The 108,025-nt window shown below is 40.3% G+C and overlaps 1 protein-coding gene, 1 long non-coding RNA gene and 1 pseudogene across 2 annotated transcripts; 1 reads left to right on the forward strand and 2 right to left on the reverse strand.

The window, feature by feature from the left end:
- Positions 1-2,661: 2,661 nt before the first annotated feature.
- Positions 2,662-3,095, reverse strand: LOC119507382 (annotated as a pseudogene).
- Positions 3,096-18,949: 15,854 nt separating this feature from the next.
- LOC119507396 lies at positions 18,950-22,349 on the reverse strand. Its single transcript, XR_005211234.1, has 3 exons — positions 22,208-22,349; positions 21,824-21,938; positions 18,950-19,319 (listed from the first exon to the last, which is right to left on the reverse strand). It is a non-coding gene; the product is annotated as an uncharacterized LOC119507396 (long non-coding RNA).
- Positions 22,350-22,355: 6 nt separating this feature from the next.
- HTR2A (5-hydroxytryptamine receptor 2A) lies at positions 22,356-103,021 on the forward strand. Its single transcript, XM_037800582.1, has 3 exons — positions 22,356-23,953; positions 26,950-27,150; positions 99,152-103,021. The coding sequence occupies exons 1-3, from the start codon at positions 23,557-23,559 to the stop codon at positions 99,949-99,951; spliced, it is 1,398 nt and encodes a 465-aa protein (XP_037656510.1). The 5' UTR covers positions 22,356-23,556; the 3' UTR covers positions 99,952-103,021.
- The last annotated feature ends 5,004 nt before the right edge of the window (positions 103,022-108,025 follow it).

Genomic DNA, 108,025 nt, shown 5'->3' on the forward strand with positions numbered 1-108,025 from the left:
AACCTTCATATTGACCTTTTGTATTGAGACGTCCCGTTTTCAGTAGGAAGATTTCTTGAATTGTTTTTCTGGTAGTTGAACCAACCTGTTTTGAGTTTCCCTCACTTCTGCTTAAATTAGCTCATGTTCAACAATTAGAAAAACAAAAGGAGAGTGGTTAAGAGAATGGAGGACATCTATTGTTCAAGCTGGATAAAACACGAGGAAATTGATTTCTATTACTCAGCTGTGTGAACCATGGGTGAAAACTAATTCTTACGTTCTAATGTTTATGCTGATTCATAGGGTGATTCTGATGTCTTCTTATAAAGCAAAGGAATATTCAATTTTAAAACAATTCTCTCAAAGTCATTTCTCTCAGGATTGTTTAAAATAACAATTAGCCTTCCAACTCAGAAAATTCAAATTTCCGACAATTAAACACAAGTGTTTCAGAACCCATTTACTATATAGAGTGAAGAACACTCTTCCACCCATTTATTAATTTATACACCTATTCCACACAGCTATGGTTGTGTTACACACTGGACTAGGTCTCGGAGGTACAAAGATCATCAAAAGGTAGCCACAGCCCTTACGGCCGTCACAGCTGGGGAAGGGGCCACATCTGTTGTGATGCTACACACCGTGTGATGTCTCATGATCGTAAATGAGCAGGCATATTCTGAGACGTGCAAAGGAAATCTGCAGAAATAAGTGCTCTCAAAATAAAACCAGAGAGGTTGTACTTAATGGTTTTGTGTGCAAATCTAGTCACATTGTTATGAACTTGAACAACATGGCTTGTGCTTGTTGAACATGAGCTAATTTAAGCAGAAGTGAGGGAAACTTGTGCTGTGAGGGAAGAGTCAGGAACCAGTTCAACGAGAACAAAAGCCCAGACCAAAAAGCAATACGGTACTTTTGAAATAAGGGTCCATGTACCATGACACTAAGAAGCAATTTTGAATAGGGACCTGCAAACCAAAATGCTTTATGTCCACACAAGCTGGGAATATAAGGATGGAATTTTGTTATATCCATGACAGTGACAGCTGTCATTTACCTTCAGGCATCCTGGCATTTTCGTAGCTCAGAAAATAACAAAAACATTACCCCTGACATTTTTCTGTGAATGGGACAAGCTTCCAACTTGCTCTTGCCTGTGTGAAAATAGGATTCGAATGAAATAGGCATTTTGAAAAGGTGAGCAATGCTGCCTGATGGTGTCATATAAAGCACCTTCCCTCTTATGCCATTAAAGTGCTTTGTTTTGAATACACGTTCTGCATCACAACGATAACACTAATTGCTCCATTTTTGTTTTGAGTGCCTATCACGTCAGGTATTATACTTGGCACTTTCCAGATGACATCACATTTAATCCTCGCACCAGTTCTAGGAGGTATTACCAATGCCATTTTATAGAAGCAGAAACAATGGCCAGCCCAAAGTCACAAACTAAAGTATCATATGACCTCGACTGGAGTCAAAACCTTATGTGTGCTTAGACAGTGGAGAGGGTAATGGCGGTTTCCTCTGGGAAGTGAGCCTGAGAGGTAGTAGGTGAGCAAGAACAACTTTCATTTTTATTATATATATATATATCCAGTAGCCTGATTATTTTTCAAGGAGACTAGATTACTTTTATAATAAATATGATTGAACTCCTTGATCTGATAAAACACCTGCTGTATGAAAATGTCAACTCCCTGACAGCTGAACATACATCAGGCACTGTATAAACACGAACTGAATTGGGATAAAACATTATTGATTCTTGTTTTTAAAAATTGAAAGATAAACCAGTGTATGGACAGATGAGTGGGAAAATGGAGACAAAAATTGGATGAAGAATAGGGTGGGATGGAGGAAATGGAAAGATTTAGGTGTTCTTTGTTGCTTTTATTTTATTTTGGAGTAAGGAAAAGGTTCAAAACTTGATTCTGTATGATGTGAGTAATTGATTGTACACTGAGGATGGCTGTAGGGTAAATGAATATATCTCAATTAAACTGTATTAAAAGAAAAGTAAATGAGCAACGTGGGGGAGGAGGGGAATGGATGTTTTGGATGTTCTTTTTTATTTTTATTTTTATTTTATTTTTTGGAGCAATGAAAATGTTCAAAGTTTGATTGTGGTGATTGAAGCACAACTATATGATGATACTGTGAGCAACCAATTGTACACAATGAATGATTGTGTAGTATGTGATTATATCTCAATAAAATTGCATAACTATTGAAAGATAAAAATGGAAAATAATTATACAAAAAAAGTAGAAAATTATGTTTCTACTATATTATAGGCACATATGTGTGTGTATGCCCTTAGATATATACCCTTAGATAAAATGCAAAATTGACATCTAAACAGTATTTAACATTGTTCTACCATCAAAAATTGATCAGTAATTCTTAACCTCTGGTGCACAACTGAATCACCCTGGAGAATTTTTTGTCTAATGAAGAAAACTTGGCCCCACACCAGATGACTTGAATCCAAAGCTCTGAGGTAGAAAATAGAAATATGTATTTTTCTTTGCATCTTATCATATATTCATTAAAGACAATTATTTTTTGTTTATAAAAAAAATACTGCCTGATATACACAAAAATTTCCTGATAATGAAAATTAAAAACAACTACCCCCACCTCCTCATGTTCACACCAGTACTGACTCTAGATTGGCTTAATCTTGAAATGAAATCCAAGAAAATTGAAGACCAAACACTTCAGGTCCTGGACAAGATAATAAAACACTCATAAGCCGTCAGGATCCTTGGGCTCATTGTCATCGATAAGGAAACCAATTTTTGATGTTGTGAAAGAAATGTGCTCATTGCCAATGACAATTTCAAGCTCTTTTTGGCTTACTCAGTCAGGAGGAGGTCACAAAACATCATCTTCTTTGGTAATTTCGCTGTCATCAATTATCCTCTTCAGTTCTTCTATAACACTTTTATGTATGTAAGCCTCTTTTCTGATCATGACATCATTTTTATAATTGCTGTTGTTGGCAATTTCCCATCGGGCCTGAACTCAAACTCCAGAAACTTTTGGCTGAACTTGCCCTTGTGACCCACACAGTAACACAGATAAAAGTCACTCTCCATGGCTCGTAAAAGGCAACCGAGACAGAACTTAAATAGGAAACATATACATTTTTTTAAATCTCCACAGATATTCCTTGAATGGACCAATGAATGCAGATCCCCACTAAGTTGTTTAAAAGAAAAAAAAAAGCAGCGATTCCATTCTTAGGTATATACCCAACACAAATGAATATTTATGTTCACCAAAAGACATGAAGTACAAGAATAGCAGCACTATTCACAACAGCCCCAAGCTACAACTAGCCAAATGCTTATCAGCAGTAGAATGAATAAATAAGTTGTGGTATAGTCACACAATGGAATGCTATAAAGCAACCCACTGCATGTTGCACATGCAACAACTGATGAATCACACAAAGAAAATGTTGAGCAATAGTCAGCCAAAGAAGAGTACACACTGTACGCTTCCATTAACATAAAAGTTAATAACTGGCCAAAATCCCTCATGCTGTTAGGAGTCAGCATAGTGGTTACTCTTGACAGTAGTTAGCCTTGGAATAGGGGGAGAGTAACTCAAGTGAGAATAAAGTGTATTTTTCTGTCTCTCAGTCTGGGTGCCGGACACATGGGTGTGATCAGTTTAGGAAAATGAATTGAGTTGTACACTTGTGTGCAATTTGTTGGAATATAACAATGTAATATAAAAAGCTAAAAATAAATAAATCCAAAATGTTCATAACAAAACAAAAAACAATTATCAGGGAGTTTAAAGTTTTACAACCAGGAAGTAATAAAATTTTAAATATATAGTCAAAGAAACTGGGATGCAATTGAAAGGGGAAAGAGTAGGGATGCAATCCCAGCATCTATTAGATAAACTTTGGCACATTTCTTAACTTCTCTGAGGCTCATTTTTTTTTTCTTAATGCAATTTTATTGAGGTATACTCATATACCATATAATCCATCCAAAGTATACAATCAATGGCTCATAGCGTCATCATATAGTTGTGCATTCATTGCCACAATCAATTTTCAAACATTTTCATTACACCAAAATAAAGAAAAAATATATAAATAAATAAAAAGGGATAAAAAGAACATCCAAACCATCCCATACCCCCATCCACCTCTATTATTTATGTATTTTTGTCTTTATTTTATTACTCACCTGCCCATACACTGGTTAAAGGGAGTGTCAGTCACCAGTTGTATTAGTTAGGATTCTCTAGGGAAACAGAATCAATGAGAGATATCCATGAATATAAGATTTATAAAAGTGTCTCATGCAACTGTGGGTATGCACAAGTCCAAATTCCATAGGGCAGGCAGCAAACTGGCAACTCCAATGAATGTTCGATGAACTCCTCAGGAAACGAACCAGCAACTTTGACGAACTCCTCAGGAAATGCTTCACTGGGCAGCCAAAGAAGTGAAGGTCCTCCATCTGTCTTCAACTGATTGATTGGATTAAATCCAGCCAACTGCATTGTCTCATTGTGGAAGACACGCCCTTCGTTGACATCATCAGTCACAGCTGCAGCCAATTGACTGATGATTTAATAAACCAGCCAGTTGGTTGATTAACCAGCCACAAATGTCCTCGCAGCAACAGTCAGGCCAGTGCTTTCTTGACCAGACAGCTGGGTATCATCACCTGGCCGAGTTGACACATGAACCTAACCATCACACCAGGTTTTCACTGTCACACAATAAAAGCTATATAGTTATACACTTATCATCAAGAATCAAATCTTCCGGTTTGCCATTCAACAGATTCAGGTATTTCCTTCTAGATATTCTAATACTCTAGAAACTAAAAAGGAATATCTTTATAATGTGTAAGAATAATTTCCAGATTGACCTCTCAACTCTATTTGAAACCTCTTAGCCACTAAAACTTTATTTTGTTACGTTTCTTTTCCCCATTTTGGTCCAAGAAGTCTCTCTCAATCCCACGATGCCAGGGCCGGGCTCATCCCTAGGAGTCCTGTCCCTCAAAGCCAGGGAGATTTGCACCCCTGGGAGTCAGGTCCCACATAGGGGAAAGGTAGTGAGTTTATTTGCAGAGTTGGCTGAGAGAACGAGGCCACATATGAGCAACAAAATAGGTTCTCTGGGAGTGACTCTAAGGCATAATTATTAGTAGGCAGAGTATATATGAAAATAGCTTCTCATTTGCAGGAATAAGTTTCATAAGGGCAAGCCCCCAACTAAACTTGGAGTCCCTAATGCTTGTGGGAATGTCAGGAATTCCCCAGGTGAGGAAGTTTAATATTTTCACATTTTTCCCCAGCCCATCAAGGGGACTTTGCAAATACTTTATTATTTTCTGCCCAAAGTACTGTCAGGTGCATTGGGGTACCATATTAACTTGTACCAAATAACAAGATCTCTTTCCCCATTCTAGGTTCCATGCAACCATGTTATTTAAATAAACTGACTATACAGGTTATATTAGAGAGTGTGCTATAGAGAATATAAATTCTGTACCAAATAAATGTCTCTTAAATAGCAGTCAAAACTCAGGAATAGATGTGACTGCCATAAGAGCTTACAATCTACGAAACTTTACAACAAATCTGAAGCTCATCTTTGTTGCAAATTCTTATTTCTTCTCTCTTGCCAGGGTTACACAAGGTGTGTGTGTGTTACACGTATTATCTGGCACATAGTTCAACAAGCATTCATTCCTCTCCCTTCCTCATTGGCCCTAAAGCAACATAAAAATATGTTTCATACAAAAGCAATTGCTATATTCCTAAAGGTAGTAGGGTGTAGAAACAGTCATGTAACTCAATATCAGTGCAGGCAACCATACTATAACACAATGTTTATGCCAGCTCAGAATTATTAAGACCATTCCAGAGGAATTTGTAGTTATTTTCCCAGTTTTGATTGCTTTACTGGGTTGGGAAAGCTAATGGTGGGTGGATTACACTACCAGACAGACAGACATCTTCCCATCCACCATATCTGCAGGATGTATAATGTGATGTCTAAAAGAACACTGGTGGGTGACACACTGTATTCAACGATCAGGAGCTGTGATCCTGACCCAGAAGTGTCACTGAAGTAAGAAGTGATGATCAAACTCCCAGCAGTCAAATTCAAATGCAGCAGAAAACATACCTGGGTACTGAAGGGTTTCATGCTGAATGGGAATCAACATTGGTGTGTTTCCATTTAAATGGCAACTCATTATCAGAGGCAGGGCTAGGGGCTGGCATTCTGTCAGTCACTGTGCATTGACTGAACATCTACTGTGTATGGAGTCTCTGCCCTCACAGCCCAGTTCTCATCTGGTCTCAAGAGCAGATGGAATTTGGGGAAGATTGCAAGTAGCAAAGGTTGAGGAATAATACAAATAAGCAAAGCCTACAAACTCTCATAATGAATAGCATTATTCACACAAAGAAGAGAAAATTGGGGAGGGGGGCCAGGATTCAACAACAATCTTTAATTGTGTTTGAAGCAAATTATCCAGGATTGGAGGGGAAAATAACAGAAGTACTTTGCCAATGAAAGCAAACCTAGAGCTCAACCTTACTGCATGTTTTTTGGTGTCCAGTCTATTGATTCCACGACTGGTTTTCCAGGCAAGAATGATGCCTCCTTCGTTGGCTTTACTTTGTTTTTAGAATAGTGTATACATTCAGGATACGATCACGGTAACCATCTTATTGGTTTCAGGAGAGATAGACATGCCTGGATGTGAAAGAAAACAGTAGAATGAAAGAGAAAAGATTGGATGGATGAATAGAGTTATTTTCTATTCCACTATCTTCCATTATGGTCCTTGTCTAATAGGATCAATTACAAACAGCTCTAAAAGTCATGGATCATGGCCACACCCAAAATAGATACTAACAAAATTGGGGGGAAGTTATACCGCCATGAAGATAAATATATAACATGACAGACTTCTGAAAATCAAAAAGGATGACTAATGACAACAGTAAAATATCATAACTGTGCTCTTTACCCTTAAAATCTTTAAAAATTTAATTTTCTGCCATCTTCCTAAAAATAAATTGATTGCTTACAAAAATAAGTTCAGATCAATGGCTAAGAAACAATTAAACCTGTCTGACTACATTCCAAACTTTCACATGCCATCTACTGGAAGGACAGAGATGCTTTATTTGTACAGGGACTGCAATGGAAAAAAAAATAGAAACAAGACAATTGTAAGGTGATAAAGAATGAGTTGTTCTAGAGTGAGGGGTTGGCAGATATTTTCTGTTAAAGGACTAGAAAATAATACTTAAAACTTTGTGGGCCGTATGGTTTCTGGCACAACTAATCTCTGCTATTGTAGCATGAAAGCAGCCATAAACAATAGACAAATGAATGAGTACGGCTGTGCTTTAATAAAACGTTATTTTAAAAACAGGCAGCAAGCAGTATTTAGCCCAAGGGCCATAGTTGGCTGACCCCTTCTCTACAGAGGATCATTAAGACCACCTTCTTATTGAGTGGCATGCATCAACATTTTTGCTAAACCTGCCCATGAGTAAGCATCAGTTCTCATGCCCAGCTGGAAATTTGAGCACTTGTACCTCATGAGATAAAGGTTCTTTTTCAGTCTTCTCACACTTTGGAAAAACAGACCTTCCCCTTTTTGGTGTTGAAACACACATCTCCTTGTTTCCATACACTTAGCAGACATAATACCAATACCTTAAACTGAATGAGCGACAAAGTCTTGACACAAAATACAACTGGTAGGGGATGAAAATTAAGTCTATGTGATGACTTAAACATGATTTGCCTCAAAGCAAGAACAAAAAAAGAGACTAGCAGTTCTAAAATATGGAGTTAAGACAAAGTTTCTCCTTTCTCCTTTCGTTGGCACCATTAAAAAAACTCTAAGAACTGGAAACAAATTTAGGCTCCATTTTCAACAAAACTAGCAATGTTGAATCACCATATATGAGAAAGGGCTGCCAAATTCCAGGGAAGTCAAATAGTGGTATGAGAAGATATCAAGAGAGGATGCCTGTGGCTGCAGATCTCAAACAAAGCTGGCAGTGTCCATTTTTCCAAAATATGAGAATGAAGACAAACAATCCCTTTCTGTAACCAAGAGAAAGGAGTAGACACGCTGATGGTAGAAGCTTCCCTAATCTCATTTGGCACAGAGAAGGTAGGGCTGAATGAGGAACACACATTTCCTCTTCAGGAAGCAGGCTGTCAGTGAGGCGCGGTGACAATGGAACAGTATATGCTTTGATCACTGGCCCACAGTATCAATCTTTGCTGTCTCGGGAGAAGTAAAGATTAAAATCACGTGCACAAGTGCACACACACACACACACACTTACTTGTGTGATAACCAACTTGACTGGACAAGACAGAAATCCCACAAGATAGGACCATGCTATAACACTACAGGATCTATGCATAAATTCTCTAAGGAAAGGGAAAATGGAACAGAAAAAACAGCTAGCAGACCAAGAATATTTCCTTTGCCCAAAAAATGTCCATGGAGAAGATTAAAAACATGGCCAAACAAATTGCCATGAATTTAAAGGCTTTAATAAAGAAATCTCTTGTATAAACATGTGCTAGAAGCAGTGACTATAAATCTTAAGTAAGATTTGCAGAGACAACAAAAGATTTAGCAGGAGCTAGCTTGTGAAAAAAAAGTGGTCACAGACAAGTAGACCACACTGGAAGCAGCAAAAAGATAGACACTTCTTAAACACAATAAAAGGAGGATAACATTGAGAAAAGTGAATAAAATGAAATACAAACGAACAAGGGTTGGAAAGAAAAATGTAGCGATGAAGAGAAATAAAGGCAATCGGACATGCTCATAATTGGTGGCCCTAAAGAAGACAAATCAAAATAATGAAAAGAAAATACTTAAAGATGCAATTCAAGAAAAAAATTAGAGACATTCAAGAAGAATTTAATCCATAGATTAAAGGACATACCATGTCCCTGGAAACATTGACACAGAATAACCAACCATAAAACATATCCTGGTAAATTTCCTGGACTTCAAAAACTTAAAACAAATGAACAGAAAACAGAATCCTTTGGTATCCATAAACATACTTAGGATGTTCAAAAAGGGCTGGAGGGGGACTCTCTCTTATCTCATACTCCTCCCTTATCCATAATTCAACTCTGGAAGATGGTAAGTCAAGACCTTCAAGTGTCCTCAAGGAAAGAAAATGTGACATAAGAATTTTAGAATGACCAAATGTTGTTCAAGTATAAAAACAATGGACTCAGGGAATATGGTCCCATGAGACATTTTTGAAGAAACCACTAGAGGACAATCTTCAACCAAGAGCTAAGTGGACAACTTTGGCAGAATGGATGGTGGTGAACATGATCCCATCAAACTGTAGGGCTAAGAGTAGAACAGAAGGAGGAATATGATAACAAAACAGTATTCAACATTATAAATGAAATATTTCCAAATGATATATATATAGTAGAAATGGAAGGACAGGTAGGGAAAAAGGTGAAAAGTAACATGACTACTGATATTTCTCTTTCTTTATGGATATTATTTAAAGCTGGCAAATCAAGTAGTAATGGTATACACACACACACACACACACACACACACACACACACACACACACACACATACTTAGAAGTCATAAGTGCTGTAAAGACATACCTTGATGACAAGCACAACTCTGTAAATCTTGTTCATTAAACTTTGACAGTACCTTCATGGGTGAACCATTTTCTCCAAGCAGGTTATGCAGCCTTTGACTTTCTTTATGGCAAATGATCTAGAGAAAGGCACTTAATCTTTGGAGACACATTATCCAGAACCAAGTTAGCAAAGACTAATTAAAATGAAGATTGATGGAAATGGTAAAAGCAGGGAAACTCAAACTGTGGGATAAAGATATTAGAGTAGGAATAAGGGTTTTTATAAGTTACCAAGTTTGTGGCTTCAGAAATTATTAGGACATTTTCTAGGCTTCAGAAGTTTACACATAAATTAAAAACATGTGTTCATATATATCCTCAACAGAAAAAATAATAATTTTATTACTTGTACAGTGAGATACAAGTTTTAATAGAATAACCAATGGGGTTCACAAAATGTCAAGGTGTTAGAGCTACTGCTTTAAGGAACCCAGCATTAGTTGTGGGAGAAACACTAATAAGTTGGTGGGAACATAAACTGACATTATTTTGATAGATGTTTAGTGCTATCCTTTGAAATTCTGCACTTGCAATCCTAATACCTTTTCTACTTAATACCGTTATTTGATGAGTCAAGAAAAGATTAATTAAGTAAATTATGGTATATCTATCAGTAGAATTTCATTAATCTATATATTTTACAGTTATAAACAAATGAAAACACGGTTTGGACAAAGAAAACGTCTAGAAGGACAGGGAGCATGATTGTAAGATCCTTTCTCAAGGTTTGAAATTTTTACAATATGCATTTATTATTTTATGGTTAAAAGTGAAATAAATAAAGGCCAAATTTAAGACATAGTATCAGGTTTTACTTTTTACTTTTTATTTCTTTTTTTCTTTTACTATTTTTTTTTTTATTTTTTTATTCACAAGACTTACAGAGTCGAGCAATATTCAGATAGAAAGGACCTAAAAGGATATCAAAGCCAACTTACATTCTATGAATGCATCTCCTTTAAAAAATCCTAAAATGCTGTAGTCCAGTCTTTTCTCCAGTCCCTCTATTCTGAGACTTCACAGCCCCCAGGGCCTAAACATTTGTGGTTTGGGCAGGAAGATCCTTAGAACCAAGTCACACTAACATGGCCACACGGGTGTGTGTAAAGAACTGTAGCAACCTCCTATTACAGAACACCAAGAGGGGAGATCACTGCCATGGCTGAGGATAAACTTTTCTCAAAAAGGAAGCAGCTTCAGCAGAGACATTTGTATGGCAGCAAGAAGCAACAGCAGTAGTGAAGAAGTCAATTCATTCCAATTCTTTTCCCAAATGAGTTCTGAAGCAGGACTGACTGCTTTGGTTCGAGATCTCAGGGTCCTCGGTCAATTTGAGGGAATGTGAAAATAGTAATGGGCTTTGAAAGGGAGATATTGGACTTCCTGGTTGAAGGGCAGGAGCTCAAATGAAGTGACCATCTTTATTACTCCAAAAGCTTGCAGAAGGTCTTAAGAGAAATATTGGTATATGTGGAGCGAGTTGCTACATTGTGGGAACACAGGCTCAGGCAAACAGAAACTCTCAGCTAATGACTGCTTTATCACTTACACAGAATAAGGGGTCCAAAAGAGCAGGGGAAGAGATCCCATCATGCCCAGTCTCCCAGGGAGGCCAACTGTTTGGGTCAGGGTTGGTGGTTGGCACCTCTGCACACCGCATTTCTCCTAGGAAAGGAGAGACAAATCCGTGCTGCCCAAGGGCTGGGTATTTATGCAATCCCTAAGCAGGCGGCTGCCACTGTGAGTTCCTGCCCTGATAAGCAGCTGGGGCTGCTTGTTCCCAGGTTTCTGGGTTAAGGAATGGGCACACTTTTTTATTAGACCTAACACCTTTCCCAGGCTGTGGAATGGAACAGACTGAAACATCTGTACATGATAGAAAAGGAGGCACGGGTAGGTGATGGGCTGGGAGATGGCTGCTAAGTGTGTCCAGAACCTCCCCAGCAGGATGCAATGCACAACCTTATCTTGGACAACAGCTTTGAGCATAATTTGAGGTGGGAAACAGAACAGGAAGAGGAATTTTATCTGAATGTATAGTATGACATTAGGAGAAAAGAGACCAATGTTCCAATCCATTTCATTGTTTGCTGCTGTCCCATCAGAGATACTTATAAAAGGCTTGAGGGGTTTAACTAAGTCATCAATATCAGTTAGACAGAAAGGAACAAGAGTTTGAATTTTAAAGGGGGCCTCATGAAGGAGAAAACTTAAATTTTCTGATATACTCATATTTGTTTTATTCTGCTAAGTTGCTCAAAACAGATACCACAAAAAAACTTTGGCTTTTGCAATGGGAATTTATTAGCTTACAACCTTACAGTTCTGAGGCCGTGAAAATGTCCAAATCAAGGCATCATCAAGATAACGCTTTCTTCCTGAAGACTGGCTGCCGGAGATCCTGGACTCCTCTGTCACACGGTAAGGAACATGGTGGCGTTGGCCAGTCTCTCCACTCTCTTCCAGGATCATTGCTTTCAGCTTCTTGCCTCCTTGGCTTTCTCTCTGTGTGTGTCTGAATTTCATTCTCTTATAAAGTATTCCACCCTGAATGAGGTAGGTCACATCTTAAGATCTTACTCACCAAACGATACTACTTACAATGGGTCCAAAGCCACAGAAATGGATTAATTTTAAGAACATACTTTTCCAAAGTCCATACAGCTTCAACCCATCGCAATAAAAAGAGAACAAGTTATTGGACTACAGAGGAACCAAATGTATGGTCTGCCCATTTTATCCCACCAAAAGTCAAGATTTCCTTTCTCCCACCCCGCCACTTGCCACAAGGTGGGAGCCTCCAACATGAGTCAAGACCAAGGACAAAATCAGGCCATAGTGCCAAAGGATAGAGCCTTCACTGTGAAGAAAAGAAGAGGTTTAAAATCTTTCCTCTGAAAAATGTGCTCTCTATGGATCCTTGTGTGCTTTGTGGGTGAGTTTATTTCCTCCCAGAGACTACTCTTCCCGCAGGGCTGGTTTGGTAAAATTGACCCAAAGTCTTCCTCTCCCTTGAGAACCACTTCCACCAGCAGCTCCCCACCCTCCACTACCCCCACACTGTTACGTGGGAAGCAGAGGGGGGCTCAGAGGAAAGAGGTCCAGCAGGCTCTTAGGCATGGCTTTAATCTTCAAACAGAACCCTCACAACCAGCAGAGCCCGGTTTGTTTTGTGGGCTAGTTTTGTGTGCCCTACCCAGGAATAAGAAAGAAATTTGCCTGGAATATTCCTTTCACACCTACCATAAGCCCTTAATGGTGTCCCTGTGGTCACAGATGATGCTAGGATACAATTTGAAATCCGAGCCAAACATCTTCCTTTGAGGTTCAGCCAAAAAATTTTATGAGGGTAAATCTTTGAGGCTTGCAAAAATATTTTATGGTAAATAGTTCTGCACTTTTCTTATAAAAGAGGAGTTATTGTATTCCATAATGGGAATCTAAGTGATAATACATTCATTTCTCCAAAACCTAGGTCACGCCTGATAGTAAATTTGATATTTCAGGAAACACACTTACACTTTTAGGTCACTTAGTGACTGGAGTGCTAGTTACCTCCAGAGTAAGAATGTACCAAATGGCCTCCTCCTGACCTGAAATAAATGTGATGGCTTTTGAAGCACCTAAATATGACTCAGGCTTCACAGATAATCCATCTGGGGAAAGGAAAAAAAAAAAAAAAAAAAAAAAAAAAAAAAAAAAAAAAAAAACCACTAACAGCAAAAAACAGATAAGCTGAATAGTACCCTTTACTAAATAGAGCAGAGAGTCATTATTGTACTAGTCGGTGCTGACATCTTTATTTGGGGAAGAAGGGGCCCACTCCATATGATCCCAATAAGGTATCAATCATGTTGCCCTGAGCCCCGCCCCCCCATGGAGACTGGCCAATCCCTGTCCTCCATTCCCCCAGCCACCGTGATTGGTTCAGAGTTAGGCGCATTACCCAAGCAGGTCCAGCCAAGGTCCCCCTTGCAAGTGATAAATGAATATCACAAAGTTAAATCCAGTTTCACAAGCTGCCGTCATGTGAAGTCAGACCTTCTAACAGCCATCTTTCCCAGCTGCATGAAGGAAGCCTTTAGTTGGAGAAAATCAGGTCAGCAAGAGGAAAGCAGATTCCAGAGATAGAAATACAGCTCTAAGAACATCTTTTGAGCCACTGGATCCACCCATGCCTTAAGTTAATTCCACCTCTGGATTTCTCAACTACATGAGAATTCCTTTATATGCTTTTCTTTTTACTTAGATTTCTGTCATTAGCCAATAATAATCCTGAATAAACAAATGTTACACCTAAAGAGAACAAGTTATTTTAAAAATCTTGCCTTGAAATCAGTGTTTCTGTTATGATTAGAATACGACCATCCTTGGCAGCTCCCCATGACCTTTAATTTTCAATACCTTTAAAAACAATGATTACTTTCATGTTTACAAACATAATACATACATGCTTCAGAAAATGTATAAAATCCACAAAAAAAGTATAAATTTTAAAAATCTTACTTCCATTAAGGGGCAATCACTATCAATGTTTTGATGTATTCTTCTAAGAAGAAAATCTATGATTTTGAAAAATTGAGATTGTACTCTCTAGAGAACTTTTTATCCTGCTTTTCTTATTAAACATTAACTTTTGAGAAATTTCCCACATAACAAAACACTCTTCAAATATATGATTCTTAAAAGCTTCGTGGCATTTCCTCTGGTCTCTCTCATCTCTTGGCTTCCAAGACACCACATTCTCTGAATTTTCTCTTTCCTCACCACCTCCCCCTTTCTCCCAGTATCCTTTGCTGGCTCCTTTTTATCCCCCTGTCCTCTAAATGTTGAAATGCCTCAAGATTCAGTCTTCTAATTGCTCCTTTCTCTATGCAGATACCAAGGGAATCTCATGGCTTTAAATACCATCTATCTAGTGACAATTTCCAAATGTATATCTGCAGCATGAACCTCTCCACTCTATCCCAGACCGTTCCATTCAACTGTCTTACAGACTAGCTACTTGTTTGTCTTATGCAGATCTCAAATTTAACACACCAAACACTGATCTGATATTCACCTAAACCCACTCGCCCTGAAGTCTTCTGCATTTCACTTAGCAATTCCATCCTTCCAGTTGTTGTAAAACCTCAGAGTCATTCTTGTATCCTCTCTTTCTCACATCCCACATCCTGTCTCCATTCGTCAGCAATTCATTCGGCACTACCTTCAAAATAGACACAGAATCTATTTCTCACAGCCTCCTTGCCATCACTCTAGCCCAATCTCTCTCCTAAAACTGAAATCTCTGCTTTCTTCCCCCAATGTACCCACCCCTCATCTCATTCTGCTCTCAATGCAGTAGCTGGGGTGATCTATTTAAATATATATCAAAGCATACTACATCTCTGCTGGAATCTTTAAGTGGCTTCCCATCTCACTAGGCATAAAGACTGAAGTCTGTTCAGCGACCTAAGTGAGGTCATACAATCGGGACTCCCCACCCCACTCACGACACTCCAGCCACACTGGCCTCCTCTCTGTTCCTCAAACATCCCAGTCATGCTTCTACCACAAGACTTTTGCACTTCCTGTTTTCTCTATCTTGAACATTCTTGTACCCCTCCTACCCTGATATCTGCACAGCCAATTTCCTTTAGTACTTCAAGTCATTGATCAGACGTTACCTTCTCATGTAGCCAATTTAATCCTACAAATCTCCCCCAATTGCTATCTGCCTCCAGGCTTTATTTTTCTCCATAACACATATCACTTTGTATTATACTACATAACTAATTTGTGTCCTTCTAAATCACTCATTCTGAGACCATGAAGTCAGGGTGTAAACCAGCCCCTCCCCCATGTGGCCCTTGTTCATTTTGACATTTTTAGTGAAACTGGTCTTATCAAAGTCACCTACAAACCCCTGTTGCCAATCCAATGGCTCCTTCTTTGCCTTTATCTTAGTAGACTTCTCAGTATTCGTAGACATTTCAATTGACCTCTTTGTTGAAACACTTTTCCCTGTTGGGCTCTATGACATCAGACTCTACTGGCTGTCTTTATACTTCTTAAAGGGCATTTTTGCTGGATACTTTCAGAAAAATCAGAGAAGTCACACACATCTGGCCATGGAAGTGGGACCACAAACTGGAGCTTATGGAATGGTCTACAGGGAGCCATAGACCTTTGGGTAATTACCCTTTGGGTAATTATTGCCTATACGAGTCCCCAGTTCGGCATCTGCTGGTGGCCCTTGGAGTACTGTTTGTCAGCAGAACCAGTGGTTCAGAAGATGGGCAGACAAAACAGCAGAGAAGAGAGGACAAGCTCTGACCCAGTGGGCATCACATAAGTATTACCATGTCTGACAATGTTCAGAAAGTAATGGCTCTGCTTTATTCCATTTTCCAAATCTTTCCCAAGTTCCTTTATGGCTGATTCTACCCTGCTGTTATAGTAAAGGGGATTCTGGAGATGTAGATCTTCACCTTACCAAGTTAACATAGCATAATTCACCAGAGAAGTAGTCATGAAGGATTCCACTAGTTTCCATCACCATATTCAAAATCCACTTCCATCGGTATCTATGAATTCCACTTGCTCTCTTGTTATTATAGATGAATCCACCATTCTACTGAAATGGTTCTTATCAAACCCAAGATAAACTTTTATACTGACAAATACAAGGGTCATTTCTAAGTCCTCTTCTTACTTGCTCTAACAATGGCATTTTATACGTGTCACTCTCCCCTCTTTGCAAGACGTTCCTCATCTGACATGCCTCCATATCTGCCATATGACCATCTCTGTGCCCCAAAATTCTCTTCTCTCTTGTCATGATGAAGGAACATCTCTATTTGTAAACTTGATCCATTCATTCTCATCTACTTAGGGACATCATGCCAACAATTATCTCCTGACTCTACCGCATCATCAATTTTCCCTTCTCTACTGGATCACTTCCACTGACCCACAGACATATTATAATTTATCCTACCATGAAAAAAATACCTTTGCTCTTTATCTTCCTTCAGCTCTCACTCCCTTTCTCTGCTGTTTCTTCCACAAAACTCCTCAAAATAGTTGAATAACTCATGATCATTTCTTTCTCTCTTCTCATTTTCTCTTCAATACATTCAGTCACATTTTTACCTCAACACTCCACTGGAATAGTTCCTATCAAGGCTACCAAAGACTTCCATATCAACAAACCTAATGATCATTTCTCAGTCCTCTTTTTACTCAGCTCATCAGGAGAATTTGACACAATTAATTACTCTTTCATACTTGAGAGTCTTTCTTCACCTGACTTCTGGGATACTACTCTCTCTTTGTGTTCCTCCTTAATCACTGGGTTTCCTTTTCAATATATTTGACTGACTCCTCTACACACTCCTAACCTCAAAACGTTGGAGAAATTCAGGGCTTAGTTGTCAGACCTCTTCCTTTCTCTCCAGATGATCTCATCCAATCTCATGACTTTACCATCGATATACCATCAGCTACCAAGTTTACACCTCTTCTCTAAACCCTATACTCATGCTTGCATCTGTCAACTATTTCTTATATGAATGAATTGAAAGAATTAAAGGCAGGAACCTTGCCCATCTTCAAAGTTATACTCAGCACCTTAAACAGTACTTGGCTCAAAGTGCTCAAAAATTACCTGTTAAATTAATAAATATTCCACTAAACTCCTCTGTGAGATAACTGATACAACAGATGACTGTCATTAGCTAGTTTCAAATTGTTGCTTCTTTTGAGGCAGGCCAGTGTCATAACAGAAGGAAATTTGAGACATTGTTTTTCAGGTAGACAGTGGTCAGGTGGTCTGACTTATTCCAAAACTGAGAATTAGAGCATCCAAAGGAAGAAATAGATTACATATCATTTGGGATCACCCTCTCAATATTTTTTCCATCAGACCATTGGTAAATTTTGGGTAGCAGAAATATCAGGGGCATGTTCTTAAGAAAGAACATGGAATGAAAGAATTCTGTGTTGCCAACCCAGATACAATCAATTGAGTGGAGGTTAAGGTTGGCACTTCTTGAAAAATTAAGAAGCTTAACCAGGGCAGACAGGAAAAGGATCTAGTCTGTGTCTTATTGAACAAAAGAAAAAATAAGTAATTGATTCCCCAAAGGTCCAGGACATTTAACAGTTTCTCAGATTACAGCATGTTTGGGTTTGCATATATACCAGAAATGAGTTGGCTATTTCAATGAGTTTTATTAGGTTACAAATTTATAGTTCTAAGGCCATGAAAATGTCCAAATTAAAGCATCAAGAGGTAGATACCTTCCCTGAGGAAAGGCTGCTGGCATCCGGCACTCCTCTGTCACATGGGAAGGCACGTGGAGACATCTGCTGGCCCTTCTCTCCTGGGTTCTGGTTTCAATGCTCTCTCTCTTAGCTCCTGTGGGTCCTTCTTGCTTCTCTGGGTGTTTCTTGTCTCTCTGCCTTCTCTGTGTGTGTTTCTACCATTTATCCCCTCATAAAGGGCTCCAGTAAAGGATTAAGACCCACTTTAAATTGGATGGATCACATCTCATTTGAAACAACCTAATCAAAAGGTCCCACCCACAATAGCTCTGCACCCACAAGAATGGATCAAAAGAACATGGTGTTTTCTGGGGTACATAACAGCTCCAAACCAGCACACAGCCCATAAAATACCAGTTTCCTAAAACCATGGAAGAATTTCACAGGCATACTATTGAGGAAAAAAAAAGCCATACACAAAACTAGTATTTACTGCATCTTTTCATTTATATGAAGGTCAAGAAAGGGGCATAAGGAACCTCCAGAATTAATGGCAATGGTTGATATCTTCATTTGAGTGATAGTTACATGGGTATATTTTATTTCTGTAAAACATAGAACTCAAGTGTGAAAAATAAAATAAAAGTATCCTGCAGTAAGTGTTTGGGCAGAGGGGAGAGAGTGGGAAAAATAAATATAAACAGATTTCTTTACTGCAGGATTTTACACAGCCTTTAATATGCTAATGTGCACTGTATCTCTAAGAGGAGGCTACAGGATGCAGTGTTCCAAATTTAATTGCCCAGGGTACTTTATTTTTTTTCTCTACATATATTAAAATCTCTAAGTCACTAATATTTCAGAAAACCAATAATTTAAGCCTGGAAAAAATTCAGGCAAGGCTATGAATATCACTGCAGCAATTAAGACAAAAAGAAATTCAACGTCTAATTTTAAGCAATCACTTTCTGGTGAGCCCTTCAGGATAAACTAGCTGCAAAATGTACCCCTACAGAAGTTCCAATTATGTACTACAGGAATTCTTCCCAAAATAATAAATTTAGTTTTGGAGTTGTTGACCTTACAGTCCTTCTGACAGTAATTAGATAGCAGGGCCAGTTGTCTACTGAAGAACTCCAAGTTGATGGCAAGGAAGTATTCATCAACATATTAAATATATATATATATCTTTCTGTTCTCAGTAAGAACATCCAGCTCATTCAGAAGTGATACAAGGGCATTAAAATGTAAGGGGGGAAAATGGTCTTAGGTTGCATTCTCCAGGAGGCAGACTATGAGACAAGATATTTGTGTGCAGGAGATTTACCAGGGAGTTCACTGGGATCGACACCTGTAGGGGAAAAAGAAATAGGATAAGCAAAAGGAGCAGTTTAACTTGGATGCAGTTGCAAGGAACACCTGGACAGCTCCCCGGGGGAGATTGGGAACCAGGTGGTCCCTGGAGGAGCTGTCCAGCCTGGAGGCAAGGGAGCCAGACCTTGAAACCTTCAAAGAGACCAGTCATCGTAGGGAGGCTGCTGCCTATGGGCAAGCTTGCCTCTCCAGCTGAGGGTGACTTTCGCAGGGAGAATCAGCCAGGAGCCATCAGCCACCAGCGCTCCCAGCAGTAAGCAGAATGCCTGTTTCAGTTGCAAAGGGGAATCTGGGTAGCACATCACCACAGCCACGACAGCAGCTCACACACACCCCTGTTTCATCAAACTCCAAAACAGTGTCTGGCCTGCAAGAAATCATTCCTACTAAATGCATAACTTTCACGCTATTCATACGCAAGCTCTGTTCAAGCATCAGTAGCCAAGGGCCTCAATTTAGTCCATATTGCTTTATGCATATTAAGTATTCATAAAACTGCAAGAGAAATGGCAAGTGATCTTGGTTGGTTACTAACAAATTTACATCCACAATATAAATGCCAAAACAAGAAACTCACAAACTAGCTCCACCATCACTAGAAGCCTAGCAATTCTCATTGAAGAATAATGGCCTGAAACATCAGACCTCTCTAGGGAGAAAGATAACACAGCAATCAGTGAAATAAAATGTAATAGCAAAAAACTTTAGAGCAGCTCTCAAACACTAGAGTTCTTTTTTTTTTTTTTAAATCACATTTCCCCTTGTGCTCTTTAATAAAATTAAATTAGAATCCCATTGGACAAAGTAATGAGAGAAGGCATTACAGGTTCTAGGTTTCTTCCTGATTCTGCTCCTTAATATATGCCTGGTAATCAATTCATTTATTCTTTCAGAATAATTTATTCTCTGCTGAGGGCTTATCCAAACACCATGTTTGGAACTGAAGGTAAAGAGAGGAATAAAAAGCTTACCATCAAATACAGAAGACAGACATGTAAACAGGTATTGATAAATCAGTCATATGTTCATTCAACAAACATATCTGAGCACCCACTATGTGCCAGACCGTGAAGAAGACAGACACATTCCTTGCCTATATGGAGCCTACGTGAAATGTGATAAATGTTAAAACAGAAGACTCCAGAATGTTCTACCGCCTTAGCATACATGGGGATAGAAGGGCTAAAAAGCTTATAACAGTAAGTTTAAAAACAATAATAAGAATAATAGCAACTAACATTTATCAAAGGCTAAAAATGTTTCAGGCATATATATTAATTTATTTAACTCTCAAATCAATCCTATGAGGTAGCTATCATTATTATTATATTATATTATTATATTTCCTTTTTATAGATGAGGGAGCTAAAGCACAGAGAGATTAAGTAGCTTAATCAAGGTCATACAGGTGGTAAGTTGCATGCCTGGGTTTCACAGAGGAGATAACTTTGGGATCCAATCTTGACAACTGCATAGGTATTTGCCAGATGGACACATAAAGTAGGGTGGTAAGAAACTTCCAGACACAGGGATCGGCAAACACAAGAGCATAAAAATGGTCAGAAACCTGCAAGTCCAGCTTACTTGTAGGATGCCCGTGGGAGAGAAATGAGAGTCCAAGTCTGAAAAGTGGGAGCAGTGTGAAGCGGGAGGTGAAGAAAGGTCTCAAGTGCCACACAAAGAAGAGCCTGAAGGACACTGTCAATTTTGTTCTTCAATAATATTAATAAGAACAAAATGGCAACCTTTCACCGAGAGCCTCCTGCAAGCCAGGCATTGGGCTAAATATTTGGCATGCATTATCTCATTTTGGCCTCTCTGCAGTCTTACGCAGAAGACATAAGACATATACCACTTTAGGAATGAGGAAACTGATCTTCCGAGGGGTCGACTAGACTATTCAGGGTTCTACTGCTCATTAAGTTCCAAAGCTGGGCTTCAAAACTAATCCTACAGCCCAAGAAATGGATGCTGGGGCTTTTAACTAAAAGCACTAGCTGTGGACTGGAGGAGAAGGAAAAGTTGGAGAAATATGTATATAAAGGTGGAAATGGAGACTAATATGATCAAGCAGTGAGAAAGAAGGAGAGTTGTGGATAAGAACCAGCTGCCTGAAGAGGTGGAGAGTCCATTAATGAACAGAGGTGAGCAAGGGAATGAGACAATGAAAGAAGATGTCCTAGATACAAACACAAATACCCAGTGGACACCTGCATATATAGGTCTGGAACTGAGAAAAATAATTTACTATGAAGGTATAGATTTGGCTAAAAGCATTATGTCGAAGAGAAGAGAAGATGATGATGGGCAAAACCCAGAAAACCGCAACTATTCTAAGAAAGAATCCATTTTCTCATCTGTAAAACTAAGGAATACACATATATATACATATATAAAAACAAATATGTAAAATAAATATATAAAATAAATTGTAAATTAAAATTTCATATATGTATATATATGCCTTCTTTACAAACCTACCTGGGAAGGGGCTTCTTTTTCAAGAAAGGCAGTCGGTCTTTAGTGTTCTCTCTGAAAAACCAACTTAGACTCTTCCACATGTGAGCTTTTCAATAACCTTTTTAGGTGGCAATTTCTGTTGAAGAAAACAGGCGAGCTGGTCACGCTGCGTATTCAATAATAAATGAAAAGAGCACTGACAGTAGACCAGAGTTACAGCCAGAGGTCTGCTCGGCTACTCTGGACCCACTTTTGCGGATGCCAGTAATTCCACTTTGGCATAAACGCCGGAGCCTCTGGATCCAAGTGCCGCATGTTTCCGGCGCTCCTAGGACAAACCATTTTCTAGCCTTCTTTATGTTAGCTCTTCACCCTCCGCCCTAGAAATATCCCGGTTGGGCTTACCTGCCTTAAGAGGAATCTGTACAAAAGGCCATCTGCCTCCTGTTTCTCTTGTTTTAAAGGAAAGCAAAACTTCTAATGTTAACATGTGGCAAAAAAAGAAAAAAAAATTTCTGTTTGGACCGCCCTCCCTGACTGTTGCTACTTTGCAGTTTATGACACACAGAGGAGGAGGTCTGATGAACTGAACGAGGGGGAGAGCTGTTCCATTCCCGTGGAAACCGGGAGTCCCCGGGTGCGGAGGGCTCTCTTTCCCCTGCGATGTCTTTTGTGTGACTTGGGGAAGGGCTCTGGGATGATTTCTGAGTGTGTGTCTCCCTGAGGCAGGGAGGCAGGGAGCTGAGGGGCTGGCAGGGGAAACCAGCTCGGACCTCGGCGTGCTGGCACTGACTGACTCTCCCCTGCAGTTTTGGAAGTCAGCAAAACAGAAATCAAATTACTATTATATTATGCCGGTGGCAGCTCAAGACTCCACGGGGGAAGCTCAAGACTCCACGGGCGTTTACTGTGAGAGATGCAGGCAGTCACAGAACAGCGAAGTGCGTCTAGTGCATGGACCCTGAAGACAAATGTAAGTTCTCACGCGGCTCTATTTTATTGCTGTGTAATTTTCTTTCCGGATTGAAATCATGCTTGGCCAAAATGTAATCGCTTCAAGGAGAATTTCTAGGGTGGAAAGTTGTCTGCCCACCTTTGCTTCAGACTTTTTTTTCTTTTCCTTTTTCTTTTATTAATCAAGCAACACAGTAGGAGCTGAAATTCCCGAGAGCAGCTGTGGCAATTCAGCTTAACCCAGGCAGAGAACTATAACCCAAAGTACATCTGATTACTATGGGATCGATCCTGAGTTTATTTTTAATTGACTTTCTTAATGTAGAATGCATACGTGCCTCCTGCTTTGGATAGCATGCTATTTTGAGACTGCTGTGGTTAAACCAGGGTGATGAGCAGAACCAACAGAATGAGAGGGAGCTAAAAGAGATTCCTGGTAGTTACAAAACTTTTCTTTTTTTTGGCCAGGATCACTTTTTTTTTTTTTAATCCCCAAATGCTCAAAACTCAGCAACTTCTATGCTAAAAGTTCATTCTGCTTTTTTGACCTTGCTTTGGAGAAAAAAAAATAAAACCAAACGGTGGACTCTCCTAAAATTCAGAAGAAAGACAATACAAGGAGCCAGTGCAGTTCTTTAGCTATCATTGTAATAATGAGAGAAAAAAAGCCAGCCAAAGGAAGCCAGCAGATACACCGGCTCCACTGTCGCAGAGCCTGGGGACAGAAAGATGGATGGTGAGCAGGGGTTATAACTTGTTAATTTTTCTACGTTTCATCTGCCAGAAGTTTTGACTTAGAGATGGATATTCTTTGGGAAGAAAACACTTCTTTGAGCTCAACTCTGAACTCCTTGATTCAATTAAGCGATGACGCTTTTAACTCTGGGGAAGCTAACACTTCTGATGTGTTTAACTGGACCACCGTGGACTCTGAAAATCGAACAAACCTTTCCTGCGAAGGCTGCCTCTCGCCGCCGTGCTACTCCTTACTCCACCTCCAGGAAAAAAACTGGTCTGCTTTGCTGACAGCCGTAGTGATTATTCTAACTATTGCTGGAAACATACTCGTCATCATGGCAGTGTCCCTGGAGAAAAAGCTGCAGAACGCCACCAACTATTTCCTGATGTCACTTGCCATTGCTGACATGCTGCTGGGTTTCCTCGTGATGCCTGTGTCCACGCTAACCATCCTGTACGGTGAGTGGCGTCGGGTCCCCCGGTACACGCTGGTCCTAAAGAGCATGCGCCGGCCCTCATTGGGCCAGACCCCGCTCCACAGACAGACTGTAAATAGGCTTTGCTTTGTCTATGGGCTAGGGTCCACCAGGTCACGCCAGTCACCTAAATCTTACTCTTACAGTAGGATCTCCTATATTATTAAAAAAAAAAAAATGCAAACATTGTATCTGTGAATATCTGTCTGTGAATATTCTTCCACTGGAGAGTTTTGGGCCGTAAAACGTGCGTTTTAGGTACAAAGATCATTGCAAAGTTTTGTGCTTTAAAACATGTACATTTCCTGTAGGGATGTTTATAAATACCCTCAACAGAGTCACAAAGCAATAACTTACATGCCATTCTGCATCCACTTGATTTTTACTCCTTGATATTCCCAACCAACTCTTCTCCTGAAGAGGCCAGCCTTCAGGACGGAACAGTTTGATCTCTGTCACCCAGTTTTCAGCACTTCTAGTGTGGTAAAACCTTCCCAATTACCTTGGAACATTGGCAGAGAGAACAGTAGCGATGCAATGGATTTAATGTTAAAATATGCAGAGTCTTCATTAGAATAAATGAATTGCTCCAGTTTTAATTGTTCCCTGCCCAGAGAAGCTGATTTGGAAATGTGCCTTGGAACTACACCCTCAACTCTTTCAATTGCGTATGCATAAACTGGATGCAGTCTGGTTTGGAGAAGGGAAGAAAACAAACGGAATGAGATTTGTCTTGCTTTCTTCTCATCAGAGTTTCAAAAAGCCAAACCTCTCAGCAAGTCAGCAGACACTGGGACGGCCTCGGCGGGGAGCAGAATGTGATATTCTTTCCAAATTATGAGTAATATAGCCAGAGGGGGGGGGGGCGGGGAGGGAGAGAGACGAAATCGGCAGTCACCCGGAGCTTTCTTTAAGCTGTCTTAAAGAGGGTATTTTCGGGTCAAATCTTAGATAGAGGCGAAAAAAATATCAACCCAGGAGGAAGGAGGCAAGCGAGGAGCACAGGCGCCAGTTTGCACAGGGCGGGTCACGATCTGCAAAGAGCAGCCCCCTTGACCACGCAAATGACGCCTCGCCGGGGTGACTTCCCTAATTTCCAGGAGGGTCTCCCCTCCCAGAGCCCCGCCCCCCAAGGAGGCACGCTATGGGGATGGAGGTGTCGCTCGGCGCCCTGCCCGCCCGGGTCCCCGAACCCCAGCGGGAGGGCGAGGTGGCCTCCAGCGGCGCGAGGCGGCGTGGGCGGTGACGGGGGGCACCCGCGGGTGGAGACGCCAGATCTTGCCGCGCGTCTCGCGCTCGGGGTGCAACGGCGCCCCCTGGCGGCGACCGGGCGCCGCGCGCGCCACTCCCGGGGCTCCTTCTCCCGCCTCCCCCACCCTGCCGGCGGCGAGGAAATGCCCGTCCTTCATCCCGTCTGCGGAAAGCCAGCCTGGGGCCCGCAGCTCCCTCCTTGCAGGGAAGGCTCCTCCAGGGGCGCAGATCAGTTCCGAACAGGCGGCGCGTGGCTTCCCGTTCCTCCGGCGCTGCCAGGCGAAAGGCTCTTCTTTTAGCTCAAGCTCTTTGCAAATAATCAGAGTGAAAGACACTAAACTGGGCTCGGATCTTGCACTCGCTGCATTTCCAAATATCCGTGTAGGCAATTTTGGTAGAGAAAATGGGTTCGCGTATGGGGAATTTGTTCAGCTTTGTGGGTCTGTAGTATCATGAAGGAAACGTCACCTTTATAATTTTTTTTCTCAGGTGCACACAGATCTGGCACCACTGCTCACTGTTAGCAAAACCAGTTAAGGTTTATATAAACGTTTGATCCCTCTTCAAAACAAGCAAGCACAGCAAACATAATCATATCATTTTATCTTCCTAATTTAGCAAGTGACACCTCACGCCCCAACCCCCTTCAGTGGTTCTCACGTTGGAATCATCCGGAGAGCTTTAAAACACTTTGATGTTTGGGGTCCACCTCCACCACCTTCCAGAGATTCTGATTTCATTGGTCTAGAATTTGGCCCCGTCTTGGAGATGATCTGAAGTTCTCCAGCTGATCCTAATTGCTTCCGGAGGTGAGACCCACTGCCCTAAGCTGCGGTTGTCAAAATGTGGTCCGCTGGGCCAGAAGCAGACATAGGGCCTGGAACTTGTTAGAAATGCAAATTCTCAGGCCCCTCTCCAGATCTGCTGAGCCCCAACCTCCCTGGTGGGGCCCATGGTCTGTGTTTTAAGAAGCCCTCCAATGGGAAGCAGATACCCACCAAAGTCTGAGAACCACTGGCCTGAAACAATCCTCAGAGAGAGGACACACTTGCTTTTCTTTGGGGTTTTCTTAATTTTTCCCCACATACCTGAAATGTGAGTTTAACACTCAAAAAAGCCTTATTAGGTAATACTTTATTTTTCCTTTTTACTAATAAAGATATATGCCCCATGTGGATTTTTAATCATTCATTCATTCACATGAATCCCATTTATTAAGAGTATTCTATGCTTTTGGTGTGTGGTTATAATAATGACTAAGAGAAGGTCCTAACCTCAGAAGAATCTGGAGAAAGATATGTGAACAAATGATGAGAGTATGGTACAAGAGATGCTTCAATAGAGGAGCCCAAAACCCACACAATTTCTGAGCTAAGTCATTAAAAAAGGGGGGGGGGGTACTTTTTGTTAAATGAAAGAGAGAGAAAAACTCTAAAAGGAGGTCGCTTGAATTAACTTCACATTGACAATTATGTCCAGCCACTAGAAACTTCCAATCTTTATATTCATTAGCCAATGCAGTCTTATTGTAGTTAAGTCCAGTTGTTATCAGGCTTTTTTGAAATATTGAAAATATCTTGCGTTGTCCTTGAAATATGGAAAATATCTCACATTGTCCACTGCCACCCAGGCCTTTGCCCAGGTTGGAAGCGGTTGTCATAGGGTATAACCAACCCACACACTGCCAAAGGCACAGGCTTGGTTATGAGCTCACCTTTCTCCTCACAGGGTACCGGTGGCCTCTGCCAAGCAAGCTCTGTGCAGTCTGGATTTACCTGGATGTGCTCTTCTCCACGGCCTCCATCATGCATCTCTGTGCCATCTCGCTGGACCGCTACGTCGCCATCCAGAACCCCATCCATCACAGCCGTTTCAACTCCAGGACTAAGGCATTTCTGAAAATAATTGCCGTCTGGACCATATCTGTAGGTAAGTGGGAACGAATGACTCAGAGCCTCATTTGCAGTGGCAGCTCCTTGCTTTCTGAGGAGACTTAGTCTGTTTGTCGACATTCTGAAACTATTGTTTTATTTGTTCTGAGGTCCATTACAACATAGCAATTATCAGATTTGCTTTAGGAAAGAAAACACTGTTTGTGTCACTGGCTGACAGCAGGAATTTGTATTGGTTGGCACAGGTAAGAAAATACACATCAAGAGAGACAAAATTGGGAATAACTGTGCCATCACCACTTCCAAAGACTTGCTCCCCAACTCACACTTGCAAGCCTGCTACTGTAAACCCTAGGTTTCCGAGAAACCTCAACTTTTTAAAACTACTAGGCTTGTGGTCCATATAAGGATACAGACTATCATTCTAGGAACACAAAGCCTCTAGGGTCTAGAAAGAGGAAGAGAGAAGGCAAGGACAGGGGAAGGTGGCAGGGCTTGCCCGGTTTCTCTGCACATCTTTTTGTTGTGACTCCACATACCAGAGGATTTCAAACTGCTTCAATCAAGTTGGTTACACACACTCACCCCTTGCCAGGATTTGATCCTGTGTTACAGACCTAACAGTCAGGAAAGTCCAGGTAAAGGAAGCCAAAGGAGCAGTGCCCAGGCTGCTAAGTCAATTGTAACTGTCAGCTCAGCAGGCTTGGCTTGTAACAAATAAATCCCTGAGATTTGTTTTCAAGTTGCAAAGCTTTTCAGGTGGAAACGCTGCACCTGCTTAAGGCCACGCAGGTGCTGGTGTCTGCTATCCTGAGAGAACATGGGAATTGATGGCAGGCTTGAAATTGAGTATTTGTGTGGGTCTACCCACCTGCTTCATAGTGAGAATAATGTAAATAAATAATAGCATGCACAATAATATAACAACTTCTGTTATTTTAGTTCCTCTTGCTTGCTTTGCTGCTAAACCTGCAATCTGCAGAGTAGGTAGCCTCATTTCTCAGAGGAGGAAACTGGGTTTCAAAACTGAAGCGACTTGTGCCATTCCCACAACTCGTAAATAGCACCGCGAGGCATTTTCTTGGTTACAGTGGGAACACCAACAAATTATACTTGTGTGATTTGCAGATTTTGAAACCTGTCTTATCTGTTTCTATTCTGAGCTTCACATTACAGTTTGAGGTGGACAAGACACCTCAAACTTATTAGATAAATTTAGGGAACCAGAATACAGATTTCGTTGCTTGATGGGTGGTGTCTCCAATTATTGGCAATTATCCAATTTCTGGTGCCTACACCGGCTCTTTCTGCTCAATGCACCACTTCCCTTAGCAAATGGTTGTAGCACCAAAAAGTGGCTGTGGTTTCTGGAACTGTGCAATCTTGGACTCATTCTACTAGAAGCAGAATGAAGGGCCAGTGGTTCTCAATCCCTGTCATACCATAAGAACCCCATGGGGAGCTTCTCATTTGACTGATCCAGGTGGGGCCAGGTGATTTCTAACATGCAGCTAGGGTTGAGGACCACTGAGACCGACAGATTATCAGAGAGGGAGATGTGATTAGCAAAAGAGGGTCAAGAATAATGCAAATGTGGTAGCACAATACCCTAAGTGTTATTAATAATGCGGAGCGTGAGTATGGTTGAAAGAGATCGTGTATGTTACCAGAAGGAAAGCTAGAGGATAAAAACTGGGACTGTATAACTTAGCAAAACCTAGAGTGGACAATGATGGTGATCAATTGTACAAATATAAGAAAGTTCTTACATGAACTAGAACAAAAGTACATCACTACTACAGGGTGTTAATAATAGGGTGGTATATGGGAAAAATACAATTAATGCAAACTAAGGGCTATAGTTACCAGTAACATTGTAATATTCTTTTATTAATTATAACAAACAAGGCCACTATACCAAAATTAATTGTCAATAATAGGGGGATATAAGGAGTATGGGATTTTTTTTCAGAAGAAATGAGAATGTTCTCATATTGACAGTGGTGGTGAATGCATAACCATGTGATTATACCAAGAGCCATTGATTGTACACCTTAGGTGGATTGTATGGTATGAATAACACTATTAAAAAAAAAAAGATAGGGGTATAAGGGTATAGGATGTTTGGGGTTTTCTTTTTTATTTTTATTTCTTTCTCTGGAGTAATGAAAATGTTCTAAAATTAATCATAGTGATGAATGCACATCTATGAGACGATACTTTGAGCCATTGATTGTATACTTCAGATGGACTGTATGGTGTATGAATATATCTCAATAAAATTGCATTTAAAAAAAAAGAATAATGAAACTGAAGCAAGCAAAGCTATAAGCAAATTTACTCTAGTTTTCCCTATATGATTTTCCATCAGTGGGAGAGAAGCTGGGAGAGTGGCCATCATATCCTCAGCCATACCCACTTCCTCATTTTAGTTAAGCTTAGTAATAGCAGTATTAGTAATGACTGACAGTTTCTGAGTATCTACCCCAGACCCAGACCCAGTCATACACAAAGCACTTTACAGAAAATAAGCTACAGGGAAGTAAGTTGCACAGGATGACGTGGCTTATAACTAGAAGTCAACCCAGCTTAATCTTACTTCTTAGTCAGTGCCTTTGGCCAACAAACTTTTATTGAGTATCTAGTATGTGCTTGGTAGTAGATATACTAAGATGCATAAGCTGTGCATTGAAAGATCTCTCAGAATGGTAGATCTATATAATAAAATAAACATTACAGAGGCTGTGAGGTATATGGTGGGGGGAGGACAGGTAGGAAATGTAAAAGAGAAAAATTTAGTTTTAATGAAGGCTCTGAAAAGGCGTGGCACAAATTTTTCTCCTGAATTTCCTTCTAGTGTTTCTATTTCCATTGTTGTTGCTATTTTGTTTGTTATTTTAGGTTTGGGATTTTTTTTTCATTTAGATCCTAACTCCAGCTGGAATTTATTTTTGCATATGGTAAAACTTGTTTGCTTTTACCAATTATTAAAGACTTTTCAGTTATCTATTGATGCAATCACAGTTTTTTTCTCTTTGATTTATTGATATGTTCGGTTTTCTTGAAAGGTTTCCAAATCTTGAATTGCCCTTGCATTCCTGGAATATATTCATACATAAAGTTGGATTTGAATGACTTTTTTGTTGGTTGGTTTATTATTCTTATGATGTTTCTTTATCTAGCATCAGTAATTGAATTTGAGAGGGTTTTGTATTTTTCCCGTGGTCTAAAACTGTTTGATTTTTAGTAGGAAGTTGTGTACATAGAACTTACTTCTAAATCTTTCTCATCCTGGTACCTTTCTAATTCTCTAATATCTTTAATTGTTATTAATCTGTATATGTATATTTCCTACCTCTTCTTGGGTTATTAACTACATATAAATTTTAAAATATCTTATATTAATATTTTTATCATTATTTTAAACATTTCACTTTTATCTCTAGTGATGCTTCTTGCCTAAAGTCTATTTCATCTGCTGCTAGTATAGATAAACCAGTTTTCATTTTTAGTATAGATCTTATTCCATCCTATTAGTTTCAAATTTAATATTTAAAGCATGTTGCTTATCATCAGTATATAAAGTTTTGTTTTGTTTTGATTTTATCCAGTCAGTCAAACTTTGTTTTTTAATCAGAGTATTTAGTCTATTTACATGTAATGCAATTACAGTTAAATCTGGGGTTAAGTCTACCCTCTTACAATTTGCTTTACATGGTCCCACTTGTTCTACATTCCATTTTCTCTCTATTCTTACCTTCTTTAGGATGAATCAAGAATTAATTATTAATACATTATTCTCCTCTAATTAGTTATCCATTCTTTTGGTGGTTACAGCATTCATCTTTTACCTAATAGATTTTGTGCCAGTTTGGATGTACTATGTCCCCCAGAAAAGCCATGATCTTTAATGCAATCTTGTGGGGGCAGACTGATTAGTCTGTTGATTAGGGTGGAACCTCTGAATTATTTCCATGGAGGTGTGGACTCTGCCCACTCAGGGTGGGTCTTGATTAGTTCACTGGGCTACGTAAGACAGCTCCAGGGCCAAGGTTGACAGAGATGCTTGGAGATGCAGACAGAAGGACATTTGGGAATGCTGAGCTAAGAGATGAAGCCCCGAGTTTGACTCAGAGAAGCTAAAAGACCCCCAGACACTTAGAGAGAAATGCCCTGGGACGAAGAAGCAAGGATGCCCAGGAGCTGAGAGAGAGTAGCTAAGGCAGAAAATGAGAGAGACATTTTGGAGAAAGACATTTTGAAACACAATCCGAGAACAAAGAACCAGCAGATCCCAGCCATGTGCGTTCCCAGCTGACAGAGATGTTCTGGACGCCATTGGCCTTTCCTCAGAGAAGGTATCCTCTTGATAATGCCTTAGTTTGGACACATTTATGGCCTTAGAACTCTAAATTTGTAACATAATAAATCCCCTTCATAAAAGCCAGTCCATTTCTGGTATTTTGCATAACGGCAGCATTAGCAAATAAGAACAGATTCTAATATAAATTATTACTTTTACCACTTCTTGGGTAATGCAAAAATGTTAGAACACTTTAATTCCATTTATAACTCTGTTGTCTTTTGCATTATTTTTCCTGCTTTCTAACTCTACATATCTTTTTAAAACCATAAACATCATTATAACTGCTCTATTCGTTCAATATTTAATTTCCCCTATAGTGATTCTTTCTGTTGCTCTTTATTGCTTTGTTCATGTCCATGATTCTGCCTGGATTTACATTCCTTATTCCTTAAGAACTTCAGTTTTTGTCATTCCAGACATTTATTTTTCTTTCTTTTTTTTTTTTTTTTTTTTTGCTCAGTATAGAATTTGATGCTGGCAGTCATCTTTTTTAGCACTTTCCAGGTAGCATTCCAGTTTCTGGTTTATCTGGTTTATCTGTTTGTTTTGAGATCAGCTGTCAGTCTGATTGTTGCTTCTTAAAAAGTAATGATTTCCCCCCCTCTACCCGCCTCCCGAGGCTGCTATTAGGATTTTTTCTGTCTTTTTATTTTAGCATTTTAACTGTGATGTGCCTAGATGTGATGTTAGTTTGTTTATTTTATCCTGCCTAAGGTTTGTATTGATTCTTAAATTTATGGTTTTGTATCTTTTGGCCATTATCTTTTCAAATATTAATTCTGCCCTATTCTCCCCCACTCCCCCCACCCCACACACACACACATAAACATACATGCACTTCCAGGACTCCACTCTTGCGTTTGGTAGACCTTACCAATGTGTCTTGGGAGTTTTAAACACTTTTCTACATTGTCCATCCTTTCTCTTCCTGCCTTAGACTGGATAGTTTCTACTGACTTTTCTTCTTCTACAGCATTAATCCTCTCATCAGCTACTTTTAATCTGCTATTTGACCCATCTATTGCATTCTTAATGTCGGTTACTGTATTTTTGGTTCTAGAATTTCCATTTGATACATTTTTATGGAATCTGGTTGCTGGAATGATTCTCTATATTGTCATCTATTTTCTTAAATAGGGATCACAGGCAAGAATATCTGTATTACTTGGGGATTTCTATTTCCTGGGTTTATTTGTCCACCTCTTGGTCCTGTCAGTTGGTATGCCTGGCAGTTTTTCACTAAACGCTGGACATGGTGTGAGAAAATCTGTGGATGTTCTGCTGATGCTGTCTTTCTCCAGAGAGGGTATCCTTTAGTTTTAGCAGTCAGTACAAGTAGACACAGTTTTCCTTAATCCAGTCTGGGTGGAGCTGATTTTAGGCTGGGTTTTTTAAGGGCCGGTCTATTTCTAGTTTATCCTTATACTACTGTGCATTCCTTCATGATCCCAGATGAAAGCCTGAGGTGTCTACCAGAGCGTCTCCATTTTCAAGAGCTCTGACCTCCAGTTTTTCTACCTCCAGCACTGTAAGACCCCTGCCAACTCTGCTTGACTTCTCAGTCTCTCAGTCTGCACTCCTAATAAATTAGTAAACCCCTTGAGGGGAAAGGTGACTCATAGTATTGACCTTACTTTTCTTTTCTCCCCTTCACTCCAGATTCTTAGCCCCTCAAAACTGCTATGGTAGCCGTAATTCTAATTTTTTGCCTTCTAAGCTCCCTGAGATGAGATTTTTAGCTGTGAATTCTGCTTTATTTGATGCAAGTATTGCCATGACTCCTTTTTTGTATGCATTTTCACACTAGACTTTTCTTTCCTCTTCTTTTTTAGTATTTCTTTTTTCCTTTGCTTTACCTATATTTTTGCAAGTAATTTTTAGATGGATTGTGTTTTTTAACAAAATCTGCCTTAGCCACTACCTAGTATCTGCTTTCCATATTGAAATTTAGCCTGTCCCCAGTTACTGAAACAATTGAAAAAATTGGTTTTATTTGTCCCATCTTATTTTATTTTTATCATACAGTGATCTTTATAATAGTCTTATCTGTTATTCCTATTTCACATGTTTACTTACTTGCACAGTTTCTTGTTCATTCTCTTCACACCATCCCAGTCACTTTGAGGCTCTACTTGGCTTTTCCATTCCTCTCACAATTACAATCCCATCCCAAGTAATTATCATTACACCAATGTTTTTATTACTATATCTAAAATACATAATAATCTCACTAACATGTTTTATTTCCTAATTCTACCTGTGTCCTAATGCTTAGGTTTTTCATGATTTTTAAATAACTTAGTGGTGGGGTAGATATTTTTAAGCAAGTCATGAACATGCAAAAGCCATAAAGAAAAATATAGACATAGCTGATTCTATGATAAATAAGTTTTATATGGCAAAATTCAACATATGAAAAGTCAAAAAAATTGCAATTTAAGTGAATAATAGACCAAAGATTGATATCCCTAATAATCAAAAAGCACCCACATTTTGATAAAAAACACAAGAACAGAGTGGGAGGGGCAAGATGGCAGCATAGAGAGGTGTGGAATTTAGTTAGTTCCCTGGAGCAACTAATAAACAACCAGGAACAAATAGTAAATAATCTGGAATAACTGCTGGGGACAACTGTGACTGTCCACACATTGTACACCAAGCTGGATTGGGTGGAATGGCTGAAATTGCAGAATAAAATCTGCAAGTAAAAACTTTGGAACCACACCAGGAGCCCCCTCTGCCCATGGCAGGCTGAGCTGCAAGACCTTGATGTGGGAGAAACCAGCAATCCCAGAGCAAGCAAACATAGCTCAGCCTAGCTCAACTGGGGTTTTAATTAACAAATGTGGACTGCTGAATACAAGCTACAAATGTAGACAAATCTGTAACAAGCAGCAAAGTACCCTGTGGTCACTCCCATTGGAGAGGAAGTGGGGCTGACAGAAAAAAAAATAATCAAAAAAAAAAAAAAAAAAAAAAGAAGGAAAAATACAGAGGCTTTTAAAGATGACTGACCTTAGAGAACCAGAAAACACCTGTGCCCCAGGAAAGGGAGCCCAGAAGACCTGGTGCTCTCTCTGACTGAAGGGTGAAACTGGGGGGCCATGGACTGGCTCTGAAAGGGGGCTTTCTTTCCCTTTTTCTCTCTCTCAACCCGAGTGACTTGGTGGAGAGAGCATCAGCCGTTTTCTGTTTGCAATGCTCTGACCCAGATGGGTGGAGTTAACAGAGTCAGAGAAACAAAGGAGTAATTCAAATGCAGAAGATAGCTCCCTAGGGTGTGTATCTTCCCTAAAAGGAAGGAGGTGGGGCCCAGCTCTAGGGCTGGCACTCCCTTCAGAACTCAGTTTCCAGGGCCTGGGGGAAAATAGTCAAAACAGAAACAACCTAAGTAGAGAATTTAAAGAGCCACACCTTCTTACACCAGTCGGGAGCTGTAGGCTGACAAGTGCCACCTGCTGGGCAGGCTAGGAAAAGCATAGCTGCTAGAGACGTCATAGGAAAGTCTGTCAATTTTCTAAGACACACCCCCAGGGAAACTTGACACTGAATGTAGCCCCATTCTGAGACCTGAACCCATTCTGGTCTGGGAAAATCTGATCGGGGTAATCAAGGAAACCAGATGCCTAGACAATAGAAAACTACAAATTACACTAGGAAAAACAAGGATATGGCCCAGTCAAAGAAACAACTTACGCCTCAATTAAGATACAGTTGAGATACTATTTCATTTTAATGAAAAAATCAATTAAAGATTTTCAAAGAAATATGCTGAATCAATTCAAAACCCAAGTCAACAAGTTCAGGGAAAATCTGGCAAAAGACATGAAGGCTATAAATAAAACACTGGGCAAACATAAGGTAGAAATCAAAAGTTTGAAAAAACTACTGGCAGAATCTATGGAAATGAAAGGCACTACACAAGAGATGAAAAAAAAATGGAGACACACAAGAGCAGATCTCAAGAGGCAGAAGAAAACACTCAGTAACTGGAGAACAAGACACCTGAAATCCTACACACAAAAGAACAGATAGGGAAAAGAATGGAAAAATATGAGCAACATCTCAAGGAATTGAATGACAACATGAAGTGCATGTCCATGTCATGGGTGTCCCAGAAGGAGAAGAGAAGGGAAAAGGGGCAGAAGCAATAATAGAGGAAATAATCGATGAAAATTTCCCATCTCTTATGAAAGACATAAAATTACAGATCCAAGAATCACAGCTTACCCCAAACAGAATAGATCTGAATAGACCTATGCAAGACACTTAATAATCAGATTATCAAACAATAAAGACAAAGAGAGACTCCTGAAAGCAGCAAGAGAAAAGCAATCCACCACATACAAAGGAAGCTTGATGAGACTATATGTGGATTTCCCAAAAGAAACCATAGAGGCAAGAAGGAAGTGGTGTGTTATATTTAACATACTGAAAGAGAAAAACTGCCAACCAAGAATCCTATATCCAGCAAAATTGCCCATCAAATATGAGGAAAAGTTTAAAATATTCTCTGACAAAGACACAATGAGAGAGTTTGTGAACAAGATACATGCTCTACAGGAAATGCTAAAGGGAGCACTACAGACAGATAGGAAAAGACAGGAGTGAGAGGTTTGGAACACAATTTTGGGTGATGGTAGCACAGCAATATAAATACACTGAACAAAGATGACTGTGAGTATGGTTGAAAGAGGAAGGTTAGGAGCATGTGGGACACCAGAAGGAAAGAGGAAAGATAAAGACTGGGACTGTAAAACTCAGTGAAACCGAGAGTACTCAACAGTTGTGATAAAAATGTACAAAGATGTTTTTACTTGAGGGAGAACAAATGAATGTTAACATCACAAGGTGTTTAAAATGGGGTAGTGTTGGGGAAAAAATACAATCGATGGAAATTAGAGACTATAGTTAAAAGAAACTTTGTATTATGCTTCCTTTAATGTAACAAAGATAATATACCAAAGCTAAATGCCTATAAGAGGAGGATATAAGGGAGAGGTATGGGACTCTGGGCATTGGTGATGTTATCTCTTTTATTGTTCAGTTTAATTTCATCTTTCCTTTTGTTGCTTTCTATCTGTCATTTTTTTTCTTTCATTTCTCTACTTCTTTGACTCTTCCTCCTTCTTTGTGGAAGAAATGGAAATGTCCTTATATATATAGTGGTGATGGTGAATGCATAAATACATGATTATACAGGGAACCATCAATTGTTCACTTAGGATGGAATGGATGGTGGGTGAACAGAACTGTCTTAAATTTAAAAAACAGGTTGATAAAGAAACCTTGAAGGCACCGTATGAAATAAGTCAGACACAAAAAGACAAATTGTATGGTCTCACTAATATGAACTAATTATAATATGTAAATTCATAGACATGAATTATGAGTTACCAGGACATAGAACGAGGCTAAAGAATGGGGAGCAGTTGCTTATGAGCAGAATGCTTAACTAGGTTGAACTTAAGAGTTTGGAAATGGACAGAGGTAACAGTAGCACGTTACTGTGAGAATAACTACCAGTGTTGAATGGTGTGTGAATGTGGTGGAAAGGGGAAGCTGAGAGTCACATATGTCACCAGAAGGAAAGTTGGAGGTTAAAATATGGGAATATATAAAACAGTGAATCTTGTGGTGGACAACATCCTTGATTAACTGTACAAATATTAGAAATCTCTTTCATGAATTAGAACATATTCATGACACTATACATGGAAGTTAATAATAGAGGGGTATATAGGGGAAAATATACCTATTGCAAACTATATACTACAATTAGTAGTATTTTAACATTCTTTCATCAACAGTAACAAATGTACCATAACAATATTATGAGTCAATAATAGAGGTGGGGTGGTTAGGGGTGTTGGAGGATTTGAGTTTTCTTTTTTGTTTTTATTTCTTTTCAGGAGTAATGAAAATGTTCTAGAAATTGAAAAAAAAATTAATTGTGGTGATGGATGCACAGCTGTGTGCTGGTACCAGGGGCAATTGATTGTGCACTTTGGATGATTGTATGGTATGTGAACAATTTCATTAAAATTGAATTTTTTTAAAAAAGCAACAAAAGGACAAACAATCCAATAGGAAAAATAAAGAAACAGAACTTCCAGTGGACAGTAAAGCTCCTAAAAAAAAATGCTCAGCCTTTTTAGTAGTCAGGGATATTCAATAACACTTTTCACCTATCTATTTAATTGGAACAGTTAAAATGAGTGATAACATCCAGTGCTGATTTAGATATGGGGCCCCATGTACTCTCATATCCTGCTTATAAAAATGTGAATTACTTGTTGTTGGACAATCTAATAAAACTTGTTAAAATTTGACCTACAAATCTACTTGAGAGCATCTGTTCTACAGAATAAAAAAAAAGTACATATAGGGTTCATTGATGTTTTTAATGCAGCAAATTTTGGGAATGGCAGAAAAGTGAAATAATTGGGTAGTAGCTGATATATCATTTTTACCTAAATGACAGGATATTTTGCTGTTCTTAAAAATGATGAGTTAAGGCTATTTGGCATTCAACCAGACAAGTGTACAAGGTAGTGAAAAATCAAGTCTCAGGATGGTATGCATGGTATGATCCCATTCTGATAAAATAATAACAATAGTGATATTAGTAATAATATATGGGGATATATGTATTGGCACTGTGAAAACTGTTGAATGACTTCATTCACACTTATCAAGATGAGATTGGAAAGTAAGGCAGGATTGTTATCGTTTCCCTTAAACATTTTTGTATTGTTTTATTTGTCACAACATTATTGGATCACCCTTAGGTTGATTCCTAAAAGCTGAGTGTGTGTTCTCTAGACAGACTCTGGTGATAAGGATTTTTCAGATAGAGGAAGCAGAAGGAGCAAAAAGCAAGATTGCACTCTGAGCAGTGCAGTCAGTTCAATATGACTGGAACCCAGGAAGGAGAGGAGTGTGAGAAATAAAACCGGAAAGCAGAATGGGCCTCCCATGCCAGGCTAAGGAGGGTGTACTTTATTCTATGACTAATGGCCGGTCATTGATGGGTTTTACACTGGAGAGAGACAAGAAAGATCTATTTAAGTTTAGAAAGATCTTCCTGGCAACTATTTGGAGTAGGGATTAGAGAAGAGAGGGAATGGAAGTGGTGAAAACAGCCAAGAGACCATTGAAGTGGTCAACACAAGAAATGTTAAGGACCCCAAAATAAGGCAGCGGTCTGGGAATGGAGAGGAAGGGGAGGATCTGGGAGATGCAAAGGAGCAAAAAGGTCTTTTACTGGAACCTTCATTTCATCAGCAACAACAGAATTATCATGATTATCTTTACAGCTACCATTGACTGAGAACTTGTTTGTGTCGCAGAGAAATGAAGTAACTTGACAAAGTGCACACAGCTATTACTCTGAGTCAGGAAGTTAAACGATCTGCTGGCTCTGAATACATTCTTTCAGATTGCCCTCTGTGATGGTTGGGTTCATGTGTCATCTTGGCTAGGTGATCCAGCTGTCTGGTCAAGCAGGCACTGGCCTGACGATTGCTGTGAGGATATTTGAGGCTGGTTTGTTGGATCATCAGTCAATTGACTACAGCTGACTGATGACTCATCAAGGGGGCATGCCTTCCACAATGAGAGAATGCAATTGGCCAGATTTAGTCCAGGTGATCAGCTGGTTTGTTGGATCATCAGTCAATTGACTGCAGCTGACTGATGACTCATCAAGGGGCGTGCTTCCACAATGAGAGAATGCAATTGGCTGGATTTGGTCAGGGTGATCAGTTGGTTTGTTGGATCATCAGTCAATTGACTGCAGCTGACTGATGACTCATCAAGGGGGCGTGCCTTCCACAATGAGAGAATGCAATTGGCTGGATTTGGTCAGGGTGATCAGTTGGTTTGTTGGATCATCAGTCAATTGACTGCAGCTGACTGATGACTCATCAAGGGGGCATGCCTTCCACAATGAGAGAATGCAATTGGCTGGATTTGGTCCAGGTGATCAGTTGAAGGCTTATAAGCCAGACGGTTAGAGAACCTTCACTTCTTCAGCTGCCCAGTGAAGCATTTCCTGGGGAGCTCGTCAAAGTTGCTGGTTCGTTTCCTGAGGAGTTCGTCGAAGTTGTTGGTTCTTTTCCCAAGGAGTTCATCGGACATCTTCCTTGGAGTTGGCAGTTTGTTGACGGCTCTGCAGAATTTGGACTCGTGCATACCCACAGTTGCGTGAGTCACTTTTACAATTTGATAATCAGAGACATCTCTCATTGATTCTGTTTCCCAAGAGAACCCTAACTAATACAACTTGGTACCGAGAGTGGTTCTTGAGAAACAGAATCTTAAAATGGGCTTTTACAATCTGTTTTCTACTCTGATTAGATTCAGAGGCACTAGTGACTCTATTTCCAATAATCAAGAGGGCACTGACAGTCCATGGCAGGAGTTGGCAAAGGAAATACGCAAAATAGCACCATTTGATTCTCCTAATTGTACTCTAGTACGAAGCAAGGCTCTGGGTGACAGCGTTTTCGACACTTTCATGGAGTTTTGCAGTATTAAGAGGTATAATGATGTTGGCTGGCTGTTCTTAGATACTTTGGATACAGTTGTAAGAGAAAGGGATGAGCTAAAGGCTTCAAATTCAAAACTTGAACGCCGTATGACAGATGTAAAGGTTTCCATGTGTGCCCTGTAAGAAATCTTATTTCCTGTGCCCGCAGACTGGAAGTTTCTGAAAATCAGACGCAGTCTCTCATTGTGCGAGTAGCAAATTTACAACGTAAACTAAAATCTCAACCTCTCAGGGTGTCTGCTGTTAAAGTAAAGGCATTGATTGGAAAAGAATGGGATCCAGAAACTTGGGATGGGGACATATGGATTGATAATAATGGCAGTGCGGACATTGGAACCCTGGATTCTGCTGGGTCATTGTTAGATTTACCTGTAGAGGGCTGTCCTGGGGAAACAGCTTCTCTGCCTCCAGTCTGCCCTAAGGAGCCTGCCACGCAACTCCCACCTAAGGAGATTGACCCTTCAATGCCTGCTAATCCTGTAATCACCTCCCCTGAGGAAGCAGCCCTCACTCTTTTGTCTGGAGAGACTAATCCTGTTTTAAGAGATGAAAATGCAACAGAGTGCCCTGAGGTGAATGGCTTGAGAGGTAATTCTAACTCTTTTCATGACCCACCCCCACCACCAGTTTTTGCTTCAAGACCTATAACTAGGCTCAAGTCCCAACAAGCCCCAAAGGGTGAGGTACAAAGTGTGACCCATGAGGAAGTACGCTATACTCCAAAAGAACTGTATGAGTTTTCCAATTTATACAGACAGAAACCAGGGGAATATGTGTGGGAATGGATATTAAGAGTGTGGGATAATGGTGGAAGGAATATATGGTTAGATCAGGCTGAATTTACTGATATGGGCCCACTAAGCAGAGATTCTGCATTCAGTGTTGTAGCTCGAGGGGTTAGAAAGGGTGTTAACAGTTTGTTTGGGTGGTTGGCTGAAACATGGATCAAAAGGTGGCCGGCATTACCAGAGGTTGAAATGCCAGAACTGCCCTGGTACAATGTGGAGGAGGGGATTCAAAGGCTTAGAGAGACTGGAATGTTAGAGTGGATTTATCATGGAAGACCTGCTCACACAGCCCTGGAATGTCCAGAGGACACACCTTTTACCAGGACTGTAAGGAATAAATTTGTGAAACTAGCTCCATCATCCCTGAAGAGCTCTGTAGTCGCCCTGCTCTGTAGGTCAGATATTACTGTAGGAACTGCTGTCACTGAACTGAAATCCTTAAACACAATGGGCATAATCGGGTCCCAAGTCAGCAGAAGCCAAGTGGCTGCAGTTAATCGCCACAGACAAGGTGGACAGGGCTACCATAACGGAAAACAGGCTCAAAGCAGCAATCAAAATAATATGACTCACAGAGACTTATGGCGTTGGCTAGTGGATCATGGAGTACCAAGTAGTAAAATAGATGGGCAATCAACTAATTTCTTGTTTGAACTATATAAGCAGAAGAATTCTAGGTCACGTGAACAAAAGTCTCCCTTGAATTACAAAAACAGAGAGTCACAGCCCCTTAATCAATTCCCAGACTTGAGACAGTTTACAGATCCAGAGCCCCTTGAATAAAGGGAAGGCTGGATACCCTTGGAGAAGGACCTTGTTACACTGCCAAAAATTTATACTGTTAATCTTCCTCCCAGCCTTCCCCAGGGGGACCTACGGCCTTTTACCAGGGTGACTATGCATTAGGGAAAAGGAAATGATCAGATATTTCGTGGTTTATTAGACACTGGGTCAGAAGTGACATTAATTCCTGGAGACCCAAAATGTCACTCTGGTCCACCAGTCAGAGTTGGGGCTTATGGAGATCGGGTGATTGATGGAGTTTTAGCCCAAGTCCATCTCACAGTGGGTCCAGTGGGTCCCCGGACTGATTCTGTGGTTATTTCCCCAGTGCCAGAATGCATAATTGGAATAGACATACTCAGCAACTGGCAGAATCCTCACATTGGTTCTCTGACTCCTGGAGTAAGGGCTATTATGGTGGGAAAGGCCAAGTGGAAGCCACTAGAACTGCCCCTGCTGCCCCTGCCTAGCAAAATAGTGAACCAGAAGCAATACTGGATTCCTGGAGGGATTGCAGAGATTAATGCCACTCTTAAGGACTTGAAGGATGCAGGGGTGGTGATTCCCACCACATCCCCATTCAACTCTCCTATTTGGCCTGTGCAGAAAACAGATGGGTCTTGGAGGATGACTGTGGATTATCGTAAGCTTAACCAGGTGGTGACTCCAATTGCAGCTGCTGTCCCAGATGTGGTATCATTGCTTGAGCAAATCAACACATCCCCTGGTACCTGGTATGCAACTATTGATCTGGCAAATGCTTTTTTCTCAATTGCTGTCAGCAAGGACCACCAGAAACAGTTTGCATTCAGCTGGCAAGGCCAGCAGTTTACATTCACAGTGCTACCTCAGGGTTATATCAACTCTCCAGCCCTATGTCATAATACTGTCCGCAGGGATCTTGATCATTTCTCCTTCCCACAAGACATCACACTGGTCCATTATATTGATGATATCATGTTGATTGGACCTAGTGAGCAAGAAGTAGCAACTACTCTAGATTTGTTGGTAAGGTATTTGCGTGGCAGAGGATGGGAGATAAATCCAACAAAAATACAGGGGCCTTCCACCTCAGTAAAATTTCTAGGTGTCCAGTGGTGTGGGGCCTGTCGAGATATTCCTTCTAAGGTGAAGGAGAAGCTGCTACATCTGGCCCCTCCTACAACCAAAAAAGAGGCACAACGCTTAGTTGGCCTCTTTGGGTTTTGGAGACAACATATTCCTCATTTAGGTGTGCTACTCCAGCCCATTTACCGAGTGACTAGAAAAGCTTCTAGTTTTGAGTGGGGACCGGAGCAAGATGAGGCTCTGTGACAGGTCCAGGCTGCTGTGCAAGCTGCTCTGCCGCTTGGACCATATGATCCAGCTGACCCAATGGTGCTGGAAGTGTCAGTGGCAAATTAGAGATGTTGTTTGGAGCCTTTGGCAGGCTCCTACAGGAGAATCACAACGCAGGCCCTTAGGATTTTGGAGTAAAGCTTTACCATCCTCTGCAGATAACTACTCTCCATTTGAGAAACAGCTGTTGGCCTGCTACTGGGCCTTAGTAGAGACAGAACGCTTAACCATGGGCCACCAAGTTACCATGAGACCTGTTACCTATCATGAGCTGGGTGTTGTCTGACCCACCAAGCCATAAAGTTGGGTGTGCACAGCAGCACCCCATCATAAAATGGAAATGGTATATATGAGATAGAGCTCGAGCAGGTCCTGAAGGTATGTGGGGAACTGAGTCTTGCATGTTGCCTGAGGCATATCTGGGGTGGTGGCTTAGAATGCTGAGCCGCAGGCCTGCATAGAATGCCATGCAGGCCCGCCCTGTAAAGATGTGTGTCTTGTGACTACCATTGTCTTAAACCTAGATTGTATGCACCTGATGTAAACATAGGTCTCTGGTGGGCTCTCCCCCACCTGAGCACCTTTAGCATATACACCTGATCTTCTGAAATAAATAGCTGGAGCAAGGCTGCATTGTCGTCCACTTAGCACGAGATGCAAGTGGGCCCCCTGCTCCCTTAATTCTTAGCTCTGTGTCCATGTCTCATTCCTGCGTCGCCCTGTCAGCAATAAAGGTACAAGTAAGTTACATGAGGAAGTGGCCCAAATGCCCATGGCCCCCACTCCTTCCACCTTACCTTCTCTTGCCCAGCCCACAGCTATGGCATCTTGGGGAGTTCCTTACAGTCAGTTGACTGAGGAAGAGAAGACTCGGGCCTGGTTTACAGATGGTTCTGCACGATATGCAGGCACCACCTGAAAGTGAACAGCTGCAGCACTGCAGCCCCTTTCTGGGATGTCCCTGAAGGACAGTGGTGAGGAGAAATCCTCCCAGTGGGCAGAACTTCAAGCAGTGCACCTGGTTGTTCACTTTGCTTGGAAGGAGAACTGGCAGAGGTGCGTCTGTATACGGATTCCTCAGCTGTTGCTAATGGTTTGGCTGGATGGTCAGGGACTTGGAAGGAACATGATTGGAAGATTGGTGACAAAGAAGTCTGGGGAAGGGGTATGTGGATAGACCTTTCTGAGTGGGCAAACAACATGAAGATATTTGTGTCCCATGTGAATGCTCACCAGAGGGTGACTTCAGCAGAGGAAGGTTTTAATAACCAAGTGGATAAAATGACCCGTTTGGTGGATACCAATCAGCCTCTTTCCCCAGCAACTCCTGTCATTGCCCAATGGGCTCATGAACAAAGTGGTCATGGTGGTAGGGATGGAGGTTATGCATGGGCTCAGCAACATGGACTTCCACTCACCAAGGCTGATCTGGCCACAGCCACTGCTGAGTGTCCAATCTGCCAGCAGCAGAGACCCACACTCAGTCCCCGATATGGCACCATTCCTCGGGGTGATCAGCCTGCTACCTGGTGGCAGGTTGATTACATCGGACCACTTCCATCACGGAAAGGGCAGCGATTTGTTCTTACTAGAATAGACACATACTCCGGATATGGGTTTGCCTTCCCTGCACGACATGCTTCTGCCAAAACTACGATCCGTGAACTTACAGAATGCCCCATCCACCATCATGGTATTCCACACAGCATTGCTTCGGACCAAGGAACCCACTTCACAGCAAATGAAGTGAGGGAATGGGCACATGCTCATGGAATTCTGTGGTCTTACCATGTTCCCCATCATCCAGAAGCAGCTGGGTTAACAGAAGGGTGGAATGGCCTATTGAAGACTCAATTATGGCGCCAACTAGGTGGCAATACCTTGCAGGGTTGGGGCAGTGTTCTCCAGGAGGCTGTGTATGCTCTGAATCAGCGTCCACTCTATGGTGCTGTTTCTCCCATAGCCAGGATTCATGGTTCCAGGAATCAAGGGGTGGAAACAGGCATGGCACCACTCACTATCACTCCTAGTGATCCACTAGGGAAATTTTTGCTTCCTGTCCCTGCAAGTTTAAGCTCTGCTGGTCTACAGGTCTCGGTTCCAAAAGGAGGAGTGCTTCCACCAGGAAACACAACAATAATCCCATTGAACTGGAAGTTAAGACTGCCACCTGGCCACTTTGGGCTTCTTATGCCTCTGAATCAACAGGCAAGTAAGGGGATTACTGTACTGGCTGGGGTGATTGATCCTATCAAGGGGAAATAGCACTGCTACTACACAATGGAGGTAAAGAAGAGTTTTCCTGGAATACAGGAGATCCCCTGGAGCGTCTCTTAGTACTACCATGCCCCGTGATTCAAGTCAATGGAAAACTGCAACAACCCAATCCAGGCAGGACTACCAATGGCCAAGAAACTTCAGGAATGAAGGTTGGGTCACCCCACCAGGCAAAGAACCACGGCCAGCTGAAGTGCTTGCTGAGGGTAAAGGGAACATGGAATGGGTAGTGGAAGAAGGTCGTGATAAATATGAACTATGGCCATGTGACCAGTTACAGAAACAAGGACTATGATGACATGAATATTTCCTCCTCGTTTTGTTATGATTATGTTTGTATTTGTCTGTAAAGCAAATATCTTTGCTTTCTTCTCTGTCTTATCCCCTTATCATATGGCATAAGCTGTAACGTTCATTTTGAAGGTATGGTTTTAGGTGATGTGTACAACTGCCAAGTTGACAAGGGGTGGACTGTGATGGTTGGGTTCATGTGTCAACTTAGCTAGGTGACCCAGCTGTCTGGTCAAGCGGGCACTGGCCTGACGATTGCTGTGAGGATATTTGAGGCTGGTTAATAAACCAACGGGCTGGTTTGTTGGATCATCAGTCAATTGACTGCAGCTGACTGATGACTCATCAAGGGGCGTGCGTCCACAGTGAGAGAATGCAATTGGCTGGATTTGGTCCGGGTGATCAGTTGAAGGCTTATAAGCCGGACGGTTAGAGAACCTTCACTTCTTCTTCAGCTGCCCAGTGAAGCATTTCCTGGGGAGCTCGTCGAAGTTGCCGGTTCGTTTCCTGAGGAGTTCGTCGAAGTTGTCGATTCGTTTCCTGAGGAGTTCATCGGACATCTTCCTTGGAGTTGACAGTTTGTTGACGGCTCTGCAGAATTTGGACTCGTGCATACCCACAGTTGCGTGAGTCACTTTTACAATTTGATAATCAGAGACATCTCTCATTGATTCTGTTTCCCAAGAGAACCCTAACTAATACACCCTCTATAAGCTCTCTGGGGAGAGGGGTGATATCATTGGAAGTGGGAACCATGTGAAGAGAGTTCTGGGTCTCTCACCCTTGGTTCTACTTCAACTAGAACTGTTTGTCTGCTTTACATACTGGCTTCAGTTGAGGATCTCATTTTTAGAATCATTAGTTATTAATTAATAAAATCATTAATTAATTAATATTTATTATTTTTATAAACTAATAGTATTAATTATAATCTCTATTGCTACACACTGTCTCTCTAATTTCAATAATGACTGTTCAAATATTGACTGCTTTAATAAAATAGCAAATATTTCTTGTGTGCCTGCAATGGCAGGAATTACGGGCAATGTAGTAAGAGGTTAAGCAAAACGGCTGCTCTCAAATAAAAACTGTAGGTGCAGAGATAAGACAGCACACAGATATTAAAGGTGAGAGGGGCAACAGAGTATTCTTGATAATCAAGAGTGAAACAGTTGCGTCTGCGGTGTGAATCAGAGAGGGCTTCATGGAGGAAGTGGACAACCTTCAAGGTTTGTTAGGATCTCAACAAATGGCACCCTTGGAAACCGCATCACAGGTTACTCAAGTTTTCTTACATTAGATATCCCTCGGCTTTGCTGTTTCTTTTCCCCCTGCTTACTGCTACCTGCTCATCAATCATGTTTTCTATTTGTGGGCTTCTCTGAGTGAAGAGGAGACAAAAAAAAAAAAAAAATTGAGACATTGAGAGTGATCCTTAGAGTCTTTGGAGATTTCATTTTCCCTTCATAAACCTAATTTCCAAGATTACAGCCGTGAGCTCACTGTAATACATACAGTGAGCAAAGCCTTTCCTCACGATGATTGCCTTGCTAACGCTGGATGAGAAAAGAAAAGAGATGCTACTTTACTTCCTGACTGCCTTTTGCAGGTAAAGGTATCTATCAGAAAGAAAACGTGAAAATGACATTTTACAGTTGTCATATTGGCAGGCAAACTAAGACACCAATTTAATTTTTTGGCAGTTATTTCATTTCTGAAATATGTTTGCAGCACGTGGGGTGATTCTGAAGTACTGCGTTGTGGATCTAAGTAGAAAGATTTCTCTTTTCCTCAAAGTTGAGCATGACTGTGTATTTTATGCATTATTGCTTCTGTAATGGGAGAAAATTCAAGCTGTGTCACATATTCTGGAGCCTTTGCCCCTGCAATCTGTGACAACAGGCATAGAATCCTAAACCGAATGCTTAGGACACTGGGTCCAACCTCCTTTCTTTAGGCAGATCAGAAATGTACCTTCCTAGACAGTGCAGATGTATAAGGAAGCTTTGAGGGACAGTATGTTGGTCCAGCCCCCAATTTCCCAACCACCGTGACTCATGGAGGCCAAGATGAAGCAGAGAGCACACTGCCTGCCCAGACCCTCCATCCCAAAGAGGGTGTGGGGACAACCCAGTTCACATGTGTTGTCCCAGAATAATTTTTTAATAGCCCTCCCTTGACTCTCAAAATTGTCCTGGTTTGGACAATAAATTACGTGGCCATCCTATGCTTGGAGAATGGTCAGGTTGTGAATGAGAAGCCACAGGGCTATCTCCTTCTCTGGGGGGGCTGCCCCACCCTTGAAAGGGGCTTTCAACCAGCTCTTATCCTCGCAGCAGCAGGCTCTGCTGCTATTGCAGAAAGGGGCCAATATAGGTCATGTTGGTGTGTAGGTGTTTGTTTGTAGAGTGATGTTTTCTGGGCATGTTGACCACTGAGCTTTAATTAGCTAGGAAGACAATGCTTCCTTCACAACCTCTTCTGAGTCTCTGCTGATTTTCCATGCCTTTAGGAATTAATATGCATCTCCTTGACCAAAATATTCCCTGAATTGTCACACACTGTTTCCTGCCTCTGTATGAGGTCTGTTTTTTTCTTGGCTTCTGATAGTCCTACATCCTTTGGCTTACAGATGAAACAGTATCCCCTACTTCAGATAAACTCCACATATGAAACAGCTCCCCGATTTACAAGCCCACAGAGATTGGGCCATCGCCAAGGTAAAGCTGACATTCTTAACCAGGTATTGGTGAAACTTGTTACATGGGGATTAGAACTAGAACACGGCAATGGAAAGGAATTTTTATGAAAAGAAATATCACTACAAGGAGAGTTAGAAGCTCCATTTAAAACAAGATGATAAAAATAAGCATGAAAATACATATAGATGAGGACAAAAGTATGACATACAACGTTTGAGAAAAGATAAAAGGGAAACGCCAGAAGGGACATTATTGTGGAAATTAGAAGAGTGATAAGACAGACAGAAAATGTGGATGATATTTTCCTAATGTAAATCAAGCACTAACAGAAATATAATAGGGGGAGTTTAACTCCTTTGGAAACCAAAATTCCACTAAAAACTTTATTCTCGATGGATTCTCCACTTGCTTAGTTTAAAAGCCCATCTTTCGAAAGGTTGAGAAATAAAGACGAAGAATTCTATAATGCCTTTCATTTTCTCCAACAAGGAAGAAATAGTTTGGGAGAGGGAGGTGGGTGTGAGCTTCAGCAAAAGTGATCACACCTCCTAGACTTTACACCAGGTCCAACAGGTCGGAGCAGATGCCTGTGGGAAAGCCAAGCTCAGAAAGATCAGCAAAGACAACTTTCAAGTCTGATCCTGCCAGAGACTCTGTCGTGTAAAGATGGCTTGGGCGGGATTGGCAGGTTCTGAAATTCTGAGAATGCATGTATTTCCCAAAAGAAGAAAGGAAAAGGGGATGGTTTCACCAGTTATTATTTGATTGTGCAAGTAGCTGCCTTGTTTTGTCTGGTTTTGAAGTGACATGACCAAAAGGTGGACAATGGGAGAGAGTCAAGTGCAAGTGCCAAAAAAAAATGGCATTGGAACCATGAAACTGAAGCCCAGAATAAGCAGAAGTGTGCAGAATGCTAAGCACTAGAAAGGGGGAATTTTAGGTGCACCCAAGACAAGAAGCAGGAAGGGCTCATTCTTGGAACAGGATGGTATGGTTTAGAAAGAAGAGTGAGAGCTAGTGGTGCTTTTTTGTTTTTTAACTTTTGAATAGGTAATGCATTCACGTAATTTGAACTTGAAAATATATAAAAAGATATACAGCAAAATAGTCACACAAACAAGGCTGAGGGGAAGCCATTTTATACATGTCATTTCACATAAGTGTGGATATATCTATGGAATGAATTCCTAGAAGTGAAATTATTGGATCAAAGGGAATATGCATTTGTAATTGTAAGAGTGCCAAACTGACACTCAAACCAGCAATGTGATTGTGACATGCCAACAGTGTTTATCAAACTTTGAGATTTTTGAGGATCTGATATGTGAAAATGATACATCTCACTGTTGTTTTAATTTGTATTTTAATTCCATTTTGTGGGATTTTGAGCATCTTTCTATGGTTATGAGTGAACTTATATATCCCTGCCTATGATTGGCTGCTCATGGTTTTTGCTGTAGGGCTTGGTGGTTATAAAGCAGAGTCTGGAGCCAGACTTACAAGCCGTCCCTCACAAACTGTGTGACCTTAGGCAAGTTACTTAACGTCTCTGAACCTCAGGTTCTTGATGAGTAAAGTGGAGATAATAACAATGGCTGGGGTATTTTAAGGATTAAGGGAGTTAATAGTATAGTGTTCGTCACATCATAAGTGTTATATAAGCCTACAATATTATTTGAACTCTTTTCTGTCAGGTTATGGATTCTTTTCTAACATAAATTGGGGGTATTTGCTCTTTGTGTGATCACAATTTTTATCTGTGTATTCCCAGTCTATTACTTTACACTTGACATTGTTTGTCTACATGGATTTCTTTTTTAATTTTATATAATCTCATTTATGAATGTTCATTTTCTTTATGACTTCTGAATTTTGAATCATAGCATAAAATGCCTTTCCCACTCTTAAGGTTATAAAGGAATTCTCCCATGTTTTCTATTACTTTTATGGTTTTGTTTTAGATGTTTAAGTCTTTGAACCATTTAGAATTTAACCTGCAATGAACTTTTATTTTTTTTCTGCATAGCTACCTATTATCCAAATAGCATTTATTTCCCCACCCATTTCTCATATATGTTTGTGTTTCTTTTTGTTCTATTGATCAGTTTATTCATGTGCATTTGGCAAATTTTTAATTATTGAGGATATATAATATTTTTTCTTATATCCTACAGCAAATCCTCCCTCATTGCTCCTTTTTCACATTTTTCCTGGCCACATTTATTTATTTATTTATATGAGTTTTAGAAATAAGCTTGTAACTAATTTCAGAGAAAAAACTTACTGCTTTTACTGGAATTGCATGTAACCTTATAAATCAACTTCCTAGCCATTTTGGCCAGCATACCTGTGTATTTTTTTGGTCCTGGTTTTCTATTTTTATGATGGCTATTTTTTTCATTGAATATGTTGGTAAGCCACCTCAAATTCTGCATGGAATGAGGTAAATATATATAAACAAATATAACTACACACCATTTTAGCACTTAGGTTGAGAAAATGTGCATGCTCATTTAGGTCGAAGAGGAATGATTGTGTTTAATTTTCCTAACATATTGTATCTTCTGAAAACATGCTTGGAGAAATAAACAATAATCAGATGAATAAAATGGACTCACAACCAAGTGGAATTCTGTTGGCCTTTATGCTGGAGAACATTCCACACTCCACTGCCTGAAACAAAATATCAGAGGAACCCACTTGGGATTCTGTCTTCTGGGACCTTCCAGGGCTTATGCCTCAACTTTACTTATGGCCATGAGTCAGCCCTAAGAAGCGGTTTCAGAGACTCCTCAAGTAGCTGGGACACATGGCCATGAGAAAAGAAAACTCGTAAAGAATTAGTTCAACACTCCTTTCCCTCAGTTTCCCACCTTTTCAGTTCTCTCCTGGGTGAACTGGAATTACCTCCATTTTTCTGTCTTTGTTACTGCCCCTGTGTTAGCCTCACCCAATGTCCAGGAGAGGACTCTGGGCCCTGGGCCAGCCTGCGGCTGGGTGAGTCATCACCCGGAAGCAGGGCTGTTGAGAGAGGGTGCCATCCTTCCTAGAGTGCTGTGGGGCTGGAGAGCCGCTGCTAAGTGGCCAGCCAGCTTCTGTGTCCTGAAACAAAGGTGCCATGTGGCTACTACAAGGCCCATCCCTTTCCTTTGGCCCTTGACTGCAGCCATCCTCCCTGCTGCTCTGCCCATGGGTACAAGAAATTTAGGGAAATCTTGCCTGGTCAGCTACTCTCACCCTTAAGAACATAATATGGTGGAAGATATCCCAGAAAGGCTATGCTCTTGGAGGACATGATCTTCTGGTCCTTTGGCATGGATAAGAGGCCAGTTAATGGCCCAGACAATTCATAGCCTGCCAGAGTGGCAGCTGACTCCTCTCTGCACAGCAGATGCAAGCCACAGAGATGGGACGATGTTCTCAACAAAACAGCACTCAGTAGCACAACTGGAGTGCTAACAGAATGTGGGACCCTCTCCATGGCCAGTAGAAACTGGTGAGAGAAATTAAAGAATGGTCAGGTGATTGAAAAAAAAAAGTGCTTTATCCTTTATCAGCCTGTTGGTTTGGACCATGTTATGGACTATGGATTTGTTTGCTCTTTTGCTCATCATCAGAGCGGGACGGACTGGACTTGGACTTGTGTTACTTCTGGCCATTGAAAGCAGAAGGAACCACAGTCATATGCTTTCCCCTCCTGCCCACCCCCTGCCCTTGGGCTGTGTCAGGAACTTCCAGCCTATTGAGGCTTCCACTTTTTCCAAATCTGTAAGTCCCTTCCTGGCTAGAAGGTAGAAATCATCACCAAGCCAGGATCCATGGTGGCAGATCAGCTGGTTTGTTTGCTAGCACCAGCACCCTTGGTGTCCTGGGACCCTCCTCCTGCACTGGCCTAATAAGACCCCAATCCTGGATAACTCTCCAAAACAGCCTTTTCAGCTACTACACCCACGTTGCTAAGAACTGCTGGATGCAGTCGCACAGCTGTGGTTTCCTATCTCAGCCAGAGCCTCATCACTGCTCTCAATCCTTCAATGGGTCCTTGGTGGTTTTTTTTGGAGCCTTTTTCCCTCTTTAAGTCCTCTTCTCAACCTCAAGTTGCCACTCTTTAAGCAGATGACCTGGTCTCCTTATTCTCTAAGAAAAGGCCATGATTTCTCTTCTCTTTCCAACTTTCCGATTATACCCATGTTCCTTCTGATTTGATTGTCTAAACTTTACATCCTTCCCAAAAGATCATTCCTTGACTCCTTTCCAGCCATCTCACTCCAAATTATATTAATGTCCCCAAAGTTTCTCCCCTTACACTCTCCGTTTTTTCACTTCGTGTTCACTCCTCAAAGCACCCTCTGCCTTTGACTTCCTCACCTTTTGTTGCACTTGACAAAACCGCCATTGCCTCCCTAATTTCCAATGGAATCCAAAAAAAACCCTTTATTTCCATTTTAATAATGTACTCAGATAATACACGAATGCATTCTCAATGTGAGTCAAACACTTCAGAACTATAGAGATGACAAAGGGAAGTTGCCCTTCACCCTCCCTTTCGCTCCAGACCAGCTCCATCAGTCCTCATGTGAATCTTGAATGGTGTGGCTACTGCTTAATGCAGAACATAAGCAGGAGGGGGCAAGAGGTGTGTTCCCAAGCCAAGCTCCCTCAGCTCTCAGCCCAAGAATATCCCACAGACCCCTTCCTTTGAGTCTGCAGAACATTTCAAGCAGTTCCCTCCGTGACCGCTGCCATCTCTTCTTACGTTTGTTTTGGGTTGCCCTTTCTTCAGATTCTCTTTCTCTCTAAACTGGATACTGTCTGCTGTCTGTCTTCCAGAGATTCCTCCATTCTTGGTGAAGTACTAATGAAAGGACCCTTGTTTTCTCTTTATGGGTTGTTACGATTTATTTTGATTGATTCTTTTCATCTTTTTTTAGCATTAAATGGAATTCTAGGAGTGAGGTAGCACAGGCACTTAGGCTGAAGATACTATTTTGATCCACAAAATACATATTTTACTCCTTATCCACTGTCTCTCTTTTCCATATTCATTTAATTTTGTGGCTTGATTTCTTCTCTTCACAATTGTCTTTCTCCTTGGCCCCTCCTCTCCCTCAAGGGTCTGATCTTTCTCTGTTGCTTTTATAGATTCCCTTTTTTTCCCTCTTATTCCTTAAACAGTGGTATCACCAGAGATGTCCACTTCTTACCTATTCTAGCCATCAACTTTGCAAGTTCAGATTACTAACTGTTTCCCCTTTACCTGGGCATAATCATACTCTGGGAGATCAACTTACATGAGTCCAGTTCCAAGAAGCTGACTTATGATGCATAGACCCATTTTCCTGGATCTAGTCATCTGCAAGGGACACTGCTTCCTGGTAGCAATCCTCTCAGAAGGCCACAGTAAATAACACAAAGTTCATGAGGGTCCACAATGTACCAGGTGCTGTATGAGCATGTAGGGACACAGCGAGGATGAATGAATGAAAATGCACCTCACAGAGGGTTTGGCACATGCAGTCTCATAATTTTTCAATATGAATCAAAAACAAGTCCACAACAAAGAGCTGTAGAATAATGGAGAAACAGCTAGCTACAAACAGAATTTCTCATTATAATAAAAAATGCAGCAACTCTGGGCAGAGTTGGGGATCAGGGACAGTTAATGTTTGAACTGAGCCTTGAAGGACAGGTAAAATGTCAACAGTGGAAATGGAAAATGGGCTACAGTTTTTAAAAAAGAGAGACTAATATGGAAGAAAGGCATTATGCTGCAGCTTGATAAGCAAATATGGAGATTTTTGAGCTTAAATGTTCTTTAAAGGATATTCTTGTAACTATAATATGGTTACAAATTGCCCTTTTCTACTCCAGGGATATTTCTGACTAAATAATCAAGACCAGTTTTCTAGAATCAGAACATCTTTCCCCTGGACAGGACTGAAAAAGGGCTGAAGAATTTTTATCTATCAGACTCTTCTTTCTCAATATCTCTTCTCAGTCATCAAAGCAGTGTGTTATATATTCATATTACAGTTCCAAGATTAGTAATTGCTTATATTAGTCATGCTGTAGGCTAGTGTAGGTTTAATGACTTTTAGAGAGGCGCCTTGGAATTCTGGGTGGACGGGGAGATATGTTTTCATCAGGATCATTTTCAAAACCTCTCTTCTGGACTTCTTGGAGGATTTGTGCAGATGAAGAGTTTCATCCATTTTATGGTGATCCTTCTTGGTTTTTATTTCAGCAGCGGGCATTTTCTGACCTTCTCATCCTGGGCCCCAGCTTAGAAGTCTGTAATGATCTTAATTTTGGTGAAACTCCTTATGGTTACAAGCAATCGGGAAACATGAAGTACCCCGACACTTAAAAACAAACTGGTTGTCTTCCTAAAATTAATTTTCCAACCTGTCCTCATATGCCTCATTAGGTTTCCTGAATTAAATTAAGGCCTGATTTCAGGAGTTACACCCATTGTCCTCGGTGGGCTGTAGGTGGAGGTAGACAGAGCCTTCCTGCTCAGTTTCTCTTTGAGTGTGCCCATAAGGATCTTTATGATAATTTTCATTCATGCTTGCCATTCTCTTCACTTTTTTGAAAGACTTTATAAATGTGAATTAATGTGCTACATTTCCCTGTTTTCCGTGGGGTGAATTCATCATGAGTCCATTTCATATTCCTATTCACTTTTAAATCCCATATGAACCGTTGTAAAGATTTGTAGGAATCACCATGCTGACAGACTACACTCAACGGGTTAAAACGTTGCCAATGATTCCCATCACTCATTCCATTCAAGGAAACCACCCAGTTGATATAAAAAATCAAAGGGGTACTCTTTATTTCTCTAATAGACCAATTAATCCATCTGCCTTTGGTAAGGGCTGTTGCTTCTTAAAATTTTGTTTGATCTGATGAAAGCTATCCAAGCCTGTCTGGAAGAAAGAGTGTTGATACCCATTTACTGTCAAGGTTCAACTGTGTTTATTGTGCAGATTTTCATTTTAGGCACTGCCTTCTAAAACCTGTGTGAATTCCTGTGCTGTGCCACACCCGTATACCTGTGAATTCTCCCCACTTAAGAAAGGAGAGCTTCCTTCTTTGTTTCTTGGCTACTCTACCTCTCCAACACATTCCTACCAAGTCTACCCAAGTTCTATGGTGGTTCCAACCATTCTCTTCAGCCATCATCATTCTTAAGTGTATATTGAGCACGATGTGTTGGATGGTGGTAATGCAAAGACACCAACTCTGACCTTTCTTGATTCTATGTGTCTTAACAAACTTCCTTCCCTGATATACTTGAACGCAGTATCCTTGTTGATTGATTTCTCTCCTAAAGCCATTTAGCAAAGCATCTGACCCACACAGAAGACAAATCTATCTATATCTATCTATCTATATCTATTTATCTACCTATCAATCTAAGATAGATGGATAGATATAGATAGATGTGTATATATGGACACATATGTGTATATATGGATGCATATATGTATATGTGTATGTTTATGTGCATATGATCATATACAGGAGCTCAATATATGTTAGTGAATTGAATGAATCAATAAATGAAAGAGAAGAGAAGAGAGGGAGGAAAGAAGGAGAGGAGAGACAGTAAAATAGAAGGACATGGTTTCCTGAGAGCCTCTTGTAATTTTTCTACTGATTGCAAGCAATATGTCTACCTGGGTCCCCCTTTTTGCATATGAGACTTCACTTGGCAAAGTGCAGCAACTGAAAGTTTGGATGAACAACTCTGTGGTAGTTCTTCCAGTATTTTCTCAGATTTAATGTCTGTTTCCATAGAAACAGATTTGGCAAGGCTGGTGGTAGACAGAAGCTAAGACTGAGAGACATATAGCATGAGAATTTCAGCTTCCAAGTGTTAGGCAAAAACTAAAAGTCTTTCTTTTTAATAACTTTGTGCTTTAAACTCAGCAGGAAAGAGCCTTATTAATTCAAGCAAGAAATATTTTCATTAAATTAATGAGATTCCATTTGTAAACGTTTACATTTCTCATAAAAGTGAAAACAATTAGGGGGAAAGTGTTAATCGCGAATGTCCCTCAGGGGGATGGAGAACATTTAGAGTCTGGTCATGACCTTCAAAACGTCCCACCCCCAGCCCTTTCCTCAATGACGGTCTTACCAGGTACTTGCTCACCTGCGTATTTTGAGGTAACTTTCCTTCACCACATTTGGGACGAAACATTTATAAGAGTATTGAAGAAAATCAAACTAAAAAGTCAATAAAAAGACATATATATCTCTACATTGACATAATAACCATTCTTAGGCCAGTTTCTAAAAGCATGTGAAAGAGACACACAAAAAAATGGCCTGTGACTGAACCATCTCACCTTGGAGAAGAACCTGCTTTGTATCTGTGAAGGCTTTTTCCTTGCACCATTGTTTGAGAAACAATGGAAGTATCTTAGAATTATTGGGAAATGCATATTCTTAGTGCCCATTCCCAAAGATTCTGATTCAGGGGCTGGGAATTTGTACACTCTTGTCAATGTAGGGTTAGGTGGATTTTTTAATGGGCTCTCTCATGGATTGCATCAACACTTGTTTTTAATATTTAAGAGACTGCACAAGCACATCCACGAGTGGTGCACAGCATGTTCAAATAAATTCCTTGAATTTTAAACATCTCAAGGGCAAATCCTATTTGTCTTTGAATTCCTCACAACTAGCACAGTAGATACACAACAAATTTTTGCAAAACTGACCACTGATGAGCCAATCCTGATTTCCTCGCCAGGTACATCAGCCCTGATTCTCTATAATCGCCTCTCACATTGCTATCTTGGAATTAAATTCTAAATTTAAGAGTGGTTTTCATTCCAAATTAGTTAGGGTAAAAATGTACCTCCTCACATCTCAAAGAGCACCATGATATTATAAAGATATCAATGTCAATTACCAACCTAATACCAGAATTTAAGAGAAAAAAATAAAAGAGAAATAAAGTAATTTTCCTGGTGCTCTTTTGAAATGGCTTAGAAAATTCTTAACTGGGATTTCTCTAAATTACATTTTGATAGTCCTTTGCAGCTCTATAATTCCATTTTCTACTGTTAGATTTCAACACCTAAAATTGTCAGCAAGCCTCTGAATCAAGATGCTTTTGCTCTGATGACACGGGTTTCTACTTCCGAGTCTCCGTGTGACTTTCAGAGCCATGCTCAAGGAAAGGGGGTGTCAAAGTTGCAGAGAAGAGCCCTGAAACCTCTTACTGGCCTGACCAACACGTGGTATTATCTGCATCTCCTGTCATTGTTTGCCTACCTGAAGGGTTTACTAACAGTTTGTCATCATTTTGAAATAGGATTTGTTCTTGGTTGAATAAACTGAACTATTGGCCCTATTTAAAGAGTCATGCTAAATAATCTATTTTCAGGATGATTTTCTTGTGTTTTTTTTCTTTTTCCATAATAGTTGAGTGCATAGCAGACAACTGATTATTTAGCAACCTGATCATAGCTCAACAGCCTGAAATAATAAGATGGCAATAGAATTGGACGAGGAGAGGCCCAACAGACCTGAAGGGGCTCTCTTTTCCAACCCAGCCTCCTGCTTCTAGTATAATTGAGCGGATGGCAATCATAAAAGAAGACAGGGTTTTTGTGACTGACTTCCCTTTGCTTTTCGGGTCTAAATTGACCTATTTCATTTACTGGATTTTAACAGAGATTTTTCACAAGGATGGAATAAGAAATCCAAATCAGGTGTCTCTATACTTCTTTAGGAAGCTTTTTCCCATGTTCTTATGTTTCTAGCATATGCCAAAGTCCAGTTACTGATAAGTTGACATAATTCTCATGATGTAAAAGTTTCTAAAAGTTGGGATGGAGGGAGAAAGGAAGAAGGGATGATGGGGGTTGTTAATTTCATGCAAATTAATAGCAATAAACTAGCACATTATGAAGTTATAAGTCTTCCAGCAGCAAGTCCATCCAAAGGGTGTGTCTATAATATATTGTGATGCAGAGTTTAACACTGGAAAAGAAGCTGCACTGGTATAATGGAATGAGCAGAACGTGAAGATCAGGCCATCTGGGCTTGAATCCTGCTGGAAGTCAGATGGGCCTCCATTTCCTCATCCTTAAAATCAAGGGCATGGACCACCAATTCCGAAGCTTTCAACTCCATGATTTTGTGTTTTTACAAAGTGAACGCTGAAGTCTTGTTGTTACATGGGAGCATTTAGTGAGATCCCAAACAAAACTGAAGATGGAATTTCTTTAACTTATAATTTCTTCCACATACCACCAACTTAGCTCCTCTGTCACTAATGTTAGCCCAGTTTGTCACAACAAAGTCTTCAGATTAAAATTGTATGTAACTGATATAGCTCCAGGACAAAAAGAATTTAGCCCAACACTCCAACACTATTTATTTTGCACAGTAGGTTATTCATTAGGGAGCGGTGTTGAGGCAACTGATTTTAATTTTATTTTTCCTTTTGTAAAACAGAATTGAACAATAGAGCAACTTCATTAGAAATATTTTAATCCTAGTGCAACTGTTTTCATTTTTATATTTCTGTCTCCCACATACAACCTATTTTAGCAAAGTTGCAATAATACCATATGTTCTATATCTTGATCCTTTCATGTAACCTTGTATTATTAAGATATTTGATTTTCCCACATAGGTTTCAAAGTTATGACTTTAGTGCCTGCAAATTATTCTTTCATGTTGCTGTACCATAATCTAATAATCATTCTCCTAATTCTGTTTCTAGTCTGGACTATTAAAAATAAAGTAAAGTAGCATATTCAAAACAGAAATTTGGCATCTAAGCCTGATTTATTTTATTCTACCCATAGAGTGGTCCGTATTTGTCCTTTTAGATTTACTTGCCTGTAATTATCTCAGGTATATTTACTTAGCACCCAATAATTTCTTCAATCACTTTTTATTCTATAATCTAATTTCCATTTTACTCCCTTCAGATTCTTTAAAGAAACTTTATCACTATTGGTTCTGTTGTTGTTGGATTGAGCAGTATTTACCAATAATATATGTAGGAATTTTAAGAGTAGACTTTCAAAAAGTTCTATTTTCTTGCAGTGTCTTATTTTAAAAATAGTATCATTTTAATCAGAAATATGGAAATTCAGTGGTGCCAATATTGACAACTGTGAATAACTCTTGTCCCTCTTTAGAAAAGCCAATATTTCAGAAGCTAGTGAATGTTTTCATAGTTGAGAAAGCATGTTTAAAAAAGCTGGCCTAGACTTCCTTGGGGAAGTACCTGAAGATAAATAATAGGAATATTCTATAAAGGATAAAATAGGAATTCAAATATAAGGAATTTCAAATATACTCCATATAAGTAGGTTTTCAAAAGAATAAGGTAAAAAGTTATGAATAAATAGCCCACCTAATGCCTTTTTAACACACCATGCTGCCTCCACCACAAGAGAAAAATGACACTGCCTCAGTTTTGTAAAACCATAGAAGTGCGTCAGCATTTTCCAAGTACATCTCAAAGAACAACATAATACCCTAGTTCTAATCACCAAAATAAAAGTATCATACATTTAGAAAACTATTTCAATAGTTTGCTGACAAAGGGAAATAATAAAATGCACTATTATATAATATTGTATTTCCTTTATGATTTTATGCTCCCCTGTGATATGTGTGTTTAAAAAAGAATGTTAAGAAATTTATATATGATTACCTGTAGGGAAATATCTATGTATTCTAGGGTAAGATACAACTTAGAAGTCCTGAGCTTTAGTCCTAACTATATAGTCTTGACTATATCTGATTTTTCTGAACCATATTTCTTTCATGTATCAAATTAAAACCTTGAATTAAAATAAAACGCAAGGTCCATTACAGCTCTTATATTCAATTTTTAAAAAGAGAACAAGGTAAAATAACTACATGTCTTTGAGGGTGCTAACTAGCTTCCTAATTTTGAAGATGAAAAAATTAACCTCATCAATATTTTGGGGAAATATTGGATAGATGGTATGTACTTCCATAAGTTGGGTTTGCTTTTGGCCTCATGAATGATTCCTCCAAATCCTGGATCTGCTGAATAGTTTTATTTGTTCTTGTCAATGCCTTCACTTCCAAAGACCTTGTGCAAATGTTAAATCTCAATACCAGGCTGTCAGAGATTCGCATTCTATTTCATCTTCAGGTTGCATTTCCAGCCTTCAGCAATTCCATTCAACTTGACTCTCTGACCCAGCTCTGGCAGTTTTGCATGCCCAAGAATGCTGAGCTTTCAAATTATTCCAATGTTATGTGCTTCCTGAAGTTTGACCTCTGTAGGGAAATGACATCTCCCGTAGCTTTAGAGAGACAGAAAGAAAAAAAAGCATTTGAAAATGGAAACAGAACTTCCATTAATGGACTGCTAAATTCACAAAATTATTTATATTCCGATTGCCTAAGGAAACTCACTACTCAGAAATTGACTATCTCTTTGCAGCAGTGCTGGGACAATTGATGAACCATCCTTTTTATTTGCTACCTTATAACCTGGATATTTTATCCTTCCCTCAGGACAAATAAATAAAGTTAAAATTAAGATTTCCAGACATTGATCAATAACTTATGTTTATTAGCTTCATTATCATTTCTTAGTTTCTTTAAATATTCTCCTGTTCTATGAAAATCTCTAACTTAAATAGTACATGCCCAGACTATGTAGAAAGGTCCTGAGATTTTACCTTACTTGCAAGCTGAGCAGTTAACCTGCCGTGGTTTCATGGATCCAGAAAACACAAGACACAAGGGTCAGAGACAAAGAACTTTATTACTCATAGCAATAAGGAGCCAGAATATCATGATCATTTTCTTGCACTGGTTGCCTGATCCCCATTTCCCATCAGGTGACGCAAAGAGGGCCAGGTAACACCTGCACATGTAGTGGGTTGCATTCCAGGAAAGGAACCTGAACTTAGCAAAAACAAATCTCTTATAATGAGTAAAAAGCAAAGCTGCCCTTTGCTCCGGATAGAGACACAGTCTCTGTCTTCCAAGACTGTTCACCAATCAAACATTCCTGACAAGATATTTCTGAGGAATAGCAACTCATAGACCCGTGGAAAATTATCTCCCAACAGTTTTACATTATATGATGTGTTTACACCAGGCTATGTCGTAATGTTGGTATAAATTCATAAATGGTAAGTGGTGGAGTAAGACAGATGTTGGAGTTAAAATGGCCCCTTTGCTAAGCCTCTGGCAATTTGTCAAGGTGTTAGAGTTAGCCTTCACTTTCCAGGATGAAGAAAGTCAGTTGGCATCAGCTTTTAGATATAAAATATATGGCATTGTACCTAGCATATAGTAGGTTTCTAAGGGTAGATTTTACTGTTATTATCTACAGGTTATTATTATTGCCAATTTTTATTTACCTGTTTCTCTTCCCTATTTCTGGGCTCAAAACCTTCGCATTACTTGGAATGCAAAGTAATAAGAATACTTGGAAGTCCTTATTTCCTTTAAGTCTGCTCAAATGCCTTTTTCTCAGTGAGACCCATCCTAATCCCCACACAGAAATTATATATTCTCTCCCCTGTACTCCTCGTCCATTTAACCCTGCTTTATTTCTCTCCCTGGCTTATATTTATTTATGACCTCCTAATATGTTATGTAATGCATTGATTTATTATGTTTTATTTTCAGTTTCCCCTGTAGAATTTAATTTGCATGAGGACAGGGGTTTAGTCTAGTTCACTGATGTATCTCCAGCCCCTAGCACAAAGCCTAGTCCATAGTAGGTGCTCAATAAATATTTGTTAAATGAATGCGAGAACTAAGGCTCAAATAGATGAAGGCCTAGTTAAAGTTTCATAACTCACCAGGCAGAGTTGGCACTTCAAGTCCACTGCTCCTTCGACTGTGCTGTACTATTTTTTAGCCTCTCTCTACCCAAAGGGCCTCCAGTCTGGTCTAGGCCAATGTGTCCTGGAGCTGAGGGACCCCAGGGAAAGACTTAGGCAAGGAAGACTGGAACTGTGAGGCCAGGCCAAGGTGGAACAGCAAGTCAGCTTTACAGGGAAGAGTATCAGGAAGCAGCTCCACCAATCTAACTGTATCTGGGTGAGCCTATCATGGGTTAATAGCGTGGGTACATTTCTCTGAACCCTATAAATATGAACTGTCAGAAGTCTAATCTTTCCAAGTCAGGACTATCTGTAGTAATAGACACTTTATAAAGAATTTTAATCTATAAAGCAATTTATAAAATTCTCACCAATGAATCCTCTTAGGATTCCCAGGATGTGGGCAAAATAAAGATAGCAGGGCTTGAAAATAACGCAATATGTGAGAGAAAGACAGCAGCAAGTTCCCCTGAGATGGCTGGAAGGAGCCACAGAAAAGCTGACCTCATTCTTAGCAGCCAAATGTCCCCATCACCACTAACAATCTTTAGGAGCAATCTAAATCCAGTCTTTCTGTGTCATCTAATCTGTGATAAATGCATTTCCCTAATAGTACAAGGCAGTTTACCCAACATCTATAAGAAATTCTGCAAGTAAATGACACAAAAATCTTTTCACTTGAATCATAGAGGTCTGTATGGTCCAATAGCTCTGTGTGGTCCAAGAGCCACTAGCCACAGGTATTGCTATTTAAATTTTAAGTTTAATCAAAATAAAACTAAATTAAAAATTAATTTCCTCGGTTGCACTGGCCACATGTCCGGGTCTCAGCAACCACATGTGGCTAGGAACTCCCACATTGGGCACTGCAGATTTGGAATGCTTCCATCATTGCAGGACATTTACTGGACAACATACTTATTGATCTAAGTATGGAGCACATGCTGCATTTCATCCAGGTGGTGCAGGACTGGTTTCCATGTGTGTCTTTACCTGCTGGAGCCCGAATCATTTTCCATGGCAGTTTGCTGCAGCCCTGGTGCTAGAACTTAAGTTCTTTTCCCTGGTGTCTCTTCTAAACTATTTTCTCACTGACCTTTGTGCCACTGAGTCATCTAGCCTTGCCTTCTGAGGCCAAGGAATGCTGTATTTACCTTCATGCACTCACTGACCTTGAGTCCCCAGCAGGCTGAGCCTCCTCTGTGCTCCTCACCATTTGCAGTCATCTTTATCTCAGTGAGCTGACAGTTCCCTGACATAGGAAGCTTAGGATGATGCTCCTTTGCTGTTATCTCACCCTCTGAGATATCATAAAGTTAATCCTCTGTATCCAAATTAAAGTCATATAGCGTTATTAGATATAATGCCAGGAGGGCCGGGGTTTGGCCCTGCAATTTACCTGTAGCCCAGACAGCTAACTTCTCTATACGTCTCCCTCATCATGGATAAAACTAAATATGACTATCGGCCAGAGATTTGGGGGAATCTTTTGAGAGCATGTGAAATACACGATATAATGACTTTTAGGTCTTTGTAAGAGATACAAGAATTCAAACTTGCATAACCTTACTGGTATGACCTTACTAATTTGACTAATTGTTGAGAAAATAAGTCTGAAATAATGAAGAATCTAAATTGCAGATTATTTAAAAGACACTTTTTCTCTCAAACACACAAAGTAACCAGAGCTGTACTCAAGAGACTGTCATGAGACAAGGTGCAGGGTATCTTCTTTGAGGATTAAATTGAAAAGTAATTAATGGCATCAGTTATTTCTATGTTTACGACTTCAATGTACACGAAAACATCAGGTTCATAGCCCAAAAATTTATTTTACACTGTTTGTACAGCAAATGCCATTTTATAGGTAGCATAAATGTAATGTTTTTCTACATATTCTAAATTAATGACATCCAGCCAAGCAAGGAATTTTGTGTTTGTTAGATTCACTACCTTACTAGAGATGTTCGCCTCATCTGTTGTGCTATTGAAAAAGTGCGTAACAATCATATCATCTCTCCAACTTATATTGTAATTTAGGAAAACTAAACCTCCCCACGTTGCTTCATAAAAAAAGTTGATTCCAGCACCTGATAAAATTCTCATTCAAGAAAATAAAAGAATCATAGCATCATTCACTTCAAGGAAGAATCAGTCATGGCCCCATACTCTTTGTACCTTTCATTCTCCTATAAAGTCCCTCAAAAATGTTAATCAAGTGGTCAGAAGAGCCTTAAGACCTTTACATACTCATTAAAAATATACACCTATCATCCCAGTTAATTTCTAGTTGAGGACTTGAAGTTTAAGCAACCATGATGCTTGATTCACTGGTGCAGGTACTGAGTAGACTTCAGAAAGGTGAGTCATACAAGTAAATGTCTTTTAATAAGTTTTAATGGCTTCCCATTGCCCTTAGGGTGACTTTGAAAGGCTTTTACCAGGCTTCAGTGCCAAATTCATCTTTCTGCCCTCCGGCCCCTGCCTATTTCTTCACCTTGCTTCACTCCACTTGCTCCTTATCTCCCTCCATTGCTGCCAGCCTGGGCTGCCCCCACCACCAAGCTCCCTCTTGCTTCAGGGCAGAAATATCATTTCCTAACTGTGTTTTCCTGCTTCTGGGCTTTTTTCCTAGGAGCATCATGTCCTCCAAAGCCACATTTCATCATCCCAAAGTGGACTACACAATACTTTTTTCCAGCTAATCTTACCTTATGTCTATATTTTATTAACATACAGTTTAGTAAAATATAGTTTATATCCCCTAAAAATAAAATATTCTTTTGCACACAGCAGAGCCATAGCTTAACCATTTGTACTCTGGGATTGTGACATCTGCCACAAAGAGGGACTTTAGAGATTGAAGGGAAATATTAGAAAGAAAAAAGTTTATGGAACTTTTTGCGAATTGTGCTTGTGTGTGTGTGTGTTCTCTAACACGGAACATGGTTAAATGGTTGGTTCAGAACTCCATATGTGTTTCCTGTGTGCCATGCACTGACTGTTAGATTTAGGTAGACTTCTAGAAGGAGCAGTGTTTGGTTTTTATTGCAATAGAGTTGGCTCTGGCAAGGAAATTTCTGATCATCTGGTTCTCTATTTTGCGTGCTTGGACAGAGGTCATTTTGAGGTCCACACCACAGCAAACTTTATGTAAGAAATTAGCAGGATCCTGGACCACTGATCCAGAAACTGCCTAAAGGACAGACGACAGCCAGGCAGAATCTACTTTTACCATATTGCTAAACCAGGAGATGGTCCCTATATATAGCCAATATTCCTCCTTCTCTTGAGCTCTTTTGCAACATGTAGAGCCACGAGAAAACTGAAACTGACTTCACTGGGAAATTAGTGATCCAGGGAGTTTTGGACATAGGATTCAATTAAGCCAGAGAAGAGCCCTCCTCTTCAGAATTGTAAGAGGCAAAAATGGCCTCTTTTAACAACTATGAGGGCTCTTTTCCCTCTTCCAAATGCTAATTTCTCCAAAATAATCCTCTCCACATGCTCCAGCCCTACAGGACTTCTATTAGGACTAAGGTTTTAGTTGATAAAATCTAATGGATTCTAAGTTATTAAAATGTTTGCATTTTAAACAGAGATGGGAAAATCAAAATGACTGATAGAGCCAAAGAAATGAATCCATAATGGGAAAACTTCAGGAAAGTGAGGGAAATAATTTTAGACAGAGCAATGTCTTCCAAACTGTATCACAGAAGGAGTTTACTCTTCTGCCCACAGCTGGTCTGTCCAGAATAAAAGGAGCTGGGTTGGTGTTGCTTGTTGCCAGGTCATGTGTCTGGAGATGCTAGAAGTTTAATAACGTTTTGGAGATAATGAGAGGAAAACAATTTTTACAATCATTATATGTGTCATTGAGAAGGAAGCTGCTGCCCAGTGAATCCTTAGGAGAAAAAATGCATAAATAAACCACCTCTTTTGTACATCAGCCCAAGCCTATAAATTTTAGAAATGCTAACAGTCAGTAGGATTTTATCTTATTTATTCTCCTTCTCTTGCTTCTGGACTTTTTCTGCTGTTCACCTCTGAACCTGGAGCTTTCTTCATTTTCTCATTTCATTTCCAATTCTTACCAGCGATGATGAAATAACTAGGATGTTTTAAAAGGATAAATTCATGTTTTCCCCACTTAGCTTTCCATTTCTGCCCAGAACAAAAACATCCGGTGAGTCTAATTTAAGCAAGCAGCCTTTCCAGTATGATGATTAAAAGATAGATATCTGAATTTGCATTTCATTTGTAGAAATTCTGCCTGGGAGCCATTTATTGTTGGCCTTACCGCTGTGCTTTTCATCCATCCCTCACCTTTCTCTGCGGTCAGTCTGCAGGAGTAGACAGCTCCATTTCACTCCAGTCTCAGGCTCGGCAAACATGAAACCATTAGCATATGTTAATAATAATAACCCATCACCCTTCATCATCTCAGTAATGGAATCTGTCAAGGTCAGCCTCTTTATGACCACTTTATGAGTAAATAGTAGGTAACTGCAAGAATATTCATTTTAAGCAAATAAAATATGTTCTGATTAGGAATTCATTTTGCCCAGTTGGAGTCCAATTAAACCAGCATCTGGAGACAGGATGGTTCAAGTTCTCTCCACTTAAGAATATATTCACAGAATCAGCAGAGTTTAGGTTTGACTTCTCCTTCCAATAAAACTCTTATCTCCCTTTGGAAGCAGTAAGACTTTTTTCATCCAGACAAAAATAAAGCTGAGTGTTCTGCAGTCTTCCCTTGCCACACACTTACCTCCTGACCCTAGCACAGACACATGCGGACATGCACATGTAAACACACAGAGGTGTGCACACACCTAAACACACACAGGCACACATACACACTTGCCATATCTGACACCATGGTTTTGCTTTACTGGAATCACCTAACTACATTTAGCATTGGTGACCTCTTCTTATATGAATCATCTATTTCCTCATTCTGGAAGCTTCCATGTATTATGTAGCAACAAAAAGTAGAGTCTGGCCTTGGATTAGAAGTCTAGCCAGGGGTGATAGTCCAAATATTTAACAACCAATCCAACACAGGCACCAATCAAGCTCAACTAACACAAGGCCTTCCTCAGAGCCAGATGGAAACACTGTTGGGCCAGGTATCGTGCCTGAAGTTGAGGGTTGTGGGAAATTCTGTGGAGTCCCAGAAGAGGACAGATGGGAGGAAGGTGAGGAGGAACTTCCAGTGCTCAGGGGAGTGTGGCTGGTCATCGATGAGTCCAGAAGTTGTTCAAATTTAATACCCAGTATGGCCGCCCCAGTGCTACTGGATGAAAAGAGCCTTGAGCAGAGTGACCTTGACTATTTTATGATATAGTTACTGGTTAACTTAACCGGTATATGTAGATAAAATATCAATTATGTGCCAGACTCTGTGCCACCATTGGTTATCCAAGATAAATGAAGCAGCCGTGGGCTTCACCGTCATGGATCTGATAGTATTGAGGGAGAAAAAGACAATAATAGATAAACAAACAAAAAAAAATTATTTTAAGCTGATGGAAGTGTTATGAATGACCAGAGCAGAGTGCCACAACTGGGGACTGTCTTAATGTAATAATGGGATCTGATCCTGGGACATATACAGAAGGCTTTTCTGACCATTTTTAGTTTAACTGAAACTTGAAGAATGAGGAGAAATCAGCCATCTGATAGCATCTTGATGCCATGGACAAATTATCAAAAAGCTTTGGCTGAAGAGAAATACCTATATCTGATTATTTGGGAAAGAAGGATGCCCAACAAAATACTTATTTTGAGAAAGAAAATTTTAACATGGCGTTTTCGTTTCCTTAGGCTGCTCAAGCAAATACCATTCAATGGGTTGGCTTAAACAATGGTAATTTATTCGCTTACAAGAGTGAACTTCAAGGCAAGAGAAAATCCAAATCAAGTGATGACCAAGGCGGGAGCTCTCTTTCTGAAGACTGGCATCTGGGGCTGGCTGCTGACGGTCCTTGGTCCTTAGATTGTCACATGGTAATGCACGTGGCGCCATCTCCTGGCCTCTCTCTTCTCTTCCAGGTTTCATTGATTTCAGCTTCTTGCTTCTGTGGCCTTCTTCCTCTCTGAATTTCATTCACTTATAAAGGACTCCAATTATAGGATTAAAACCGATCCTGAATGAGGTGGGACGCGCCTTAACTGAAGTAACCTCATCAAAAGTTCCTACTTACAATGGGTTCACACCCACAAGAATGGATAAACCTTAAGAAAATGTTTTTTCTGGGGTAAGTACAGCTCCAAACCACCACACATAGGAGTTGTGCTCTCTCCTTAAAAAACAGAGAAAGCAGTTTGGCAAAGAGTGAAACAATTCTTGAGCCTTAGTATTATGAAAGGGATAAAGCGACATCATGGCAAATTCTTTACTGCAGATGAAAATTAGGATGGCTATTTTTTTTTTGTGGACTCTAATTCTAATCTTCCAGTGACTCAGGACTTTTAGTAAAGTAAAAGACCAGGATTTATGGCCTATCTTACTCCTCCCAGACCCGCACCTTGCTATCCCCATCTGGTTTGGCCCCTCTTTACCATCAGCTGAGCCAGAACGCTGAGCATCATCTGGCTGTCTTCCTCTTCCTCATGCCCTATATTTAGTCCATGACCCTGTCTATCTTCTCTGTATCCTAAATATCCCTTGAGTCCATCCATTCCTGTCCATCCCCTCTGCCTCAGCCTTAATTTGGGACTTCTTTTATTGACACTATCAGTGCTGTAATCTCTTAACTAGTGCTCTGAATTATTCCCATTTCCTGTTCACAATCATGCTACTGTCAACTCTAGTTTCTAAAATATGCTCAGGACTCTCCCTTGCCTAAAACTGTTTATTGGCTCCTTCCTAGTCCCTTATGGATGATTTTTAATCTTACTTTAACAATAGTGCAGTGGATTGAATTGGGAACCCCAGTTTGGGCATGTTCTTGGTCTTGGTCAGTAATCTGGTGGGTGTGGACCTATAGTGAATAAGATCCCTCAATATGATACTTTAGTTAAGGTGTGTGCAGCCCCACTGAATCAAAATGGGCTTTACTCTGGATTACGGTGGCCCTTTATAATCAGAGTGAAAGTCAGACAGAGAGAAAAGCCCCAGAGGACAGCCAAAAGCTGGCAGTCACTGAAAACTGGAAGACAAAGGAGAAGATGCCACCATTTGCATTGCCATGTGATGGAAAAGCCAAGAAACCCCAAAGATTGCCTGCCAGCCAGAGGATTACTACTCAGGAGGAAGCAAGCTGTGTAGCCTCTGAAACTGGGAGCCAATAAATTCCTATTGTTAAGCCAACCCACTGTATGGTATCTGATTTAGCAGCTGGGAAACTAAAACTCTGGGTAAGGGGATCCTCCTGGAGGAATCCCCAGTATCTTCCTTTTCCAGACTCAGGTATCCGTTTGCCAAGCAGCTCCATTTGATGGTAACTCCAAATCAAGATGTCCAAAACTGAATCCTCATCTCTCCGCAAAAACTTGTTCCTCCTTTCCCTGCATTCTGAGGCTCCATGGGAGGTACCACTCAACAAAGCTAAAAACCTGGGAATCTTCCTTTCCTCCTTTGCACCCACAACCAATTAATCGTTAAGTTCTGCAAATTCTATCTTATAAATACCTGGCATATCCACCTGCTTCTCTGTCCCCACCACCCTTGCTGTCTGTCCCATCTCACCTGTTTCCTGTGGCAGCCACTTTGCTAGTCGAGCTCCCATCAGATCTGCTCTCCACACTGCCAGACCACTCATGGGATCCTTTCTGTTCTTTGCTCATTGCGCTTGGGATGAAGTTAAAACTCCAAATGGCTTAGGAGGCCCTTCAGAGTGTGGCTCCTGCTTAGCTCCCCAGGCTTAGCCCTCTCTCAAGGATCCTTGCCTCATATTGAATCACTTCCAGTTCTCATTACATGCTGACCTCTCTTGTCTCTGGGTAATTTATCCAATTGGCCTGAATAAACCCTTCTTATTTTTGAGGACTTGGCTTAGGAATCATTTCCAATAGAAAGCCTTCTTGGTAAGCTCTCAACCCTGAGTCAGGTGCGTCTTCCTGGTCATCGTTCTAGCTCCTGAAACTGTCCTGGTCATCGAATGTGTCCCACTATGTTACAGATGCCCCCATGTTGACATGGACTGGGGCTGAGTGCATCACGCCTGCACTTAGTGGCTACTCAAATATTGGTTGGATGAATGAACAAATTAAGTAACTAGATAACGACACCTCTTTCAACCTAAGTTAAAAGCATGTTAATAAGATAAACTGTGACCTCAGAATGAAAGTGCTTTGAAAAGTCTAAAAATGGGAGTCACCTGACCAGATAACTAATGGGCCAGCCAGCCTACGATTGTGTCACTGAGAGAGAGCTGGAGAGCATATCGGGAAAAACATGCCACAGACTTAAAGCACACACATGACCAAGACTCATATCCATTGACAAGACTCGTATCCCCTGAAGAACAGGGTCAACCAATCCTCAAGTTCATTTAAAAGCTTCATATCCCTATTCAGATCCCTGCTGCCTGTTCTCCCTCTTGAATACCGGGTTTCATAAATAGGACATGAAGAAATGCTTTCTTACATTTTTTCCTCCTACCTGTCTTTATGGGGAAAAATAAAGGTTAAGTAATGAGGTTTATTGAAATTTCACTGGAAAGATAGCAAGTTGTACCTAGATTATGTGTTTATTTCAAGTCTCTTCTTAAATTGTGTATTAGTTTGATTAGAAATCCATTAGGGCTTAATGTTTTGCTTTTTATTTTAATGAATTTATTTTTATAGAAAAGGTAGATTTAAATTCATTGTGTGTTCTTAGGGAAGGGTTGAGATTGTATTGGCAGGGACTCAGAAAATCCTAGATCTTGTTCTCAGCCTGCTGTCTACGATGCTATCAGTTTTCTAAGAGAAACGTATGCCCAGAAGATGAAGCAGGACAAAGGGTGGCTTTGTTCCAGCCCTTTTTCCCTAAATCCACCCGAGTCTCTAGTCTTATCATTTTGGATGTCAGGAAAAACACCAGTTAGGAAGAAAGTGTGAGTGTGAGTACAGGACAATGGTAGCCAGAAGGAAAGCCCATTTGTGCCCGGTGCCTTTGGGCTCTCTGACTTTTGGAGACCCCACCCACATCTCATCAAGTATATTAATGTGCCACATTAAATGCATTTTACATTCTCCTCTGTCAGAGCTGATCTGGCTCGGTGACACGATATTACATATTGTGGGCATTTACGTAAACATTTATTGATTTCAACGTTACGAATTTTGCATTTTGGAGCAATACTTCAAACTTTTAAGGTCTTTTTGATGGGCCTGAAGTCTCACCTGGCACACCTGCTGGGTAACACAGCCCTTTGGCATTCCCGATAGCACACAATCATCCCTCCTCCAGCCTTTTTAGGGAAGGACAGATTTGGGGTTCTGCCCCCCAGGTTACATCTTACATGGCTACATGGGAGAGAAGAGCATCCAAAAAGCATGAGGGAAAACCAACGAAAATGGTGACCAGGATTCCGCCCAGCTGGGAACACCTTCCCTGTTCTCCCACTCCAGACGAGGGAGGAAGTGGGAAGTGATGACAAGAGGCAGCCCTTTCTCCCCCACCCCCACCCCAAGGAAATTTATTTATACATCACGCACAAGGCTGCACCCACTAGAAAAGCAGGATTATGTGAAACTGCCATTTTGGAATGCCAAAAAATGGCTATATTTCAACCCAATGGTTTCATGAGTGCCCTTGATGTTGACCAATTCATGGCATCCTTTCTTCTCCTGGGAGACAGAGGGAGATAAAGAGGGGAAATCTGTGATCTCTTGGCCAAAGGTGCTAATCTGTTGCTGCCTCGGGTGCTATCAAAATGTTAACTATATTATCATAACTCAGCATCTAAGAGTCTCTGCTGACTTCTGTTATTAGACATGTAGTTCTTAAAACCCCACGGCCTATTTCAGCCTGGAAGATGTTGGAAGTCAGAGAGGGCCAGATCTGAGAAAATGGTACTTTATTCTGATATGGGCTCAAAACCACTATTGGGAGTCCTGACACTAAAAGCAGTTCCAGCACCTCCAACCTCAAGCCAGTCTAATCCTGAAATGAACTAAAATGCATGAGTTCTATTATGTGTCCCTCTTGTAGCATAACAGAAAAGAAGTCTAATAAACTGAATTCTAAAAAAGTCTAATAAACAATCCTAATAGAGAAGCAAGACTAAAATGTGGCTCAAGGTCACTAAGGAGCCTCTAAGCCTACGGAATCTGTAACGCTGCTTGGTAGATGACTCCATTTTTCTTATGTAGCTGACCCCGCTGTTAATGTTTATGTTAACGATTATGTTTCTATCCTATTCAAATCGAAGGATTCAAATTCATCTAATGGTGTGGGAATATCTTGAAAGCCCATCGCTGCTGGCCTCTTTTCCATTTTATCTCCTTTAATCTCTGCAACCTTTTTGTGAGCAATGAAACTTTGTTTTGTTGATTAAGAATCAAAGTCCAAACTTCGGAGTTGAGGTCCATCCGGTGCTCTCTCCAACACCCACCACTGTTTGACGATGTTCCAAGACATTTGATGAACAAGAGGCCCCTGGCTCAGTTACTTGGGCCAGTTTTCCCTTTAGTCTTCCAGGTTTAAAAGCAAAGAGAGGCTTCTAGGGCCCGTAACCTGGGCTGCTGTCTCCATCCTCAAACACAGAGGTAGAAGGTAGGGTGGTGAATCTGAGAACGAGCATGGAACTAGGTCTGACCTCTGGGAAAATTGAAGTTGATCGGGTCCATGCGTGGGAGCGAAGGGAAGAGAGCTGATGGCCACAGACGGTTGGATGGTACCCTTTATGGTCACCACACTGGCCTGGGAAGGAGGTTGTCCACCTAGTGGGTAGGGCAAAGTAGAGAAACCACAGCATCAGCACAGCCCTGTCCCATCCTGTCCCAAGACAGTGGGGCAGCATCAGGACAGTGGGATTGCAACTTTAGCAGCACATTAGAATCACCTGGGGAGGTTTAAAACACCCTGATGCCCCAGGCTTCACTCCAGACTAATAAAATCAGAATTTTTATGGGTACGACCAAGGTATGAGTGTTTTTAAAGCTTTTCAGGTGGGTCCAGTGTGGCTAGGGTAGAGAGCAAACAGCAGGTCTCTCAGCTTTCTCTCCTCCTACTGATTCTAACCCAAGTATATTAGTTTCCTGTTGCTGCTTTAACAATTGGCCACACATTTTGTGGCTTAAAGTGATGCAAATTTATTATCTTACAATTCTGGAGGCTGTGGGTCTGCAGTGTTGGCTTTTTCTCTGGAATCTTCAGGAGAGAATCTGTTTCTCTCCCCCTTTCCAGCTTCCAGGGGCCACCCACATTCTTTGGCTCATGGGCACCTTCCTCCATCTTGAAAGGCAGCAGCACAGCATCTTCAACTGTCTTTCTCTCTGTCCCTCTTCTTCCACCTCCCATCTTGCCTTCTGTCTCCTTTGATCCTCTTCCTTCCTCTTCTGATGACATTGGGCCAACCTAGATAATCCAGGATCATCTCCCATCTCAATATCCTTCATCACATCTGCAAAGTCTCTTTTGCCACGTAAGAAGCATTTTCCCAGGTGCTGAGGATTCAGATGTGGACATCTTTGGAGGACCATTATTCTGCCCACCATGCCATTATTATAAACTAGAGCAATAGCCCAGCAGATGTTCAAGGGGGCAGGATTCCTGGCAGGATGTGGGCAAATGTGAGATCTTGGAGTGCACGTTTTCATACTAGGGATCCTCAGCCCTGATGTATAGTCTCCTCCCCAACCAAAATCATCAAGAGGGGCACAAGCTGTCACCCCGTTCTCCTGCTATACATTCCCATACGTGGTAACTTATATCCCTGAGAGAACATAAACTCACAGTAAGAAACACCACGGCATATCTCTGCAAAAGAAGGGCAACAAGCCAACCAACCTTTACCTGACAATTCTGAAGGAATGCACCATACAGAAGAGCAAAAACTCAGATTGGCACAGATGGCAATACTGGATGCACAATGGTAAATTAATATAATAAGAATTCTCAAGGCTTTTATGGAAGAAAAATGTAAAACTACTGTGCTGGTTTGTATATTTATGTCCCCCAGAAAAAGCCATATTTTTTAATGCATTCTTATGGGGGCAGATGTATTAGTGTGGACTGGGTTGGAACCTGTTGGTTCTGTGTCCATGGAGATGTGGCCCACCCAACTGTAGGTGATAGCTCTGATTGGATAATTTCCATGGAGGTGTGACCCCATCCATTCAGTGGGGGCCTTGTTTAGTTTACTGGAGCACTATATAAGCTCAGACAGAAGGAGCTCATAGCTAGCTGGAGCTGATACAGACATTTTGAAGATGGCCATTGGAAGCTGATGCAGATGTTTTGGAGAATGCCATTTTGAAATGCAACCTGGCAGCCAACAGTTGCCAGCCATGTGCCTTCCCAGCTAACAGAGGTTTTCCGGATGCCAATGGCCTTTCTCCAGTGAAGATACCCTTTGTTGATGGACACTTTATAGCCTTAAGACTGTAACTGTGTAATCAAATAAACCCCCTTTATAAAAGCCGGTCCATTTCTGGTGTTTTGCATTCCAGCAGCATTAGCAAACTAGAACAACTACTATAAAACATAAAGTATGACCTAAAGAAATAAAAAAGATATGCCATTTTCATTTTGTGATGATCTAAAACTAAATTGTAGAAGGAAAATGTCAGTTTTCCTCAAATTAATCTATAGTTTCATCACAGTTTTAATCCAAATGCCAAAAGGATTTTTTGAGGGCATCTTGAAGAACTCATTCTAAAATATTTATGGAAAAATAAAAGTCCACCACATCCATAGTTTGTATATGGAAGGGCCAAGGAAAGAAGTCAGCACTTCTATCTCCCAATCCAGTGTTCATTTCACCCCACTTGGCTAAAGCTGAGAATTACACCCTAATTGCATATATAAAAGGAATATCCTGCGTGCATTGCTGCTTTACCTGATGTAAAAAAGTGATCTTGGTCACAGAAAGGTTTAAGTTTAACACAAGTATCTGGATGGGCATCAAAACTCACCAAATCTATCCCTTTGAAGATTCATTCCCAGGGCAAATGCTACTCCAAAAGCTGAGGAGCTAAGGTAGGGGGATGAAAATATTGGGAGCAGGGGGGCACACTGTGTGAAAGCTGCATCCCAGCCTGGAGATTCCCCCTTGACTGAATAGCTCCATTAGTACACCTGTCCATGATGGTGCCCGAATATCAGAGGAGGAACACGTCCAGGTGAGGTGTATTGGCTTCCTGTTCTGCCCTAACAGACTGCCAGAAACAGTGGTTTAAAACAGCACAGATGAATCATCTTAAGTCCCTGGAGGTCAGAAGTCCTAAATGGAGATCACTGGGCAAAAATCACGGTGTTGGCACGCTGGTTCTCCGTTGGAGGCTCTAGTGGAGAATCCATTTCCATACCCTTTCCAGCACCTAGAGACTGCCCACGTTCCTTGCCTCTTGGCCCCTTCCTCTATCTTCAAAGCCAGCAAGGGTAGGTGGAGTCCTTCTCACAGTGAATCAGTCTGACCTAGCTCTTCTACCTCCCTCTTCCACATGTAAGGACCTTGTGATGGTTAGGTTCATGTGTCAGCTTGGCCAGATGATGGTGCCCAGTTGTCTGGTCAAGCAAGCACTGGCCTGTTACAGCAGGGACATTTGTGGCTGGTTAATAAACCAGAAGACTGGTTTATTAAATCATCAGTCAATTGATTGCATCTGTGGCTGATTACATCAATGGAAAGAATATCTTCTGCAGTGAGAGAATTCAATCAGCTGGATTTAATCCAGTCAGTTGAAGACGTTTAGGTAGAAGAGCAAGAACTTTCACTTTCTCTTTAGTAGCCAGCCTTGCCTAGGCAGTTCATTGAAGACCCTCATCAGAGTTGCCGGCTCACTGCCTGCCCTATGGAATTTCTCTTCTTCAGCCAGCCAGCCAGCCAGCCAGCCAGCCTCTTCTGGGGAGTTCATCGAAGACCTTCATCAGAGTTGCAGCTGCCCTACGGAATTTGGAGTCATATATATCCTCACAGTTGCATGAGACACTTTTATAAAATCTCATATTTACAGATATCTCCTATTGGTTCTGTTTCCCTAGAGAACCCTGTCTAATCAGACCCTTTGATTACATTGGGTCCACCTGGATAATCCAGCGTTGTCTCCCTATGTAAGGTTAGCTGATTAACTTCTACAACCACAATTCCCATTTACCAGGTAACCCAACATATCCATAGCTTCCAGGGAACAGGACATGGACATCTTTGGGGAACTGCTGTTCTGCTGAGCACAAAATACATTAGCTTCAAATACTTAGTGGGCTGGAGTTGATTGACGCACATGCCCTGAATATTGTTCAAAGGAAAATCTCTCTTCCAATTACTAAAAACTCATTCTATCCTTGGAAAGTGAAGTGGAGAGTTGAAGCAATTTTCCAGATATTCTTTTTACATTATCTAGATATTGTATGGGAGAGTGTCCTTTTGGTCTGATTTATTCAAATAACTGCTTCAATTGTAACAAATGTATATGTAACCCAGCAAATCTCCAGGATATTGAAATTAATAGGATTTGGGGTGGTTGTGTGTGTGTGTGTGTGTGTGTGTGTGTGTGTGTGTGTGTGTGTTTTAACCAGAAAACACAGTCCATCAAGAAGCACATTGTTTATCATTTCCCTGTATTTTGTGATTAACTATCTGGCTCATTAGATTTGACTCTAACTTTTGTTTCTTAATGTCTTTTAAAATTATAAACTGCTTCCATATTGTCAGAAAAGCACTATCCAGGAGAAACGGAAATATGAAGCTTTGAAGCTGTTATTTCACACACATACACACATCTATGACTGGACCTCGTCTTTGTACATTCAGGTTCAGTGGTCCTGAATCTATTTTTGGGTTACAGAGTATTTAGAAAATTACTGCTCTCCTGGAAAATGTACATATTCACATGAACATAAACTTTCATTTATTTTCAGAGGGCTTCTGACCACCCTGAAGTCTTCTGTAGATTAAGTTGGAAGAAAAGAGCCCAACATTAGCACAGGTATGGGATGCCAACCAGCTGGAACCCCTGGAAAGAAAATGACCATTGCAAGAAATAGTGGAAGCAATTGTGGTAAAAAAATAAATAAAAATAAAATCAGAAAACAAAAAACTATTGAATTGGGAGATGTGATTGAAGACTTACAGTAAAAAGTAATTACTCCTTAACTTTAAACTCTTGAATGACAGGTCCCATATCTCATTCATTTTTTAAATAGTTTTATTTATTCTTATTCATTTTGTATCTCTGCTGTAAGTGGCCATACCCAGCCTTCCCAAGGGTAGCACCTAATTCTTACAAATGTGAAATGTATAGCTTCTGCCAGCTAAACACTGATAAAAGGAGGCCCATGTTCATAAAAAGATTGCATAGCCAGGGTATAGAAAGAATTTCAGGATCCAGAACATAGTGATCCAGGATCGAGGAACCAAGCCTGAGTGATGTGAGTTGTTAAGCAGCAGATTTTCTGAAGTGGGAGAATTTGACACCCACCCCGCCCCTGCCCCCAGTCTGCATGGGTGATGACTAAACCTCTGGAAGGCACAGAGCCACAGAAGGACACAGGTGGCAGAGTCAGACTGACTGGGTCTCAAAATCCTAGTTCCACCACTCGCTGTGTGACCTTAGGCAAGTTACTTAGCCTCTCTGTGCCTCAGTTTTCTCATCAGTAAATGGGGATGATAATTGTACTTATCTCACAGGGTTGTTGTTATGATTAATTAAGAGAGCTAATTTGTGTAAAGCACTTTGAACAGTTCCTGGAACACAGCAAGCATCATATAAGTGTTTGCTGCTATCATGATTTCATTATCTTGATTATTGCTACTTCTACCGCTACTATTACCTAGCCCTCCCTGAAACAGAGTTAGGTTATAAAAACAAAGGACTGCTATTAACTGCAAGACATTAAAGGAAGGGCACTGTCGAGAGAGAGCCCTCAAATTAAACAGCCTTACCTCCGTCTTCTACAAAGCCCTAATTTGTGAGAATTCTAAGTGCCGCAAAGGCCTTCTACCTGGGCAAACTCTTGCCCTTGCTCTTCTAACTAAAATAATGAGAAAGTCTATTATTTAGTCATAACTGGTGTGTGTGCTCAAAGGCCTCTGCATGTGCTTGTTCATTGATTCTACAAATCATGATTTAGTTTTAAGATTCAAATACTATGTACCAGGCACGATCTCAAGAGAAGATCCTGCTGTGGTGCAACTCACATTCATAGAAACAGATGGACAACCAGCAAGCAATAAGTAGAACAAAATAACTTCAGATCGTAACAAATGCTATGGAGAAAGCAATTCAGGATAGTGTGATATGGAGGAATTTGGGTTTGGGTCGGGGGGCTACATTAGGGGGAGTGGTTCCCAGGAGAGGGGCCCCCTGACATGGGATTCTACGGAACCAGCCATGACAATATCAGGGGACAGTGTTTTGGACAGGGGGAACAGCAAGTGTGGAAACCAGCTTAGAAGGACCCAAAAGAAGCCAGTGTGGCTCGAGCATTGTAAAAAAAGGGAGTGAGTGACGGAGAAGAAGGGGACATAGGCAGGGATGGATCATGGGCCTCATCGCCAAGTCAGGAGTTGGGGTGTGATTCCAAGTGCAATGGGGAGTCTCTGGGGTGTGCACAGGGAAAGGCAAGCAGGGATTGCTGCTGGGAAGCTCTTACAGGCATTGAGGCTTGCATCTTCATGGCTTGGAGGAGAGTGGTGGTAGCAGAGCCAGAGAGAGGTGGATGCTTGAGACACAAAATACAATTTGGAGGTAGAGTTCCCAGGACATTGGTGAATTTTTTGCAAGAGGAGAGTGAGGTAAAGGGTGGCTTTTCAGTGTTTGAGCTGGGATGGAATGTAGTGACATTTACTGGGATGGGAAATAATGGAGGTGGATCTGTTCCGGTTTGCTAAAGCTGCTGAAATGCAATATACCAGAAACGGATTGGCTTTTACAATGAGGGTTTATTAGTTCACAAATTTACAGTTCCAAGGCTATGAAAATGTCTCAATTAAGGCATTAACAGGATGATACCTTCTCTGAAGAAAGCCCGCTGGCTTCTGGGTTTCCTCTGTCACATGGGGAGCCACATGGCGACATCTGCTGGTCCTACTTCTCCTGGGTTCTGGTTTCAAAATGGCTCTCACTCTTCAAAATGTCTCTGGGAGTTTTCTCTCTAAGCATCTCTGAGCTCTCTGAGTTTCATCTGTCTTTTATCCTCTCATGGAGGATTCTAGCAAGGGAATTAAGACCCACCTTGAATGGGCTGGGTTACAATCTCCATGGAAACAACTTAATCAGAAGGTCCCACCCACAATAGGTCCAAACCAGCACAGGATCCCTACTAGAGGCATCAAGTTAAGATGCCAAGTAGGCAGCTAGCTATTAAGTTGTTCATTACTTATTAAAGAGAAGACCATACCCTTGAATAGGATGATTTTATTGAACAGCTCTGTAAGTTAAGTCCAATTAAATCAATTCTGTTGGGGTAGAGGTTTTGTTTTCTGTTTCCCATCTCCTGTTCCTATTTCTATCCCCATGTATAAATAATGTGAGATTCCACATAATTTTCATGTGTGTCTTATAGCTCTTTACAAGTAAATACTATTAATCCTTAACCATCCTTACAAAATGAAAACAATGAAAAGCTAACTAAACACTCTTGATATTGGGAAAGAAATATTATACAAAGGCTCCTGAGACCTAGGTCCTTAAAAAAACAAACAGAAAAAAAAAAAAACAAAAAACTGTGAGGTACAGAAGAAAAACAACTCAAACCTAGATTGAAATTCAAGTTCCATCAATTGTCAATTGTAAGGCTGAGAGCAAGTTACAGAATGTCTTGGAATCTCGATTTTCTTCATTTGTAAAGTGGGGATAACACCTGCCTCATCTCCTTATGGAAATGAAATGTGCTAACATCTGTAAAAGTTTTTTTTCTCCCTTCCCTTTTATCCATCAGTGTAAATTTGAACAAAGCATTTAAGATCTCCCTACCTTGATTTCATCAACTATAAAAAGAAGATGTTTTACTAGATGTCACAAAGCTCTGTTTTAGCTTTTTGAAGAAATTCTCTAAATTAGCAGCTAGCTATTAAGTTGTTCATTACTTATTAAAGAGAAGACCGTATCCTGTTGATAACAACCAGATAACTTCCTGGTTAAAGCTGCTTTTTAACTTGAACTCAGTGCATCCTTCTGCACTATAAAGTCATACTTAGATTGGAGAAGAAGGGGCACTCTCCAGCAAAAATGAGGCCAGAGAAATGTTTCTCCAAGGTCTCAAAAGTTTTCTCCCCCAGATTGCTGGAGTTTCAGGGTACGTACAACTTGGTAGAAGATGGAGTAGCCACTTTAGTTTTGCAAATATAGTATGAGAGAAATCAAAACCCAAAGCTGTTCATCTCAGGCTTCCATGAGCTGGATGGGAAGTTTGGAGGACTGGACCACACAGATTAGCAAGATGAAAAGAATGGCAGGTGGAATGAAGGAAGAGGCATCTAGGTCTAGGGCTCAAAGAGAGTGTGGCTAAAGCAGAAGAGAGATGGCCTCAGAAGTTTAGCTCAGGTTAGAAAAAGGAGGCACTCATTAGGGACTTTCCATGCCCCCTTCCCAGGTGCACTGCAGAATGAGAGCTAATCTGTGAGAACGTGTTGATCTGAGTCCAAGGGGAGGGCGTCTGAAACCCAAGAGTGAAAAGACCCTGCCTGATCACAGGACTTAGGAACCAGAAGATTTTGGCCTTGTAGTAGTGATACTGTGGGTTTACTGGTACAGAGAAACTGACCCCAACATCAAGGTCAAGATGAGAAGCTCATAAAAGAGGTGAATAAAAAAAATGCAAAAGAAACATTTTAAACCTCTAAACCTATGCCAGGAGAGATTCCAAAAGGAGCCGAGAGGTCACTCTGGTGGGCACTCTTACGCACACTTTAGACAACCCTTTTTAGGTTCTAAAGAATTGGGGTAGCTGGTGGTGGATACCTGAAACTATCAAACTACAACCCAGAACCCATGAATCTCGAAGACAGATGTATAAAAATGTAGCTTATGAGGGGTGACAATGGGATTGGGAAAGCCATAAGGACCACACTCCACTTTGTCTAGTTTATGGATGGAGGAGTAGAAAAATAGGGGAAGGAAACAAACAGACAAAGGTACCCAGTGTTCTTTTTTACTTCAATTGCTCTTTTTCACTCTAATTATTATTCTTGTTATTTTTGTGTGTGTGCTAATGAAGGTGTCAGGGATTGATTTGGGTGATGAATGTACCACTATGTAATGGTACTGTAAACAACCGAAAGTACGATTTGTTTTGTATGACTGCGTGGTATGTGAATATATCTCAATAAAATGAAGATTAAAAAAATAAAAAAATAAAAATAAACCTATGCCAAGCTAAATGAATAATGAAAAACTTGTCTAGCTCACAGACATGTTTTGTTTGGCTTGCACAGTGTGTGTTTTTTTAAAATTAAACCTGATTGACCTTGGATACCAGGTTTACATTTTATACCCCTCCACATACCTCAGTCATATTACTATACCAGTGCCATAGCATTTGAGTTTACAGCTATTAGTATGAAATTTATATTTCCAAATTTACTCATTTTTAAAGTATAAAATACTTGAACTTATGCTGGCTGCAAAAATCATAGAGAAAGAAAGCACAATTTATGGGGGCATGGCGGCAGAGAGGGGGAAGAGGAGGGAAATATGAAAAGGCCAGAAATTCTAGTGTCACTGCCTTGGGATGAGGCTCAGTTTGCAATAGCTGCGTGTCATGTCGTATGTCAAGTGAAGTGGGTGTGTGCCATATTTGTGACTGCCCATCTCTTTCAACTAGCCTGTCTATGTTTGGGGGGACTCCCACATAATGAGTCAGTCCCTCCTTCCCACGAGAGAGAACTCAAATTCCTAGCCTGCCTTATATAAGACATGAGCTTGTAGCCTAGTTTCTGCCAAAGAGCAGCACCCTGGCCAAGCTGCAGTTTGGAAAAGAGCAAAGTAAACAAACAGCATCATGAAGCCAACTCCGTTTTTGCCAATATGGTGGTGGCTGAGGCATCAGGTTTCCAACGGTTGAACAATTGAGTTCCTGGGGCAGGAGAGGCATTGGTGGGTCAGTACAAAGGCTCTCATTGTTCCTGCTAGTGCCCAGTGGGTGTATCAGTCAGGGTTCTCCCGAGAAAAAGAGATTTATTTAAAAGAAATTGGCCCACATGTTGGGAGAGTTGGCAAGTCCAAATTCTGTAGGCCAGGCTGTAGGCTGGAAATTCTGATGAGAGTGATGTTGAAGTCTTGAATACGAATTCCTGGGGCTGGAAACGCAGAAAGGAATGGGGTTATAGTCCCAAAGCAGAATTCCTTCAGCTCCCTGGAATCCTCAGTTCTCACTCTTACGACCCCCAAATGATTAGATGAGGTCCACCCACATTAACAAGGGTCATCTCCTTTTCTTAAAGTGCACCCATGTAGACGCTGATCCCATCTATGAAGTTCCTCTACAGCAGCACCTAGGCCAGCGTTTGACCAAGCCAAGTTGACACAGGAAATTCACCATCACAGTGGGCAAGGAAAACAGCTGAAGTTTCCTTATCAGGCCAGGTCTGCAGTGCAGTTTTTCTGCTGGAAATTTTGCCTGGAGCCTGGCTCTCTCGAGAATTCTTTGAACCACACAATATAGTATCATTTTATTAAACTCATTTTTTGCTTACTCAACCAGAAACAGCTTCTACTACTTGAAAACTAAGAACCCTGATGGATGTAGCAAGCAATGCCAGATACTATCTTTGAGAACCTTTCCACAGGACTGCTTTGGGAGAGAGCTGTCCACACTAATACTCATGAACCCCAACATCTGCGAAAGAAACCCTGGATTTCCTAAGGCCAACCCTTGTTCCCATAGAAGAAGTACACTGTGGAAATGTTTCTTTTTATCCTTACTCTGTGAATCCTAATGCTTAGTTCCTGTAGCAAAATCACATCCCGCACCCATTCTTCAGGACTCTTGGCCAGTGACTCACTTGGAGCCATCCACTGAAGAGGTTATTAAATTTTCACCATCTGCCACTTAGTTGTGGAAAATGCAGAGCTGAAGGGTCCATTTTCAGCCACTCTAGAAGACATTCTTGCTCCGCAAGGATCCCATCTTGAGTGATGAACTGGTTCCGTATTAACACAGACCTCTGCTCAAAGGAGGCCAGCAATGCACAAATTTTAAACCAAGCGGTAGGGATGACAGAAGCTGGTAGTTATTTCTTTTAAGGCCAAACAAGTGGCAGGCAAGAGTGGGGGAGGTTTCAGTGACAGCAGGGATTTTTAGACAGAATGAAGAGCACTGAGTGTTAAGGAACACTCTTCATTATGACAATTCTCATTTATTACTCATGATAACCCTTTAAAGAGGATCCTATTAAATTACCCCTATTTTACAGTAGAAAAAGTTCAGAGAGAAGAAGTGGTTTGCTTAAGGTCATTGGGGAATCTGATTCCAAACCCATTGCTTTCTCTTTTCTATCAGTGGCTTTTTAAAATGTGTTCCAGGGATCTCTGACACCTGAAACCCTTTCCTTAAGCATGGGAAGTTAATACTATTTTCATAATGATAATAATGTTATTTGCCCTTTCCCTCTCATCCTTTTATGAGGGCACAGTGAGTTTTCCAGAGAATACATGGTATGTGATAGCACAACAGCCCGAAGCAGAAGTAGATATGGGAATCCAGCTGTCTTCTATTAAGCCAAGCATAAAAAAGGTTTTCAAAATTGTAAAATAGTGCCACTCTTCTCACTAATTTGTTTTTGTTCTGGAAAATAGAGTTATATTTCAAAATATATATATATGCTAATGTTAATATGTAATGAGTTTATTATTATCTTTAAATTATTATATTTATTATTAATTATTTTCAAATTTTCCCAGTTTTAATTTCTAATACAATAGCTATTGATCGGTACAAATGAAAGAAACAAAAAACTCTTGGGTGTCCTCAATCATTTTGGAAAGTGTAAAGGAGTCCTGAGACCAAAACATTTGAGAAATGTTATCCTCCATTACAGCTGCCCTTAAAAAAAATCCAGACTAAATACAGATTTACCTCGATTGCACTGTTTTTAACAAGTGGATCTCAGAGCAAAACCTAATTTTTCTGCTTGTATGTCAGTACCCTCCCTCTCTACTCCTGTTTTGGATTAATTATTTAATGAATGATAGTGAAAGGTCCTGGGTTGTAAAGTAACTGATTATATATTCAAGTTCTTCCTTCTTCCTCTCTAATTCCTAAAGTACCTAGTTCAGTACATGCTCAATTAATTTCTTTCATTTTATTGTGAGAACATATGTATGGCATAACATTTCCTAATCTAACTATTTTTAGGTGTACAATTCAGTGGTATTAATTCCATTCACAACATTCAATTAATATTTCATTGATGGGTGCATGACCAAAACTGATTGCTATCGTAGGTAGTGGGCCTTCTGCAAATTTCTGATGAGCGATGTGCAATACGTGTGCTTGCAGCTGAGTCCACAGTGACCTTTCCATCACAGCAGGCGGTCTCTGTCCTGGCTGGGCCAGGTGGAGAACACCGCAGATGTGCAGTGATCACACCTGCTTCCTTGCCTTACTCCCTGCTTTGCCTCTGTTCAGAAAGCATTTCCTTTTCACCGTCCAGAGTCTGTTCACCCGCAGCTCAGCAACCATCTCCTGCATGGCTCTTTTGCAGAGACACTAACCCATAGTGACCTCACGTTCTCCAACTTCATGTAGGGCTTTTTAATCCACACCATTTATTCTGCCTCGTGATCTCATTCTGGCCTGCACCACTGTCTTATTCTATCATGTATGTAAATGTAAATATCTATACATATTTAAATATGTACATATTTAATATTTTATGTGAATACACATTTAATATATGTATACTTAATATACATATATACACATTTAAATATATACATATTTGTTAATATATTCATAAATTATATATATGATATTCTATTGTGTGTATGTTTATATATAAATAAATTATATACATAATATTCTGTCATATATGCTTGTATGTATATTTTTGTATATACATAAATTTTCCTAAAAAATCTTAAGCTTAATGAAGGTTCTCAAAGGTCTTCTGCATTACCCACAGTGAATAACATCATCTCTTTCAACCAAAAAAATCTTAAAAGTTTCTAAAATACTTCAGGTGGATGACTTCACCATGGTCTCACTAAAGCCCTGTCAATTCATATGGCCTTTCCTTTCTTTATCTCCAACTTGCAGGTGGAGGCTTTAAAACTAAGCAGCCTAAGGTAACCCAGCCAGTGAGTGACAGAGTCAGGAACCAAACCTGGGTCTTGTGACTCCAAATGCTGTCCTTTTCCCACTATCTCATGCACTGCATGCCTAGTAGGAAACCTTGTTTTATTTACTTGGGGAAAGAGCTTGGAGAAAAATAACAGGTCAGGATCCGGGTCATGACTCAGAAGGAGCCAGGAATAGCCCCAGGTCTCCTGACTGCCACCCTCACACAAGGTTCTCCACACTTCCCCCTTGTGATTTTAGCTGTTAGGGTGCTCAGCTTATGTGCTAATTCATCTTATCTGTCGTCCCTGCAAAAGGAGATACAAATTAGGTATATGTAAACATCCCTTTCCCTTCTTTCTGCCGTAGGTAGCTGGCTGCTTGGCAGCCTCATTATTGTTTTTTCCCCAGTGAAAAATGAAGGGATGCTACTTCCCGAGCTGTGCCTATAAAATTTAGTATAATCCACCACCCTTTCTTTTTTCCACCTCTCATTCACTTACTCGTCAATCCCACAAGCATTTTCTAAGCTCCTGGAGTGAGCAGAACTGCATCAGATGCTGCAGTGGCTTGCAATCAGTAAAAGGTGAGATATCCTTGCCATTAATGAGATTCTTACTTCATGAGTATAATGACATTTCTAGAGAAAAATACTAAGGTATTAGAAGTGTGAACTAGCACAGTATAAATTATTTAGGTGAGTGATGAAGGAATGTAGAGTCAAGAAACATCTTACAGAGAGAATTCATCTTAGGAAGTCATCATACAGGAGATGAAACTTGATAGATGACTTGAAAAGAAATGGAGGATATGGTTTAGAAGCACAATTGCCATCAGCAGCCCCCAAGCCACCCCTAAATCATCACCCAGTCAAAGTAAACAGGGTGGGCTTCCTATGCAAATGTAGCCACAAGACAAGTACCTCACTCCCCTATTTTCAGCCACCTGCCACCCCTAAGCCCCTGCTACAAAGAAATTCTGGAGCCCCTGCTGGTTGGGAGAGCATTTCAGGGAAGAGGTGGCATCAGAGCTGGTCTGGGGTAAAAGTGAGAAGTGACTCTTTGTATCTCCCAGTTATTATTTATAGTGGTCTCCCCACCCTACCCACCCCCATGGAGCTCTGGGCTTTAGGAACCACCCAGCACTCCACGAGCACCACAGCTGACTCATGCTTGCACCTTTGAGCAAGTCTGGGGCTTCTCTCCTACTAGAGCCTTCCTTTCCAAGGTTCCATGACCTCAGGAGCCTCCCCTGCTGTACATCTGTGGCTGCTGACACTTGAGCTCGGATCAATAGCTATCCCTCTAAGGTATTATAGGACACACACAATGGGACTTCCCACTCTAACATGTCTAGCATACAGAATGTTGAAGCAGACCAAACAAGCCCTTGGGAGCACACACCCAAGGAGCAGGCAGGATTTGGGTGCTCCTCAAATCACACTGCAGCGAGCTAAAATCTCAAACTCCACTTGAGCCTCCCTACCACAGATGCCCAGTTTGCAAATTCACCTACTTGCTAAACTTTATCTGTAATCCCCCCCCCCAATTAATATTTACAGCACTTTTGTAGTCATTCACAGACATGCCCAGAGCAGTGAAAATTCTGAGTCACCTAATGCACTCATTCCCAGCTGAGGTCAAATGCAGCAACATTTTGCCTTCCTGTTGCAGTTCTTATACTGTAAATGAGTGTCTCTTTGGTGATATAATTAGTGCCACTGTTTTTTTGTTTTGTTTTGTTTTGTTTTGCATTTCTGTGCCTTTGTTCAGTGGTTAAGCTGTTTAAAATAGCCCCCAAGCATAGTACCGAAGTGCCATCTACTGTTCCTAAGTGCGAGATGGCTGTGATGTGAAAAAAACGTGTCAGATGAGTTTCATTCATCTAACACTGGGTTACAGTGCTGTTGGCTGTGAGTTCAATGCTTAAAAAAAATCACTATGTTAAATAAGGTGTCTCTAAACAGAAACACATAAAACTAAATTAACAAAATCAGTTGACAAATTGCGAACAAAGGCTCTCAGGAACCTAAAGTTATATTTTCTCTGGGGCAATGGTTCGTTATCCACCATTTCAGTGTGTGCAGTGACTTTATCAATCATAACTACCACAAATAATGAGAATCAACAATATACATAAGAACTTCCCTGAATAGTTCAAGATATGGCATGAAGAAGAGAGAGAACACCACATGACAATGTCAGAAATTGAGAAAGTTGGATGATCACAGGATGGTCACACTGCAAAGACCTTGCGAGATGGACTGGGCATTGTAATTGCTCAAGCATTAGGAGATGCTGTGCATTCTTCATAATGTTGTGTGATAAATGTGGTGTTTTAGGGAGCCATGTACAAGAGGGGCTGGAGAAGGGAGAACTGTCTGCTTGGCCTGGATTCTGTGGGCACTTGCTGCAACATAACTTTCTGCACACCATGACTGTCTGTACACACACTGTCACACCAGCATCTCTGAAATGAGGTGTCACCTGTATGAGCCATTCTCCAAGCTTTCAGAAAGAATGCTCTGAAACTTGCCACCTTGAAACAAGTGGGAGAAACGATCTAATAGTTTAAAGATGCATTTCAACAAAGTGAGCAGAGATGGATTTTTTTCTAAATGAACCTCTGTTCATGAGCATGTTGCTAAACATGTGCTCTAGAAAAGAACACTTTTCTGTTGTTGATGGGTAGTGTAATATCTATTTATTAAAAAGAAAGAGGCAGTGGATGCCAAGTTGAAGTGAAGAGTTTGTAAGGTTGCTCCGTTACATGCGATTCCAACAGCAAAACAAGACTAGGACAATTTAGTCTAATTGCATTGCATGGTTCAGATTCCACTTGGGTTTCATAACACTGTGCCAGGAGAAAAAGAGAGTAGACAGAAGTAAATCTGCCCATGAAGAAGAGCTATAGATGGGCTTCCAGGTGTGCCAGTGACAATGACAATCCATGATCTGTGAGTTGGAATCCAATCTCTTTCCCTGTCAGTGCAAGATCGCCATATTAAAAGCACAACCTTTCAGTGATGACAGAGAGAGGAAAAGGAGTGAGGGTCAGAAGATCAAGAGACCACCATTCTAGAAATCTGTGACAGGGCAATTAGGTTTCCACCAGCTGAAGCAGTGCACTCCTGTTTATACTTCAGGGAGACTTTGAGAATTTCTTACAAGTATTGAATATTGATGGGGACAGAACACAAGGTTTAAAACCTTTTCAAGATTTAGTCATCATGGACAAAGAATTGAAGCAATGAATGGCTTAACACAAAAACCTCACTCTGCACAGTTCTTTTCCCAGATAAGGCATGCCCACATTGGGGGAGGGATGGAGGGAAGGTCCCTTTCCCCTCTCAATCAATTCTTCACTTTGCTTGAATGTGGAAAGTTAGCTCATGCCTGTGGGAAATTCAGTAGATTTATTTAATGAAGGTAAAGGGCAAAGTTGTAAAACTTTACTTCCTTTAGTTTTATTACAAAATAAACACATTTTTACTATACTTTTAACCCTTTACATTCAGGTTTCTCAACACGAGTTGTGTATTGGGACCATCTGCCTGATATTTTTTTATGTTCAGTTGTTTTCATAGTAATATCCAGGTGGAGTTTAGGCAAAAGTATTTTTTAAAATTCTAATGAACCAGAATCTCTGGGAATGAGGCCCAGGTAGTGTAATTTTTAAAAGCTCCGAGGTGATTCTCATGTGTAGTCAAATTTGAGAATAACTTATATATGTAATCTAAGTGTTGATTATAAGGATTTTATTTCTAAAATATCAGTCTGGCCTCAGAGAATAATATCTCAACAGAGGAAAATTTCACTTTGAGATTAAAGAACAAACAAAAGAAAGAAAAAAGGTACCAAGATAAAGAGAATCATGGGGAAGCGAGTGTGTTTGTGTCTGTATGCATGAGTATGTGAGTGTGTGTGTGCATGAGTGAATGAGTGTGAGTATGTGAGCATGAGTGTATGCATGTGTGAGTGCATGAGTGTGTGTATGTGTGCATGTGTGAATGAGTGTGTGTGCAATGAGTGTATGTAAGTATGTTAGCATGAGTGTGTGTGAGTAAATGTGTATGTGCATGAGTGCATGAGTAAGGGTAAGTGTGTGTGTGTGTATGTTCTGTGCATGGGATATTGATGTAATTCAGAAGTTATTAATCACCTTGAGGTCTGGGAACTCTTGATAATCTGATGCAATTTCTAGAACATATTTCAAAAAATGTCTATATATACAATACCTTGCATATGATTTTAGGTTGAACACAAACTTCCAGAAACCAATGTTAAAGACCCTTGATGTATTCATAGATTTTTATACTATGAAAACAGGAGCAAATAAGCTGGTTAAAAAAACAAAAATCAACCACAAGAATTGAGAAACTGAAGTCTGAGTCTTGAATTTTGTCCCTTTTAATTCTAGATAAATCACTTCAGCTTCCTAGGCTGCAGTTTTCATCTCTATAAAGTGAAAATTTTATCTGCCCGTAGGACAATGTGGGTAACATCTTTCCCAATTTTGTAAAAAAAAAAAAAATTATGAATGAATACATGTGAAAGTACTTTAAAAAGTCATAATTTATTGCTGCAGCTATTCAGAAATAATCAAAGAAGAAATATATAACTTCTTGAGTAACTGATATCCTTATCTAGATCTCATTTTTATGTACCTCTGCCTTGTCAACAGACCACAGATTATGAGTTTAGCAACTCTTGAGTTGTGTCCTCTTTCTTGAAGGATAGTGAATCCCAATTACAGGTGCCCTATAGATTCAATCCTTTGTTCCCATAACAATCCTGTAGTATTCACCTGCCAAACTGATAGCAAGTATGTTCCTATTATTTGAAAGAATTCATTTTCTGTCATCAAGCGTACATGGAAATGCAAAGGAAGAAAGATAGTAGTTCCAAAATGTTTTAGTTTCCCAGCTGCTAAAACCAACGCCATGCACTGGGCTGGCTTAAACAATGGGAATTTGTTGGCTAGCAGTTTTGAGGCTAGGAGACGTCCAAAATCGAGGTGTCAGGAAGGTGATACTTTATTCCCAAAGGCTGGCATTCTGTGGCTGGCTGCTGGAGATCCTTGGTCCTTAACTTTTCTGTCACAGGGCAAAGCACATGGTGGCCTCGCCTGGCTTCTCTTTCCATCTGACTTTCACTCTGTTCATAAAAGGCTCCTGTAATCTGGATTAAAGCCCAACCTGATTCAGTGGGGCCACTCCTTAACTGAAGTCACATCTTGAAGAGATATTTACAAAATATCTCTATTTTGATCACTAGAACGTGGACCAAGAACACGTCCAAACTGGGTACAAAAGTCAATCCATCACACAAGGGAACCAAAGTCTATGAACCAAAATACGATCTTTTTCTCAAGGACCCTGAAAAATTTGTTTCTGCCCCATTCACCTCCTACTCCACCCCCACCACCTCTGGCTTCTGGAGATCCTCTTCCACATGGATTTTCTCCAGAGAGGGCTGCTGCCTAGTAAGGGAAACCTTGTTTCTCAAGGAAAGTACACTGTCTCAGAAGTATCTTCAGTTCTAAGATGTTAAAGTATTAAAATCTAGGATTAAAAATAAACTTGGCATGGTTGTTATTTGAAATGATGGAAATGTTTTGGTAATGGATGGTGACTGTAGCACAGCAATGTGAACACAAATAGCAGCACTGAAATATATATACCTGAATATGATTAAAAATGGAAATGTTAGATTATAGATATGTAACAGAATAAAAAAATCAATAAAATCCATGGAACTACACTTAAAAAAAAAAAAAAAAAAGAAGAAACTTGGCTTTCACAGCCAGTGGTTCAGAGTTAATGTCATTTATCCAAGCAGTGGTAGGACGTTAGCAATAGAAACAAATTTTATGTGCAAAGAGTAAGCAGAGCTATACTAAAAGAAAGACATCAACCAAAGCCTTCATATTCTTGGATGTCATTGTTTCATGTTCATTTCGCTGTCTGAATTTTCATGAAAATAAATAAAAATGTGCATGGAGTATCCAATACTGATACTGAATTTTGATTGCTGTTTTTCATTTCTCTAGAAAAATATATTAAGCCAAATGCATAGTCACGTAGTTCAAGCGACTGTTTGTTCATAAAGGAAAATGCTTTATATGCAGAAATTGCAAGTGAGAGATGTCAGGTCTCCAAAAGCAGCTATTATCAAACAAAGCAGCCAGAAAACTAATGCACTGGAGATGGCTGCATCTACCATCTTGGATAACAGCCAGTGTCTTCATCTCCCTTGGTAAGAGTATGTTGCTGAACTATTTATTGCACCTACAAAGTCTAGCTAAGTGTGCTAGTTTTTTTTTTTTTAATAAAATTTCTTCCACTCTTTTCGAGAATACTTCTTCAACTTATCTAGTTATTCTTTCTACAAACCCTTACAAAGAGGGAAACGCTGAAAAAGAATGATATGGGATAATTTTCAGGATATTTTTCTTATATGTAAACAGGAATGGGCCATTTAAAAACCTAACCAGCTTGATTCTCCCCTTGCAAATCAAGGACCCCCTTCTAGGCATAGAAAAAAACCTGTCTCTATCCTCCTGACACATCTTTTTTTAACCCAGAGAGTGCAGTCAGGAGGGGGAATCTCAACCTAGTGTGATGACTCCAACAACCCTGCCCCTCCCTGGTCACAGAAGTAGAGCCATTTACTCTGGAGGAGTGTGTGTGTGTGTGTGTGTGTGTGTGTGTGTGTGTGTGTGTGTGTGTTTTCTCCAACCACAAAATACTCCTCTTAATTCCAAATGATTGAAGAATTTGGTGTGTTAAGTAATCCAGTATTCTGATTGAGAATTGCTGCTTATGTAAATTACCAGATCATAAACAATTAGGACAAAAAGCTCTCAAGTTAGTGATTTCCTTTATATTAAGCAGAAAAACGAACACCCAAGAGTTTAATAACAAAATCATACCTTGTTTTTTGTCCAGTCAGTATTCTGTTTATGTGTACCATACCTAATAGGGCTGTAATTCACCACACGAAAAAAAGCAATCAACAGTTCTACCTGCACAAAATTAAAATTGATTGAGACCCTATGTCACCCTGGCAGAAGTTAATAAGTGCCTCATTAGTAACTGTAGAGGAGTTAGCCAAAAATCTTTTGAACTTCTTTGGCTTAAGAAGGTCTATTCTCTATTAAAGTCTAATAAATACAATCAAAGCGAAGTAGATTAGAACAAAATAATGTTAAAGGATTTACTCTGATTGATTCTGCATAGAAAGCTACTCTCATGATATCTACCATTGATGGAACCTGCACTTTCTACTTGGCACTGTCCTAGGTGCTCTGCATATTTGATTTCATTTTTTCCTCACCATGTCCATGGGGGCATGTTGGGTGAAGCCTCCTGTTATAGATGTGAATGGAGGCCTATGGGTACAAAAGAGTGAGTTCAGGAACACAGGACCTCAGGGAAGATTCCAGTCCAAGCATCTGCTCTTATCAACGAGCATCCTCCCCAACCACCAAAGACCATGGAGATGAGTATGGAAAACATCTTTCCTGGAGATATGTTCAAACACTTGGGAAACCAAACACTCTTCTTGGAAATCATGTCTTGGTGTTCACTATCAAGAGATTTCTGAAGGCTAAACAAAACTGGGGGCATCCAAGGTCTCAGAGGATGTTTCCCTTGGAACCACAGCTCTTCCGTCTCTTCCTGGCCCACGGAATGTTCCCAACAGTGGGCCAGGAACAGAGAGGCATGAAGAGAACAGAGAGTCATTAACCACAGTGAGGTCCTTAGAACAGCTCTGATGTCATTCTTCTCCACCTTCCAAGAATAGTGAAAAGTGTTGTCAATTAAGTCTTTGAACATAATGGAAAATGTCACCAAGAAAGATTTGTACTGAATATTACATTAACTCAAGTTAATGCCCTGCCTTTGCCAGGATGGGCAGTTGTGTGGTATGTGGGTTAAAGACAATCTCATCTAAGGTCTGAGCTTGCAGAAATTAGATTACACATCCTCAAAGGAACTTTTCCAGAGAGATGGCAAGAGTCAAACAGCAGCCCCCAAGTCAGTAATGAAATCTGTGTTCTTGGCTGCATTGAGACCACATATTGGATTCCAAAGGGTGATCAGAAGCAGTAACACAGACTCTGTCCAGTGTACAGCACTGAGAGAGCTGAAAATATGGACAGGAGTAAGAAGGAAACTTTTTTCTTTCTCTTTCTCCCAGGATGACCCCATGGTTCTACTGTTTCAAGAAAGAAACCACCTAAACTAAAAGATAGTATTTGATCCACGTTTCCTCTCCTTTCCCATCACTCTGATTTTTCTTTGGTGGAAGAGAAAAATCCCAGCCACCACATGATTGCCTTGGGCTGACCAGTCCCAGGCCACAAGTGGGGAAGACCCCAGGCCCACAGGCGCAGAGAGGTGGTGGCTGGGATCTGCAGTCACCTGCTGGCTTCTGCTGAGCTCCAGAAAGAGGGAGGGACAAAACTGCACTATGGTAGCCACATGAAGCTCCTTCAATAAGGTCCAGTTATCGGAGGGAGAAACTAGCATGACGAGAGACCAAGTGTGGTCTTTGTCTGCCTCTGCTAAGTCGTATATCTCAGGGGGCTTTACAGGGCACCCCAAATTTAAGTGATAGAGCAATGTAACCAGGGACTCAGGTTCACATGTACCATCTCATTCTGAACTTCTGTATTTACCAATAAAAGTCTATGGCTGCCTTGTTTTTAGTAATCTACCCTTATGAATGCTCTACCACTAAAAAAATATATAATGAACTTTATGGGACAATTGTAAAGTTGAACACCAACACTATATTCAATGATATTAAAGGAAATATTACATTTCTATAAAAGAGTGAGGATGGTATTGCAATAATAGTTTTTTTTAAGAGTGTATAGCTCTTAGAGATAGATAATAAAATATTTCAAGATTAAATGGTATGATATCTGGGGTTTCAAAATCACATGGGAGGGAGGAGGGGCAAGATGGCTGCATAGAGAGGAGTGGAATTAATTAGTCCCCTGGATCAACTAATAAACAACCAGGAACAACTAGTAAATAATTTGGAATAACTGCTGGGAGATAACTGTGACTGTCCACACGTCGTACACCAACCTGGATTGGGAGGAATGCCTGAGACAGCAGCATAAAACCTGTAAGTAAAAGCTGCAGAACCACACCAACAGCCCCCCCCCCACACACACACACACACAGCAGTCTGAGCTGCAAAACCTCACTGTGCTAGAAACTAGCAGCACTTTCCCAGTGGAGCAAGCAAATATAGCTCAGCTGAGCTCCAACTGGGGTTTTAATTAACAAATGTGGACTGCTGAATACAAGCTACAAACTCTTAACAAGCAGACAGAGGCTTTTAGTGACAACTGACCTTAAAAAACCAGAAGACTCATCTGACTTGGGAGGGGGAGCCCAGAAGTCCAGGTGTTACCTCTGGCTGATGAGTGAATCTGGGGGAGCTGTGTATCGGCTCCAAAAGGGGGCTTTCTGTCCCTTTTTCTCTCTCTCAACCTGAGGGGCTCAGAAGAGAGAGAGCCACAGCCATTTTCAGTTCCCAGCACTCCGACCCAGACAGGGGAGAAGACAACAGAGTCAGAGAGACAACAACTCAAATGCAGATAAAAACTCCCAAGGGGGGTTATCTTGTCTAAGAGTGAGGAGGTGGGGCCCAGCTTTCCATTCAGAACCAGGCCCCAGAGCCTGGAGGAAAACAGAAACTGCAGCGACCCATTTGCTTACACTAGTCAGGAATGACAGGCTGACAGGCAGCACCTGCTGGGCATGTTAGGAAAAGCACAGAGAAAGACAAAGAGAAAATCCTGAAAGCAGCAAGAGAAAAGTGATCCATCACATACAAAGGAAGACTATGTATGGATTTCTCAGTAGAAACCATGAAGTCAAGAAGGAAGTGGTGTGATATATTTAAGATACTGAAAGAGAAAAACCACAAACCAACAATCCTATATCCAGCAAAACTGTCCTTCACATACGAGGGAGAGCTTAAAATATTTTCTGACAAACAGATAGATAATGAGAGAGTTTGTGAACAAGATACCTGCACTACAGGAAATACTAAAGGGAGCACTACAGACAGAAAGGAAAAGACAGCAGTGAGAGTGAGAGGTAGCACAGCAATGTAAGTACACTGAACAAAAATGACTGTGAGTATGGTTCAAAGAGGAAGGTTAGGAGCATATGGGACACCAGAAGGAAAGAGGAAAAATAAATACTGGGACTTTATAACTGCATGAAACCTAGAGTGCTAAACAATTGTGATAAAATGTACAAATATGTTTTTACATGAGGGAGAACAAATGAATGTCAACCTTTCAAGGTGTTAAAAATAGGGCGGTATTGGGAAAAAAATACAATCAGTGCAAACTAGAGACTATAGTTAACAGAAACTTTGTATTATGCTTCCTTTAATTTAACAAAGGCAATATACCAAAGCTAAAATGCCTATACGAGGGGGACATAAAGAAGGGGTATGGGACTCTTGACATTGGTGAGGCTATCTGACTCTTATTCTACTTTGGTTTAATTCTATCTTTCCTTTCATTGCTTTTTAGCTGTCATGTTTTTTTTCTTTCTTTCTTTCTTTCTTCCTTTTTCTTTTGTCTCTCTACCTTCTTTGACTCTTCCTCCATCTTTGTGGAAGAAATAGAGATGTCTTTATATACATAGTGGTGATGGTGGTTGTTCTGGTTTGCTAATGCTGCTGGAATGCAAAACACCAGAAATGGATTGGCTTTTATAAAGGCGGGTTTTTACACAGTTACAGTCTTAAGGCCATGAAGTGTCTAAAGTAAGTCAACAACAATCGGGTACCTTCACTGGAGGATGGCCAATGGTGTCTGGAAAACCTCTGTAAGCTGGGAAGGCATGTGGCTGGTGTCTGCTCCAGAGTTCAGGTTTCAAAAAGGGTTTCTCCCAGGACATTCCTCTCTAGGCTGCAGTTCCTCAAAAATGTCACTCTTAGTTGCTCTTTGGGCATTTTTCCTCTCTTAGCTTCTCCGGAGCAAAAGTCAGCTTTCATCAGCCATCTCCAAACTCTCTCATCTGCAGCTCCTCTCTTCTCAGCTCCTGTGTGTTCTTCAAAGTGTCCCTCTTGGCTGTAGCAAGCTTGCTCCTTCTGTCTGAGTTTATATAGTGCTTCAGTAAACTAATCAAGGCCCATGCTGAATGGGCAGGGCCACACCTCCATGGAAATTATCCAATGAAAGATCTTAACCACAGTTGAGTGAGCACATCTCCACAGAAACATCCAATCAAAAGTCTCCAACCCAATCAACACCAATATGTTTCCTGCCCACACAAGACTGCATCAAAGATAATGACATTTTAGGGGACATAATACATCCAAACCAGCACAGTGGTGAATACATAAATATGTAATTATACAGGGAACCATCAATTGTTTACTTAGGATGGAAAGTATGGTGGGTGAACAAAACTGTCTTAAAAAAAAAAACAATGTGATGAAGAAACTTTGAGGGCACTACATTGAGTGAAATAAGTCAGACACATAGGACAAATATTGCATGGTCTCACCAATATAAACTAATTATAATATGTAAACACATAGACCTGAAATATAAGTTAACAGGATATAGAACGAGGCTAAAAAATGGGGAGCAGTTGCTTATGAGCAGAATGTTCAACTAGGTTGAACCTAAGTGTTTGGAAGAGGACAGAGGTAACAGTAGCACTTTATTGTGAGAATAACTCACAGTGCTGAATGGTGTGTGAATGTGTTGGAAAGGGGAAGCTCAGAGTCACATGTGTCACCAGAAGGAAAGCTGGAGGTTAAAAGATGGGAATGTATAAAACAGTGAATCTTGTGGTGGACAATGTCCATGATTAGCTGTACAAATATTAGAAATCTCTTTCATGAACTAGAACAAATGTATGACACTGTGACTAGAAGCTAATAATAGAGGGGTATATAGGGAAAAATATACCTATCACAAATTATTTACTACAGTTAGTAGTATTTTAACATTCTTTCATCAACAGTAACAAATGTACTATACCAATACTATGAGTCAATAATGAAGGGAAAGTGATTAGGGGTAGGGAAGGAATTGAGCTTTCTTTTTTTGTCTTTATTTCTTTTCTGGAGTAATGAAAATGTTCTAAAAATTGGAAAAAAAATTAATTGTGATGGATGCACAGCTATATGGTGGTGCTGTAGGCAATTGTGCACTTTGGATCTTTGGATAGTTATATGGTATGTGAACAATCTCAATAAAATTAAATTTAAAAAAAATCACACAGGAGGTTTGTCAGAGGATGGGGAGTGGATAAAACAAGGTAGTCTAAGTTAATTGTTGACGGATTCACTATGCTCTTGTTCTTTTGTATATGAGTTTCTCCATAGAAGTTTTTTTTAAAAACTAATCAAAATTGGTTAAATTTACTTTAAATTTATAATAGAAAATATTTTCAAAAAATGTTTTCAGATATTTAAATTTTATGATTTAACGTTAAATGGAATAGCAGGATCTAAAACTGCACATGCAGTACTGCATACACATATGTATTTACACATACATGTACCTGGAAAGAAGAAAATATGCAAAATGTAAATGACAGTTGCCCCTGACTGGTGAGAATACATATTATTTTTATTTACTCATTGTTTTATTTTTCTGTCTTTTCCAAATATTCCAGAAAAAAATATATATCATGTTTATAAATTAATAAAAACTACTTTTTGGCAGAGAGATTCCAAAACGAGCCAAGAGGTCACTCTGGTGGGCACTCTTACACACACTTTAGACAACCCTTTTTAGGTTCTAAAGAATTGGGGTAGCTGGTGGTGGATACCTGAAACTATCAAACTACAACCCAGAACCCATGAATCTCGAAGACAGTTGTATAAAAAGGTAGCTTATGAGGGGTGTCAATGGGATTGGGAAAGCCATAAGGACCACACTCCACTTTGTCTAGTTTATGGATGGATGAGTAGAAAAATAGGGGAAGGAAACAAACAGACAAAGGTACCCAGTGTTCTTTTTTACTTCAATTGCTCTTTTTCACTCTAATTATTATTCTTGTTATTTTTGTGTGTGTGCTAATGAAGGTGTCAGGGATTGATTTAGGTGATGAATGTACAACTATGTAATGGTACTGTAAACAATCGAAAGTACGATTTGTTTTGTACGACTGCGTGGTATGTGAATATATCTCAATAAAAAAAATTTCAAAAAAAAAAAAAAAACTACTTTTATAAACCACTCTCATAATATAGTTATGGGGAAAATGTTACAGAAGTCTATAGGAAATATAATCCCTATTCTATTTAAAAACATGTGTACCAGTGAATATGAGTGTGTAGTTATCTGAGATAAACATTAAAGTGTTACCAGTGATTATCTCTGGAGGATGGAATGATTGGTGATTTGAAATTTTTTTCGTCTCTTTGGGTATTTTCATTGATAAGTATAATAATAAATAAGTAAAACACTACCTAGGGCAAATCCATATATAGGTATAAGAAACTAGATATGTACTTATAAAAATGTAAGTAAGCCCAAAGGAATTTAAAATTCTCATAGAAAGTATATGCTTAGGTTTTAAACTATGCTGACACAAAACCCTTTGACTAACCAGTATTATGTGGCCATACTCTTGCCCCCGTGTACTCAATTTCCTTAATAAGCATATGGATTTTTTGTCTGATTCCCAGGTATATCGATGCCAATCCCAGTCTTTGGACTTCAGGATGACTCCAAAGTCTTTAAGGAAGGGAGTTGCTTACTTGCAGATGACAACTTTGTCCTGATCGGCTCCTTTGTGTCGTTTTTCATCCCCTTAACCATCATGGTGATCACCTACTTTCTAACCATCAAGTCGCTCCAGAAGGAAGCTACTTTGTGTGTCGGCGACCTCGGCCCTCGCACCAAACTGTCTTCTTTCAGCTTCCTCCCGCAGAGCTCCCTGTCTTCGGAGAAGCTCTTCCAGCGCTCCATCCACAGGGAGCCGGGGGCGCACGGCCGGAGGACTATGCAGTCCATCAGCAACGAGCAGAAAGCCTGCAAGGTGCTGGGCATCGTCTTCTTCCTCTTCGTGGTGATGTGGTGCCCCTTCTTCATCACGAACATCATGGCTGTCATCTGCAAGGAGTCCTGCAACGAGGCCGTCATCGGAGCCCTGCTCAACGTCTTCGTGTGGATCGGTTACCTCTCCTCGGCGGTCAACCCGCTGGTGTACACGCTGTTCAACAAGACGTACAGGTCGGCGTTTTCCCGCTATATCCAGTGTCAGTACAAGGAAAATAAGAAACCCTTGCAGCTCATTTTAGTGAACACTATACCGGCGCTGGCCTACAAGTCCAGTCAGCTCCAAGCGGGACAAATAAAGAACTCAAAGAAAGACGCCAAGACGACGGAGAATGACTGCTCCATGGTTGCGCTGGGACAAGGACATTCCGAAGATGCTTCCACAGACAAGATCAATGCTGCGAATGAAAAGGTCAGCTGTGTGTGATGGGCTGGTTGCCATGGCAAAGGGGGAAGGCACACCCCAAGCAAGTTTTCACCTATCTGAAATGAAACAAAAAAAAATGGGGAGACTGGAGAAAATTAGAGCAGTCTGGTGGAACCGACAATAATATCAATATATGCCTCGTTTTATTCTGTCAATGAAAAGCAGGGTAAAATGCCACAAAATGTGCACTTCCAAAATGTTCTGACAGCATTTCGGCTGTGAGCTTTCTAATAGTTCTTTTTAACATTGTAAATGATATGTGTCTTAAAATAATTAGCTTTTGTTGTATAATTATAATGAGGCCATCAGGAAATCTAAATTATTTTCTGTTTTCAAAGGGAAGCCTTGCTACTGTGTTGTTACCTGATGGCATTGGACTGGGTTAGGAACCTCTTCCTGTAAGTGTAAATATCTATAAATAGTGAAAAGAGTGTTGATAATGGCCTCTTAAATAAAGGAAAACTCTTATTAAAACTTACCACGATATATGTTTTGAAAGAAAAAGAAAACACTAAGGGCAGTGTTACGAAATCTGTATTGTTAAAACAATTCAGTGAAAGACATTTTCCATTTCTGCTTTTTCATAGATGCCATTTTGAAATATTCGTAAGGTTGCTGACATTTTGGTGTATTTCAAGTTAATTCTTCTTAGCAGTGAAAAAAGATTTTAAATGTTATTTAATAGCTATTGCTGCTTTCTCTTATACTTCTCATAGAATTTGCTGAATTTTACTCTAAATTTCCAGTGTGGTCTTATTTAGTGTTTATTCTACTAAGTAAAATTATCAGAAAGCTAGGTTAACATCACCAAATACATTTTTAGACGTTGCTTCTCTAAAACTGCACCCTGAAGGCATTTGGTTACTTGCTCTGTGGCAACTGCATCTAATACATACTCTTTCGAGTAGCAAGCAGTGTGTGAATAGACGGTCTAGAGAAAGCAGATGTCTTTCCCATCACCACCCATCAGGTAAATTGATACTTCCTGATCAATCGATATTATATACTGAAACTCTGCCGCTTGGTTCTACACCAACTACTGAGCGTATACTATACGTTGGGCCATCTGCTAGATACTAGGGATATAAAAATAATGAGATCAAGATCCTTGCTTTTAAAGAAAATGACTAAATGGAAATGTCCTCATCAAAAATATGAACAGATATTTTGAAAATCAGTTCAATTGACTTCCTTTTTATCTGGCTCATAATCAGGTATGTTTGACCTCTGAGGGTATGTTCAATACTCTCAAATATGTTTTCTTGATTGGTTGCCACTGAATACCAATCAACCAAAGGAGAGGAAAAAAATCACTCAAGGCCAAAAATTGCAGTTAATTCAGAAATATGCATCTCAATCTGAACCCAACCTATAATCACCATGGTTGCAAGTGAAATTTTTATTCCCTCTCTTGAAACTAATTCATGAGAGTAAAACTAACTCCTTTTAGTATTATTTACAGAAACTGGGCTCCCCAATTTTAAAAAAAGCAGATAACATAATATTTGAATAAAGGTTTGCTAAAAAGAGAAAGAGATGAATGGCAGCTAATCCATCTCGATATTATATTACTCTAGGTTAAATTGCACATTGTTCATGGAATAGGTGTAAGATATTCAATTACAAAACTGAATCTTTTCGTATTGAGTGAAAAATCATAAGCCCTTTGAAAAACTATAGATTTGAAACCTGAAAAATGCGGAAGGCACCACTGTGTAATTTGGAAATATATTAGATCTATCCTAATTATGTCCTTACAGAGACACTGCTGGTGGAAAAGATGGTTTACTATTTCAGACCTAGAATTTATAGTAAGCCGTTTAGTGCCGAGCCTGCATTTGAACTTAACTACTCCTTAATGATTATGCTATACTAACTGATAAAATATAAATGTTAGAAAATCTCTGCTCTAATGTATTTTGCCTTAGTTTTTGACTCTGCATATCTCATTATATATTAGAGAAAAAATTCTATCCCATATACTCAATCTTGATCTGAATGACATGTATCTTTTGACTACACAAATATTACATGTGTTATCTGTTTTATTTTCTCTCCATTGTTATCTATTCATGTGTATATAGTCTAACGTTTATCTGTATATATGTACAGACGTGTTCCCATGCACTTCATCCAATATTTATATATTTATATGGAGGAAAAGCAAAAGTTACTAAGAAAAACCCTCAGTGTATACACTTGTGCATGTTTGTATCATATCAATTTAAATGTGAATTCATGTTCTAATGTTTCTATGACCTTCCATTGCTGTCAAAGCAGATTAAAGTGTAACAGGGTTATCAGCCCTTTAAAGAAATTAGAAGTGTGTCTAATTTTGTGGGAAAACATTAACACAATTCTATGAGAATGATAAAAACAATGGTCCATATATAGTTTATTAATCTTAAATAAAATGGTATCATTGGGCCTTTTTAGTCTGAGGACTTGATGACCACTATAGCTTTAGAGTATCCCTCCCACTCCCCCATCCCCACCCTCCTAGTGAAACAGTCTTCAAATGATTAAAGGATTCATTCCTAGTCCATACCATACCATACCATACAATACAGTAACAAATCTTCCCCTAATTTAAGGTCTTCTGTATTTAAGGAACGGAATTAAATGCCATACTTACGGAAAACTCCGTTAAAGCCTGCTTAATCTACTTGACCACAGCGCCATCTCATGGTCATTTTTTAAAGTGCTGCTGGAGTTACATTGAACTGTTAACTGTACTGCTTTTAACCAAGGGTGCTTCTCCCATTTGTGCATCAATGAAACATGTTTATTTACAAAGTGTTCAATTATTCTGTGCCATATGTAACAAATAACACATTGGATATTATTTTATGTGCTTATTTTAATTAAGGAAATTCTAAAAGATTTCGAGAAAGAATGAATAATTGTAAATAAAGTCTACTCAAAAATGAATGCAATTTCTGAATCCATAGCTGTGTCTACCAAATGGAGTTACCCTCAGCCTGTCATGTGAGCAGACTTGAAACTCTCAGTATCATCCCAATGTTTGTTTGTTTGTTTTAATTAAATGCAGTTTTATTAAAATATACTCCAAAACCATACAGTCATCCATGGTGTACAATCAACTGTTCACAGTACCATCTTATAGTTATGCATTTATCACCCCAATCTATTTTTGGACATTTTCCTTACATCAGAAAGAATCAGAATAAGAATAAAAAATAAAAGTAAAAAAGAACACCCAAATCATCACCCCCATCCCGCCCTATTTTTCGTTTAGTTTTTGTCCCCCTTTTTCTACTCATCCATACATATACTAGATAAAGGGAGTACAATCCACAAGGTTTTCACAATCACACTGTCACCCCTTGTAAGCTACATAGTTATACAATCATCCTCAAGAGTCAAGGCTACTGGGTTGGAGTTTGATAGTTTCAGGTATTTACTTCTAGCTATTCCCATCCCAATGTTTTGAAGGTACAAAGCTGTGCTTTTGGAGCTTGGCCATTTCAAAGAGCCAGGACCCACCTGGTTGAGTTAGTTTCAGGGTAGTAATCCCATTTCCAGTTATCTGCAGAGGACAAATGCTCCACCTTTGATTGCTTTGTCTGGTTCCACACAGTCTAGAAAAAGAGAACTGCTGCTGTACCCCCAGTCCTGTGCACAGGTGTGTGTGTAGAAGGAGCAGGATTGATGCATGTGCACAGGTGCTCCAATGCATGCACACACACACATACACACACATTCTCACAGGAGATAGTTTTAGGAATTAAAGTAAACCAAGGAGCACGGCATCACTGAACAAACTTGACTCCGGCTCTGATGCATCATTTCACCTTTACGCATAGGGAAAAGTTTATAACATATGGAGAGTATCTTTTCCAGGTATGATTACAGCTTCACATATTGGGCAACTACCAGGAACCAGGCACTGAGCTGGTTGCTTTGCTTCCTTTAACTGATGGAGTCTTCATAACAATCCTATAAGACGGCTGTTATTAGTCTCATTGTTTCATAGATGAAGAAACTGAGATTCAGAGCAGTTAGTAGCCTGTCCAAGGTCACACCGCTGGCAAGAAGGCGGTGAGTACAAGCCTGAGTCATAGGATTCCAAAGCACAGATTCTCTCCCCAGCCCCATCTGCTGCAGGGGAAAGAGCTCCGAGTTCAGAATCAAAAGATCCGAGTTTCCACCTTAAATTTCCTGCTCCCTGGTTATGTGAACTTGGACAAGCCACTTAACCACCCTGCACTTCACTTTCATTATTGCTAAAATAGTGCACTTAGGATCTGTTCTGGCCAACTGCCAGAGTAAGTTAAGGAGACCACTATTTCTTCTCTAGTCAGTCTAGGTTGTTCATATGTTTCCAGGAAATTCTCCATTTCCTCTACATTATCCAGTTTGTTGCCATACACTTGTTCATAGTATCCTCTTATAATTTTTTTAAATTTCTTCAGGATCTGCAGTTATGTCACCTTTTTCATTCATTATTTTGTATACATGAATCTTCTCTCTTTTTGATTTTGTCAGTCTAGCTAGGGGCTTGTCAATCTTGTTGATCTTCTCAAAGAACCAACTTTTGGTGATATTTATCCTCTCTATTGTTTTTTTGTTCTCCATGTCATTTATTTCTGCTTTAATCCTTGTTATTTCTTTTCTTCTACTTGGTTTAGGATTGCTTTGCTGTTCATTTTCTACCTTCTTCAGTTCATCCATTAGTTCTTTGATTTTGGCTCTTTCTTCCTTTTTAATGTATGCATTTAGTGCTATAAATTTCCCCCCCCCAGTACTGCTTTTGCTGCATCCCATAGGTTTTGGTATGTTGTGTTCCCATTTTCATTCGTCTCTATATATTTAGCAATTTCTCTTGCTATTTCTTCTTTAACCCACTGATTATTTAGGAGTGTGTTGTTTAACCTCCAGGTATTTGTGAATTTTCTAAGTCTCTGATGGTTATTGACTTCTAATTGTATTCCATCATGGTCAGAGAATGTGCTTTGAATAATTTCAATCTTTTTAAATTTATTGAGGCTTGTTTTATGTCCCAGCATATGATCTATTCTGGAGAAAGTTCCATGAGCACTAGAAAAGTATGTGTATCCTATTGATTTGGGATGTAATGTTCTGTATATGTCTATTAAATCTAATTCATTTATCAGATTGTTTAGGTTTTCAATTTCCTTATTGGTCTTCTGTCTGGTTGATCTATCTATAGGAGAGAGTGAAGTGTTGAAGTCTCCCACAATTATTGTGGAAACATCAATTGCTTCCTTTAGTTTTGCCAGTGTTTCTCTCATGTATTTTGTGGCACCTTGATTGGGTGCATAGACATTTATGATTGTTATTTCTTCTTGTTGAATTGCCCCTGGTATTAGTATGTAGTGGCCTTCTTTGTCTCTCAAAACATCCCTGCATTTAAAGTCTATATTATCTGAGATTAATATTGCTACACCTGCTTTCTTTTGGCTGTAGCTTGCATGAAATATTTTTTTCCATCCTTTCACTTTCAATTTCTTTGTGTCCCTGTGTCTAAAATGGGTCTCTTGTACGCAACATATTGATGGTTCATCTTTTTTTGATCCATTCTGCGAATCTATATCTTTTAATTGGGGAGTTTAATCCATTTACATTCAATGTTATAACTGTGAAGGCATTTCTTGAATCAGCCATCTTATCCTTTGGTTTATGTTTGTCATACATATTTTTCCCCTCTCTATTAATATCCTTTATTGCACCCATACCGAATCTCTTTAGTACTGAACCTTTCTCCAAGTCTCTCTGTCCTTTCTTTGTTTCTCTGTCTGTAGGGCTCCCTTTAGTATCTCCAGTAGGGCAGGTCTCTGTTAGCAAATTCTCTCAGCATTTGTTTGTCTGTGAAAAATTTAAGCTCTCCCTCAAATCTGAAGGAGAGCTTTGCTGGATAAAGTATTCTTGGTTGGAAATTTTTCTCACTCAGAATTTTAAATATATCGTGCCACTGCCTTCTCACCTCCATGGTGGCTGCTGAGTAGTCACTACTTAGTCTTATGCTGTTTCCTTTGTATGTGGCGGATTGCTTTTCTCTTGCTGCTTTCAGAACTTGCTCTTTCTCTTCCGTGTTTGACAGTGTGATCAGAATATGTCTCGGAGTGGGTTTATTTGGATTTATTCTATTTGGAGTTCGCTGGGCATTTAAGATTTGTGTATTTATGTTGTTAAAAAGATTTGGGAAGTTTTCCCCAACAATTTCTTTGAATACTCTTCCTAGACCTTTACCCTTTTCTTCACCTTCTGGAACACCAATGAGTCTTATATTCGGACGTTTTGTATTATCTATCATATCCCTGAGGTCCGTTTCGATTTTTTCAATTTTTTTCCCCATTCTTTCTTTTATGCTTTCATTTTCCATTCTGTCATCTTCCAGGTCACTGATTCGTTGTTCAACTTCCTCTAGTCTTGTACTATGAGTATCCAGAATCTTTTTAATTTGGTCAACAGTTTCTTTAATTTCCGTAAGATCATCTATTTTTTTATTCAGTCTTGCAATGTTTTCTTTATGCTCTTCTAGGGTCTTCTTGATATCCTTTGTATCCCGTACTATGGTCTCATTGTTCATCTTTAGTTCTTTGAGTAGTTGCTCTAGGTGCTGTGTCTCCTCCGATCTTTTGATTTGGGTGCTTGCGCTTGGGGTATCCATATCGTCTGGTTTTTTCATATGCTTTATAATTTTCTGTTGTTTTTGGCCTCTTGGCATTTGCTTAACTTGATAGGGTTCTTTTAGGATTTGTAGACCAATTGAAGTCCTTATCTCTAATTTATCAGATCTACAGCTTCGTGGAGTACACTTTCTCTAAATAACCAGCAGGTGGCATCCACGAGCCACCTGTTCTCCACAAGCCAGTTCTCCCCCGCTTTGCCTTTGTGGTGAGTGGGGGAGTGAGTCTTGTGGGGTCCAATTGGTGTACCAAGCTTGCGTGTGTAGTTGGTGTTGCCCGCCCGGTATATGGGGCGTGTTTCTGGGCGGTCAGGGAGGGGAGGTGGCTCTAACAATCAAATGTCCCTGGTGACCCTGGAGTTTTAAAGCTGCCGCAATAGTCTAATCCTTCAGTTCAGTCCTGCCACAGTTTGTCTCTGCCACTGACCCACAAGTCCTTGGTATTGGCGTATGGCTCCTGAGACTTGCGAGTGGGTCCCTCTTCCAGGCCGTGCACCCCCTGGTCCTCTGTTGAGGGATGACTGTGCTATGTCACAGGTGAGTGCCGTCCCCCCAGGGCGGTTCTGGGCTGCTGGGCTGTGTAGGGAGGCTCCCAGTCTGCTGAAATGATGGCTGAATGGGGCTTTGTTAATTCACACTGCTCCACCTTCCCAACTCTGGGACAGTCAGCTGAGGTTGCAGGGAAGGCTAATGTCCACGCCCAGTTTTGTGGTGTGTGCCTGTTATTTGAAGCACTTCCGTCACACTGGGTTGTCTGGGGCAGCTCTGGGCTATGGGGCTGGCGATGGGCAGGAGTGTTTCCTGTCCACCAGGATGATGGCTGTGAGCGGACACCCCCCTTTACTTGGGAAGTTGTGGTGTTTAGTGAATTTTCTCAGCCACTGGATTATTGCCTTTTGTCTCAGAGCTCTCTTAGTTCTGCTCTTGTCTTGACCTGCCCAAATTGCAAGTCTTTGAGGCTTTCTGTATTGGGCTTCTTAGAGTAATTGTTTTAGAAAAAGAAAAAAAAAAAAAGAAAAAAAGGGCACTCCTCACAGATCTAATGGGTTATTGAAATGCTAAGAGACAAAGCAATTAAGGCCATTAAGGAAAGGTCCACAGGGCAGAGAGATCAGCTTTTCTTCGGGATGTGCATATGAGCCTCAGGGCCTGGGCTCTGCCCTTCCCCTTTCTATGTTCACCAGAACTCCGAAAATCCTCCACTTTTATTTTAGAGTTTTTCGTGCTGTTTTTTTTCTATGTCTGTCTCCTCTCTGCTGGGCTGGCTGCTCTCAGATTCTCTGGTGTCTGGTCTCAGTCTATCTTTGGTTGGAGTTTGGATCAGTAGAATGAGTTTCCGATAAGGGCTGCCACTGCAGTTCTCCCTTCTCCTTCCTGGAGCTGACAGCCCATCCTCCCACG

Source organism: Choloepus didactylus, chromosome 12 (assembly GCF_015220235.1).
Source record: "Choloepus didactylus isolate mChoDid1 chromosome 12, mChoDid1.pri, whole genome shotgun sequence".
NCBI lineage: Eukaryota > Metazoa > Chordata > Mammalia > Pilosa > Megalonychidae > Choloepus > Choloepus didactylus.

Coding starts and splice junctions, on each gene's coding strand:
- HTR2A (XM_037800582.1), top strand. CDS start 23,557: ATGGATATTCTTTGGGAAGAAAACACTTCTTTGAGCTCAACTCTGAAC. Junction 23,954..26,949: donor CACGCTAACCATCCTGTACG/GTGAGTGGCGTC, acceptor TTCTCCTCACAG/GGTACCGGTGGCCTCTGCCA. Junction 27,151..99,151: donor CGTCTGGACCATATCTGTAG/GTAAGTGGGAAC, acceptor TCTGATTCCCAG/GTATATCGATGCCAATCCCA.